At 44.6% G+C, this 122,061-nt stretch overlaps 4 protein-coding genes and 1 long non-coding RNA gene across 11 annotated transcripts in view; 2 read left to right on the plus strand and 3 right to left on the minus strand.

Moving 5' to 3' along the window:
• LOC135556180 (ribonucleoprotein PTB-binding 2-like) overlaps positions 1–40,778 on the plus strand; it is a 68,549-nt gene extending 27,771 nt beyond the window's left edge. For 2 of the 3 annotated variants that reach the window (XM_064989165.1, XM_064989168.1), the window contains exons 3-15: positions 4,935–5,404; positions 24,682–24,873; positions 29,923–30,043; positions 30,675–30,760; positions 30,864–30,962; positions 31,606–31,717; positions 32,452–32,759; positions 33,389–33,497; positions 35,350–35,507; positions 36,189–36,293; positions 36,934–37,056; positions 37,915–38,127; positions 40,626–40,778. In XM_064989165.1, coding sequence (XP_064845237.1) covers positions 4,935–5,404; positions 24,682–24,873; positions 29,923–30,043; positions 30,675–30,760; positions 30,864–30,962; positions 31,606–31,717; positions 32,452–32,759; positions 33,389–33,497; positions 35,350–35,507; positions 36,189–36,293; positions 36,934–37,056; positions 37,915–38,127; positions 40,626–40,763 — 2,234 coding nt within the window. In that variant the 3' untranslated portion in view covers positions 40,764–40,778. The remainder of the gene's footprint in view (positions 1–4,934; positions 5,405–24,681; positions 24,874–29,922; positions 30,044–30,674; positions 30,761–30,863; positions 30,963–31,605; positions 31,718–32,451; positions 32,760–33,388; positions 33,498–35,349; positions 35,508–36,188; positions 36,294–36,933; positions 37,057–37,914; positions 38,128–40,625) is intronic. The other variant, XM_064989166.1, reaches the window with a different exon arrangement.
• Positions 40,779–46,748: 5,970 nt separating this feature from the next.
• LOC135556179 (tyrosine-protein kinase JAK1-like) lies at positions 46,749–100,988 on the minus strand. The gene is made up of 24 exons (XM_064989164.1): positions 100,740–100,988; positions 92,525–92,730; positions 83,046–83,169; positions 78,879–79,032; positions 78,534–78,697; positions 77,030–77,375; positions 76,646–76,828; positions 74,908–75,065; positions 74,587–74,701; positions 73,450–73,648; positions 71,061–71,170; positions 66,285–66,437; positions 65,962–66,049; positions 64,578–64,705; positions 63,960–64,095; positions 57,060–57,211; positions 56,563–56,713; positions 55,739–55,827; positions 55,395–55,587; positions 55,150–55,274; positions 53,385–53,557; positions 52,521–52,638; positions 51,203–51,313; positions 46,749–48,480 (listed from the first exon to the last, which is right to left on the minus strand). The coding sequence occupies exons 2-24, from the start codon at positions 92,721–92,723 to the stop codon at positions 48,373–48,375; spliced, it is 3,477 nt and encodes a 1,158-aa protein (XP_064845236.1). The 5' UTR covers positions 92,724–92,730; positions 100,740–100,988; the 3' UTR covers positions 46,749–48,372.
• LOC135555190 (uncharacterized) lies at positions 61,997–63,632 on the minus strand. Its single transcript, XM_064987531.1, has 2 exons — positions 63,542–63,632; positions 61,997–62,956 (listed from the first exon to the last, which is right to left on the minus strand). The coding sequence occupies exons 1-2, from the start codon at positions 63,630–63,632 to the stop codon at positions 62,010–62,012; spliced, it is 1,038 nt and encodes a 345-aa protein (XP_064843603.1). The 3' UTR covers positions 61,997–62,009.
• A 5,778-nt stretch (positions 100,989–106,766) lies between the features above and the next one.
• LOC135556182 (uncharacterized) lies at positions 106,767–108,160 on the minus strand. 2 transcript variants are annotated; one of them, XR_010457955.1, is made up of 2 exons: positions 107,987–108,160; positions 106,767–107,393 (listed from the first exon to the last, which is right to left on the minus strand). It is a non-coding gene; the product is annotated as an uncharacterized LOC135556182 (long non-coding RNA). The 2 variants fall into 2 exon arrangements; XR_010457956.1 differs by having other exon boundaries at positions 106,767–107,672.
• A 32-nt stretch (positions 108,161–108,192) lies between these two features.
• Positions 108,193–115,271, plus strand: LOC135556181 (adenylate kinase 4, mitochondrial-like). 4 transcript variants are annotated; one of them, XM_064989171.1, is made up of 6 exons: positions 108,193–108,278; positions 110,255–110,436; positions 111,702–111,821; positions 113,070–113,242; positions 113,677–113,795; positions 113,992–115,271. In XM_064989171.1, exons 2-6 carry the CDS (start codon positions 110,295–110,297, stop codon positions 114,119–114,121), a joined length of 684 nt encoding a protein of 227 aa, XP_064845243.1. In that variant the 5' UTR covers positions 108,193–108,278; positions 110,255–110,294; the 3' UTR covers positions 114,122–115,271. The 4 variants fall into 4 exon arrangements, with proteins under 4 accessions (XP_064845243.1, XP_064845241.1, XP_064845242.1 ...); XM_064989169.1 differs by lacking the exon at positions 108,193–108,278 and adding an exon at positions 109,627–109,857; XM_064989170.1 differs by lacking the exon at positions 108,193–108,278 and adding an exon at positions 109,627–109,829.
• Positions 115,272–122,061: the final 6,790 nt, after the last annotated feature.

The raw sequence follows: 122,061 nt of genomic DNA on the forward strand, positions 1-122,061 counted from the left end.
GATTCTCTATTACACTTGCACCTAGTTTCATAGTATTTGATGGAGCTGTTTTGCACACAGGAAGTCAATCCTACTGTGGGGCTCTGTTCTCCTCTGTTGTTGCCTCTTCTTACAATAGTCACAGCTCAAGAGGTAGCAATTAGCCTTAGTGCTGTGTAGGTTGTTCATTAAGTTATTCGCCCCTACACCCCTTCTTAGTGCCCCAACAACACCTCTCCTCATTACACTGAAGAGCCTGTCTGGTTTAACTGGAGGTTGAGGTGATGATGACGGTGGTGATGACGAAGGCCGCATTGGTAATGATAGTGAGAAAACAACAGTTGGCATAGGAACACTTGTTCACAGCCAGCCCAATCTGGTGTTATCTCCACAAACAGCAGGTGTGTGTGTGTGTGTGTGTGTGTGTGTTGTCTGACATGCACCACTGACAACATCCATCTATCCACCCACACACACATACTGCGCTGACCCTTTTGCAGTGGGTTTAACAAAACCAACAGGCCTGAAGGCGTCACAAAAGCCCCCGAGACCCAATCGTTGTGTGCTGCTTACCTGCCGTGCAGGCAATATTTGACCCTTGAGGGCAGCTGTACCGCGCACGGGGATCGTACGATCCACCGCTCCGTCGGATCTACTACTGGATCATGTTTCGATCACTAGCACAGGTGATAGTTCAGTTTCACTTCAGCCCCTCTGAACCCGTGTTTGGATTGTCTTGTTTTAGATAGAACTTCCCCCTCAGAGAGTTTCTCCCTTCAGTGATCTGACCACACACTACGGCTGTGTCACACATGCCCCCCCCCCCTCTTTCCCTACGTAGTGAGAAGTAGTGCGCTGTACGGACCCTATCAGTCTTTATTTTTTTTGTGTGTGTGTGTGGGGGGGGGGGGGGGGGTCAAGTTGAGTTTATTTGATCATTTTCTAAAAAGGTACACGTACAAAACGACGCACTCAATTAAGAATCGCAGAGGAGAAGCCTGCGACTTCTTTCTCCACCGTACTCGTCAACAGCAGCAGGTCTACGTTGAGATTCGTGTGTTCTCCATTCCACTCAGTCCCCCCGATCAGTTCTGACCGCCGTATCGTCAACAGTTTACGCTCACCCCGGCCTCAGCTGTGGGTTTCCCCAGCACTGACCTGAAGACGATCGACAGTCTAAATTGGAGAGCAGACGGGCTTTATGTGTCCCCTATACTTCTCTAGGACGTCTCCATCGCCTTATCGTGGCTAACAGACCTCAGAGACAGGGCTAGTTTCAGCCTCTACCGAAAGGGGAAGGAAGCCGCGTGTGATGTGGTGGGGGAGTGATACTTTTTCAGGTTGTGGTGGCATGGGTGTTAGACTTGATGGCGTGGTTCAGAGGTCTATTAGGGGACTTTCTGGTCAGGATTTAGTTAGTGGAACATGCAGCGAGAGAGAGAGAGAGAGAGAGAGAGAGACACTGAAAAAAAGATGGCGATGTGCCGGCATGGTACTAGTTAGTGGTGGGTGCGAGAGACGGAATGATGGCGGAGATAGAGGGATGGAGAGCTGGGCCATAGGTGGGAGCGAGAAGAGGTTCCACTCACTGTGTGCATTAGCACTGGGAGGTGTGGTGGTCCACTTGAGCTTGAACAAGTCTTCCATCCCCCGCCCTGCGTGGGAGGGTAACTCACTCCCTGGCCACTCATGGTGGGGGGGGGCTGTGAGGGGCTAGAGAGCCAGGTTCTGGGGGGGGCTGAAGAGGCTGGAGCTGGGTGGGGGGCAGTAAGTGATGGAGTTGAGTGGAGAGTGTGGGTGGGTGGTTCGTATGCAGAAAGACAAAAGGCCAGGTTGCCTGACAAGAGTCATGGAAATTGAAGTGCTGCTCTGATTCTCAGATTGAGACGACAGTGAAAACGTGTTCCCACTCTCTCTGTTAGTTGTCAGGTAGGGAGAGGAAAGAGATCGCAGGGCTACGGCATTGGGGAGGAAACACGATTGCCTCTGTGAAAGGGTTATACTTGAGTTGACCTCGCTGTGTTGACACGTGTCTGTTGCATCTGTGTGCGTTTTATATCCAGATTGTGTGTGTGTTTGCGGAGAGACCAAAGAACCCTGGCTTTGCCTATTGTGATTGACATGCTGGAAGTCAGAAGGTAGGGCCAAGTTCGGGCTTTCGACGGCAACCAAAGGGTTTTTACGCTACAGCCTACAGGTCTAAAACCCTTGGACTGCCTTTCTAGCCGCGCCTCGCCTGTTGAAATGTGTTACCGTCTGTCGGGTGCGTTCAGAACGTGGCTAAGCGTGGCCGTAGTGTAGGAACAGAGAGGGGGTGCCATCTACACTATGGCATTGACAGGAGCATAGCAGGTGAACTAAACCACATTGTTTCGACACAATAGACTCATAGACATTAGCTGTCCTCCTTAGCGCCTGTATCTTCTGAGGTTTTTTAATGAGCTACTACCCGATGAACATGGCATGTGGAATTGTAGGCTTGGAGATGATTCCGCAAAGATTCAGTCTTTCTTTCTCTCCTTCTCCCTGTTCCCCTTACCGTACGACACGCTCCTTATAGAAATACAAATACCGAACGATCGCCGCCCCATAATTAAGAGCCTCTTTGTGTTTTTTGGAGCGAAACATTTGCCTGAAAAATCTGTCATCAGACTCTGGACTGTGTCTGTATTATACCATTACTGAGTCAGCCTACCTCTCTCTCTCTCCACCTCCACCTACCTCTCTTTCTTTCTTTCTTTCTCTCTCTTTCTTTCTCTCTCTTTCTTTTCCTTTCTCTCTCTCTCCACCTCCACTCTCTCTTTCTTTCTCTCTCCACCTACCTCTCTCTCCCTCTCTCTCTCCACCTCCACCTACCTCTCTCTCCACCTCCACCTACCTCTCTTTCTTTCTTTCTTTCTCTCTCTTTCTTTCTTTCTCTCTCTTTCTTTTTCTTTCTCTCTCTCTCCACCTCCACTCTCTCTTTCTTTCTCTCTCCACCTACCTCTCTCTCCATCTCTCTCTCCACCTCCACCTACCTCTCTCTCCACCTCCACCTACCTCTCTCTCCACCTACCTCTCTCTCCACCTCCACCTACCTCTCTCTCCACCTCCACCTACCTCTCTCTCCACCTCCACCGACCTCTCTCTCTCCACCTAACTCTCTCTCCACCTCCACCTAACTCTCTCTCCACCTACCTCTCTCTCCACCTAGCTTTCTCTCCACCTCCCCTCTCTCCATCCCTCTCTCACATGGAGAGAGAGAGAGAGAGGTCAAATGCATCGCACAGTGTAACGTTACTTGACTCACCGCGGTATAACCAGATTACCGTCTTGGCTCAGAAAAATACATCCATCATGCAGTTTTGAGTATGGAAACGTTGAGTTAATTGATTTGCCCGGGCGGGATGGCTGGCGGCGTTCGTGAACACTTTAATGGAATGTGAAGTGGTGCAGATGGAGCTGTGAGTTCTAGAGGCTGGTGGGACGTGGGAGAGTGGTCCTCTCTGGTTTCATCTGGCAGAACGGTCCTGACTTCACATTGGTGCTCTGGGTTCAGCTCCACCGTTGCGTCAGTTGTCAGACATCAGTGGGATCACTGTTAGACTGAGCCGGTGTCTCTCTAAACATTAGTCATCATTAATCAACTCTACAGTACCCCGCATCCCTCTCCCTCCCTCGCACTCAACACACACACACACATCTCTGACTCACTTGTCCACTTGTGTAATAATGTATCAGCAACATCCTCTGCGCACTGGAAGTGCATTAGGACTCACAATGTCGACTGGGGAGGCTAATAGCCACCAAATATTTAGATATAGATATTAGTTCCTCTCAGTAAATAGTCAACACAGACCTACCACAGGCACTAAAGGGTTAACACGGTTAACAGTCAGTTATGAAGAAGACGGGCCAGCAATCGTAAATGTAAGTTTTAACTTCCAAAAAAATGACATGGACGTGTTTCGGCCAGTCAGTCAGTCAGATGCTGTTACAGTGGGCTCAGGCTCAACGTTCGCCCGACTGAGGGTTATTTTGGCCACGCTACACATTCCATATCAATTCATTACCGCCTCATTTCACGGCCCATGAATCACTTGCGTCGGCGTTTTCGGGGAGGGGGGGGGTCGTTTCGGGCTGTTAGCGTTTGTATAAAAGGGTTCAGGTTTGATTAAGCCTGTTTACTGGACTGTGATGTTGTAAACACCTCCCCTGTTATTGTGATCTATCATGCTGTTTCTGTTCTGTCAATGTGTGTTTAGGAGTGGGATAAATATGTGTGTCAGTGAGTGGATTCTTTCCAGGCTGCTCCCAGCTAATGTGGGTCTTTCTCTCTGTGTATCTCTGTGTTTCTCTGTCTGTTTGGTTTCTGGGTGTGTATTTTTCTGTACCCCTCTCTCTCCCATTCTGTCTCTCTGCATGTGTTTCTGTCTCTGTGTGTGTGTATTGTTCTCTCTGTGTGTGTTTCTCCTTGTCTTTGTGTGTCCCTGTCCTGGTCTCTCTGCCCGTGTCCCCTTCCATGTCTCTGTGCATCTCTGTCCATTTCCCTGTCTCTGTGTATTCCTGTCTCTGTGCATCTCTGTCCATTTCCCTGTCTATGTGTATCTCTGTCCCTGTCTCTGTGCATCTCTGTCCATTTCCCTGTCTATGTGTATCTCTGTCCCTGTCTCTGTGCATCTCTGTCCATTTCCCTGTCTCTGTGTATTCCTGTCTCCCTGTCTCTGTGTATCTCTGTCCATTCCCCTGTTTCTGTGCATCTCTGTCCATTTCCCTGTCTGTGTATCTCTGTCCATTTCCCTGTCTGTGTATCTCTGTCCATTTCCCTGTCTGTGTATCTCTGTCCATTTCCCTGTCTATGTGTATCTCTGTCCATTTTCCTGTCTCTGTGTATCTCTGTCCCTGTCTCTGTGTATCTCTGTCCCTATCTCTGTCCATTTCCCTGTCTCTGTGCGTCCCTGTCCATGTCCCTCCAGCGTTTGTGACCCTGCTGAACGGTGACCAGGCTCAGGGTGCCATCCGCTCCCTCCACCAGAGCAACATGCGTGGCCGAGACATCACGGTGCAGCTCCAGCCCACCGACTCCCTGCTGTGCCTCACCAACCTGCCCCACACCTTCACTGCCCAGCAGCTGGAGGAGCTGGTCCGTTCCTACGGAAACATCGAGCGCTGCTTCCTGGTCTACAGCGAGCTCACCGGACACTCCAAGGGCTACGGCTTCGTGGAGTACATGAAGAAGGACTCAGCGTCGCGGGCGCGGTCGGAGCTGCTGGGGCGACCGCAGGGGGACCGCGCGGTCATGATCCAGTGGACAGACGTGAACCAGCTGACCGCGGGTCACCACCTCCACTCTAAGTGCCTCTGTGTGGACCGGCTGCCCCAGGAGTACGAGTCGGAGGAGCTGAACCTGCTGTTCTCTGAGCGCTACAAGCCTGTCTTCTGCCAGGTGAGTCCGAAGCGGGATACTTCTTTGTGAGGCTTTGGAGTTCAAGCGCCTCAACGGGCCCTGACGCTGTGTGAATTGGGGGGGGTTGCCGGGGTGAGACCTGTTGACCGTGACACCAGCGCGACTCGTCTTTCCCTGCCTGCCGGCTCTTCCTAACCGAGCGCCCCCACGTTCAAGTCCTCCCCTCCTCTTCCCCATCCTTTCATCCTTCCTTCTCCTACGCCCCTCCACCCCCCTCTAACTCTCCAACCCCTCCCACACAGACTACAATACGCCTACACGATCAAAGTCCCATGATGGTTTGTGGGTGTTTTGGACTCATGTTTCCTAGCTGTTGCAGAGCCAGCAGGCTTTGACCTACGGTTCAGCGTTTTGAGTGTGCCTTCTCCTACACTCTGCCGTGACCACAACTCTCTTCCCTAATGGTTTCTTCCACAAAATCCCATTACTCCCAGAGATCGAGGCATTGAGCTTCAATCCAAAGCCCCCCACTCCTATAGCCTGTAGCCTCGTTCACAGCTCCACACTGTTCTCAGCCTTAGGCTTCCTTCCTAGTTTTACTGTTACAGCTGGTTTTACTAGTTTTACTCACCTCTCTGTCTGCCCTCTCTATTCAACCCCCTTCCACGTGTAGGCACTTAACCCCTACACCCTCACCCCCACTACCATCCCTCTTCCACCCTAACCCCTAGGATCTCCCCTAGTCTGCTGCCTCCTGAGGGCCCTTCTATCCCCCAGCTGCAGTGCTTGAAAGTGACTCAGCCCCTTAAGTGATATCAAGAGCCAGGCTGAGAATGCCAGGGCCGTTAGAAGCAGGTAAATGACAGTAGACGGAAGTCACTCTTTCTATGTCTCTCTCTGTCTCGCTCTCTTTTTCTCTCTTCTCTCTCACTCTCTTTTTCTCTCTTCTCTCTCGGTCTCTCTCGGTCTCTCTCGGTCTCTCTCTCTCTCCAACCTCTCTCTCTCTCTCTCTGTCTCCTCTCTGTCTCTCTCTCTCTGTGTCTCTCCCTCTCTCTGTCTCGCTCTCTTTTTCTCTTCTCTCTCAGTCTCTCTCTCTCTCTCTCCAACCTCTCTCTCTCTCTCCAACCTCTCTCTCTCTCTCTCTGTCTCCTCTCTGTCTCTCTCTCTCTCTGTGTCTCTCCCTCTCTCTCCCTCTCTCTCTCTCTCTGTCTCGCTCTCTTTTTCTCTCCTCTCTCTCGGTCTCTCTCTCCAACCTCTCTCTCTCTCTCTCTCTCTCTCTCTCTCTCTCTCTCTCTCTCTAACCTCTCTTTCTCTCTCTCTAACCTCTCTTTCTCTCTCTCTCTCCAACCTCTCTTTCTCTCTCTCTCTCTCCAACCTCTCTTTCTCTCTCTCTCTCCAACCTCTCTTTCTCTCTCTCTCTCTCTCTCCAACCTCTCTCTCTCTCTCTCTCAACCTCTCTCTCTCTCAACCTCTCTCTCTCTCCACCTCTCTCTCTCTCTCTCTCAACCTCTCTCTCTCTCCAACCTCTCTCTCTCTCAACCTCTCTCTCTCTCAACCTCTCTCTCTCTCTCTCAACCTCTCTCTCTCTCTCTCTCTCTCTCTCCAACCTCTCTCTCTCTCTCCAACCTCTCTCTCTCTCTCCAACCTCTCTCTCTCTCCAACCTCTCTCTCTCTCTCTCCAACCTCTCTCTCTCTTTCTCTCTCGCTCTCTCAAGGGGCAGGAGAGGCCTCTCAGACGCAACAGTACGTTACATGAGTCATCACTGACAGCGATAAAGCAAGGTACCTGTGAGAGGAGAGGAGTCGAGTTAGGAGTAGTTTGGAGAACTCCGAGTGATAGAGAGGTAGAGTGGTAAATATGGGTGAAGAGGAGGTACTCGGACGACTTATTCGGGAAGAAGTGTTTGTCCTTTTCGGAAAATAAATACTGCACAGGCGCAGGTTTGTAGCCAGCAAACACACAGCCGGGATGGTTTCACTACTGTGCCAGGCAGAGTGGAGCTGACTGATACCTGTTTGCTAAGTCACACTCAAAACGACCCAGGGACATCTCCCAGCACCCCATTCTTACTCTGACACGTTCAATCACAGCCTTTTTCTCTCACACGCTGGTACTCCGACACAGCTCTCCTCCTAGTCTCCTCTGTCCCAGCCTCTCAGTGAGTCAGGTGTGGCGTCTCCTCTGTCCTGTCAGTGACCTTTTTGACAGGAGCACCGTGACCCCCATATCTATGGTCAGATCACGGTCACTTTTAAGGTCTTCAAAGTCTCAACTCAAAAGTGACCTGGAGGTTAACAGCTGTCACAGACTGACAACCAGCGCATTGGGGTTGTCAGCTTGATGAACACGCGCACACACACACACACTTTCCCTAGACTGACTGACACCCAGGTCCCGGGGAGAGAACCCCTCCTGACCTCTAACCTCTTCCAGGAAGGAGATCTGCTGAAGGGCTGCCTGGGGTCCCCTGTCCTGTCACTCCTCATCGGACTGGCCAATCACACCATGCATACTAAATGTACTGTACATATGAATATATTCACCCACAAAGCACTCTCACTTTCACACATACAAAGACAAACATAGACAGGCACAAACAGTCACACCAGGTATACTGTGATCTGACAGATCAGCCCGCAGCATCCCGACGTCTGTGTGTTTCTCTGCTCTGAGTCATGGCTGGTGTTCGCTTAGTAAGAGGAGATAGATGACCTGCCAGAGACATGGAGCGAATGGCAGTGACTGTCTGTAGAGTGTGTATAGAGACACGTCTCCATTTGCAGAACCATATGGTGTGGCTCTGACGGTCTGAGCACAGTTCCTGCTCTGTGTGTGTATGTGTGTCTGTGTGTGTTTATGCTTGTGCACTAATCTGTGTGTATAGAACTATATTGGTTCACTATGACTTATCTGTCCCTGACACACACACACACACACACATACTCTCTCTCTCGCTTTCTTCGTAGGAAAGTGTCTTGGCCAGCTCTGTAAACAGTGGAAAGAGCTGCATTGATGACATCACAGAGGGGGTTCCATGCCGAGAAGTTGGCCAGACCATGATAGAGACAGAAAGATGGGGATAATGACCACTACACACACACACACACACACACACCATGATAGAGACAGAAAGATGGGGATAATGACCACTACACACACACACACACCATGATAGAGACAGAAAGATGGGGATAATGACCACTACATACACACACATGATAGAAACAGAAAGATGGGAATAATGAACACTACACACACACACACCATGATAGAGACAGAAACATGGGGATAATGACCACTACACACACACACCGTGGTAGATACAGAAAGATGGGGATAATGAACACTACACACACACACACCATGTTAGATACAGAAAGATGGGAATAATGAACACTACACACACACACACCATGATAGAGACAGAAACATGGGGATAATGACCACTACACACACACACCATGTTAGAGACAGAAGGATGGGGATAATGAACACTACACACACACACACACACCATGTTAGATACAGAAAGATGGGGATAATGAACACTACACACCACACCATGGTAGAGACAGAAACATGGGGATAATGAACACTACACTCACACACACACCGTGGTAGAGACAGAAAGATGGGGATAATGACCACTACACACACACACACCATGTTAGATACAGAAAGATGGGGATAATGAACACTACACACACACACACCATGGTAGAGACAGAAACATGGGGATAATGAACACTACACACACACACACACACACCATGGTAGAGACAGAAACATGGGGATAATGAACACTACACACACACACACCATGTTAGATACAGAAAGATGGGGATAATGAACACTACACACACCATGGTAGGTACAGAAAGATGGGGATAATGACCACTACACACACACACACCATGATAGATACAGAAACATGGGGATAATGAACACTACACACACACCATGATAGAAACAGAAAGATGGGGATAATAAACACTGCACACACACACACACACACCATGATAGATACAGAAACATGGGGATAATGAACACTACACACACACCATGTTAGATACAGAAAGATGGGGATAATGAACACTACACACACACACCATGATAGAGACAGAAAAATGGGGATAATGAACACTACACACACACACACCATGTTAGATACAGAAAGATGGGGATAATGAACACTACACACACACACACCATGATAGAAACAGAAAGATGGGGATAATGAACACTACACACCACACCATGTTAGATACAGAAAGATGGGGATAATGAACACTACACACACCATGTTAGATACAGAAAGATGGGGATAATGAACACTACACACACACACACCATGATAGAAACAGAAAGATGGGGATAATGAACACCACACACACACACACCATGATAGAGACAGAAAGATGGGGATAATGGACACCACACACACACACTCACCATGATAGAGACAGAAACATGGGGATAATGAACACTACACACACACCATGATAGAGACAGAAATATGGGGATAATGAACACTGCACACACACACACACACCATCAGAGAGACAGAAAGATGGGGATAATGACCACTGCACACACACACACCATAATAGATACAGAAAGACGGGGATAATGGACACTGCGCACACACACACACACTCACCATGATAGAGACAGAAAGATGGGGATAATGAACACTACACACACACACACACCATGATAGAGACCGAAAGATGGGGATAATGACCACTACACACACACACACACTCACCATGATAGAGACCGAAAGATGGGGATAATGAACACTACACACACACACCATGGTAGAGACCGAAAGATGGGGATAATGAACACTACACACACACACACCATGATAGATACAGAAAGAAGGGGATAATGAACACTACACACACACACCATGGTAGAGACAGAAGGATGGGGATAATGAACACTACACACACACACACCATGTTAGATACAGAAAGATGGGGATAATGAACACTACACACCACACCATGGTAGAGACAGAAACATGGGGATAATGAACACTACACTCACACACACACCGTGGTAGAGACAGAAAGATGGGGATAATGACCACTACACACACACACACCATGTTAGATACAGAAAGATGGGGATAATGAACACTACACACACACACACCATGGTAGAGACAGAAACATGGGGATAATGAACACTACACACACACACACACACCATGGTAGAGACAGAAACATGGGGATAATGAACACTACACACACACACACCATGTTAGATACAGAAAGATGGGGATAATGAACACTACACACACCATGGTAGATACAGAAAGATGGGGATAATGACCACTACACACACACACACCATGATAGATACAGAAACATGGGGATAATGAACACTACACACACACACACCATGATAGAAACAGAAAGATGGGGATAATAAACACTGCACACACACACCATGATAGATACAGAAAGATGGGGATAATGAACACTACACACACACACCATGATAGAGACAGAAAGATGGGGATAATGAACACTACACACACACACACCATGTTAGATACAGAAAGATGGGGATAATGAACACTACACACACACACACCATGATAGAAACAGAAACATGGGGATAATGAACACTACACACACACACACCATGTTAGATACAGAAAGATGGGGATAATGAACACTACACACACCATGGTAGATACAGAAAGATGGGGATAATGACCACTACACACACACACACCATGATAGATACAGAAACATGGGGATAATGAACACTACACACACACACCATGATAGAGACAGAAAGATGGGGATAATGAACACTACACACACACACCATGTTAGATACAGAAAGATGGGGATAATGAACACTACACACACACACACCATGATAGAGACAGAAGGATGGGGATAATGAACACTACACACACACACACCATGTTAGATACAGAAAGATGGGGATAATGAACACTACACACACACACCATGATAGAGACAGAAAGATGGGGATAATGAACACTACACACACACACACCATGTTAGATACAGAAAGATGGGGATAATGAACACTACACACACACACACCATGATAGAAACAGAAAGATGGGGATAATGAACACTACACACACACACACCATGTTAGATACAGAAAGATGGGGATAATGAACACTACACACCACACCATGGTAGAGACAGAAAGATGGGGATAATGAACACCACACACACACACACCATGATAGAGACAGAAAGATGGGGATAATGGACACCACACACACACACTCACCATGATAGAGACAGAAAGATGGGGATAATGGACACCACACACACACACTCACCATGATAGAGACAGAAAGATGGGGATAATGGACACCACACACACACACTCACCATGATAGAGACAGAAACATGGGGATAACGAACACTACACACACACACACCATGATAGAAACAGAAAGATGGGGATAATGAACACCACACACACACACACCATGGTAGATACAGAAGGATGGGGATAATGAACACTACACACACCATGGTAGATACAGAAAGATGGGGATAATGACCACTACACACACACACCATTATAGAGACACAAAGATGGGGATAATGAACACTACACACACACACACACACGTGTCCACAGTAGCTGGCCTTTAACATGATTGTGATGTCGAAGAAGCAGAAGTAACCTCATCCTGAGGGGGGAGATGAATGCAATTCATATTATAAAGGGACTGGTAGTGGGGATGGGGGGTGGTGGGGCTCTCTCTAAATGTTTTAGTTTTTATGTCAGCACTGGACATGGACCAGGGACCAAGGAAGGGAAGAATGGAGGAGTGGAGAAAGATGTCACTGGCTCAGTGGAAGTGCAGAGCGGAGGCCACTAAGGATCACAGTCAGCCAAACCCTCTCGCCATCAGTTCATATTTTCAGGTTGCGTAGGGAAAGCTATTGCACACTGGCCAGCTGTCATTTATTTCCCTATTCCTTTACCATTGGACGAGAACATCAGCAGTGTTCGTATTTTTACCTGTAAGACGCTGATTAACGGATGTATTGCTGTGTTACCCAATGGGGTCGGTGCTGGTGTCTGTTCTGAGGGTTTGGTTTCCCTCTCAGATGCTTGACACCCAGCTAAATTACAGCTCCTACTCTCTGCTCTGTATATAGAGCCCTCGGGGTCAGATTAGTGCATTACACACACACACACGTGTACAGACACACAAACGGACACACACTTTTTAAAAATGTTGTTTGTTATTTTTGTCTTTTTTTTTTATTGGATATCTGAAACATACAATATAGTTGCAGTGAAGCCGCTCAACAACTACTTCACACCAGTCATCCAACAGACTCCTATTCAGAGTGACACACAGAAGCGTCCAAGGTCAATGCCCTGCTCAAGGGCACGTTGACAGATCTCCCACCAGGCCAAAAGAACGTGAACCCGAACCCTCCTAGAGAATGAACTGAAGAGAAAAAAGGAAAAAACAGAAGAAAACAAAATGCAAATGCAAAATATATATATGTATATATATATATATATATATATATATATATATATATATATATATAAATATATATATATATATATATATATATATATAAATACATTGAAAACAAAGGACATCAAGGACAACTAAAATCAGAACAGCAATGCCAACCGTATATGTTTGTGTGTATGTTTCGCTCTACTACATTAATTTGAATGAGTGTGTGTGTATATGCATGTGTACAAACACCTACAAGGCATCAGCCTCTGGCAAACCAGCGTTAATTGTAAAAACACTGCCCCTCTGTCATTCAAATGGACTTTTTATTATGTTTTATTTTGACTTTTTTTAAAAACGTATCTTTGACCATCATTCTATCCCCCACACAGCAACTCCACTCCCACTTGTCTCCAATTCCACATCTCAACCCTCAGCTTCCCTCAGCCCATCCCATCTATCTCTGCTGGCCACTCTCTTCGGGTTTCTACGCAACACATATCTTTCAACTATACTGTGAGGTTTAACATACAATTTCAATCTATCTAATCTAATAGAATCCACAGATTGCAAGTTGAAGATAAATACTTTTACTAATAGTATTAGTAATTGACTGACCCGGTCTCTCCAGATCTCCTATTTCTAGGGTTAATTTTAGATCAATGCTATGCATTTTCCACCATTCCTGAACCTGAGACCAGAAACAGGCTACGGCAACACCAAAATAAATGGTTTATTGATTCTGGATCCTCACGACAAAATCTGCAGAGCTTTGATGATTTTATGCCCCAAATATTCAACATTTTGTTGGTGGCAAGAATTCTATATAATAATTTTGGCTGAAAAGCACGAAGTCTTGAATATTTTGTTGTTTTATATATCAACTCATACACCCTGTACCATGGAATCGGTACAACAAAAATCTCTTCTCAACGATTTTGCAATCTGTATGGCACAGTTGTCCTCAAATTAAACTGGTATACTTTCCTATTTATGCTATTTTTATTCCTCCGCCAGCTTTGATCCTTTATATTGGGCAGACAGACAAGTTCCCTACCTCCTCCCGCTGCCACCTGCCTCCTCCATTTTTGGGGTAATGCTGTAATTAATTGGTTTTCCTCTTGGATTGAGCAGACCTTCCCATGCAATTCTGATAACTCCATGAAGGACATAACTCTACCATTCCAATTTACAATATAATTTAAGAACCAAATACCCTTATTTCCCATAAATACAGGTATTTTATCAACCAGCACATTTGAGTTCAGCCATAATATTTGTTGTAATGTTTGTTGTATCTTTTCAGGGGGATGAAATTGAAATTTTAGCCATCTCTGCAATGCTTGTTTGAAAAAGAGAGATACTTTGAAAAAAGTCATTTTCAATTAATCGAAAATGAGACATGGCAATCTGCACAAAGGCAAAAAGGCCATTTTTAAACAATACATGAACTTTTCTTAATCTACTTGAGAACCATTTAGGGTACAAGTAAAACTTGAACCCTAAAGAGAGAGGTTTAGTGTTTTTCTATTTAATAATCTAAACCCACCTAATTCAAATTCATTATATAGATAGGCACGTTTTATTTTGTCTGGTTCAGCGTCCCAGATAAAGCTAAAAATGAATTATCGGGAGTAGGCAGAGCCTTAAGTAAGTGAGTTTTAGGTAAACTGCAAGGTGATGTAAAAGTTGTATTTTTTGAAGATCAAATACGTAATATTGTACACTTATCATAATTAACTTTTCTGTACTCTCTTGACTAAAACTAGATCTAGATCCTCAATGAGACATTGCAGGGATCTATCTTGCAGACTTAATATAAAACTTGAGTCATCAGCATACATGAACACCTCTGTGTTTAAGCCTTGGATTTCTAATCCTCTGTTGTTGTTACTGGATTGGATAATAGCTAGCTTTTCGATGGACATAACGAATAGATATGTTGACTGCAGATACCCTTGTTTAATTCCCCTTGACAATTCAAAACTCTCTGAGAAGTAGCCGTTATTTACTATTTTACACCTGGGGTTGCTATACATTATTTTTACCCATTTTATAAGAGAATTACCAATATAAAAACAATACAGGCATTTATAAATAAAATCCAGTCTTACTCTATCAAATGCCTTTTCAAAATCCACTATAAATACCAGGCCTGGCTTCTTAGATGCAACGAAAACATGCGGACTCTCCTTCACTGCAGCCGAGGTGAGTAAAACATTTAAGCGTGTTAACCCTCGCAAGGCTGCAGGCCCAGACGGCATCCCCAGCCGCGCCCTCAGAGCATGCGCAGACCAGCTGGCTGGTGTGTTTACGGACATATTCAATCAATCCCTATCTCAGTCTGCTGTTCCCACATGCTTCAAGAGGGCCACCATTGTTCCTGTTCCCAAGAAACCTAAGGTAACTGAGCTAAACGACTACCGCCCCGTAGCACTCACTTCCGTCATCATGAAGTGCTTTGAGAGACTAGTCAAGGACCATATCACCTCCACCCTACCTGACACCCTAGACCCACTCCAATTTGCTTACCGCCCAAATAGGTCCACAGACGATGCAATCTCAACCACACTGCACACTGCCCTAACCCATCTGGACAAGAGGAATATCTATGTGAGAATGCTGTTCATTGACTACAGCTCGGCATTTAACACCATAGTACCCTCCAAGCTCGTCATCAAGCTCGAGACCCTGGGTCTCGACCCCGCCCTGTGCAACTGGGTACTGGACTTCCTGACGGGCCGCCCCCAGGTGGTGAGGGTAGTCAACAACATCTCCACACCGCTGATCCTCAACGCTGGGGCCCCACAAGGGTGCGTTCTGAGCCCTCTCCTGTACTCCCTGTTCACCCACGACTGCGTGGCAACGCACGCCTCCAACTCAATCATCAAGTTTGCGGACGACACAACAGTGGTAGGCTTGATTACCAACAACGATGAGACGGCCTACAGGGAGGAGGTGAGGGCCCTCGGAGTGTGGTGTCAGGAAAATAACCTCTCACACTCAACGTCAACAAAACTAAGGAGATGATTGTGGACTTCGGGAAACAGCAGAGGGAACACCCCCCTATCCACATCGATGGAACAGTAGGGGAGAGGGTAGTAAGTTTTAAGTTCCTCGGCATACACATCACAGACAAACTAAATTGGTCCACCCACACAGACAGCATCGTGAAGAAGGTGCAGCAGCACCTTTTCAACCTCAGGAGGCTGAAGAAATTCGGCTTGTCACCAAAAGCACTCACAAACCTCTACAGATGCACAATCGAGAGCATCCTGGCGGGCTGTATCACCGCCTGGTACGGCAACTGCTCCGCCCTCAACCGTAAAGCTCTCCAGAGGGTAGTGAGGTCTGCACAACGCATCACCAGGGGCAAACTACCTGCCCTCTAGGACACCTACACCACCCGATGTTACAGGAAGGCCATAAAGATCATCAAGGACAACAACCACCCGAGCCACTGCCTGTTCACCCCGCTATCATCCAGAAGGCGAGGTCAGTACAGGTGCATCAAAGCTGGGACCGAGAGACTGAAAAACAGCTTCTATCTCAAGGCCATCAGACTGTTAAACAGCAACCACTAACATTGAGTGGCTGGTGCCAACACACTGACTCAACTCCAGCCACTTTAATAATGGGAATTGATGGGAAATTATGTAAAATATATCACTAGTCACTTTAAACAATGCTACCTAATATAATGTTTACATACCCTACATTATTCATCTCATATGTATACGGATATACTGTACTCTATATCATCTACTGCATCTTTATGTAATACATGTATCACTAGCCACTTTAACTATGCCACTTTGTTTACATACTCATCTCATATGTATATACTGTACTCGATACCATCTACTGTATCTTGCCTATGCTGCTCTGTACCATCACTCATTCATATATCTTTATGTACATATTCTTTATCCCCTTACACTTGTGTGTATAAGACAGTAGTTTTAGAACTGTTAGTTAGATTACTTGTTGGTTATTACTGCATTGTCGAAACTAGAAGCACGAGCATTTCGCTACACTCGCATTAACATCTGCTAACCATGTGTATGTGACAAATAAAATTTGATTTGATGTTCTATTATTTTGAGTAGTTGTCGTATCTTATCTCCACTGTATCGTCCATATAAAAAAATCTGTCTGATCAGAATGAACAATACCTGGTAAAACCCTTTTAATTCTGAGTGCTATGCATTTCGCTAGTATGTTTTGCATCACAACATTGAAGTGTAAGAGACCTCCAGTTTTTTTAGACAGACTGGATCTTTATATTTGCCATCTGGGTCTTGTTTTAACAATAGAGAAATCAGACCTTCCTGCTGAGTACCTGACAGACTACCATTTCTCTAGGAGTAGTTAAAACAATCTAACAATGGAGCTTTTAGTACATCAAAAAAGGCTTGATATACCTCTACCGGTATCCAATCAAGCCCTGGGGTTTTTCCAGACAGAAAGGATTTAATAGCCTCAAAAAGTTATTCCTCTGTAATTTGGCCTTCGCACTGAACGCACACACACTTTGTGTAGAATATGAATAAGCATAACAGCTTAATGCGTTTGTGTGAGATTGCAAAGTCTATGTATGTGCCTCTCTCTCTTTTTCTAACTCATTCTCTCTCCTCTCTCTCTCTCTCTTTCTAACTCATTCTCTCTCCTCTCTCTTTTTCTAACTCATTCTCTCTCCTCTCTCTCTTTTTCTAACTCATTCTCTCTCTCTCCCTCTCATTCTCTCTCTTTTTTTCTAACTCATTCTCTCTCCTCTCTCTCTTTTTCTAACTCATTCTCTCTCTCTCCCTCTCATTCTCTCTCTCTCTCTTTTTTTCTAACTCATTCTCTCTCCTCTCTCTCTCTCTTTTTCTAACTCATTCTCTCTCTCTCTCTCTCTTGCTTTGCCCTCGCAGCCATCACTCACTCACAGCAACCTCCCTCCCTCCCTCGGGGCGTTGAAGTGGTAGACTGGTAAAGAGGAGAGGAAGGTAATTTCCATAGTGTATGGCTAATGTATGCTGATGGCCTATCGACCTCCTCCTACACACCTCTCCTCCTCATCCCTCTCTCTTCAGACTGGAGGGACTGGCAGACGAGTGGGAGTTGAGGAGAGGAAATGGTGGGGTGAGAGGATGTGCGATGGAGGGTTATGACAGCAGCCTCGTTATGGTATGGAGAATCTGTACGACATGCGATTCAGTCCTGCCTTGGCAAACCTTTCCGTCTAGCTGAACTGTGGCCGGCAGTGAGCAGGAAGCCTATGTTATTGTCAGTTGGTCTGCATTTTCAAGGTTCACGTTTGAATGTCACGCGCACAATTCCAGTGACATACCTTTCTTGCAAGCTCCATTAGGCTGCCATGTAAGTGTAAGACAGGACTGCGAGTCCGATGCATTATTTAAGTGATCCCTTCTGCTGACGGACACAAGTTTTTTAAATTCAAATCCCAAATGGCCCCCTATTCTCAATGGGTCCTGATCAGAAGTAGTGCACTATACATGGGGAATAGGGTGCCATTTGGGACGTAATCAAGTACGAGGGTGAATGGCTCCTTGTCAAATTACAATGGGCTTAAATTGACACATTTCCAGGCAGGGGATTTAGTGACTGACCTCTCCTTCTCTCCATCCATCCATCTATCCATCTCTCTTCCCCTCCCTCCTTCTATCCCTCCATATCTGCTTTCACTCCTATTGATGGACCGCGACCCATGTAGCAATAATAACTCTGTGTCAGGAGACTTTACACGGGGTATTATAAATACTCCCCCCTTGGATTTCTTTCACATTTTGTTGCATACCAAAAGAGGGATTGAAATAGATTTATTCATGATTTGTTTTTGTTTTTTGTTTTTTTTGGGGGGGGGGGGCATTGATCTACACAAAATACTCCAGTGTCAAAGTGAAAAACATTTGATCCATTTTTACAAATGAATAAAAATCCAATAACTAAAATATTAGTAGTATTCACCCCCAATGTTTAGACAAGATTTAACTAATGCAATAAGTTACATGGATTCACTCCGTGTGAAATAATAGGGGTTGAAAGGATTTTTGAATGACTAACCCTTCCTCTGTCCCCCATACATACATCTGTCCCTGTGTTGAATTTCAAGCACAGATTAAACTACAAAGACCAGGGAGCTTTGCGACAGCCTCGTAAAGAAGGGCAGTGATTGGTAGACGACTAACAATAACATATTTAATATCTCTTTAAGCATGGCCCTTCTGAACTGAGCTGCAGAACACGAAGGTAACTGCTCAGGGATGTCACCATGAGGCCCTTGGTGACTTTAAAACATCTACGGAGTTCAATGACTGTGATGGGAGAAAACTGAGGATGGATCAACTGCATTATAGTGACTCCACAATAATGTCCTAAATGACAGAGTGAAAAGAAGAATACAAATATACAGATTAAGGCACTGAAGTAATACTGAGAAAAAACACTATTCTGTTGGATTCTTCAAATCCAACACAACACGTCATTGAGTAAATGCCTCCTTATTCTCAAACGTGGCGGTGGCTGCATCATGTTATGCTTGATATCGGCGAAGACTTGGGTGTTGTTCTGGATAAAAAGAATCAGGATGGAGCTAAGCACGGCAGGTAGCCTAGTGGTTAGAGTGTTGGGCCAGTAACCGAAAGGTTGGTGGATCGAATCCCCGAGCTGACAAGGTAAAAAAATCTGTCGTTCTGCCCCTGAACAAGGCAGTTAACCGACTGTTCCTAGGCCGTCGTTGTAAATAAGAATTTGGTAAATACAGCGATACCCACTGTATCTGCTAATGCTTATTGTTTTAGATTTTATTGAACCTTTATTTAAGCAGGAAGATATGCTGAGATCGCTGTCTCTTTCGCAGATTATACACATCAATTACACTGTGCATGAAAAGCAATACACAATCAAATGAAACAAACACATTCTTCAGTAAAAAAAAGGCCCTCTAACATCTGCCTGAATTACCCTGGAGGCACCAACTCCAGCAACTTTAAGGAGTTTGGGAGATCATTCCACATGAGAGGTGGAAAAAAAGAAAGAACTAAATGCACATTTACCAAACTCGGTGGAGATTGAAGGGATGTCTAGGGTTAGCCAACCCTGATTCCGGGTCTGAAAGTTAACAAGGACGTAAGTTATGGAGGAAGTGTATGCAAGAGGGCTTTCTAGAGAAAAAGCACGCGATGTGTCTATCTGCCAGACTTTGAAGAGGGCAGGCCTACTTTCTGAAACAAAATGCAATGATGCGTGCCGAACCTATACCCATAGCCAATAACCCGGAATGAGTGTTTACTGAATGATTTGTTTTCTGCTATTTAACGAAAGACTGGACCTGTTCTTAAAGAAGAAGCCTATTTGAATTGTTCATTTCTTTAACCGACTCATCAAAATGCTTTTTGGAAGAAAGCTTTCCATCAGTGCAGATGCCCCGACGGACAAGATCAGTGAATCACCGTCCAAATTGGATGGAAACCAGCCTGCACTTTATGATGAGGAAACTGCTCTGTCATTGTGTCAGTACTGAGAAGAGTAGTGTTCCTTTTGTGTGTCTGTGTGAGTGTACGGTATGTGTGCGTGCTTGTGTGAATGTGTGTGTTTATTTGTCTAAGTCTTAGAGAGAAAGCCGGGACGAGTAGGAGTAGCTGTATCACATCTCTCATAGCTCAGGTGGATTCTGTGAAAGCCAGACGCTTTGATAATGGGCTGAACAGAGCTCTTTCACAATCCGCTGTAGACTTTCTCTCTCAATTTCTGTCTCTCCCTCCCTCCCCAATTTGCTTTATTGGCATGACGTAACAATGTACATATTGCCAAAGCTTATTTTGGATATTTTCAATATAAAAATGGGAATCAAAATAGTCAACGGGACAACAGTAACAACAATAACCAAGTGTCAAAATAACCATACATTCAACAATAACAATAAGCATACAGTAGAGTTCATGTGCAGGTTAATTGGTCTGTTAGACACTATCCCTCAACTTATGGCAGGCAGCAATGTAGTGCGCTGTCAACCCACAGCTCTCTGCGTCCTCCCCCAACAGGACGGGTAGTCTACTTTCACCAGAGAGGTCTTTGAAACCTTGAATAAGGGTTTCAAATTTGGGGAAATTGTTTTATATTTGTTTTCAACATTTTGTCAGTAAATGCAGCTCCGTCTCAGGTTCTGCTGTTGTGCAGTGGTTGCACAGCCTTTCCTCTACAGGGAGGCAGGTTTGCCCCAATGGAAAGGCTGTGCTCACTGAGCCTGTACTTTGTCAAGGTTTTCATCAGTAAGCCAGATAGCACTGCATTTTGCTTTGTGTTTGTGTTTCCCAATAATCAATATAGTTTTGTTTTGAATGTGTTGTAGTTTTGGTTTATCCTGATTGATTGGATGTTCTGGTCCTGAGGCTTCAGTGTGTTAGTAGAACAGGTTTGTGAACTCAGGACCAGCTGAATGAGGGGACTTTTCTTTGCTCAGCTTTTGGTATTGCAAGGATTGGTAATGATATGAGAGGGGGTCACAGTATTTTAGATGTTTCCAAAATTTAATTGCTCTTTTTTGAGTTTTTATTATTAGTGTATATTGGCCTCTGGACATGTAGGATAATCTTACAGAACTCTGCATGCTGGGTTTCAATGGGGTGTTTGTCCCATTTGATGTAATCTTGTTTTGCAAGTGGACCCCACACCTCGCTGCCATAAAGTGCAATTGGTTCAATGACATATTCAATTAGTTTTAGCCAAATTTGAATAGGAATTTCAATTTGATTTAGCTTTTTAATGGTGTAGAATGCCCTGCGTGCTTTCTCTCTCAGTTCATTCACTGCCTCATTAAGGTGTCCAGTTGAGCTTATTTTTAAACCGAAGTAATTGTAGTGTGTGCAGTACTCTATATATTTTGTACCAATTGAGAACTTTGGTCTAATTCCCTGAGATCTGGATCTTCTCTGGAAAATCATTATTTTAGTATTTTTGGGGTTTTACTGCCAGGGCCCAGGTCTGGCAGTACTGCTCTAGCAGGCCCAGGCACTGCTGTAGGCCATGTGCTGTGGGTGACAACAGGCATAGGTCATCTGTGAAGAGTAGGCATTTAACTTCTGAATTGTGGAGACTAACACCAGGGTCTGAGGATTTTTCTAGAATAGTGGCCGATTCGTTGATGTAAATATTGAAGAGTGCAGGGCTCAGATTACAACACTGACGAAGGACCCACCCCTGGTTAAAGAATTCAGTTATTTTCTTGACAATTTTAATGCTGCCCGTATTGCCAGTATACATTGATTTAATTACAGTGGGGCAAAAAAGTATTTAGTCAGCCACCAATTGTGCAAGTTCTCCCACTTAAAAAGATGAGAGGCCTGTAATCGTCATCATAGGTACACTTCAACTTTGACAGACAAAATGAGAAAACAAAATCCAGAAAATCACATTGTAGAATTTTTAGTGAATTTATTTGCAATTTATGGTAGAAAATAAGTATTCGGTCAATAACAAAAGTTTATCTCAATACTTTGTTATATACCCTTTGTTGGCAATGACAGAGGTCAAATGTTTTCTGTAAGTCTTCACAAGGTTTTCACACACTGTTGCTGGTATTTTGGCCCATTCCTCCATGCAGATCTCCTCTAGAGCAGTGATGTTTTGGGGCTGTTGCTGGGCAACACGGACTTTCAACTCCCTCCAAAGATTTTCTATGGGGTTGAGATCTGGAGACTGGCTAGGCCACTCCAGGACCTTGAAATGCTTCTTACGAAGCCACTCCTTCGTTGCCCGGGCGGTGTGTTTGGGATCATTGTCATGCAGAAAGACCCAGCCACGTTTCATCTTCAATGCCCTTGCTGATGGAAGGAGGTTTTCACTCAAAATCTCACGATACATGGCCCCATTCATTCTTTCCTTTACACGGATCAGTCGTCCTGGTCCCTTTGCAGAAAAACAGCCCCAAAGCATGATGTTTCCACCCCCATGCTTCACAGTAGATATGGTGTTCTTTGGATGCAACTCAGCATTCTTTATCCTCTAAACACGACGAGTTGAGGTTTTACCAAAAAGTTATATTTTGATTTCATCTGACCATATGACATTCTCCCAATCTTCTTCTGGATCATCCAAATGCTCTCTAGCAAACTTCAGACGGGCCTGGACATGTACTGGTTTAAGTGGGAGGACACGTCTGGCACTGCAGGATTTGAGTCCCTGGCGGCGTAGTATGTTACTGATGGTAGGCTTTGTTACTTTGGTCCCAGCTCTCTGCAGGTCATTCACTCGGTCCCCCCGTGTGGTTCTGGGATTTTTGCTCACCGTTCTTGTGATCATTTTGATCCCACGGGGTGAGATCTTGCGTGTAGCCCCAGATCGAGGGAGATTATCAGTGGTCTTGTATGTCTTCCATTTCCTAATAATTGCTCCCACAGTTGATTTCTTCAAACCAAGCTGCTTACCTATTGCAGATTCAGTCTTCCCAGCCTGGTGCAGGTCTACAATTTTGTTTCTGGTGTCCTTTGACAGCTCTTTGGTCTTGGCCATAGTGGAGTTTGGAGTGTGACTGTTTGAGGTTGTGGACAGGTGTCTTTTATACTGATAACAAGTTCAAACAGGTGCCATTAATACAGGTAACGAGTGGAGGACAGAGGAGCCTCTTAAAGAAGAAGTCTGTGAAAGCCAGAAATCTTGCTTGTTTGTAGGTGACCAAATACTTATTTTCCACCATAATTTGCAAATAAATTCATAAAAAATCCTACAATGTGATTTTCTGGATTTTTTTCTTCTAATTTTGTCTGTCATAGTTGAAGTGTACCTATGATGAAAATTACAGGCCTCTCATCTTTTTAAGTGGGAGAACTTGCACAATTGGTGGCTGACTAAATACTTTTTGCCCCACTGTAAGTCATATGTTTAGCCCCTACACCACTTTCAATAACTTTGTAGAACAATCCTGTTTGCCAAATAGAATCAAATGGAAGTCTTTTTGGAAGTCAATAAAGCAAGCGTATATTTATTTTGGTGTATCTCTCTCTCTCTCTCTCTCGCCAAAGCAAGTGAAATAGATAATAAACAATACAAAATGTACAGTTATCATTACACTCACAAAAGTTCCAAAATAACAGACTTGTCATATTATGTCTATATACAGTGTTGTAATGATGTGCAAATAGTTAAAGTACAAAGGGGAAATGATATGAACATAAATATAGGCTGTATTTACAATGGTGTTGGTTCTTCACTGGTTGCCCTTTTCTTGTGGCAACAGGTCACTCATCTTGCGTCTGTGATGGCACACTGTGGTATTTCACCCAATAGATATGGGAGTTGATCAAAATTGGATTTGTTTTCAAATTCTTTGTGGGTCTGTGTAATCTGAGGGAAATATATGTCTCTATGGTCATACATTTGTCAGGAGGTTAGGAAGTGCCGCTCAGTTTCCACCTCATTTTGTGGGCAGTGTGCACATGACCTGTCTTCTCTTGAGAACCAGGTCTGCCTTAGGCGGCCTCTCTCAATAGCAAGGTTACTGTATGCTCACTGAGTCTGTACGGTGTCAAAGATTTCCTTGATTTTGGGTCAGTCACAGTGGTCAGGTATTCTGCCACTGTGTACTCTCTGTGTAGGGCCAAATAGCATTCTAGTTTGCTCTGCTTTTTTTGTCAATTCTTTCCAATGTGTCAAGTAACTGCCAGTCTCTGGCGGCATGAAATACTCCACACACTGTAACTGTGATGGAATAGGAGAGTGTTCACGCACGGTTTTGTTTGCTTGTTTGTTCGTTAGTTCTGTGCTGTTTTTGAGTGAGGTGTTTGGTTGTTACGTGTATTCTCTGTGTTACAGCTGGCCCAGGACGAGGGCAGCCCGGTGCGTGGCTTCGGGGTGGTGGAGTATGAGAGTGCAGAGCAGGCGGAGGCCATTCTGATAGAGATGGACAAAACACTGGTGGGAGGACAGGAGATCCGTCTGTCTCTCTGCACCCCCGGAACCTCAGGCAGGAGCACATTGGCCGCGCTCATAGCTGCTCAGGGCGTGGTGAGTGACTGGACACACACGCACACACACACACACACACACACACACACACACTGTAGATATACAAACACTCCCACCTCACACATTTATTAAAAATAGAAAATAGAGATCCATTTTACTGATTCAGATACAGTACAAACTAGGGACAACCTGGAAATGCATGTGCCATGGTCAGGACTGCACACCTCTAAACGGATGGTTCCATTGACTTGCTGCGTACGCTCACTCAGTATGCTTGTATACATGCATACATACATATACATGAATACAAATAGCCTCCTACTCATTCTCTCTCTCTCTCTCTGGTGCTGTGTGGCTGTTACAGTCACCATAACGGTGGCAGTTATAATTACAGTTGTCCCAGGGTAGGACTGGCTCACAATAAACCCACTCTTTCTGACGAAAGGAAATCATGCTGCGCCCACTGCCGCTGTAACAAACATACCAACACACACACACACACACACACACACACACTGCTCGAATGTAATCAAACACATGCACAGACAAAATCACACACGCACGAACACACACGCACGCGCGCACACACACACACACACACACACACACACACACACACACACACACACACTGCTCAAATGTAATCAAACCCATGCACAGACAAAATCACACACACACACATTGAAGTCTGCACAAGCAAAAGCAGCACCTCATCTCTCCCCCATTCACTCATTTCTACCTGTGGAGCTGTCAGGAACTGAAGGAACTGTCAGTCTGTCGACACTGCAACATCACTAAATAGAACTCTCACTGGTCATACCTGGTATTCCAGCACATACCAGGTGATCCGGCACTAGGCATGCAGTAGTACCGTATAGTATTGTATAGATTCTTGTCCTCACACGACCCTGTATATCAGGTCTCTGTTGAAAGTGATCAACCCTTATGTCCGTTATGTGTATAACAGAGCGACACAAGGTAGGCCTATAGCCTCGAGACAATATAGACTTAAAGAGGGAACATTCAATGAGAACTATTCATCAGGGGGACGATTTCCGACCCGAGTCAAGCGTGTGTAAATGGAACGGAATTCCCTTTTTAATGCACTTTTCTCTCTATGCCTATTCTGACCTTGAACTGAAGCATGAGAAAAACACGCCGTTCACCCGCGATTCGTTCGAGGGTGGAGACTAAATGAATGTGCGCTGGACGTGTGTCTACAGATACGCCGTCTTCTGACCTTGACCTTATTCCCTAATAATTCCGCCACCTTTGACCTTTTCCAATGGAAATAACACCTTTATCCGTGCGCTGTTACTTGCAACTTGATAAGAGGTATTGATACGAGCTAGGTTGATGAGTCGTCCGTTCGGATAAGGGAGTTGTAAATATAAATGACACTTGTTTCCGTTTGACCTTTTTTTAATCGCTGGAGACAAATGGGACACCAGTCACATGGCAGCCAACTGAAGCTTATCAACACATCAACTTTCCCACAGTAAAGTTTATGAAATGCTGTTCCATTATGCAGAATTTAAATTGCGCTGCCTTTTAACTTGCAGGGATGGGAGCTCCACAGTGTCTTAAATGATAGACTGCCTCTGTCTCCTGTTTCTATCATGTATAAATATTAGCCACTCTCAGTATGGACCGTTTAGCAGGCATAACAACCACACATATTAAACTGCCAATTTACTTACTCTATAGTTCCCTTCGTTTTGGTACAACCGACATTATCATTCCATTAAATGACATGGTTTTGTTTACCTTCACGTGCTTCCTCTGTAAACGGTGGCACGGACGTGTGGTTGTCGCTGAGCGTCATTAGTAACAGTTGATAATATATTTTTTTTTTTGAAGACGTAGGCTAAATGAAATCGTTATGGAGCGGAGCGCAGACCGAGCTGTAACGGTTTGAACACATCGTATTGGCGCAATACTTGGTGGTGTCATCACACAGTTCCATGGTTAGTGCAGGTAATAGACGAGGGTATAGACTACTATTGTACAGTATTCTCCCTACTATAATACTATGTACATTAGTCATCCAACATTAACATGGGTTGAAGATCTGAATGAATCAAACCACTGTTTTCTTTCATTCGTGCGCCCAGGCTCTCCTAAATAATTGACAAGACTCAGTACTTTGTTGAAGCACCTTTGGCAGCGATTACAGCCTTGAGTCTTCTTAGGGATGACACTACAAGCTTGGCACACCTGTATTTGGGGAGTTTCTTCCATTATTTTCTGCAGATCCTCTCAAGCTCTGTTAGGTTGGATGGGGAGCATCAGTGCACAGCTATTTTCTGGTTTCTACAGAGATGTCCGATCGGGTTCAAGTCCAGGGTCTGGCTCGGCCACTCAAGGACATTCGGTCCTGAAGCCACTCCTGCGTTGTCTTGGCTGAGTGCTTAAGGTCGTTGTCCTGTTGGAAGGTGAACTTCATCCCAGTGTTCATCAAGAATCTCTCTGTACTGTGCTTTGTTCATCTTTCCCTCAATCCTGACATGTCTCTGAGAGTCTTTAACTGCCTTTTGGCAAACTCCAAGTGGGCTGTCATGTGCCTTTTACTGAGGAGAGGCTTTCGTCTGGCCACTCTACCATAAAGGCCTAATTGGTGGAGTGCTGCAGAGATGGGAGAATCTTCCAGAAGGACAACCATCTCCACAGAGGAACTCTGGAGTGACCATCGGGTTCTTGGTCACCTCCCTGACCAAGGTCCTTCTCCCGCTCAGTTTGGCCGGGTGGCCAGCTCTAGGAAGACTCTTGGTGGTTCCAAACTTCTTCCATTTAAGAATGATGGTGGCCACTGTGTTCTTGGGGACCTTCAATGCTGCGGAACATTTTTGGTACCCTTCCCCAGATCTGTGCCTTGACACAATCCTGTCTCTGAGCTCTACTGACAATTCCTTCGACCTCATGGCTTGGTTTTTGCTCTGACATCTACTGTCCGCTGTGGGACCTTATATAGACAGGTTTGTGCCTTTCCAAATCATGACCAATCAATTGAATTGACCCCAGGTGGACTCCAGTCATGTTGTAGAAACATTTCAAGGATGATCAATGGAAACAGGATGCACCTCATAGCAAAGGGTCTGAATACTTCCATTTCTAAAAACCTGTTTTTGCTTTGTCATTATGGGGTATTGTTTGTAGATTGATGAGGATTTGTATTTATTTAATCCATTTTAGGATAATACTGTAACGTAACAAAATGTGGAAAAAGTGAAGTGGCCTGAATACTTTCTGAATGCTCTGTACATTTAGGTGGCTTTCTTTCATTGATCCTTAATATTCTGAACCCCCGTTCTCTCGATATATTCTAGTCTGTGGACAAAATTCGAACTAAAAGGTACAGCGTATTTAAAGGGATGGCTTAAGATAAATGTACTGGGAACCCTGTTGAATTGAAAACTCCACAGGAAAATCTGTTGGCCAGCAAGTAGGAGGGTTTTCAGTGGTTGAATTAAATATATTCAGCGCACGCAAGGGAACCACGTCTGCAAAGCCCGATACGCACCTGCATAAGGTAAGTGTGAATACCAACTACTGAGAAGTGTGTAGGAAAGGGGAGCATTCCTAAGTCGGAATCAGCACCTTGGGGACCACTATTCACTGTCTGCGTGACACTCAGACAGTGAACAGTGCTTTAAGGTTGAGTGTTTGACATCCTATTTCATTCTGTGGAAGAGCATTCCTTGGGCTCGTTCTCTTGAACATATTAGAATGAATGAGATGCAGGCAGAAACCATAGCGACATGAGAACCCTGGAAGGAGAGAAGGAGACAAATAGAGGAGACCACGGAGGAGAGCCACTGTACTCAGAGGAGGATTCCTCCTGTCATTTTTATTCAGTTTGTGAAACTGAGTGTGAACACAGGACCAGATGGACCCCCCCCCTCCTCTTTTCTTCTCTCTATCCCTCCCTTCCTCTCCTTCCCTCTCTCTGGTGTGATTGTGTGGGAGTCAGGCTTTCTGATGCTTGAAGGAACCAGCCAGCATCCAACCAAACACACTGATGCGCACTGACATTTTCAGAGAGAGAGAGAGAGAGAGAGAGAGACCCTCCTTTCTTCTTCTCCCTCTGACAGACGCTGTCAGCGACAGATCAAACTGTGCTTCGGGGACAAACCTGTCTCAGTCAATACCCAACTAACATACAATCTGTATGATACACACTCTGTATGGCAGGTTAAAACGTGTGCCATCAGAGGTAGTAATGCACACTGTACTTCCAGCATTTAACAGGATACAAGCGAGCCTGAATTCAGCTGAACTTAGTTTGAAGGCTAGGGTAAATATCATCTTGGTAATGTTGTTGCGAACGTCTACTCTGTGTGTCAGTGTCTGCGGGCTAGAGCGTGCTGTACTGTGCTGCTAAGCTCAGCCCTGCAGGTGCTAGCATTTCTAGTTCCATCAGTTTCCGTCGCATAATGAGCAGGCAATATTTGAGGCGCTTGAATTCCAGCGTGTGTACTGTCGAACCAAGCTCGGGGTGTTTAGCCAGTGTGTTGTCTTCCTTGCCCTCTGGCTGAGAATCTGGCCTAAACCGAGCCAACCCACCCTACTCCCCATTCTACCCCCTGGCTGAAGCTCCATATGGTAACATATGGAGAGGACTCCCCCACATCTCCTCCCCGGTCCCCAGTGGGAAGGCACGTCCTGACCCCTTAACTTGGTTTAGTGGCTCATAGAAAACACATTGCGGTAGCGCAAGGAGCAGACCTGAAGCACTGCTAGATTTCTCCCTCCCCCCTCCCTCCCTCTCTCCCTACCTCTCCCCTCCTCTCTGTCCCTCCCTCCCTGTTCTCCAGTAGCAGATGGGTGCCCTGCTGCAAACAAGTGACCATGGTGCCATCAGAAACAGCCTAATGAGGAGATCCCAGGCTCCACACACAAACAGAAACTAGCACACAGAGTATATGACACCATCACGATTCCACCACTATTATCACGTTTTACAATACTACACTGTCACTACACTACACCACACTGTCTGAGATAGAGCAAGCCGTGCCAACCTTTCCCTTTTGTGTGTGTGTGTGTGTGTGTGTGTGTGTGTGTGTGTGTGTGTGTGTGTGTTGGCAGATGTTGAGTAGTAAGAAGGGCTTACTGCCGGAGCCCAACCTGGCCCAGCTACTGAACAGCATGACCAACCCCGCAGCCCTACAGGTCCTCATGAGGCCCTATCACACTGGGAAACGAGGAGGTGACACACACACACACACACACACCAGGCAGGCAGCAATTAGCTGGACTCTCTTCCTTGGAGGACTATTGTAAATTACATTAATAACTTATTTGCTAACATGTCGTTTATCAGGGAGATTTGTATCCGTCTCTTCCTCTCTGTGGAAGATAGACGTGGCCTTTTGAATAGCATGTCCCGTCCAATCAATTCTAAGCAGGCTTCTGTTTGATGAATGCCTAATCATCTGTTATAATGAACTTGTTCTCAGCCTCCATCAGAACAGACGAGAGCAGGAGGGAGTGGAGGCTAAGCGGCTGGCTCTTTAAAGAAGAACACACAATTGGGACGAAGTCTAAAATTAGCCTCTGATTAAATGTTAAACTTTCTACCTATTCTGGCGGTAGCTACCATTAGCTTTGACGCGTACATCTATTCCGAGGGGGTCGAGGGTCACGAGCTGGAGTTATGGCTAAGACTATATCTCAGTGCCGTGTCCCATGCTGTTTCAGGTGCGCCGTAGCTCTCTGAAGTCTACAATTTACCCGAGAAACACTTTCTTGAGCTGTTTAATAAAGACATCTTTTTCTATTTAGCTTCCATTATCCATTAACTGTTTTTTTACCATTCCCCCGCCCCTCTCCATCTCCAGGGAAGTACGGGCGGCACCCCAGCCTTTCTCCGTTCCTCAGACCCCCCCTCACAGCAGCCCTGCTACAACTGGGGAAGGTACAGCAGGTGAGAATGGGTTACAGGGACTGGAGCAATGTAGCAACGTGTGTTACAGTACGTTCTAAATGTGTGTGTACTGTTTTCCCTCCCTGCGCTGTTTCTCTCCTAGAGTGCCATGTTGGGGAACGGGCTGGTTCTGCAGAACCTCCTGCACATGCAGCTGGCCCAGCAGCAGCTCTTACACATCAAAGACAAGCACATCAGCAATGTGAGACAGTGTGTGTGTGTGTGTGTGTTTTGGTTGGCTGCCTCTGTCAGTCATTTGTAATGAAACATCACAACATTAGGGAAAACCTACTCTGCACAGTTAATGGGTTCTGTGCAGAAAGGATTGGTTTGCATCAGTAAAAAAATACAAATAATTCTCGTAATATTGAAACTTCAGTTCCCATAGAGACTGACATTCTTCTCTCTGTATTTCCTGCACGTTCCTGTGTGCTGCAGCAGCGAAGAGATGTGTTGCACAACTCTGGGCTTCCTGCATATTTGATGCCCTTTTTAAAAGCACATTGTGACATCGTAGCTACAGCCGTAAGCAGAGCGTGTGAGAGGAGAGAGAGAGGTATCTTAATGTGCACACACGCTGCTGTGTGCTCCGTTAGCTCCAGCAGTGGTAGTCCTGCTCTCAGTGGGTTCGCGGAAGTGGAGCCGCGCCGGTGGAGTTGTGAAGTTGCTATCCATCTCTGCATCATCTCGCCCATCGTTTCCTTAGCGTTTCTTCTACTTCTCTCCTCCCGTCATCCGCCTCTCGCTTGCTCTCTACACTCTCACTCAATTCATCACCTCCTCTGTCATCTTTCTTTCCCCGCCTGTTTTCCTTCATCCTCCTCTCGCTCTCTTCCCCTCCCAAGGTATCCAGTCTGCTGGGCGACCCTTCTCGTCTCCTCCTACAGAAAGCCCTGGGTCTCAGACCTCCAGCCCACATGACCTTGGGCAAAGGTCTGCTGGGTGACTCCCCCATCGGTGAGTGGCCTGGGCTGGGTATGCATAGACCCACAGCCCCCCCCCTTAGCAACACCTAGCCTGGGGGCCTTGTCTCGTGTCTGTGACCGTTCTTCTCAACCAGACAACCTGACATTTGCAATTCAAATCCTGCAAATGACAAAGTCAGTATTTATGGAAATGTATTGAAATGAGTATTGAAATGAGTATGCATCTGATGGGGGATGTTGTCCATTTATCTGTGTTTGCTGGTATTGTGCTGTTTGCTGCAGGCCTATAATGGCTAACTGCTCTGGGCTGTGCAGGTCCTTCATTACAGGGATATAAGCAGCTGGAATGAATGAAATCTGTGGATTGCAGGATGAAACGGAGTAGGGGGGCGGCATCTGTTCTGCTGCTGGTGAATAGATGTTATTGTAGGAGGTGCTCCGTTCCGTAACACCTCAACCTGAGTTCATGTCATCTTCACTTGCTCCCGGCTAGATAATGGTATTTTTGTGTTGGCTATATTGTGCTGCACAATGTATTAACAGGGATTTGATAGTAGAGTAAGAATGAGAATGTTGAGAAACCTATAGTCGGAGCACAGCAGGCGTACCATACTGTGTTTACTTTGACTGTAGTGTATTGTAGGCTAGCAGGAAGTAAAGTGACTCACAGAAGCAGATGGGCCAGTCTGCGAATGAATCTGCCTCTGGTGTGACAGTCCGACTTCCTCATCTATCCTTGCTCCCCTCCCTCTCTCCCCTCCACAGAGTTGGGTCAGGAGTCAGCGTCCAGTCAGGCCACGGTGTCAGCAGCGGGCATGATGCCCTACCTGCAGGCGCGGGCACACCTGGGTATAGCCGGGGTAGGGGAGCTGAACGGGGCCTGCATCTCCACCGCAGCCTCTGACAGGCAGCCAGCGCCTCCTGGGACCACGATGCACGTTCAGCACCAGGGACAGAGCTACTCATTGGGAATGAGCAGCCCGGGGCTGGGCCCCCCTCCACCCAAAGCTCCAGGGGCCCACCAGCTCGGCCTATACAGCCACAGTAGCACCGACAGCAGCGCAGCTAGTGGAGTGAGTATAGAGCTCAGACACAGCACAACAATACAACAGGCTCTAGAGCTGGCACTGACTGAGATACCGGTAGCTCTCTCCTCTGCCCACCAGCTCTCTCTCTCTCTCCATCTCTCTCTCTCTGTGTGTGATGGCACGCCTCTGAGTTTCATTATTATTCCTGTCCCACCGTTCCCACTCTGGAGAACTTCTTACAGGAGCCACAGGGTCACCATAACGGAGCCCAGCTCCCCCCATGAGCACAGTAATTAACAGTGTGTGTGTGTGTGTGTGTGTGTGGCCAGCAGGCACCGGCATTTGACTGCCACTGTGAATTATGTTTAATGGGGTGGATTTGAGTCATAGGATCTTGACTTACATAATTAAATGACGCAGTTCCACAAGGCTGTATGGTGGCGTAAGGCTAATGTATAGAGGGATGATGGTGGCGCAGGGTGGCAGGCCACACTTAGTATCCAAGGGTGTACAGCATTGTGACTTGGACATCTGTAGGGCACTGTGTATTGTTGAATGCATTCATGTGGAATTAGTATGGCGTGCGTTTCAGAAATCATGCCAAATGGGTTGTTAATGATATGGTTTAGTGACCGCGTGGTAAGGTAAGGGGTTATCTCTGTCTGTGTCTTCAGGCTCCCAGCTGTCATATCTCTCTTCTGGGTGAACCTCCTAAAGAGATGAAGCTGCCCTCCAACCCCTACCTGAATCTAGCTAGTGTGTTACCTGGCATGGTAATGCAAGGTGAGGTACACAGACAGACACACATTCACATTCCCGGGTATGACGCCGTCTGAAACAATGAGTGAAGGGAGGAATGCACGTTTATTGTTTAAGATTGTTGGGGTTTGCTATATACAGTGCCTTGCGAAAGTATTCGGCCCCCTTGAACTTTGCGACCTTTTGCCACATTTCAGGCTTCAAACATAAAGATATAAAACTGGATTTTTTTGTGAAGAATCAACAACAAGTGGGACACAATCATGAAGTGGAACGACATTTATTGGATAATTCAAACTTTTTTAACAAATCAAAAACTGAAAAATTGGGCGTGCAAAATTATTCAGCCCCCTTAAGGTAATACTTTGTAGCGCCACCTTTTGCTGCGATTACAGCTGTAAGTCACTTGGGGTATGTCTCTATCAGTTTTGCACATCGAGAGACTGAAATTCTTTCCCATTCCCCCTTTGCAAAACAGCTCGAGCTCAGTGAGGTTGGATGGAGAGCATTTGTGAACAGCAGTTTTCAGTTCTTTCCACAGATTCTCGATTGGATTCAGGTCTGGACTTTGACTTGGCCATTCTAACACATGGATATGTTTATTTTTGAACCATTCCATTGTAGATTTTGCTTTATGTTTTGGATCATTGTCTTGTTGGAAGACAAATCTCCGTCCCAGTCTCAGGTCTTTTGCAGACTCCATCAGGTTTTCTTCCAGAATGGTCCTGTATTTGGCTCCATCCATCTTCCCATCAATTTTAACCATCTTCCCTGTCCCTGCTGAAGAAAAGCAGGCCCAAACCATGATGCTGCCACCACCATGTTTGACAGTGGGGATGGTGTGTTCAGGGTGATGTTGCTTTTACGCCAAACATAACGTTTTACATTGTTGCCAAAAAGTTCAATTTTGGTTTCATCTGACCAGAGCACCTTCTTCCACATGTTTGGTGTGTCTCCCAGGTGGCTTGTGGCAAACTTTAAACAACACTTTTTATGGATATCTTTAAGAAATGGCTTTCTTCTTGCCACTCTTCCATAAAGGCCAGAGTTGTGCAATATACGACTGATTGTTGTCCTATGGACAGAGTCTCCCACCTCAGCTGTAGATCTCTGCAGTTCATCCAGAGTGATCATGGGCCTCTTGGCTGCATCTCTGATCAGTCTTCTCCTTGTATGAGCTGAAAGTTGAGAGGGATGGCCAGGTCTTGGTAGATTTGCAGTGGTCTGATACTCCTTCCATTTCAATATTATCGCTTGCACAGTGCTCCTTGGGATGTTTAAAGCTTGGGAAATCGTTTTGTATCCAGATCCGGCTTTAAACTTCTTCACAACAGTATCTCGGACCTGCCTGGTGTGTTCCTTGTTCTTCATGATGCTCTCTGCGCTTTTAACGGACCTCTGAGACTATCACAGTGCAGGTGCATTTATACGGAGACTTGATTACACACAGGTGGATTGTATTTATCATCATTAGTCATTTAGGTCAACATTGGATCATTCAGAGATCCTCACTGAACTTCTGGAGAGAGTTTGCTGCACTGAAAGTAAAGGGGCTGAATAATTTTGCACGCCCAATTTTTCAGTTTTTGATTTGTTAAAAAAGTTTGAAATATCCAATAAATGTCGTTCCACTTCATGATTGTGTCCCACTTGTTTTTGATTCCTCACAAAAAAATCCAGTTTTATATCTTTATGTTTGAAGCCTGAAATGTGGCAAAAGGTCGCAAAGTTCAAGGGGGCCGAATACTTTTGCAAGGCACTGTATATATATAAAAAAATGGAAGTCGATTTAACTTTAACAGATGATTTCCCCCTTTTTTTACATGAATGTGTATTTGGCTGTATTCTCTGCGTGGTTGTTTGCTCCGTGGTGCAGCCCCGGCGGCCGGTAAAGTGCAGGCAGGACAGTCTCTGGCTGGGATGTACAGCAGTGCTATGCCACCTGTCTCCCAACCCTCCACCTCTCACGCCCCAGCGCCCTACAGCACAGATACCTCTGCAGACTACAGCCATTACAGCCAGGCATACTCACAGGTAACACACACACACACACACACACACACAAACTGTTGAGCCCATGCACAGTAAAGTCCTCCACGCTTCCTCATAGGGACAAGTTGTTTCTGCACGTCCTCACAAATCTGTCATGTGTTAGAGAGAGAGAGAGAGGAGGGTGGGTTGTGGTGGAGAGAGAGGTGAAAAGATGAGAGATGAGAATTATCTATAGAGAAAGGAAGAGTAAGAAAGAGGTGGAGAGAGAGAGAAACAGAGAGTGAGAGATGGAGAGAGAGACTGAATAGTTGAGTGTATATTCTGTTCCATCTGGCACTCTACTCCCTTGCACTGCAACACCATATAGATATGTCTCTTTCTCTTCTCCCTCTCCTCTCTCTCTCTCTCTCTCTCTCTCTCTCTCTCTCTCTCTCTCTCCTCTCTCTTTCTCTCTCTCTCTCTCTTGCTCTCTCTCGCTCTCCTCTCGCTCTCCTCTCTCATCTCTCTCGCTCTCCTCTGTCACTCATCTCTCGCTCTCCTCTCTCTCATCTCTCACTCTCTCATCTACCACCCTCTACTCAAATCAAATCCAAACATGCTTTAATGTAAATGAGTAATCCAATGTCACCAAAACAGCATGCAGCACACTACACAACTACAGCTACCATACTATTACTGTGTGTGTGTGTAATAATGTAATGTAATGTTGTGATTGTGTCGTAGGAGGCCATTCAGCAGTGGTACCAGCACTACCAAGCACAAGCCCAAAGCTACAGCACCGCCCCCCAGGAGAGCCAAGCTGTGGACTACGCCAAGGAGCACACACAGGTGCATTGACTGTGCTCAGATACTCCATTATGTGTTCACTGATTTTGGGACAGAATCATAACAAACGGGTACGTTGACCGAAGCTACATGGAGGGCAGTACACTGTATACCGTAAAGCAAGGTGGGGGAAGTAGTGCAGTTTTATACAAGCACACACACCGTGGCTGGCCCCTCGCAGTCACGACATAGCGGTGTGGGATCAAACTGTGAAGACGTCGGCGTGAAGACGCCGTCTCTGGCGCACATAGTCACACATGTCCCTCCTAATGCCATCAAATATGAAACGTTACCCTTGGTGTCTTTAAAAGTGTGTGTGTGTGTGTCTTAAAAGTGTATGTGTGTGGTGTGTGTGTGTGTCTTAAAAGCCTGTGTGTGTGTGTGTGTCTTAAAAGCCTGTGTGTGTGTGTGTGTGTGTGTGTCTTAAAAGCCTATGTGTGTGTGTCTTAAAAGCCTGTGTGTGTGTGTGTGTGTGTGTGTGTGTGTGTGTGTGTGTGTCTTAAAAGCCTGTGTGTGTGTGTTTCTGAAAAGCCTGTGTGTGTGTGTGTTTCTTAAAAGCGTGTGTGTGTGTGTGTGTTTCTTAAAAGCGTGTGTGTGTGTGTGTGTGTGTGTGTGTAACATTATCTGTGTTGTGTCCAAGCAGCAGGCGGCGGCGCCGTCCTATGGGGATTACAGCTCCTACATGCAGGCTGTCAGTCAGTACTATTCTCAGCCTCCCGTGACCCAGCCACCTCCCCAGGCTTACCAGAACAGAGAACCCACCAAGGTACACTACTGTGCACTGTCACTGTTAGTACAGAGTGTCGTCGTTCTTCAGAGCACACAATCCCATGCCGAGCCTTCGACACTCCTACCCCCAAACCCTAGTCGACACCTCCAATCCAATGTCCCAGACGGTGTATAACCCCAGTCTAGCCTCTCTATGTGCAAGGGCACGTCATTACACACCCCTTCCTTCTCTAGATGTAGTATAGCTTTGATGTAATATACATTACCATCAGCACTTAGCCTGTAGCTTGGACCACATGTCCCAGGTTACATCTAACACTCTCCCATCCCTGCTATGTCTAATAACCCAGCTCACACTGTATCCCATCCTTGCCACGTCTCTCTCTGGTTAACTGTAGTGACCTCCACTCGCCCACCTTAGCTGCTCCATCCTATCCCTCCTCCCTGAGTCTATCTCCCCCACTCTGCCCCCTTCTTACCCCTCGTGGGGTGTAATTCATCTGAGTAGTATGTCAGTAGCCACTGGTGTGGAAGGCCTGTGCTCTTTAGATACTGGTGTGTTTATTTGGAGATGATGACACTCCCCTACCCTAACCCAGGACATGGATATCCTGCTGGGAGAGGCTGTCCTTCCACACCAGAGTAGGTGTCGCGTCACAGGAGGTGTCAAAGAGTGTTGTTGCTGTATCTGTGTGTGAAATGACAGGAGGCGGATGCGAATAAGCCCCTGTGTGGGTTTCTCTGTGCGGTCAGTAACTATGTGTGTGTTCTCTCTCTCTCTCTCGCTCTCTCTCTCTCGCGCTCTCTCTCCCTCTCTCTCTCTCTCTCTCTCTCTCTCTCTCTCCCTCTCCCTCTCTCTCTCTCTCTCTCTCTCTCTCTCGCTCCCCCCCCCCAGGAGGCTGACGTGTGTAAGCCGCTGGGTGTGTCTCTACATGCGGTCAGTAACAGTGGTGCCCAGTCGGCGCTGCCAGCCTACAGCACCATCCCTATGATGCCAGGCTTCATGACTGTGCCACCTCCCTCCACACACACACTCCCACCCAGCCCTGTCACACACACTCAGAGTGCCCACGCCCAAGCGGCCAGCGAATGGAACCAGTATTACTATGTAAGTCGCATGATGGTGATTTTATTCCAGATTTTGTTGTTTGTTAGAGACAGACAGTGCACTACTCATTATGGCCAGACTCCAGTATGAAAGTGGGAGAATCAGTGCAACTGCTTTGTTGCGCAAAGGGACATATCACAATGCAGAATTCGGGCACTTTAGCAGGTCTTTATTCATAAAAAAAAATCTGATTTATAGAAATTTCTATGTGGTCTATGTTAAAGGAAACTCCATTTAACATAACGGGCTTTTAAAATGTGTGTGCAATTTCTACTTAAAATATCAAAGGGACGCAAAAAAGCACTTATTTCGTGGAAAGACCCAACTATATAAGTTATTTAGAAGAAGCAGTTGTAGTGTACATGAGCAAAAGTTTAAAAAAAGTTTCATTCATTCCAAAATCATGGGCATTACTATGTTGGTCTCCCCTTTGCTGCTATAACAGCCTCCACTATTCTGAGAAGGCTTTCCACTAGATGTTGGAACATTGCTGCGCGGACTTGCTTCCATTCAGCCTTAGTCCAATGAGCATTAGTGAGGTTGGGCGATTAGTCCTGGCTCAAAGTCATAGTCTGCATTCCAATTCATCCCAAATGTGTTCGATGGGGTTGAGGTCAGGGCTCTGTGTAGGCCAGTCAAGTTCTTCCACATCGATCTCGACAAACCATTTCTGTATGGACCTCGTTTTGTGCACATGGGCATTGTCATGCTGAAACAGGAAAGGGCCTTCCCCAAACTGTTGCCACAAAATTGGAAGCACAGAATCGTCTAAAATGTCATTGGATGCTGTAGCATTAAGATTTCCCTTTACTGGAACTAAGGGGCCTAGCCCGAACCATGAAAAACAGACCCAAACCATTATTCCTCCTCCACCAAACAGTTGGCACTATGCATTTGGGCAGGTAGCGTTCTCCTGGCATCTTCTAAACCCAGATTCGTCCAATAAGTGTGATTCATCACTCCAGAGAACGCGTTTCCACTGCTCCAGAGTCCAATGGCGGCGAGCTTTACACCACTCGAGCCGGCGCTTGCCATTGTGCATGGGGATCTTAGGCTTGTGTGCGACTGCTCGGCCATGGAAACCCATTTCATAAAGCTCCTGACGAACAGTTCTTGTGCTGACGTTGCTTCCAGAGGCAGTTTGGAACTGGGTAGTGAGTGTTGCAACTGAGGAGAGACGATTTTTGCATGCTACGCTCTTCAGTACTCGGCTGACCCATTCTATGAGCTTGTGTGGCCTACCACTTGCTCCTAGAAGTTTCCACTTCACAATAACAGCACTTACAGTTGACTGGGGAAGCTCTAGCAGGGCAAAAATGTATGAACTGTCTTGTTGGAAAGGTGGCATCCTATGACAGGTGCCACGCTGAAAGTCACTGAGCTCTTCAGTAAGGCCATTCTCCTGCCATTGTTTGTCTATGGAGATTGCATGGCTGTGTGCTAGATTTTATACACCTGTCAGCAACGGGTGTGGCTGAAATAGCCACCTCCACTAATCTGAAGGGTTGTCCAGATACTTTTGTGTATATATAGTGTATTAAATGTTGCTAGAGCATTTTCCTTGCAGGCTGTACTAGTAGTATGAGTGCGAGGCGCTAGCCCCACTTCCTGAGTGTGTGGAGTGTGAGAGAGGGGGAGAAGGACATTAGGAGACAAGCTGAGCTGAGCAGATGGGAGGATTTACCCAGACACTTGAGCTGAACTTTGTCTCTTAAAATACTGACATAATAATACTCTATTTTGTACGGACACACTCTCCACCACCTCCTCCCGTCTCAATCTCCACCCTCCTCTTCCGCTCTCACTACCAGCGAAGATGCAAACACCGGGGGACCCAGGTAGTGAGATCAGACCAGAAATGGGACACATACCCAATGTCTGGGTGTAGTCTGTCTCAACCATATACTGTACTCAGTGGACTGAAGTAGATGGGACAGTATATGTACGTGCAGTCAGGTCTGGGGTTGGGACGGTATATGTACGTGCAGTCAGGTCTGGGGTTGGGACGGTATATGTACATGCAGTCAGGTCTGGGGTTGGGACGGTATATGTACGTGCAGTCAGGTCTGGGGTTGTGACGGTATATGTACGTGCCGTCAGGTCTGGGGTTGGGACGGTATATGTACATGCAGTCAGGTCTGGGGTTGGGACGGTATATGTACATGCAGTCAGGTCTGGGGTTGGGACGGTATATGTACATGCAGTCAGGTCTGGGGTTGGGACGGTATATGTACATGCAGTCAGGTCTGGGGTTGGGACGGTATATGTACATACAGTCAGGTCTGGGGTTGGGACGGTATATGTACATGCAGTCAGGTCTGGGGTTGGGACGGTATATGTACATGCAGTCAGGTCTGGGGTTGTGACGGTATATGGAGAAGGTTTAGCGAGGGGTCTGGATCTTACAGTAAGTAGTCATGTTTACTTTGTCTCTCTCCACCCTTCAATCTTATATTGTCTTCTCCCTCTCTCTCTATCTCTCTCTCGCTGTCTCTCAGAATCAGGCTCGGGGGCAGAAGCGAGAGTACCCTCACTTGGCAGTGCAGAATATGACATCAGAGGGCGTGTATGTGGGGCAGCACTCCCAGGGGCTAGGGGGGCAGTACGCTGACTACTTCAAGAAGAAGAGGATCTAGAGATGACCTATGACCCCCCCCCCCCGCCTTCCTCTCCCTGACCTCCTGCACCCTAACTCCTAACCCCTACAGTACATACACACAGTCTCGGGTTTAGTGTTGTACGACTTTGGTAAACACACACACCGTTATGTCGCTTTTGTCCTTTTTCAAGCCTTAATTCTGAACTATTACTCTCTTCTCAGTTGATGTGTAAATGTTTATTGACTAATAATCTGTACATTGTTTGTAATGTATATATGAGCTGCTTTTGTATTTTAAGGCCAATCAGTCAGTCTGCCTTGTTGAAGGCCAGTCACTGTGTAGTCGGGTTTCTCTCTCTCTCTGTTTTTATCTCTCTGTGTACTCTTTCTTCAAGTGGGGGAAACTGTACAGCGTTGCACACAGAGTTGCTTTGATGCCTTGCTGTAACTGACGTGTTTTTCTCTTCCTCGGTGTCTTTCTCTTTTTCTGACTGCCTCAGTGTCTCTTTTTATCTCTCTTTGCGGAGACCTTGACTTGGCGCGTGTGTGTGTATGTGTGTGTGTGCGCGCGCGTGCGTATTTGTTGTGCCGTGCTGTAAGCGTAGGAGTGATCAGCCATTCCCAGGGTACGAGGCGGCGGGTCTACCTTGGAAACTCAGAGACACAGGAAGGGGGACATCCAAGCACTGCTCTTAACCTTTAACAATGGACACTAACCCTAACGTAGCAGGTGTAAAAGAAACATCTGAAACTAGATCCTCTACATACTGGTCTTGACGAGAAGAAGAAAAAAAACTGTTGGGGGAGGTTCTCTTCTGCACTGTTCAACCAATCCAGTAAATGTGGAGGAGGAGTTAAGATGGGAGTGTTTCTCAGGTGTCGCCTTGTTAACATGCAAAAGTGGAACTCCCGGCTCTCTTTCCATTTCCCCTGAAAACCGGAACATCCGTTTGTTGGGGACTCGGCCGATGCTAATGGACACTTACAAAGGCTGGGCTGGTCTACTAGCAAATGAATGGACACCTAAACGTGGTATCTTATAGCCATTAGAATAGTCGCTGAGTGGACACTTCTTAGTGCCCATATAGTTATGTATTATAACTTGTAGATGGACACTTACTAGGCCTTCATATGGTCCTGTGTTTGTGATAGCTACAGGTTTGAAACCTTCCTGTTTATAATGGCTGTTGTTTTCTGTAGGGGCCATGGAACAGTGGCTCAGTCGCTAAACGCAATAAGGTACGCAGGAGGACGACTCCCAGGTTCTTCTCTTCTTTTCCTGCTTTTTACATTTTTTTAAATGCGGTGGACTTTTCAGGAACGGGAAGGACTCTGGAGAGACAAATAAACCAACCGACACTTTAATACTGCTTAATAAGCTGCCATTAGAAATAAAACCCCAAAACAGAAAGATTCAGGAGAGTAGCCATGTTGAATTATCTCAGAGATGTTGTGGACTCCAGGGTTGGAGTCAATTCTATTTTGAATCAGTCAATTCAGGAATTTAACAGCCAGAAGTATGTAATAATAAACAGCAATTTTCATCAAGCAATGAATCTAATTTAAATTCATCCCCTTAAGACTCATGTGGTACAGTGCAAAGTGAAAAGGCCCTGAACCCAACCCTGGTGATCTGACAGAGGGGGTGCTAGGGGTATGAAGGCCCCAGGAAAGGGCATGGATGAGGGCTAAGTGTTGGCACAGGTATTCACCCTGGGACCCAGGCAATAACGACAACTACTGAACCAACAAATATCACAATGCCAACACGAGGGCGTTATACCTCTCTGCTATAATAAATCAAATCTGCCCGTCTCTTGATTTATCTATTTTCACCTTTCTTCCTGTCCTTTTCTCTCGTTATATGCTACCTACTCTATAATCTGTCTGTTTTCATCCTCCACTCTTGACTTGATGAGGCTGCGTTCTCCTGTGTCACGTGACTTGATTTGAATAGCTGTGTTTTAGTGCTGTCATATATCATCATGTTCTCAACAAGCGAACCATCTCAAAATTATATTAGTGTGTGACTGTACATTATTTCAACCCTTTCAATGCTGTTACACTGGCTTAGAGCCACACTTTTATTTTCACTGTGTGTGCGTGTCTGTGTGAACTGCCCAGTAGGACTTGGTTTTGCCAGCCAGCTGATTGCGCTCTCCCACCAAGCAATGCTTAGAAGTGTGTGTGTGTGTGTGTGTGTAGCTTCTTTGTGTGTGTGTGTGTGTGTCTGTATGATAGACCATAGGAGTCTGTCTCTCTGTCAGTGGCTGTAAAAGGCAGACCCAGGCAGTAAATCATGTCTGTCTGCCACGTATTCAGGCACTTTAGGCCAGTCTGTTGTCTTAATAGTGTTTTGGTGATTGTATTAGCTTTTCTCGGCAGTCTCCCCCACTCTGCAATTACCGCGTGTGCCACAGTGCTATGCAGAGCTCTGTGTGTGATATGTGTGAGAGTGATTTTGATCTGCACATTTTCCCCCTTTGCCTATAGCAGGTCCATAGGTTTTTATAGTTATTCAGTCTAGTCTATGCTTTTTTTGTGTGGGTGTGTGTGTGTGTGTTAATAACCTGCTTTTGGCAGGTATGAGGGGAACAGACAACAGCGAGGGAGAGGGACAGAGACGGGAAAAACAGCTCCTGCTGCGAGCACAGCCAGCATTTATTGGCACTGTCGTTCCATTTGAATTCCTCTCTTTCTCTCTGGTCGGTCTCTGGCTGATGGGTGTTGGCTGTGTGTGTGTGTGTGTGTGTGTGTGTCCAGAATTGAGCTGAGGGCTCCTACGGTAGGCTTCAGGACAGGTCTGTTACCATTTAATAATAGGGCTGATAATCACAGCACAGTTACCTCTGCAGGACATGTCTGTCTCCTTTAGGAAGTATTCCCTATAGTCTTTCATATACACTGTATGATGTGCCAGTTGAGAAGAGGGGGGAAATGAATCATCAGCAGTGTAACTGGCCTCAAGGGCCAGAACTGCGCATCTCTCGTCTTGAGTGCGTTTAGCTTTGCTAGAACGAGAGACCTGACCAGGGGTTGCAGTTATGGAGTCTCCCATATACATATATATATATATATCTGTTGTGCCTAGCTCTGCATGTTGCCAACCAGGCGTATCGTTATATTGATTGTAAACAAGAATCTTTACCCCTGAACTACTCAGTCAGTGTTGTAGGAGAAACAGTTTAGTTGACCTGTCTGTAGGCACGGTACATAGCGGTGACGCAAGTGTTGGTACTACACTGGGTGAGCCTGCACCTAGGGTACTGAACCATATGAACTGTGTGTGTGACCACAAAGCTTTGCAATACTGAAGTATTTTAAGACTGAACAGAACATTTAAAAAGCTGTAGACATAGATTGGGTGTGCTTTTTGCTTTGTACGGTTTTCTTTGAAAGTATGTGGATTTTTTTTCTGACCTAAAATCTCTACTGTAGATTTTGCAATATTTTATATCAAAACTACATTGATATTGCTTTACTGTGAATAACTTATTTATAGAAGCAATTGAAATTTAGCATGCATATTTACTGCTTTAATCTAGAAGAAACTTGAGTTAATATTGCATCAGACTTTAGGAATTTGACACACCAAACATATTTTTCTTTTTTTTGGGGGGGGGGGTGATTTTATTCATTTATATTGTGCATTTATTTATTGTCTTATTCCTCTGAAAAATAGATTTCTTTTCTCTCCTTTATGAGCAAAAATAATTGTCTTTTACATTCCGGAATAAACATGGACTGAAAAAAATAAAAAATGTCTCTCTCATTCACTGGCTCCCTATCTGAGAGCACACATGGTCTGTCCCTAGTTTAAAACCATAGAAATATATTGGATAGAACTCACCCCTATTTCAATAACCTGTTGATTGTTTCAAAGTAAAGCATCTGCTTTACACATATTGCCGAAAACATCGGATGCCTCTTCCCAATATATATATTTTTTTAACCTTTTGCAAAAAAATCTTAACGTTCTTATCAATATCACATTTTCCACCTTTTCCCATTGTAACGAGTGCTACTGTTTGTGTCTGCATACTGTAAAGATACTGGTAAGTGGTGTAGGCCATGTTGGATGGGTCACATTCCTTTCATGAAATATATATGTTCCGCTAATTTCTGTGGTTTTCCTGTTAACTGGTCTTTAATCAGACCTTTTTTATAGGCTCTTCTTTCATGCTGACCACACAGTTCGCGTTACGTGCACGAGCGTTGCAAAAATAAATAGAATCATTTAATCCAAACTGCTCACACGAGTCAACAAGTGTCTGCGTAGCCAGAAACTAAAATAGAACTTGGTTCTATTTGACGCATGACACGCTGAAAGTCCTGCCTCTCCCATCTTCTCATTGGTTTTTAGAAGCATTCGGAAAGTATTCAGACCACTTTACTTTTTTCAAAATGTTGTTACGTTACAGCCTCATTCTAAAATGGATCAAATAAATTTTTTTCCTCATCAATCTACACACAATACCCAATAATGACAAAGTGAAAACAAGTTTTTAGAAATGTTTGCAAATTCATAAAAAAACATACCTTATATTAATATAAGTATTCAGACCCTTTGCCATGAGACTTGAGATTGAGCTCAGGTGCATCCTGTTTCCATTGATCATCCTGGAGATGTTTCTACAACTTGGACTCCAACTGTGGTAAAATCAATTGATTGGACATGATTTGGAAAGGCACACACCTGTCTATATAAGGTCCCACAGTTGACAGTGCATGTCAGAGCAAAAACCAAGCCATTAGCTTGAAGGAATTATCCATAGAGCTCTAAGACAGGATTGTGTTAAGGCACAGATCTGAGGAAGGGTGCCAAACAATGGCCTCCATCATTCATAAATGGAAGAAGTTTGGAACCACCAATACTTCTTAGAGCTGGCCGCCTGGCCAAACAGCAATCGGGGGAGAAGGGTCTTGGTCAAGGAGGTGACCAAGACCCTGATGGTCACTCTTAAGGAGCTCCAGTTCCTCTGTAGAGATGTTAAAACATTCCAGAAGGACAACCATCTCCACCAATCAGGCCTTTATGGTAGAGAGGCCAGATGGAAGCCACTCCTCAGTAAAAGGCACATGATAGTCCGCTTGGAGTTTGCCAAAAGCCACCTAAAGACTCTCAGACCATGAGAAACAAGATTCTCTTGTTTGATGAAACCAAGATTGAACTCTTTGGCCTGAATGCCAAGCGTCACGTCTGGAAGAAACCTGTCACCTTCACTACGGTGAAGCATGGTGGTGTTTTTTTTAGCAGCAGGGACTGGGAGACTAGTCAGGATCGAGGCAAAGATGAACGGAGCAAAGTACAGAGAAATCCTTGATGAAACATTGCTCTGGAGCGGTCAGGACCTCAGACTGGAGCGAAGGTTTACATCCCAACAGGACAATGCCCGTAAGCACGCAGCCAAGAGAACACAGAAGTGGCTTCGGGACAAGTCTCTGAATGTCCTTCAGTGGCCCAGCCAGAGCCCGGACTTGAACCTCATCGAACATCTCTGGAGACACTTGAAAATAGCTGTGCAGCAACGCTTTGAGATTGAGAGGATCTGCAGAGAGAAGATGGGAGAAACTCCACAAATACAGGTGTGCCAAGCTTGTAGCGTCATACCCAAGAAGACTCGAGGCTGTAATCGCTGCCAAAGGTGCTTCAACAAAGTACTGAGGTAAGGGTCTGAATAGTTATGTAAATGTGATTTCAGCTTTTTATTTTTAATAACTTTGCTAAAATTTCTAAACTTCTTTTTGTTTGTCATTATGGGGTATTGTGTGTGGATTGATGGGAAAAAAACTATTTAATCCATTTTAGAATAAGGCTGTAACGTAACAAAACGTGGAAAATGTGAAGGGGTCTGAATACTGTCCGTATGCACTGTATACCCATATGGGTGATTGAAAGCTGAACTGAGGTTCATACTCCAGTCCAGTTGGTGGTGGTAATGCACCTTAAAGTTGGTTGCCAACCGCCATATAAAGTCCACAGAAGATGAATAGGAAGAATAAGACAGACTGAAGGAGAAGATTACCAGAAACAAACAAAATGTCCCATTTTATCTGTGGATGAATTGTCAGAGTAGAGAACACACAATTTTGTGTGACTCAAAATGGGTCAAAATTTTACAAAGATCCAGGGGGGAAAAAGGACCTTGTGCATTTCAGTAAAATAACAACCCAATTTTTATATCCAAGTAAGCTAACTAGCTAAATGTTCATGTGTTTCGACCTGTCCCTAAATGAATATAGTTGGTTAAGAGTTCGTTTTGATATTTCAACCTGAGGCTGGACAAAAATCCACAATGCGCGCGATGGTACACACACATGCGTGTGCCCGGTGCAGTCAGCATGTTTCTCTTTTGTCTCCTTCCTTCTGTCCATCCATCCACACACCCCCACACACAATCTGTCATTCTCTAGAATTAAAAAAATAATAATTTCAATAAAAGACATGCAATATCTGACATACACATTATGGCTATACTTAAGCTGTTTAGAAATCTGAGCAGAGTACAGAAAAGTTTGGGATTAAAATATGTAACACTATACTGCCCTCAAGTGTCCCCTCACAGCTATAACATGTTCCACTAATTCTATTTCTGTGGTTTTACCTGTTAACTGTTCTCAAATCAGATTGTTTATAGGCTCTTCTTTCATGCTGACCCCATCACAAGCGTTACGTGCACGAGCGTTGACAACAGAACGTGGAACATCGCATGATGAAAGAAACACCAGAGAGAAAGTTATTCGGCTGGTTCTAGTTCCGAGGTGGTTCTACAGTGTTCCACCCAGAGTTCTGCGTTTAAAGAGGAGCTGCAACAGGTTCGGTCTTAAAAAGGGGAGGTGCGGCTGTCTGGGTTTGACTGATACTGTCATCACCCATCCATTCTCCCTAATGCAATCCAACCCACTGCTACAGTATACTGTATCCCACTCATCTTTCACCACTCCCAGAGAGGTGGCTTGGATCCATGCAGTCCCTGGTCCGATGGGGCAGGGTGTGAATGTCAGAATCCTGGTCACTAAAATACATGTGGTTGGCTTTTTCACAGTGTCATCTTCACAGTGGCCGCAGCAATCCCTCACAAAGGAGCTCACATAGACCTTTTCTCTGTGAAGGATCATGGTATATCTTACACAGGTCCAACTAAGGACCCCTCTCCCTCTGGGTTTAATGATTATGATACAAGTCCACACACAGAGTACATACTGCATGTAGCAATATGAAAAAGGCGGAGCTGATGCGCTCTAATAAAAAGGTGAAAGGTCACACTGCGGTAGCTCCCAGGTGGCATATCAGCCGACGGACAGCTCAGTGGTTGGCTAGTGGGCTCATTCATCTGTCAACGTGACTCGGGTCAGTGTCACATACAGTGAGGGGTCAAAGCTACGTGTTGGGATGTGTTTCATTCTATACGCAATGTATTTATTCATCCATATATTATGTGATCTATAGTAGAGCATCTTAAAAAACAAAAAGTGAAAATATAGAGGATGTCAGCGACAGTGTGAAATAAAGTGTCTTGTCGCACTGATTCCGATACATGTGGGTTATTAGTCCAGGTCACCATGGTCTGTGACCCTTGACCTTTCACTCTTTACTCCTGAGATTGTCTGTGTCATAGGTAAGGCGTGTCAGTGGCTGCCGTGTTTTACAGGCTGCTGTTGGTGAGCATGCGGGTGAACTCGTCAATGAGACTCTTGAAAGTGATCCTCATCGCGGGGGTGTTCTCCCAGCACTTCCTCATCAGCTCATACACCTGCAAAAACACAGAGAAAATGATCATTATTACTCTAACATCTACTCTAACATCAGCTCGTACACTTTCAACACCCACACATACACACACACACAGTCAGATTACACACAAAGATTTCTAGTCATGCAATTTGTAGTATTGCCGAATTCCTCTCGGGCTCTATTCAATCCATATCGCGGAAGTTCAGCGTGATTGAAATTGAAAGGCAATGTTCCAACGTTAGGGAGACTGCATTCACAGTAGACGCGACACATGTCAGCTCAATAGGAAATTAACTTCAAATGTCAATTGTACAATCTGTAACGCTTCAGCCCTTAGTCTTACGATAACAATGTAAAGAAAAAATAACTACAGTTTTTATTGACAAAGAGCACTTTTCTAGCTCCATGAATTACTGAAATAAATTCTCTTGAGGATGGTAAATTGAGTGACATATTGAGAAGAGAGCGCATATTGTGAGTGGTGGGGTGACTAAACGCCGGTAGGTAGTCACAGTGCCTTCGGAAAGTATTCAGACCCATAGATATTTTTCCACATTTTGTTACGTTACAGCCGTACTCTTAGAAGGATTAAATAAACAAAAAAGAAACTCAGCAATCTACACACACAATACCCCATAATGACGAAGTGAAAACAGGTTTTTAGACATTTTTGCAAATATATTAAACAGAAAAAACATACCATATTTACATAAGTATTCAGACCCTTTGCTTTGAGATTCAAAATTGAGTGCAGGTGCATCCTGTATCCATAACTTGATTGGAGTTCAGCTGTGGTAAATTCAATTGATTGGACATGATTTGGAAAGGCACACAACTGTCTATATAAGGTCCCACAGTTGACAGTGCATGTCAGAGCAAAAGCCAAGCCATGAAGCCGAAGGAATTGTCCATAGAGCTCAGAGACAGGATTGTGTAGAAGCACAGATCTGGGTAAAGGTACCAAAACATTTCTGCAGCATTGAAGGTCCGCATAAACACAGTGGCCTCCATCATTCTTAAATGGAAGAAGCTTGGAACCACTGAGACTCTTCTTAGAGTTGTCCGCCTAGTCATCCTGAGCAATTGGGGGAGAAGGGCTTTAGTCAGGGAGGTGACCAAGAAGTGACCACTCTGAGGTGACCACTCTGACAGAGCTCTAGCATTCCTCTGGAGATGGGAGAACCTTCCAGAAGGACAACCATCTCTGCAGCACTCCACCAATCAGGCCTTTATGGTAGAGTGGTAAGACGGAAGCCACTCCTCAGTAAAAGACACATGACGGCCCACTTGGAGTTTGCCAAAAGGCACCTAAAAAATCTCAGACCATGAGAAACAAGATTCTCTGGTCTGATGAAACCAAGATCACATCTGGAGGAAACCTGGAACCATCCCTACGGTGAAGCATAATGGTGGCAGCATCATGTTGTGAGGATATTTTCAGCGGCAGGGACTGGGAGACCAGTCAGGATCAAGGCAAAGATGAACGGAGCAAAACCTATTCCCCTTCAGGAGACTGAAAAGACTTTGCATGGTTTCTCAGGTCCTCAAAAGGTTCTACAGCTGCACCATCGAGAGCAATCCTGCCTGACTGGTTACATCACTGTTTGGTATGGCAACTGCTTTGGCAGTATGCTTTGGCAGTATGCTTGGGGTCATTGTCCATTTGGAAGACCTAAGTGTATGTAAATGTCCGACTTTAACTGTACATATTACCTCGACCAACCGCTGCCCCCGCATATTGACTCTACCGGTGCCCCTTGTACATAGCCTCACTATTTTCATTTTACTGCTGCTCTTTAATCATTTGTTACTTTTATTTCTTTTTGCGTGGGTATTCTTCTGAAAACCGCATTGTTTGTTAAGGGCTTATAAGTCAAGCATTTCACTGTTCTATTCGGCACGTGACAAATACAATTTTTGATCTGAAGTACAGAGAGATCCTTGATGAAAACCTGCTCCAGAGCGCTCAGGATCTCCGACTGGAGTGAAGGTTCACATTCCAACAGGTCAACAACCCTAAGCACACAGCCAAGACAACGCAGGAGTGGCTTCAGGACAAGTCTCTGAATGTCCTTGAGTGGCCCAGCCAGAGCCCGGACTTGATCCCGATCGAACATCCCTGGAGAGACCTGAGAATAGTTGTGCAGCAACTCTCCCCATCTAACCTGACAGAGATTGAGAGGATCTGCAGAGAAGAATGGGAGAAACTCCGCAAATACAGGTGTGCCACGCTTGTAGCGTCATACCCAAGAAGACTCAAGGCTGTAATCGCTGCTAAAGGTTTTTCAACAAAGTACTGAGTAAAGGGTCTGAATACTTATGTAACAGTGATATTTCCGGGCTGTGCGGTGCATTATGGGCGATTTTGGGACAAGGAGTGAATGGGAGTCAATTGGGCGCTAGTTCAAAAACCCAACATTAGCATGAGTTTCATCAACAAGAAGTACAACGTTACAAATATTTTCAAAGAGGTGAGATAATTAACATGCTATATGTAATGTTGTATAGTTTTGGAATTGTGACATTATGTACCTTCGGAGGAAAATAGCCACTTTTCTCGACTCATACCCTGACTTTGAGAAGGGATTGCGTGACGATTAGCTTAGCATCCGCGTGACGCAGCATGACAATGTGAACGTGATTGGTCGACAGTCTGCTGGGTGAGACGTTATTCGTTCCTCCATTCGTTGTCCAATGGGATAATATTTCTTCCTTTCGCTAATATCTCTGGTAGATCTTACCGTTCCAGGACAACTATCAGGACGGGGCAGCCTCTTCCCCTCCTCCAGCACCTTGACCAATCGCGTCACTGTCATCTGGCCCCGAGTAGGACCGATAATCTTCAGGAACACCTGTGGGACAAAGAGGGGGGAAGGGGAGAAGAGATGAGTTGCCATGGAAACACGATGAAACAAAATGACTCCTCCCATCTAGCCAGTGAAGACAGGACTGACCGAGGGCTCTGACGAAATTCCGGAAGTGGATTTTACAATCCTCATAACCCATAGTGATATTTAAATACTAGTGAAAGCGATATTACTGTGCCCCCGAGACTGAAAAACAATTCCTATGTTGATGTCGTGCCCATCGGTTATGAATGTTTCAACCTGTGTTGGCTGGCTCATTTTTTTTCTGGCAGGTAGGGCAAGTGGGAGGGGACAATAAGTAGCTGTTCCCTCTTGCGCCAGATATGATGGAGGAAACACAAGCTTAAACAGGAAAAGCATGCTCGCACAAGAGAAACAGCCACTTACACAGACAGAAACATTGACCATTTTCTTCAGTGGTAAGCGGCCTGAGTAAACCATATTTACCCACCATCTTTGGGAACGATTCCAATGGCTTATATCTGCTCTGTGATTGGAAGATACAGACCGCAATGCTGCATGGGATGAGTAGTTTGTTTCTCCCTAACTCTGGTACAGTATGTACACCCTTGACTTTTCTTTCATACATCACTGTTTTTTAAAAGTGAATTCCAATCTTTTAAATTAAATGGTTCACCACAGAAATGTTTGCCAAAAGAGGGGCGTGGCCCCTACCGAGCCCTATAGAGTTCTATTGTTGATGCATTGTTGTTGATACAAAGCCAGTCAGAAGAAAATAGTCAAATAGTCAAACATTCCATCTACAATTCTAGAACGTGTTCCAAAGCAGTCTCTTAATGGTGGCAACTAAAGCATATAAGATGGTAATACCTATCGATTAGCTATCAACCGTGAACCAGTTTCTGTGAATCGAACAGTGTGGTAAAGTGTAGGAATATGCCTTAATGCATATGTAATGATCATGGCTACAGGGTGTTGATTAGGGAGGACGTATTGGTATAGCTTGTCTGAGCAATCAGGGAGTTGGAAGGATGTGTGTGTGTGATGGCACAGGCTAGCAGGAGTGGGCAGAGCCCCTTGGTGAGTCATTAGCCACCCTGGGAATAGACTGGCACCACCTGCCTCGATCAGTGGGAAGGAAGGCTGTGCTGCCAGGCCTAGGTGTGTGTGTGTGTGTGTGTGTGTGTGTGTGTGTGTGTGTGTGTGTGTGTGTGTGTGTGTGTGTACTGACCGGCATGGGGCTGATGGCGTTCTCACAGTAGGTGAGCAGCTCGTACAATGTGACACCGAAGGACCAGACATCAGAGGCCAGGTAGAACTTACAGTGGACCAAACACTCAGGGGCATACCTGGTACATGGGAAGACAGAGGGAACAGGCCAACATACATCACACTGTAAATCACTATCTCCACAAAGACACAAACTTTCAGGAATCCAACAAGCTCTCTCTTTAATTCGTAATAGTCTAAGCCATTGGGGGGGGGGGGTTATGAACTGACACATGGAATTGTTTTAAGATGGTCATAATGAGGATCATTTAGCTATTTGAATTTTGAATATTGAATTTGGTCTTTACTACTATAGCCCAGAGAAATGCATTGAATTACACATTCATAAACGGCAAAGTTTTGAAGTGTTTGTCCTGTATCTAGGACATATAAGAAAGCTGAGGGGATAGTTATTTCTTTCTTCACATATTTAACCCCTTTTTTAGAGTCCCGTGGCCCTTGTGGGGTTTGTAGAGCAAAATGGAGAACACTATGGTGTTTGTGAGAGTCTCCCCTTTCCATAATATTTTGGAGGTCAAACCGTTAGACATTTTCTTGAGAACACAAGCCTTTCGGGATGTCTCACGGTCTGACAAACACCGCTCTAGCCCTGCCAACTTTCACCGCAGATGCGGAAACATCTCTCTGGCTTAAAACGGATAGATTTTGATGGGGATTGTTTCGATTATGATACTTTGATTGGCACACAGATGCGTCAATCAACTCTCGGGGGGGGGGGGGGGTTAAAGCCACAGACATGGGACCAGAAGCGCTTGCACCAGGTGGGATAAAACAACAGTAGTCTGCAGTAGCCCAGTCCTCTCACCAGTACACAGGGCTTTCCAGGTCATCTTTGACTGTGTAATATCCCTCGTTGCCCTTGATGCTCTTGGTCAGGCCGAAGTCTCCAATCTTCACCGTGCTCTCGTTCTCCACCAGAACATTCCGTGCTGCCAGATCCCGGTGGATGTAATTCCGAGATCCCAGATAGTCCATTCCCTGGAGAGAGGGGAGGAATGTATCCTATTATTTAACTATCAATAACATCAAAATAATGTTCCCATAACCAGGGCTAAGGGTCAGGGTTGAACCGGGATGTGGACACGAAGCTAGGGTTAGGGTTGAACCGGGATGTGGACATGAAACTAGGGTCAGGGTTGAACCGGGATGTGGACACGAAGCTAGGGTTATGGTTAAACCGGGATGTGGACACAAAGCTAGGGTTAGGGTTGAACCGGGATGTAGACACGAAGCTAGGTTTAGGGTTGGACATGAAACTAGGGTTAGGGTTGAACCGGGACGTGGACATGAACCTAGGGTTAGGGTTGAACCGGGATGTGGACATGAAGCTAGGGTTAAGGTTGAACTGGGATGTGGACATGAAAATAGGGTTAGGGTTGAACCGGGATGTGGACACGAAGCTAGGGTTAGGGTTGAACTGGGATGTGGACATGAAAATAGGGTTAGGGTTGAACCGGGATGTGGACACGAAGCTAGGGTTAGGGTTGAACTGGGATGTGGACATGAAGCTAGGGTTAAGGTTGAACTGGGATGTGGACATGAAGCTAGGGTTAAGGTTGAACCGGGATGTGGACATGAAGCTAGGGTTAAGGTTGAACTGGGATGTGGACATGAAGCTAGGGTTAGGGTTGAACCGGGATGTGGACACGAAGCTAGGGTTAAGGTTGAACTGGGATGTGGACATGAAAATAGGGTTAGGGTTGAACCGGGATGTGGACACGAAGCTAGGGTTATGGTTGAACCGGGATGTGGACAGGAAGCTAAGGTTAGGGTTGAACTGGGATGTGGACACGAAGCTAGGGTTAGGGTTGATCCGGGATGTGGACACGAAGCTAGGGTTAGGGTTGGACACAAAGCAAGGGTTAGGGTTGAACTGGGATGTGGACACGAAACTAGGTTTAGGGTTGGACATGAAACTAGGGTTAGGGTTGAACCGGGATGTGGACACGAAGCTAGGGTTAGGGTTGAACCGGGATGTGGACACGAAGCTAGGGTTAGGGTTGAACCGGGATGTGGACACAAAGCTAGGTTTATGGTTGAACCGGGATGTTGACACGAAGCTAGGGTTATGGTTGAACCGGGATGTGGACACGAAGCTAGGGTTATGGTTGAACCGGGATGTGGACACGAAGCTAGGGTTAGGGTTGGACACAAAGCAAGGGTTAGGGTTGAACTGGGATGTGGACACGAAACTAGGTTTAGGGTTGGACATGAAACTAGGGTTAGGGTTGAACTGGGATGTGGACACGAAGCTAGGGTTAGGGTTGAACCGGGATGTGGGCATGAAGCTAGGGTTAGGGTTGAACCGGGATGTGGACATGAAGCTAGGGTTAGGGTTGAACCGGGATGTGGACACAAAGCTAGGTTTATGTTTGAACCGGGATGTTGACACGAAGCTAGGGTTATGGTTGAACCGGGATGTGGACACAAAGCTAGGTTTATGGTTGAACCGGGATGTGGACACGAAGCTAGGGTTATGGTTGAACCGGGATGTGGACACGAAGCTAGGGTTATGGTTGAACCGGGATGTGGACACGAAGCTAGGGTTAGGTTTTAGACATTTGCAGTACCTGACAGATCTGGACAGCGTAGCTAAGCAGGGTCTTCAGGCTGGTCTGTCCTCTGTTATGGGGCAGGTACTCTTTCAGACTGCCAGCAGGCAGGTACTCCATGATCAACTTGATGGCTCTGCCTCCTACACATACACAGATAAAGAGGTTTGAGCGGACTCAGCACAGGTGATGCTTGTGTACGTGCCTGCGTGCGTGTCTACGTCCGTGCACGTGTGGCAGGGGTATGCGTTCCTCTCGCTCACCCTCCTCCTGGCAGATGCCCTTGTACTTGACGATGTTCTCGTGGTAGAGTTCTTTAAGGATTCCTATCTCACTCCAAAGGTTGTTACTCTGCTCCTCCCTGTTCTCTGGTTTGAGACTCTTCACTGCTACCAGCTCCCCTGTCCGGTCCCCTCTGGGGTCATACCGACACAGCTCCACCTTGCCAAAGTGACCCTACGCACGCAGACAGCCAGTTACATACGCACATTCCCGTTATGCACCATCAAAAGAGACTCAGGAACACACACCGTGACACACCTAGCAGTAACTGCATACACACACACACATTATCTGACGCATTTAAAAACACAGAAACGTGCGTTACCTCCCCCAAATCGCGGATCCTCTTGAGGAACCTCTTCTGGAACAGAGTGGGGTCGACCTCCTGAGTGGGTGCCGGCTTGATAGAGGGGTCTGGTGGAGGGACACACACACTGTTACCACCGACAACTTGTACAGTGAGTGTGTTTATTCAGCGAAGCTACAGCACACCAGTATGATGGATGTGGATCTGCGACATGACTGCAGTACCTCATTCTGGCCACAGTGTGGGAGTATTAAGGGCAATATGCATGTCCAAGGGGTCCAGTTTAGGGGGAGATGTGGTTTCCTGGGTTCACTCGCACACAACACTCATACACACACACACACTCTTGCAAGCTCTCTCTCTAGCTAGCGATTGGGAACGGCTGCCCTTACAGGGGTTATTTAGTATTTTATTAGGAGCCGCATTAGCGGTTGCGAAAGCTGCAGCCATAGGAAGAGTAGCAGGGGAATGATGACACATGACTTACTGCATACATTAAAAGAGCCTTCGTACAGATACGTATGTACACAAACACACACAGCTCCTCCCACGTGTCACACACAGACGTACACACACACACACACACACACACACCAGTAACACGATTTCCTTGGCAAAAAAATGAGACTAAACTTTATGGTCCTTGATAGACCTACTTTATGTCAGACATTGTGTGCTATAGCTTGCAAAATAAATAAATGTGACTCTGGATGACAACAGTAGGGCTGTTTTCCTCAATAAATTAAGTCTGCTTCCTGTTTTGTTTCCTCTCCTTCCTTACTTCCTAGTATCGCAATACTGGTATCGTGACAACACTAACAAGCACACACAGAAACACGTACTCTGCTCCTCCAGCGTGTCTATGTCTCTGACAATGGCCCTGAAGAAGGGGCGTTTGTGGGGGTCGTAGGTCATGCAGTGAGTCATCAGTTCAGCCAGCTCTTTGCAGTCTGGGGTAGCCAACTGGCACTCCGCTGCATAGAACCTCTCCTTCTACTCACGGGAGGAGAGAGAGAAACCTTATTAGTTATCAAGGCAGAGCAAGCATGAGAGCATGTATTATCCGTGCTTGTCCTGGGCAGGAACTGAGTACCGCCCCCTAAAAAAAAGGTTCTACTGCTTGAGTTCCTGTTCCTCTTATAGAACATTAGCTCACGAGTATGGTGGAGCTCCTGCACTGAAATATAAACAGCACCGGTACCCAAAATGAGAAGCGGCACTTATTTCAGTCCAAGTCAAGCACAGTGTATTACTCTGGGTTGCAATACATTTGTTACAGATATGTATTGGTAGTATCATACAAGTGGATCAAGGTGTGTGTGTGTGTGCAGGCGTGTACCTCAGTGAGTTTCTTGTCTTTGAGGGGCACTTCTCCGTCATAGCAGATCTCCCAGAGTGTTGTGCCGAAGCCCCACTTATCGGCCGCTACACTCAGGTTGGTCGAGTCCTTCACACACTCTGGAGCGATCCATGGGATCCGGTCCACACACTCTGCAGGGTGGCACAAGCACAGCCTTAGGCACATGGTGTGTGTTTGTGTACACTATACGGGGAGAGGGGAATGATGAAACGTGTCTTCCAACTGAATCGGGGGGGGGGGGGCCTTAAAAATCGACATCCACGTCATCAGTGCCAGCAGTTGTTGTTGGGGGTTTGACTGCCTTGCTCAAGGGCAGATTTATACCTTGCTGGCTAGGGGATTCGATCCAGCAACCTTTCGGTTACTGGCCCGGCGCTCCTACCCGCCGATCACTGTACGAACACATTCACATTCGGTGTAAAAACACACTCTATTGTACTGAACACACACAACAAACTGTTTTGTCAGTATTAATATGTTTGTCGTCCTGTCTTCCCTCTCTGACACATTTACTGTATTACTTTTCCATGTTGCTCTCTGTTGGTCTCTGTCTCTCTCTCTCTCTCTCTCTCCCTTCTCTCTCTCTCTGTCTCTCTCTCTCCCTTCTCTGTCTCTCTCTCTCCCTTCTCTCTCTCTCTCTGTCTCTCTCTCTCTCTCTGTCTCTCTCTCTGTGTCTCTCTCCCTTCTCTCTGTCTCTCTCTGTCTCTCTCTCCCTTCTCTCTCTATCCCTTCTCTCTGTCTATCTCTCTCCCTTCTCTCTGTCTCTCTCCCTTCTCTCTGTCTCTCTATCTCTCTCCCTTCTCTCTGTCTCTCTCCCTTCTCTCTCTCTCTGTCTCTCTGTCTCTCTCCCTCCCTTCTTTCTGTCTCTCTCTCCTTTCTCTCCCTCCCTTCTCTCTGTCTCTCTCTCTGTCTCTTTCCCTCCCTTCTCTCTGTCTCTCTCTCCTTTCTCTGTCTCCCTTCTCTGTCTCTCTCTCCCTTCTCTCTCCCTTCTCTCTGTCTCTCTCTCCCTTCTCTGTCTCGCTCTCCCTTCTCTCTCTCTCCCTCTCCCTTCTCTGTCTCTCTCTCCTTTCTCTCGCTCCCTTCTCTCTCTCTCCTCTCTCCCTTCTCTCTGTCTCTCTCTCCCTTCTCTGTCTCTCTCTCCTTTCTCTGTCTCCCTTCTCTGTCTCTCTCTCCCTTCTCTCTCCCTTCTCTCTGTCTCTCTCTCCCTTCTCTCTGTCTCTCTCTCCATTCTCTCTCTCTCTCTCCCTCTCCCTTCTCTGTCTCTCTCTCCTTTCTCTCGCTCCCTTCTCTCTCTCTCCTCTCTCCCTTCTCTCTGTCTCTCTCTCCCTTCTCTGTCTCTCTCTCCTTTCTCTGTCTCCCTTCTCTGTCTCTCTCTCCCTTCTCTCTCCCTTCTCTCTGTCTCTCTCGGTCTCTCTCTCCTTTCTCTCGCTCCCTTCTCTCTCTCTCCTCTCTCCCTTCTCTCTGTCTCTCTCTCCCTTCTCTGTCTCTCTCTCTCCTTTCTCTGTCTCCCTTCTCTGTCTCTCTCTCCCTTCTCTCTGTCTCTCTCTCCCTTCTCTCTCTCCCGTCTCTCTCTCCCTTCTCTCTGTCTCTCTCTCCCTTCTCTCTGTCTCTCTCTCCATTCTCTCTCTCTCTCTCCCTCTCCCTTCTCTGTCTCGCTCTCCCTTCTCTCTGTCTCTCTCTCCCTTCTCTCGGTCTCTCTCTCCTTTCTCTCGCTCCCTTCTCTCTCTCTCCTCTCTCCCTTCTCTCTGTCTCTCTCTCCCTTCTCTGTCTCTCTCTCCTTTCTCTGTCTCCCTTCTCTGTCTCTCTCTCCCTTCTCTCTCTCCCTTCTCTCTGTCTCTCTCTCCCTTCTCTCTCTCCCGTCTCTCTCTCCCTTCTCTCTGTCTCTCTCTCCCTTCTCTGTCTCTCTCTCTCCCTTCTCTCTGTCTCTCTCTCCCTTCTCTCTGTCTCTCTCTCCATTCTCTCTCTCTCTCTCCCGTCTCTCTCTCCCTTCTCTCTGTCTCTCTCTCCCTTCTCTCTCTCCCGTCTCTCTCTCCCTTCTCTCTGTCTCTCTCCCTTCTCTCTGTCTCTCTCTCCTTTCTCTGTCTCCCTTCTCTGTCTCTCTCTCCCTTCTCTCTCCCTTCTCTCTGTCTCTCTCTCCCTTCTCTCTGTCTCTCTCTCCATTCTCTCTCTCTCTCCCTTCTCTCTCCCCCTTCTCTCTGTCTCTCTCTCCCTTCTCTCTCTCCCGTCTCTCTCTCCCTTCTCTCTGTCTCTCTCCCTTCTCTCTGTCTCTCTCTCCCTTCTCTGTCTCTCTCTCTCCCTTCTCTCTGTCTCTCTCTCCCTTCTCTCTGTCTCTCTCTCCCTTCTCTCTCTCTCTGTCTCTCTCTCCCTTCTCTCTCTCTCTCCCTTCTCTCTCTCTCTGTCTCTCTCTCCCTTCTCTCTCCCTTCTCTCTGTCTCTCTCTCCATTCTCTCAATTCAATTCAATTCAAGGGGCTTTATTGGCATGGGAAACATGTGTTAACATTGCCAAAGCAAGTAAGGTAAACAATAAAAATTAACAGTAGACATCACACATACAGAAGTTTCAAAACAATAAAGACATTGAAAATGTCATATTATATATATATATATATATATATACAGTGTTTTTACAAGGTACAAATTTGAAAGGACACAAGATAAAATAAATAAGCATAGATATGGGTTGTATTTACAATGGTGTTTGTTCCTCACTGGTTGCCCTTTTCTCGTGGCAACAGGTCACAAATCTTGCCGCTCTGATGGCACACTGTGGAATTTCACCCAGTAGATATGGGAGTTTTTCAAAATTGGATTTGTTTTCGAATTCTTTGTGGATCTGTGTAATCTGAGGGAAATATGTCTCTCTAATATGGTCATACATTGGGCAGGAGGTTAGGAAGTGCAGCTCAGTTTCCACCTCATTTTGTGGGCAGTGAGCACATAGCCTGTCTTCTCTTGAGAGCCATGTCTGCCTACGGCGGCCTTTCTCAATAGCAAGGCTATGCTCGCTGAGTCTGTACATAGTCAAAGCTTTCCTTAATTTTGGGTCAGTCACAGTGGTCAGGTATTCTGCCGCTGTGTACTCTCTGTGTAGGGCCAAATAGCATTCTAGTTTGCTCTGTTTTTTTGTTAATTCTTTCCAATGTGTCAAGTAATTATCTTTTTGTTTTCTCATGATTTGGTTAGCATTAGCATTTCTCTCTCTCTGTCTCTCTCTTCCTTCTCTCTGTCTCTCTCTCCTTTCTCTCTGTCTCTCTCCCTTCTCTCTCTCCCTTCTCTCTGTCTCTCTCTCCCTTCTCTCTGTCTCTCTCCCTTCTCTCTCTCTGTCTCTCTCCCTTCTCTCTGTCTCTCTCCCTTCTCTCTGTCTCTCTCCCTTCTCTCTGTCTCTCTCTCCCTTCTCTCTGTCTCTCTCCCTTCTCTCTCTCTGTCTCTCTCCCTTCTCTCTGTCTCTCTCCCTTCTCTCTCTCCCTTCTTTCTCTCTCTCCCTTCTCTCTGTCTCTCTCTCCCTTCTCTCTCTCCCTTCTCTCTGTCTCTCTCTCCTTTCTCTCTCTCCCTTCTCTCTGTCTCTCTCTCCTATCTCGCTCTCCCTTCTGTCTCTCTCCTCTGTCTCTCTCTCCCTTCTGTCTCTCTCCTCTGTCTCTCTCTCCCTTCTCTCTCTCCCTTCTCTCTGTCTCTCTCCCTTCTCTCTCTCTCTGTCTCTCTCTCCCTTCTCTCCTTTCTCTCTCTCCCTTCTGTCTCTCTCTCCCTTCTGTCTCTCTCTCTTCTCTGTCTCTCTCTCCCTTCTCTCTCCCTTCTCTCTGTCTCTCTCTCCCTTCTCTCCCTTCTCTCTCTCCCTTCTCTCTGTCTCTCTCTCCCTTCTCTCTCTCCCTTCTCTCTCTCTCTCTCCCTGTCTCTCTCTCTGTCTCTCTCTCCCTTCTCTCTGTCTCTCTCTCTCTGTCTCTCTCTCCCTTCTCTCTGTCTCTCTCTCCTTTCTCTCTCTCCCTTCTCTCTGTCTCTCTCTCCTTTCTCTCTCTCCCTTCTCTCTGTCTCTCTCTCCTTTCTCTCTCTCCCTTCTGTCTCTCTCTCTTCTCTGTCTCTCTCTCCCTTCTCTCTCTCCATTCTCTCTGTCTCTCTCCTTTCTCTCTCTCCCTTCTGTCTCTCTCTCTCTCTGTCTCTCTCTCCCTTCTCCCTGTCTCTCTCTCCTTTCTCTATCTCCCTTCTCTCTGTCTCTCTCTCCCTTCTCTCTGTCTCTCTCTCCCTTCTCTCTCTCCCTTCTCTCTGTCTCTCTCTCCCTTCTCTCTCTCCCTTCTCTCTGTCTCTCTCTCCCTTCTCTCTCTCCCTTCTCTCTGTCTCTCTCTCCTTTCTCTCCCTCCCTTCTCTCTGTCTCTCTCTCCTTTCTCTCTCTCCCTTCTGTCTCTCTCTCTTCTCTGTCTCTCTCTCCCTTCTCTCTCTCCCTTCTCTCTGTCTCTCTACCTTCTCTCTCTCTGTCTCTCTCTCCCTTCTCTCTCTCCCTCTCTCCCTTCTCTCTCTCCCTTCTCTCTGTCTCTCTCTCCCTTCTCTCTGTCTCTCTCTCCCTTCTCTCTGTCTCTCTCTCCCTTCTCTCTCTCTCTGTCTCTCCCTTCTCTCTGTCTCTCTCTCCCTTCTCTCTCTCCCTTCTCTCTGTCTCTCTCTCCTTTCTCTCTCTCCCTTCTCTCTGTCTCTCTCTCCTTTCTCTCCCTCCCTTCTCTCTGTCTCTCTCTCCTTTCTCTCCCTCCCTTCTCTCTGTCTCTCTCTCCTTTCTCTCCCTCCCTTCTCTCTGTCTCTCTCTCTGTCTCTCTCCCTCCCTTCTCTCTGTCTCTCTCTCTCTCTCCCTTCTCTGTCTCGCTCTCCCTTCTCTCTCTCCCTCTCCCTTCTCTCTGTCTCTCTCTCCCTTCTCTCTCTCTGTCTCTCTCTCCCTTCTCTCTCTCCCTTCTCTATGTCTCTCTCTCCATTCTCTCTCTCTCTCTCTTCCTTCTCTCTGTCTCTCTCTCCCTTCTCTCTGTCTCTCTCCCTTCTCTCTCTCTCTGTCTCTCTCCCTCCCTTCTCTCTGTCTCTCTCGCCCTTCTCTCTCTCTCTCTCCCTTCTCTCTCTCTCTGTCTCTCTCTCCCTTCTCTCTCTCTCTGTCTCTCCTCCCTTCTCTCTGTCTCTCTCCCTTCTCTCTCTCTCTCTCCTTTCTCTCTCTCCCTTCTCTCTGTCTCTCTCTCCCTTCTCTCTGTCTCTCTCCCTTCTCTCTGTCTCTCTCTCCCTTCTCTCTCTCCCTTCTCTCTGTCTCTCTCTCCCTTCTCTCTCTCCCTTCTCTCTGTCTCTCTCTCCCTTCTCTCTCTCCCTTCTCTCTGTCTCTCTCTCCCTTCTCTCTCTCCCTTCTCTCTGTCTCTCTCCCTTCTCTCTCTCCCTTCTCTCTGTCTCTCTCCCTTCTCTCTCTCTCTCTCTGTCTCTCTCTCCCTTCTCTCTGTCTCTCTCCTTTCTCTCTCCCCCTCTCTGTCTCTCTCTCCTTTCTCTCTCTCCCTTCTCTCTGTCTCTCTCTCCTTTCTCTCTCTCCCTTCTCTCTGTCTCTCTCTCCTTTCTCTCTCTCCCTTCTCTCTGTCTCTCTCTCCTTTCTCTCTCTCCCTTCTCTCTGTCTCTCTCTCCTTTCTCTCTCTCCCTTCTCTCTGTCTCTCTCCTTTCTCTCTCTCCCTTCTCTCTGTCTCTCCCTTCTCTCTGTCTCTCCCTTCTCTCTGTCTCTCCCTTCTCTCTGTCTCTCTCCTTTCTCTCTCTCCCTTCTGTCTCTCCCTTCTCTCTCTCCCTTCTCTCTGTCTCTCTCTCCCTTCTCTCTCTGTCTCTCTCTCCCTCCTCTCTCTCTCTCTCTCCCTTCTCTCTCTCTCTCCCTTCTCTCTCTCTCTCTCCCTTCTCTATCTCTCTCTCTCTCCTCTCTCTCTCTCTCTCTCTCTCTCTCTCTACCTTCTCCCTCTCTCTCCCTTATCTCTCTCTCTCTCTCTCCCTTCTCTCTCTCTCTCTGTGTAGTGGGCTCTGCCTTCCCCGTCATGTGACCCGGGCCACCCAGCCTCTCTCTGGCCTGGAGTCTATTCACTCCCAACTGACAGGAATCCACAGCCCTGCCATGCCAGTAACACAGTACATAAACAAAAGGGGGGGGGGGGGAGTCCAGGAGGAGCAAAAGAGAAGTACAGAGAATAAGGGGAGAGAGCGGGAAAAGGAGAGTGGTTGGGGAGAAGGACAGAAAGAGAGGGGAAATAGAGATTGGGAAGAAAGCGTCTTCTCATTTGTCAGATTCAAATGTCCCAGTGGACTTTCACACGGAGACATCCAGTCCAGTCATTAACACCTCTGGTCTGTTTAACCGTCTTGGTTGACACCGTGAATGGTTGCCGAACAGAAACATGATGCCGTCGGAGGGAAATATGGAATGTGAGAAGTGTCCTCATACAGTATCCTTCCTGAAAACAACAATTCCCTGACAAAACCTCACTTACTAACACTGGTGGTCTTTTGTAGCTCAGCTGGTCGGGCACGGCGTTTGCAACGCCAGGGTAGTGGGTTCGATCCCGCGGACCACCCATACGTAAAATCCACGCGCATATGACTGTGAAGTCGCTTTGGATAAAAGCGTGTGCTGAAACGGCATATATTATATGACTGTGAAGACATTCTCCTGGGTCACAAACCCTTCGGAACTCAATATACTGTTACAACGGAGGCCTCATATATATATATATATGATCTCAAACTGGGCCCTTGTCCTGTCAGAGCTCAACGTGGATCCCTACACCTCTGCAAAACAAGATGAGTTGCTCTGGATGACAACAAAAACGGTCATTGAATATGGTGGTTGTCTGGCACACATTGTGCATAACTTGCCACACAGAAATGATTCAGTGAAGTCGTACCCTCTCTGGTCAACACAGTGATGGGTATGCCGGGGTCGCTGAGCTTGATGAAGGGTCCTCCCTCACTGTCCACTCCGTCTCTGGCCAGCAGGATGTTCTTGGTACACACAAAGCCATGCACCAGCTTCTTATCCTCCTACACACACACACACACACGAGAGAGAGTCACATCAAATCTAATTGTATTTGTCACATGCGCTGAATACAACAGGTGCAGTAGAGTTTACCGTGAAATGCTTCCTTATGAGACTTTACCAACGATGCAGTGTTTGTTTGTTTTATATCCCAAGAGGAATAAAATAGACGGGGTACATACAGGGAGAACCAGTACCAGATCAATGTGGAGGAGTACAAGGTATTTGAGGTATACATGTACATCTAGGTATGGAGAAAGCGACTAGGCATCAGGATAGATAATAATAAGAGTACAATAAAGAACATAGTAGCAGCACCATATGATGTGTGTGTGTGTGTGTGTGTGTGTGTGTGTGTGTGTGTGTGTGTGTGTGTGTGTGTGTGTGTGTAAGTGAATGGGTATAGTCTTGTGAGTGTACATAGAGTCAGTGCAAGATAAGGTCTACGGCTTTGGGTGACTGAAGTCTTTGGTGTGTGTCTTACCAGGTAGCTGAGAGCACTGGCCAGTTGTTTGGCCACCTGGAACTTCCATGGGGTACCGAGAGGACTGTGTTGTCTTCGCATGAGCAGATCCAAAGGACCGAACTGGACAAACTCCTCCACCATGATATCTGGGGGAGAGAGAGGGACAGTCAATGCACCGCACACACACACACAGACACACTCTGGGAATATTCTGCCCGCTGGCCACCACAACAGAAAGACTGGTTTGTCTTGTGTTTTGGGAAACAGTACAGTGACACCTATAAGTAACAAAAGACAAGGGAACGCCCGAGTAAATGAGGGATATTGAAAGTACATGGAAAGCAGGTGCTTCCACACAGGTGTAGTTCCTGAGTTCATTGAGCAATTAACATCCCATCATGCTTAGGGTCATGTATACAAATGACCACTTGCCCATTATTGTGGCTACAATGGCTAGAAGAAGAGATCTCAGTGACTTTGAAAGAGGGGTCGCAAAGGAGCACAGGTTTAAAGTATGTGTGTGTGTGTGTGTGTCTCAGTCATCAGATCTCAACCCAATCTAACACTTATGGGAGATTCTGGAGCTGGGCCTGAGACAGCGTTTTCCACCACCATCAACAAAACACCAAATTATGGAATTTCTTGTGGAAGAATGGTGACGTAACCCTCCAATTAAGTTCTAGACACCTGTAGAATCTATGCCAAGGTGCATTGAAGCTGTTCTGGCGTCTCGTGGTGCCCCAACGCCCTATTAAGACACTTTATGTTGGTGGCTTCCTTTATTTTGCCAGTTTCCTGTTCATTACTGCATGAATCTACTCATAGGATATAAACAGTGTGTAGGGTGCCGTCTTTCGGATGGGACGTTAAATGGGTGTCCTGACTCTCTGTGGTCACGAAAGATCCCATGGCACTTATCGTAGAGTAGTGGTGTTAACCCCGGTGTCCTGGCTAAATTCCCAAGCTTACAATTGGCTCATTCCCTCCTCTCCCCTGTAACTATTCCCCAGGTCATTGCTGTAAATGAGAATGTGTTCTCAGTCAACTTGCATGGTAAAATAACGGTAAAATAAAATTATATATATATATATATATATATATATATTTTTTTTTTTAATTAAAATAAATACCAAAACATCTCCCACTAACCTGTTTGGACAGGACAGGTTTTAGACAGTACTGTATAGTATGTCAACATACTATTCAATAATGAGTCAACAGCTCATAGGGAATTCGGTATTTGTAAATAATGGCAAGTCCTATCACATCCACTAACCGTGTAGGTCCTGTATTACCACTTCTTACAGTAACAGAAGGATGGATTAAGAAGTGAGTTTAAGGTTTAGATGTGTCATGCAGGTTACCGTGGCAGCGTAGGGTGTGTGTGTGTGTGTGTACTCACTCTCCAGGTGGCGTACACAGACTCCATAGAGCAGGGCGATGTGCTTATGGGAGACCTGCCGCATCATACTGGCTGTCTCAAAGAAGGCCTAGGGAGAGAGGGAGGAAAAAGAGAGCGGGAGAGATGGAGGTGAGAGAGAGAAAATGAGAGAGCGGGAGACAAAGAGAGAGCGGGAGAGATGGGGGTGAGAGAGAGAGGAGAGAGTCAGTCAGCTAATGTGGCAGAATATTGCCACAGAACATCACTCACATACTCTCAGAAGTTACTCTTCTAGTGGGAGTCCCTAAAGTTATCACAGGATGGAAACAGTGTGTGTGTCTTACCAGAGAGATGTCCCTGTGTCCGGACCCCAGCACCTTCAGCACTACTTTGACGTCCTGAGAGGAAGAGTATCCAGCATCCTCATCCTCCGCACTCTTCACCTTCAGTACTCCAGCATAGATGTTCGTCCGGGTACCCAGCCCCAAATGCTCTCCCTGAGAGGCAGGAGAGAGGGAGAGGGGAGAGCGAGTTAGTCAAGACACACTCACAAGATACACACACACACCGTAAACACACACTGGTGACTGACACCAGTAAGAAAACACTGAATGACTAAAGTGGCTAGAAAAATAAAAGATTGACAAAGTCTCTTTCAGCCGATGGATAGATGTGACTGATAGGGGTATGTACTGGATGTGACTGATAGGGGTATGTACTGGATGTGACTTATAGGGGTATGTACTGGTTGTGACTGATAGGGGTATGTACTGGATGTGACTGATAGGGGTATGTACTGGATGTGACTGATAGGGGTATGTACTGGTTGTGACTGATGGGGGTATGTACTGGTTGTGACTAATATGGGTATGTACTGGATGTGACTGATAGGGGTATGTACTGGATGTGACTGATAGGGGTATGTACTGGTTGTGACTGATGGGGGTATGTACTGGTTGTGACTGATATGGGTATGTACTGGATGTGACTGATAGGGGTATGTACTGGATGTGACTGATAGGGGTATGTACTGGATGTGACTGATAGGGGTATGTACTGGATGTGACTGATGGGAGTATGTACTGGATGTGACTGATAGGGGTACGTACTGGATGTGACTGATATGGGGGTATGTACTGGATGTGACTGATATGGGGGTATGTACTGGATGTGACTGATATGGGGGTATGTACTGGATGTGACTGATATGGGGGTATGTACTGGATGTGACTGGTATGGGGGTATGTACTGGATGTGACTGATAGGGTATGTACTGGATGTGACTGATAGGGTATGTACTGGATGTGACTGATAGGGTATGTACTGGATGTGACTGATAGGGTATGTACTGGATGTGACTGATAGGGTATGTACTGGATGTGACTGATAGGGTATGTACTGGATGTGACTGATAGGGTATGTACTGGATGTGACTGATAGGGTATGTACTGGATGTGACTGATAGGGTATGTACTGGATGTGACTGATAGGGTATGTACTGGATGTGACTGATAGGGTATGTACTGGATGTGACTGATAGGGTATGTACTGGATGTGACTGATAGGGTATGTACTGGATGTGACTGATAGGGTATGTACTGGATGTGACTGATAGGGTATGTACTGGATGTGACTGATAGGGTATGTACTGGATGTGACTGATAGGGTAGGTACTGGATGTGACTGATAGGGTATGTACTGGATGTGACTGATAGGGTATGTACTGGATGTGACTGATAGGGTATGTACTGGATGTGACTGATAGGGTATGTACTGGATGTGACTGATAGGGTATGTACTGGATGTGACTGATAGGGTATGTACTGGATGTGACTGATAGGGTATGTACTGGATGTGTAGAGTGGGGGTGTCAAACATGCGGCCCGCGGCAGTTGTTTTTTCATTTAAAAACAATGTGGCTCTTAATCAACATTGAAATGACTAAAACCAAATGAAAACTGTGTAGACATGATAGACATATTCATAGTATTTTCACTCTGTCCAGCTTGCTAACATCAAACCCGAAAATCTAGACAGAAAATTCCAAAAGCGACGGATAGAGGAAATTTTGACAGCAAGGAAATATAATAGATTTTAAGTGCGGCCCTCAGTGAAGACCAAATGCGTCACACTCACTCATCACAAATTGGAAGCAAGATGGTTACAGTGCCTCCTAAAGACATCTGGAAAGGGGGGTAGCCTATCAGCTGATGACTGATGTAAATCTGCTTGTTAGCTCAATATTTTATTTTTTATTTATTTTTTACAGTTGTGATTTATCTTCAATGCCCTTAAATAATAACTTTATAAAATAAGATTCACAATCTTCTAACTCATGATATGTGGCTGGCTGGCTAGTGGCATGTGGATCTTTGTTGTATTGTAGAAAAGCCAACAGTAAAGGTTTGCCTTCTCATTGAATAGTTTAATTTGTCCTGCGCTGTTGGCGGTAGGTGCACTTGATTCAGAAGCCCTGCACGCCGTGTAGGCCAAGCGTTCCCATTTTGAACCATTTAAATTTGTCTGAAGGGACAAACACCGCCTACCAGGAGTATCCACAGTGGCTAAATCAAGCGCACCTACTGCGCTGGCCAGTCAGATAGCTCATATCACCGTGCCTACAGCTTTCACGACCCCACAGCAAATGTTTGAGACGAGCCTACCTGTGATTTTATCAAACTTTTAAAACTATGACCAAGAGAGAAACTTTGAAAGAATACAGCAAAGAGCTGCTGTTTTTATGAGCGAGTTCATATCTACGTTTTTATTTCAGCACTTTTACAAAACATAAAACGCGCTCCCTACTTCCACTCGTGCTGAAGCTGCAGTGAATGAGTAGCCAAGTGTATCGATAGGCCTGCATTTTAATATTAGCAGTTCATCGTGTCTATTTTAATATTAAGGAATATTTACTTCTCTCGTCATAGGAACAACATGAATTTGTGCCTGAGGGGGATGCAGTGTGAATTGAGTTTTGGTATCAGGTGGAGGACAATGTCCCCTCTCTGGTCAGTCTCACAGGAGGAAAGGAGAGAGCAGGGACCGTGAGAGCTAGACCCTCTGCTGCTCTCTGCCTCCCTCCGCTGAGACTGACCATCAGATGCAGGTAACATCAGTGCAGTAAAATGATTTACATTTATGCTCAGCTGTGCCTCGCAAGTGATACGCCCACAGATCTATTTTGTTATCAAAGCTCGAATTATGAAATGAAATATGGTCTGAGAATAACAATATTGGTAGGCCAGGCATATAGCCAATATGCTGTGATAATGTATTAGGGCTACTGCACAATAAAAAAATAAAATAAAAATAATTATATATATATATATATATATATATATACACAGTGCCTTGCGAAAGTATTCGGCCCCCTTGAACTTTGCGACCTTTTGCCACATTTCAGGCTTCAAACATAAAGATATAAAACTGTATTTTTTTGTGAAGAATCAACAAGTGGGACACAATCATGAAGTGGAACGACATTTATTGGATATTTCAAACTTTTTTAACAAATCAAAAACTGAAAAATTGGGCGTGCAAAATTATTCAGCCCCCTTAAGTTAATACTTTGTAGCGCCACCTTTTGCTGTGAATACAGCTGTAAGTTGCTTGGGGTATGTCTCTATCAGTTTTGCACATCGAGAAACTGAGATTTTTTCCCATTCCTCCTTGCAAAACAGCTCGAGCTCAGTGAGGTTGGATGGAGAGCATTTGTGAACAGCAGTTTTCAGTTCTTTCCACAGATTCTCGATTGGATTCAGGTCTGGACTTTGACTTGGCCATTCTAACACCTGGATATGTTTATTTTTGAACCATTCCATTGTAGATTTTGCTTTATGTTTTGGATCATTGTCTTGTTGGAAGACAAATCTCCGTCCCAGTCTCAGGTCTTTTGCAGACTCCATCAGGTTTTCTTCCAGAATGGTCCTGTATTTGGCTCCATCCATCTTCCCATCAATTTTAACCATCTTCCCTGTCCCTGCTGAAGAAAAGCAGGCCCAAACCATGATGCTGCCACCACCATGTTTGACAGTGGGTATGGTGTGTTCAGGGTGATGAGCTGTGTTGCTTTTACGCCAAACATAACGTTTTGCATTGTTGCCAAAAAGTTCAATATTGGTTTCATCTGACCAGAGCACCTTCTTCCACATGTTTGGTGTGTCTCCCAGGTGGCTTGTGGCAAACTTTAAACAACACTTTTTATGGATATCTTTAAGAAATGGCTTTCTTCTTGCCACTCTTCCATAAAGGCCAGATTTGTGCAATATACGACTGATTGTTGTCCTATGGACAGAGTCTCCCACCTCAGCTGTAGATCTCTGCAGTTCATCCAGAGTGATCATGGGCCTCTTGGCTGCATCTCTGATCAGTCTTCTCCTTGTATGAGCTGAAAGTTTAGATGGATGGCCAGGTCTTGGTAGATTTGCAGTGGTCTGATACTCCTTCCATTTCAATATTATCGCTTGCACAGTGCTCCTTGGGATGTTTAAAACTTGGGAAATCTTTTTGTATCCAAATCCGTCTTTAAACTTCTTCACAACAGTATCTCGGACCTGCCTGATGTGTTCCTTGTTCTTCATGATGCTCTCTGCGCTTTTAATGGACCTCTGAGACTATCACAGTGCAGGTGCATTTATACGGAGACTTGATTACACACAGGTGGATTGTATTTATCATCATTAGTCATTTAGGTCAACATTGGATCATTCAGAGATCCTCACTGAACTTCTGGAGAGAGTTTGCTGTACTGAAAGTAAAGGGGCTGAATAACTTTGCACGCCCAGTTTTTGATTTGTTAAAAAAGTTTGAAATATCCAATAAATGTTATTCCACTTCATGATTGTGTCCCACTTGTTGATTCTTCACAAAAAAATACAGTTTTATATCTTTATGTTTGAAGCCTGAAATGTGGCAAAAGGTCGCAAAGTTCAAGGGGGCCAAATACTTTTGCAAGGCACTGTATATATATATATATATATATATATATAGGATCGTCTGTTGAAATACCTCACTCATCACCCAAAAGGGCACTTGTCAAGTAGGAGGGTAAACGGGCAGGTGCTTGGGCACAGGAAGACCCCTATCTGTGCACGTGCCTGGTACGGTGTGTGGTACCGTACCTGTAAGATCTCCTCCTTGAGGATCCTATGGAAGCTGAGTTGGCTCTCCTGCAGGGGTGTCTGGGGGACCAGCACTCGTTCCTTAGTTACTACCAGCAGGTTGGACACCTCTGAAACACACACATATTCCATATTAGCCAGTGCAAAACACACACACACACACACACAACACACACACTAACACGCAACACAGAACACACATCAGGGTTGTGTTCATTAGGCCAAGCAACAACAAAATATTGCATGGCTGTGTGCTCGATTTTATACACCTGTCAGCAACAGGTGTGGCTGAAATAGCCAAATCCACTTGATTTTGTATATAGTGTAGTATGATAGTATACTTATGGGATACGCCCCCAGTGTATTCGTGAGAAGCCTTTAATACACTACACCAGCCATGATTGGCTGGATTTCGAGACGTGTGTCGTCGGGGAGGGGGCGTCCCTCCTACCTTATAAAAAGGTCCAACGTTGCATCGATGAGTCATTCAATATAAGCAACACCTCTTCCTCTCTCCTGCAAGGAGGGTGGTCTGGTGAAATCCCTCACTCATACTGTCAGAAAACCGGGGTTACAGTAGGAACCTAAAGTTCTCTTTCAAGTATTCATTTCGGTATTTCACTTATGGTATATACGAACTCCTGTATTGCCAGACAAGCTTATCCTGACGACCGACTGCCCTGTGTGACTCATCACACAAAATGGGCCCTGGCCCTCAGAAGATCCTACACTTAAAACAGTACGCGCCAGTGTTGGTGCAGTGACATGGAGCCTATAAAACTTTGCAAACGTATGAGATGAAGCCCAACTCGCTGCTGAGCAAATATCTTGGATAAATATGCCCTTAAATAAAGCCCAGGGCGCAGCCATTTCTCAAGTGGAATGAGCCAGTAGGCCAGCAGGAGACAATACCTTTACCAAAGCGATAGCCCCCACTATCCAGTGGGAGAGTCGTTGTTTATGGAGTGCTTTACCCATGTAAGGTTTCGAGCAGGAAATGAACAACCGATCACAGTTTCTAAACCACATAGTCCTGTCCATGTAGATGCACAGAGCGCGAACATATGCAACCATTTGTTCTGGGTGGGGGGATGAAAAGCTGTCAGCTCAAGGGGAAGACACGTCTAAGATGGGTTAGTAACCATAGGGATAAAGGCGGGGTTTGGCCGCAATGATACCCTATCGTTACCAGGAGCAAACTGTGCACATTGACGAGTGCACTGATGGCGTGTGAATGTCGCTTGCACGCTTGGCAGAGGCCAACGCTAGTAACAGTGCTGCCGATAAATGAAAGCATCTTAACCTCCACCTGATCCGAGGGCTCAAAAGGCTGTTGGCATAGAGCATCCAAAACAACTGAGCATCCAAAACAACAAGTCCCATGACAGGGCAAGCTGTTTGGACCCTGGACTCAATCGACGTGCACCGTTCATAAAACGGGCAAAACGGGTGTTGCCCTACTGTTGTGCTCCCAAAACCCACATGACAAGCCGAAATAGCTGACAGATATACCTTAATAGCAGAAAAGCCCTTTCCTTTGTCTAATAATTCCTGTGTAAACGACAGGATTACCGGCACAGAGCACTGGAACGACGCGGCCTGTTAATTGGTGCGCCATTCCTCAAACACATGCCATTTACAAATCCTAAAATCAATGTAGAGTAGTAGATATATTAGAATCATTATCAGTGTGTGGCTGGGTGGAGAGGAGGAAGTGATGTTGTGACAAAAAGAACTCTGTGGTTTTCAACACACAAACACAACAAAATCAAAACACAAATGACGCTCCACCCTTGTGACAGGCCCATCATAGCAGGCAAAATATTTCATCACAACAACCTCCACACACACCTCCCACGCCTGTCTGCAGTAAACAGAGGAGGAGAGATGTGCTCAGGAAACCACAGCACTCCTATCCTTGCCTCTCACTGATGCACATGCACCAGCACACACACACACACACACACACACACACACACACACACACACACACACACACACACACACACACACACACACACACACACACAGAGAGGATGTAAACAAGACAGGGTTCTCACACACACAAGACACTTGCAAAAACACATAGCCACACCTACACACAGATGCACACAGTTACCCTCAGAGGGTTAAGTGAGTGGTAATCATGGTGAGGCAGTGTCGCTAAGGGAAACTAGAGCTCTTGGTGTAAACAGGTACTAAAAGGGACATCCTTTCAGCTGACCAGAACCAAGTCACGCAGAGGGCTCAGTTCAATATGCATGCTTGTGTGCAAAACATGTATGGAAAGGCCAACATGACATTCTGAGGGGCTGAAATAAAAGCACTAAAAGTTGAAGTGAAAGTATGTGTGTGTGTGTGTACTAAATATTTGTGTCTCTCCTTATACCTCTGGGCTGTGGGGGGCAGCAGCGTTTGAGCTGGAAGTGGAGGTTGTCCGTACGGAGGTTCTGTCTTGCCAGGTGGTCTAGGAGCTCTCTGAGAGAAGATCTGTAGGTCTCGGTCCCAAACAGACGGAATCCCTCAGAACCCACCTCGATCTGGAAGTTCTTATACAAATGCACCTGCCTCGACTCACACAGATCCAACTGGAGAGGGGGGGGTAGATGAAGGGAAGGAGAGAAGGAAAGGGGAAATCAGGGAGGGAAAGGGGGAGAGAGTTAGGCAGGATAAAACAAACTGTTTACCACTGCATACTGCCTGGAACCCCCCCCCCCCCCACACACACACACACACACACACACAGTTTTCACTAATGGGAGTTCAGCTTATCTAACCATGGTCATGTGATATACACACCAGACTGCCAGGCTATTGTTTTGACAGTAACCACACATTGTTTGAAAAGGCCATCCTGTGTCTGTGTATGTGTCTCAGAGTGTGTATCATGTTTTGGTATCATCTGTGTTGTAACTGTTTATCAGACAGCTCCTAGTCACTTCCTTGTGTGATTATCTCTGAACTTTGTTGTTTTGGCTTTTTATCAGACTTCTCCATTCGTTCCACCTCAGTTATTAACAACCAACTCTCTCTGCCTGCAAAAATACTTTGTTCTCAAGAGGGTGTGTGATATATTCGTCCTATTGTACAAACGTGTATTAATACGCATGTGTGAATTCGAAATGTTTTTTTTTTTTTTTTGCATATCCCAACTCTCCCTGAGACACCCTCGGAGAGTGGAGTCACGGTCAGGGTCTGCCATTTCGACCCTGGCCATACCAATGCAACCGTGGAACAATTAGGGTTAAGTGCCTTGCGCAAGGGCACATTGACAGACTTGTCACCTTGTCAGCTCCGCGATTCCAACTAGCGACCTTTCAATTACTGGGCCAGCGCTCTAACCGCTAGGCTACCTGCCGCCCTAATTCCAGTGTAGAGTGTGGACGCACTTTCCCATTACCGGAAATGATGCAGTCAAGATACCCACATTTGAGGGAATTCACAGGGATCAGCACGGGCAGAGTGCAATGGTCTCGCGCCTCTTTCGTAATCAAGGTGTCTCCCATGCCAGGTAAGCGCGTGTTACCTCTTTGCAGACCACGGTCATGATGATGTTACGGTAGTCAGTACAGGACCAGCGCAGGACGTAGGTTCCCTCCTCGTTGCCCTCCTGACGAAGCTTCTGGATGGCATACTCCGTACTGCACAAGACAACACACACTGCAGTCAAACCCCCGAAACTCGACGGTAGATTAAGACAAATGAAACAGATAGAGAAAGGTAGAAGGAAAGAGAAGAGGTTAGGAGAATAGAGAGATGAGGGGGGATATAAAGATGGAAATGGGGAGAGAGAACAAAAGCCAGACAGAGAGAAAAAAAGAGAGAGTGAGTGTGTGTGACTACTGACCAGATAGGTCCATGACAGCAGTTCTGTAGGTTCTGCACCACAGAAGAAGGAGCCACCTCTGTACAAAGGTAGTGATGGGCATCCACCGTCAGACGGAAATAACCGTCCACCAGAGCAGCGAACGCCAGCGCCTCGCCTCTAAACTCCAGCTGCACCTCCTAGAGGACAATCGAGTTACACAATAGTAACAAATACCTCATAAATCATTACATTCAATACTAGATTCATTCGTCATTATTTGGATCCCCGTTGGCAGGTTGACATTTATTGGGATGAATCGTGTCCTGGAGGCCTAGCTCAGCGGTTCCCACAGCAAAGTTGAAATTGGCTATATCATAAAAAATGTATGCTAATAAGAATGAGCTTTTTGGTCTTCATTTAAGGTTGGGCGTAAGGTTAGCAGGGTAGTTAAGGTTAGCTTTAAAATCAGATTTGATTACTTTGTGGCTAGGCCAGCTAGGGACCACTCTGCAGAGCTGCCTCCAGGACAAGTTTCATCCCAATAAATCAAATGGCAAGGCTCTCCAGAGGGTGGTGCGGTTTGCACAATGCATCACCGGGGTAAAACTACCTGCTCTCCAGGACACCTACAGCACCCGATGTCACGGGAAGGCCAAAAAGATCATCAAAGACAACAACCACCCGAGCCACTGCCTGTTCACCCCGCTACTATCCAGAAGGCGAGGTCAGTACAGGTGCATCAAAGCAGGGACCGAGAGACTGAAAAACATATTCTATCTCAAGGACATCAGACTGCTAAACAGCCATCACTAACACAGAGAGGCTACTGGCTACATACAGACTTGACATCATTGGCCACTTTAATAAATAGATCACTAGTCACTTTAATAATGTTTACATTTCTTGCATTACACATCTCATATGTATATACTGTATTTTATACCATCTATTGCATCTTGCCTATGCCGCTCGGTCATCGCTCATCCATATATTTTTATGTATATATTCTTATTCTATTCCTTCAATTAGATTTGTGTGTATTAGGTAGATGTGGAATTGTTAGATTACATGTTAGGTATTGCTGCACTGTCGGAACTAGAAGCACAAGCATTTCTCTACACTTGCAATAATCTGCTAACCATGGTATGTGACCAATAACATTTCAAGATTCATCCCAATAAATACCAACCTGCTTCCCATTAGCTGACACCTTAGTCTGTGTTCCAAAACACTCCACTAGCTTCCTTTCTTGTAGATTCCTTTTCTCAACTCCTTTCCTTAGTGCTCTAGACTGCACATCTTCAAGGAGCTTGTTTTTTCGAGGTTCAGTTAGCTTGGTCTGATTCAACAAGTGGCACACGTATAGGCCGTAGCATGCAGTCACAGCGATCATTTCAGTCCCACAGAATTAGAGCAACACTGTAAGTACTGCACACACACTCAGCAACTGTACAAGACTTCTCCTGTACATAGTTCTATTCTTAACAGAGGAATGTCTAATGGTAATCTCATCTAAACACAGACTACTAATCAGATGATTTGTTCCTGGGCTCGGTTGGCTGGTTGTTAGGCCCGGTGACATTTGAACTAGCTGGCTGGAGCAGAGACAGTACAGAAGAGACAACCTGAGACCAATTCATTAATTAAACACTAAATATGCTACTGTCACTGCTTAATCGGCATAATCTCAGCTCAAGCAGTATTGGGAGTGTGTGTGTGTGTGTGTGTGTGTGTGTGTGTGTGTGTGTGTGTGTGTGTGTGTGTGCACTTATCTTACCATCTTCTTGTTATCCTGTCTGAAGATGGTGACAGAGGACTCTTTGATAACGATGTGTGTGATCTCGTGAAAGTCACAGAACGTCACCCAGTCGTCGCTGGCTTCGCTCTTCTTGTCATTCTTCTGTTTGCCCTCAAACTTGTTCTTCTTGGACTTTGTCTTCTCTTTCAGCATCAGGCTATTCTATTGCCAATAAAACCAAAAATGCATTGTCATAAGATTTCTTATAGATTAGTTTCAAAATACATTCAGATACTTCAATACCTTCCAAAATCACTCCCTCTCCAGATATATCTCAACCAAAAGTCTAATGTTAGACATTCTAACATATCTCAACCAGAAATCTCACACCAACACCTTTAACCTCCCCACCTTCCCACTCACATTAGGGGGCTTCCTCCTGTAGGAGATCCCTGTGGTCCCAGTAACCTGGACCTCTATGGCCAGGTAGGGCTCAGGTCCATGGCTCAGCCCCCCGTTTGTCTCTCCCTCCTGGGTAAGTACCAGGGCCCTGGGCTCCAACACCTCCCTCCCCAGGCTCCGGGTGAGGCCTTCCAGGGTGGACAGGTACTTGATCTTCAGGTCGTACAGCGTGATGTTGCTGTCCTGCATGGTGCGACTGTTGAACTCATTCAGGAAGTTCTTGAAGACGTTGTTGATGCGGAGCCGGGTGAGGATGTTGCGCTGTTTTATGCTCCGGTTCAGGTTCTCCGGGATAAAACGTTTGTAGCTGGAGAGAGCAGGAGGAGAAAGGGATTGGTAAATAGAGGGGGGGTAGATGGAGTCAGTGTAGGAATTAGGGACATTGTCTTCCCTTTCCATTTGTCAACAGGTACGTGTGTACAGATTATACAGTATATCTGTGTGCAATGTTCCCTCTAAACTATGCTCCCCCGGGACTGCCGCGCAGAAAAAATATCAGCCCTCGCATAGAAGCACAAGTTTGAACTTGACTCAACTAGAGTTTTCCCCCTTAGTTAATTAACACTATCAACATTTCCCTTTACTGTGGGAATTGTGATTGAATCAATCAATGCCATAGCCCGTACGCTACACAGACCGGTGTGCCATAACCAAGCAAAGCTGCAGTAGGCCTATATGCAAATAGAACATTGCCATATATGGATCTGTGCCATTCATTTTGAACTGGACTGTGTTTACAGCATGAGCAGTCGTGAGTAGATGCACTTGTTTTGAGATCAGAGCATGAGCTGCATGTAGCTGCTAGTTAGTGAGTTATTAGCCCATTTATAAATAATTTGTGGTAACTACTGTGGGAGTGATTGCTTCCTACAAGAGAACAAAATGTGTACATTTCTAGACATCTTTGAAAAGCCAGAGCTTTTTTTTTGTCTTAAAGGGGCAGTGTTGTATTTTGAGAGAAGCTTGAATAAGCTAAGTAGCCAAATTTGTCTGATTCCTTGTAATAATGGTATGGGAATAATAATGTATTTGATTTATTATTTTTGCATCAAAGACCACATTTTTGTCACCACCTTGTCTGAAGGACAAGTGGTTAAACAGGTTAATGTTAAGCCTTGCATGTCTTTCTTCAAAAGTCTCATGGAATGTAGGCCTAAACATTGACGACCACACATTGGCTGCTACTGTAGACTGAATGATAGAACAGCTATTTCCATGTTAAAATGTTACGGGATCCATTTTCTCTTTTGTTTTTGACGGTAGGCCAAATAGCCACAGTAGCCTACTTGACCACGACAACTGTAACTTAAAGCGGGTATGGCCTCAGTGTTCACAGTAGACGCACCCTGGAAGTTGCACAAAATTTACACAACATTCATGTTTGCCCTAGGCAGATCTGAAATTTGCTCACTTCCTAAAAAAAATTGTAGGGAACATTGTCTGTGTGTGAGTGTGTCATCTATACCTGATCTCTTTGGAAGCAGTAGAGAGAGGTATTTCTTTGGTCATAGCGTAGTGAGTGATGGCCAGTACAGCCATGCCCAGACACTCATTCTCTATCTCATGCTGCTCCGCCTCACTCTGCTGGCTACGCACCACAGCCAGACCCTTCTGGAAATCATTCTGGCCCTGGAAACACACACACACACAATAAATATTCTCATACATAACCATACAAGAAGGGACATGTATATACAAATCGTCAGATTTCTGATGTGGTGAATGGTGACTAATGTTCCAATGAAATTTGGAAGAGTAGTGAATCATACATGTACAGTGTGCATACCCTCTCAAAGACACACACACGTACCTGGAAGAACAAGTAGTCGAGGGAGGCAGAGTCCAGTAAGGGTGTACCCTCTGGGATCTTCTGTGGGCTGAGTCCTCCTCTCAGTTTACTGATACAATGTCTCCACACCGGAGACTCACTCTCACTGGTCCCATGCCAGTTAGTGAAGTAAAACCTGGAGAGAGAGAGAGAGAGAGAGAGATGTGTGTGCATTGACGTTAAGTATGCATATTTGTTTGTATTTGTGTACAAATGTTGGACATAATCTAGGAACATGCCCCTAAGATGTGACACTAATCATCTTAAACCTCTAAAAATGCAATATTCCTAACAAAGTGGAAGCTGCAGCAAATCAAATGATTGAGACTAAAGCTGAAATAATGAAAGAGAGGTTCCTCGGACACGGCTACAGTGACAGTCTCGTCAACATGTGTCATTAGCGAGAGCGACAGACTGATAGAGCCCCCCCCTTGTTTTCCCACTGAATACAAGGGCAGATCCAATACAAAGCATGATCCTCAAACACTGGCACATTCTCCAGAGTGTCCCCTCGCCCAAAGACTTTGCGTCTGAAGCCTCTCCTGAACTGGTTTAGGAGTAGAGTTGTGAGAGCAGCGAGGAGCTGGAGCAGAGCGAGGGGCTGTAGCGGAACTGGAGCGGAGCGAGGAGCTGGAGTGTGACCAATTTGACTGGAGCGTGGAGTGAGATTCCCAAAGGTTGGAGCGTCAGCCTTCTTGCCCACACCAATTTCGCTCAAGTAGTGCTCCCGTCCCAGCATGCATTTGAAGTTGTGTGCCGTTACTTGTGTGCCGCTAATAGCCCCCTTCCTTTAGAAACTGTCATGGAGTTGGCTAAATATTTTCATCAAGAAACTAATAACACACACAGGTGCTAAATCAAGGTGGCTTACAAAGAGGAGGACCAAGAGCAAGAGAGGGAGTGCGATGATGTACTGTCCACAACTGAAGAATCATTGTGGAATCTGAAAAGCCACCTAAAGTATAATGGTGTACTTTACTATGTGCACATGCTAAAAGAAAGGAACGAGGTGGGTCGATAACATAGCGTGTCTTTTCCAACCGCTCAACTTCGCTTACATGCTCTGTTGAGGAGGAGTCGCAATATCAGAGACCGCGTTGTGCACAGTGTGCTCCCGAAATCCTGCACCCTCTTCCTGGCTCCCAGGTCCCCCCCAATGGTTTCTTCCGCTGTGGTCATTGTACTCATTGTTCCAATTCAAGTGACACAAAAGTATTCAATCACTCACGCTCGGGTAAAGAATACAAGGTAAAATACTTAAGAAATTGTAAACTCAAAAAAAGTTCTTGCTGTGAGATGTTACCCCACTCTTCCACCAAGCCACCTGCAAGTTCCCGGACATTTCTGTGGGGAATGGCCCTAGCCCTCACCCTCCGATCCAACAGGTCCCAGACGTGCTCAATGGGATTAAGATCCGGGCTCTTTGTTGGCCATGACATTCCTGTCTTGTAGGAAATCACGCACAGAACGAGCAGTATGGCTGGTGGCATTGTCATGCTGGAGGGTCATGTCAGGATGAGCCTGCAGGAAGGGTACCACATGAGGGAGGAGGATGTCTTCCCTGATGTCTTCCCTGTAACGCACAGCGTTGAGATTGCCTGCAATGACAACAAGCTCAGTCCGATGATGCTGTGACACACCACCCCAGACCCTCCACCTCCAAATCGATCCCGCTCCAGAGCACAGGCCTCGCTCATTCCTTCGATGAAAAACGCAAATCCGACCATCACCCCTGGTGAGACAAAACCATGTCTCGTCAGTGAAGAGCACTTTTTGCCAGTCCTGTCTGGTCCAGCGACAGTGGGTTTGTGCCCATAGGCAACGTTGTTGCCAGTGATGTATGGAGAGGACCTGCCTTACAACAGGCCTACAAGCCCTCAGTCCTGTGCAGGTGTTGTTACACGTGGTCTGCCACTGCAAGGACGATCAGCTGTCCACCCTGTCTCCCTGTAGCGCTGTCTTAGGCGTCTCACAGTACGGACATTGCAATTTATTGCCCTGGCCACATCTGCAGTCCTCATGCCTCCTTGCAGCATGCCTAAGGATTTCAGAGTCAGTAGAAAGGCCTCTTTAGTGTCCTATGTTTTCATAACTGTGACCTTAATTGTGTTAGTGTTTAATGACCGTTCCACAATGTTCATTAATTGTTTATGGTTCATTGAACAAGCATAGAAAACAGTGTTTAAAATGGACATCTGTAAAGTTATTTGGATTTTTACGAATTATCTTTGAAAGACAGGGTCCTGAAAAAGGGACATTTATTTTTTTGCTGAGTTTAGTACAGCAAATGTTGTTTAATGCTCAAATGCTCATGTGGGCTTGTTTAAGTCGGTCAGACGAAACGGGCGCTCAAATTAAGAATAGCTGAACACAAAACGGCTATCCTCACCAAAAGATATTGAATATGCAATCGTGCGGCACTACCTCAAGGCCAATCATGGCTCAGCCTCAACCTTGGCATTCTGGGGAATTGAGAACGTTTCTCTTTCCTCCAGAGGCGGCAATATTACGAGGAAATTGTTACAGTAAGGCACTTTGCGTCGAGCCAAAAGGGTCTGGAATGAACAGCCCTCGTTCGCATCTTTTTGGAAAATATGTTTTTCTTACTTTATTTCTCTGTCTTTTGTTATTCAAGTGGAATGTATGTGTAGGAAACTTGAATGACGATCATACTGTTTGAATAACCGGTCTAGTTGCTACTACTACTACTGACATCATCGATACGTTTGAAGAACATTATTTGAGCGGGACCCTCCCCTGCGAGGGTATATGGAGCCTCACACAATAGTCTTACGTTTCGGCACAAATCTCCTTCATCAGAGTCTTGAGTAGGACATTTCTCCTACTCAAGACTCTGATGAAGGAGATTTGTGCCGAAACGTAAGACTATTGTTTGTTTGTCCCGTCAATAAATCTATCCGATTTACGCAGAAATGGAGTGCTCCTTTTTCTTCATTCTCCCGGACCGTCACCAGTTGAAGTATCCTGGGATAAGGAATGTTTTGGCTATTTTCCGGTCCCTCAGTCGAGCATCTGATTCTCCCCTGTTCCATTTAAGATGGGCTGAAGTGCGTTTGGGTAAGCCTTTTTTCCCCGTTGGCCATAACCTGTTCGTTGACTAAGTGTACCCTGGCTGTATGATGCCAATTCAACTCAGCACTGGGTCAACGTTATTAGGCTCTCACCACATTCACCCTCCTCCTCGCCCTCTATTGCAGGGGTGTCAAACTTACACCCCGGGAGTGTTGACTGCCCGGCTGCTTGCTAATAATCACTAGACAGTCAGGGTGCAGCGAACATTTCAAAAACAATGGATGGAGCACTACTTTTAGCAAATTGTGATAGCAAGTGAATATAACCAGTGTTCAGAGTGGCTCTCCAGACCTCGGTGAAGAGCGAATGCGGCTCCCGGTGCAGAATGTGTTGTCTAGTAAGAGAGCAGAAAGAGGAAGTGTGCGTGACACCACGTACTCTCCTTCCTCTCGGAGTTAAACGTTTATCTTGGATCATATCCAACTGAACTGCCATGACAACTGAATTGCCATGACAACTGAATATCTCCTATCACATTATCCTCAAGTGCAGAAAACAAACACACTTACTTGATACTTTAAGTAATTGGATTTTGCCCTGCCTTGTATGAATGTTTCACGTGAATTCTAAAAGAAGTTCACAAGGAAATCCTACTTAATCACATACTACTCTACTCTAATCTTATCTGATGTGGACTACTTTACCAGCTCAGAAATTGTCGTTCTACTCTGCGCATCATGGTTTCAATGTGCCATACAACCAACCTGCATGACAACTTTCCTGTTACACTGAATCATGGTCAGTGAGTGACGGTTGAATAACAGTCACGCTGACTAGTTTACACTGCCGTCACAGGCGATATCGAGAGTGCAGAGTGGCAACAACAGCAGGTGTTGTTGGTAACAGAGTGGCGGATGAGTAAATGAGTAACTCACACGCAACGGGGGAGTGTATTGATCGTCTGATGAATGACATCAGTGAGATATTCATGATTCATCACAATGACTATGATAATGTGATGACACACACACACACACACACACGGAAGCAAGCAAACGCACACACACTCTCAAAACACACGCGAACCCACACACTGCAGCAGGCCCGTTTAAGTACCTCATGCGGTAGTGCAGCTTGATGCAGGTCTCGTCCGTGATCTTGAAGAGGTGGTTGGGAGCGTACCACAGAGTCCTGCTCTCATCATACAGACCAAACAGATTATGGCACAGGGGGGAGATATCTGGGAGAGAGGGGAATGAAGGAAGGGAGGAAAAAAGGGGGGGGGGGATACATTACATTACAACCTTTTTTCATCCATGAATTCATATTGTCGGTGCTCTTACCCGGAGAGCAGCTTCCACGTAGGTCAAAGTTTGAACAATCAGGCTTGGAAAGAACCGCCACTGAATGATCAGTTGCACAGAGTTCACACGTGTCAGTGTATACCAAAGTACAGAGTGCACGTTTCACGGTTAATTTGCCATGTGCACAGGATGCAACAGGTGTAAAACAGTACTGTGACATTTTTACATTGAGAGCTCTTTCTCAACAATGCAGTGACCGTAGTAATAATAGAACATGGAATCACAATAAACACACACAAAAAGTATGGTACGGGTTGAAGAAACATGAGAATGCGAGTATATACAGGTTATTCAATGTGCAGGGGTTCTGGAGTGGTTGAGGTAGGTTTATACATAAAAAGTGACTGATAGGACATACATTGATGACTAAATACAGAAATATCTCATTTACATAAGTATTCACAACCCTTGAGTCAATACTTTGGAAGAGCACCTTTTGGGGTCGATTACAGCTTTGACTCATCTTGGGTATGTCTGTATCTATATCAGCTTTGCACATCTGGATTTGTGGATTTTCTCCCATTCTTCCTAGCAGATTTTCATCAAGCTTTGTTAATTAACCTCTAAGACACTGTGCTTTGCATTTACCACAGAATCGTTTGTTTTATGCTTACACGTGCCTTTTTGCATACTCCTGGCGTGCTGTCATGTGCCTTTTTGCATACTCCTGGCGTGCTGTCATGTGCCTTTTTGCATACTCCTGGCGTGCTGTCATGTGCCTTTTTGCATACTCCTGGCGTGCTGTCATGTGCCTTTTTGCATACTCCTGGCGTGCTGTCATGTGCCTTTTTGCATACTCCTGGCGTGCTGTCATGTGCCTTTTTGTCAGGAGTGGCTTCCGTCTGGACACTCTCCTAATAAAGCCCAGATTGGTGAAGTGCTATAGAGACTGTAGCACATCTGGTGGGTTTTCCCCCCCCATCTCAGCCAAGGAACTCTGTAGTTCTGTCCGAGTGGTCATTGACCAAGGTCCTTCTTGCCCAGTTGCTCAGTTTGGTCGGGTAGCCAGCTCTAAGCAGAGTCTGGGGAGTTTCACATTTTTTCCATTTCCTAATGATGGAGACCACATGTTCTCTTGGAAACTTTCAACACTCTAGAAATGGTTTTATAGCCTCCCCCAGATGTATATCTCAGACAGTTCGTTGGACTTCCTGGTATAGTTTCTGCTCTGACAGACTGTCAACTGTGGGACCTAAAAGTGCTTTCGGAAAGTATTCAGACCCCTTGACTTTCACATTTTGTTACGTTACAGCCTTATTCTAAAAATGATGAAATTGTTTTTTTCCCCCTCCTCAATCTACAAACACAACTTCATAATGACAAAGAAAGAACAGGTTTAGACATTTTTTTCCAATTTACTAAAAGAACAAAATGGAAATATCACATTTAGATAAGTTTTCAGACCTTTTACTCTTTGTTGAAGCACCTTTGACAGTGATTACAGCATTGAGTCTTCTTGGGTATGATGCTCGAAACTTGGCACACCTGTATTTGCGGAGTTTCTCACATTCTTCTCTGCAGATCCTCTCAAGTTCTGTCAGGTTGGATTGGGAGCGTTGCTGTACAGCTATTTTCAGGTCTCTCCAGAGATGTTTGATTGGGTTCAAGTCCGGGCTCTGGCTGGGCCACTCAAGGACATTCAGAGACTTTTCCCGAAGCCACTCCTGCGTTGACTTTGCTGTGTGCTTAGGGTCGTTGTCCTGTTGGAAAGTGAACCTTCGCCCCAGTCTGAGGTCCTGAGTGCTTTGGAGCAGGTTTTCATCAAGGATCTCTCTGTACTTTGCTCCGTTCATCTTTCCCTCGATCCTGACTAGTCTCCCAGTCTCTGCCTCTGAAAAAAATTCCCACAGCATGATGCTGCCACCACCATGCTTCACTGTAGAGTTGGTGCCAGGTTTCTCATGGTCTGAGAGTCTTTAGGTGCCTTTTGAAAAACTCCAAGTGGGCTGTCATGTGCCTTTTTAATGAGTTGCTTCCGTCTGGCCACTCTACCATAAAGGCCTGATTGGTGGAGTGCTGCAGAGATGGTTGTGGTTCTGGAAGGTTCTGCCATCTCCACAGAGCAACTCTCGAGCTCTGTCAGAGTGACCATTGGGTTCTTGGTCACTTCCCTGACCAAGGCCCTTCTCCCCCGATTGCTCAGTTTGGCCGGGCTTCCAGCTCTAGGAAGAGTCTTGCTGGATCCAAACTTCTTCCATTTAAGAATGATGAAGGTCACTGTGTTCTTGAGGACTTTCAATGCTGCAGAAAATGTTTATTAGCTTTCCCCAGATCTGTGCCTTGACACAAACCTTTCTCTGAGCTATACAGACAATAACTTCGACCTCATGGCTTGGTTTTTGCTCTGAAATGCACTGTCAACTGTGGGACCTTATATAGACAGGTGTGTGCCTTTCCAAATCATGTCCAGTCAATTTAATTTACCACAGGTGGACTTCAATAAAGTTTTAGAAAATATCTCAAGGATGATCAATCGAAACAGGATGCACCTGAGCTCATTTTCGAGTCTTATAGCAAAAGGTCTGAATACGTATGTAAAAATTGTATGTTTTTTCTGTTTAATATATTTGCAAAGATTTCTAAAAACCTGTTTTCACTTCGTCATTACGGGGTATTGTGTGTAAATTGCTAAGGATGTTTATTTATTTAATCCATTTAAAAATAAGGCTTGTAAAGTAGCAAAATGTGGGGAAAGTCATGTGGTATGAATACTTTCCGAAGGCACTGTGTATAGACAGGTATGTTTTTGTAAATCATGTCCAAACAATTGAATTCGTCACAGGCGGACTCCAATCAAGATGAAGTGACATTTCCAGGATGATCAAAGGAAATTGGATGTACCTGAGCTCAATTTGGAGTGTCATAGAAAAGGGGTGAGAATACTTATGGAAATGAGATATTAGTGTATCTCATTTCCAATACATTTCCAAACATGTTTTCACTGTCATTATGGGGTATTGTGTGTATTCAGGCTGTAACATAAAATGTGGAATAAGTCAAGGGGTATGAATACTTTCTGAAGACACTGTACATGTAAACAGGGCCGAAAAGTGACTGATAGCAGGAATATATAAATACTTATGGTAATACACTAAATGGTAATATATACATATAAACAGCAGTAATAGTGATGAGAGTGTGCGTGAGGGTGTTTGTGAGTGTGTGTATTATGTGTGTGTGCGTGAGTAAGAGCAACAGTGAAGGTGTGTGTGTCAGAGTGGATAGAGACCTGTGGATGGTCATAGAGTCCGTGTGGATAGTATGTGGGAGAGGGAGAACAGTAATGTTAGTTGTTAGCCATTTAACAGTCTTATGGCCAGGGAATAGAAGCTGTTTAAGGGTTTGTTGGTCTGAGCCTTGATGCACCGTTAATGCTTGCCGCATGGGAGCATGGAGAATAGTCCAGGTCTTGGGTGGCTGGAGTCTTTAGTAATTTTTCAGGCCTGGCATGTATGTCCTGGATGTCTGGGATCTCGACACCCAGTTATGCTCTGGGTAGTCCGCACCACCCTCTGTGGGGCCATCCGGTCGAGGGCGGTGCAGCTGCCATATCAGACAGTGAATAAACCAATCAGGATGCTCTCGATGGAGCATCTGTAAAAGTTCCTGAGGATCTGAGGGGTCATACCAAATCGTTTCGGCTTCCTGAGGAAGAAGAGGCGCTGCCATGCCTTCTTCACGACTGTGCTGATCTTTGGAAATCTTTCAAATCTTTGGAGGGAGTTTAAAGTCCGTGTTGCCCAGCAACAGCCCCAAAACATCACTGCTCTAGAGGAGATCTGCATGGAGGAATGGGCCAAAATACCTGCAACAGTGTGTGAAAAACTTGTGAAGACTTACAGAAAACGTTTGACCTCTGTCATTGCCAACAAAGGGTATATAACAAAGTATTGAGATAAACTTTTGTTATTGAGCAAATACTTATTTTCCACCATAATTTGCAAATAAATTCATAAAAAATCCTACAATGTGATTTTCTGGATTTTTTTTCTCATTTTGTCTGTCGTAGTTGAAGTGTACCTATGATGAAAATTACAGGCCTCTCATCTTTTTAAGTGGGAGAACTTGCACAATTGGTGGCCGACTAAATACTTTTTTGCCCCACTGTATGTAAACTTCCGACTTCAACTGTATATATCCATAAAAGTTATGCCATTTAATTCACGATTTCAACTGGCTGAGAAACGCTGCCTGCCTGTCTGTCTTGTCCTGACACGTTCAATACTATGGGACAACTGAAGATCGAATTTCAATATTGAAACATTGTGGTAAATGTTGTAGAAACAGACAGCAACGTTTATACAGATTTTTTAGTTATTTTTATTTCACCTTTATTTAACAAGGTAGGCTAGTTGAGAACAAGTTCTCATTTGCAACTGCAACCTGGCCAAGATAAAGCAAAGCAATTCGACACATACAACAACACAGAGTTACATATGGAATAAACAAAACATAGTCAATAATAGAGTAGAACAAAAGAAAAATTTACCAAAATCTATATACAGTGAGTGCAAATGAGGTAAGATAAGGGATTTAAGCCAATAAATAGGCCATGGTGGCGAAGTAATTACAATATAGCAATTAAACACTGGAATGGTAGATGTACAGAAGATGAATGTGCAAGTAGAGATACCGGGGTGCAAAGGAGCAAGATAAATAAATAAATACAGTATGGGGATGAGGTAGGTAGATAGATGGGTGGTTTACAGATGGGCTATGTACAGGTGCAGTGATCTGTGAGCTGCTCTGACAGCTGGTGATTAAAGCTAGTGAGGGAGATATGAGTCTCCAGCTTCAGAGATTTTTGCAGTTCTTTCCAGTCATTGGCAGCAGAGAACTGGAAGGAAAGAAGACCAAAGGAGGAATTGGCTTTGGGGGTGACTAGTGAGATATACCTGCTGGAGCACGTGCTACAAATGGGTGCTGCTATGGTGACCAGTGAGCTAAGATAAGGCGGGGCTTTACCTAGCAGAGACTTGTAGATAACCTGTAGCCAGTGGGCTTGGCGGCGAGTATGAAGCAAGGGCCAACCAACGAGAGCATACAGGTCGCAATGGTGGGTAGTGTATGGAGCTTTGGTGACAAAACGGATGGCACTGTGATAGACTGCATCCAGTTTGTTGAGTAGAGTGTTGGAGGCTATTTTATAGATGACATCACCGAAGTCGAGGATCGGTAGGATGGTCAGTTTTACGAGGGTATGTTTGGCAGCATGAGTGAAGGATGCTTTGTTGCGATATAGGAAGCCAATTCTAGATTTAATTTTTGATTGGAGATGCTTAATGTGAGTCTGGAAGGAGAGTTTACAGTCTAACCAAACACCTAGGTATTTGTAGTTGTCCACGTATTCTAAGTCATAGCCGTCCAGAGTAGTGATGCTGGACGGGCAAGCAGGTGCGGGCAGTGATCGGTTGAATAGCATGAATTTAGTTTTACTTGCGTTTAAGAGCAGTTGGAGCCCACGGAAGGAGAGTTGTATGGCATTGAAGCTCGTCTGGAGGTTAGTTAATAACACAGTGTCCAAAAAAGGGCCAGAAGTATACAGAATGGTTTCGTCTGCGTAGAGGTGTATCAGAGTGGTGTCGTCTGCGTAGAGGTGTATCAGAGAATCACCAGCAGCAAGAGCAACATCATTGATGTATACATTGAAGAGAGTCGGCAGGAGGATTGAACCCTGTGGCACCCCCATAGAGACTGCCTGAGGTCCGGACAACAGGTCCTCTGACTTGACACACTGAACTCTATCAGAGAAGTAGTTGGTAAACCAGGCGAGGCAATCATTTGAGAAACCAAGGCTGTCGAGTCTGCCAATAAGAATGTGGTGATTGACAGAGTCGAAAGCCTTGGCCAGGTCGATGAATACGGCTGCACAGTAATGTTTCTTATCGATGGTGGTTATGATGTCGTTTTGGACCTTAAGCGTGGCTGAGGTGCACCCACGACCAGCTCTGAAACCAGATTGCATAGCAGAGATGGGATTCGAAATGGTCGGTAATCTGTTTGTCTGGCTTTTTTGTCTGGCTTTCGAAGACCTTAGAAAGACAGGGTATGATAGATATAGGTCTGTAGCAGTTTGGGTCAAGAGTGTCACACCCTTTGAAGAGGGGGATGACCGCGGGAGCTTTCCAATCTTTGGGATTCTCAGACTATATGAAAGAGAGGTTGAACAGGCTAGTAATAGGGGTTGCAACAATATTGGCAGATAATTTTAGAAAGAGAGGGTCCCGATTGTCTAGCCTGGCTGATTTGTAGGGGTCCAGATTTTGCAGCTCTTTCAGGACATCAGCTATCTGGATTTGGGAGAAGGAGAAATGGTTGGGGCTTTGGCGGTTTGCCGTGGAGGGTGCCGGGCAGTTGACCGGGGTAGGGGTAGCCAGGTGGAAAGCATGGCCAGCCGTAGAGAAATACTTATTGAAATTCTCAATTATCGTGGATTTATCGGTGGTAACAGTGTTTCCTAGCCTCAGAGCAGTGGGCAGCTGGGAGGAGGTGCTCTTATTCTCCATGGACTTTACAGTGTCCCAGAACTTTTTTGAGTTAGTACTACAGTATGCAAATTTATGTTTGAAAAAGCTAGCCTTAGCTTTTCTAACTGACTGTATATATTTGTTCCTAACTTCCCTGAAAAGTTGCATATCACATGGGGCTAAATCTCTGCTGTTGAAAACAAAATGTTAGTCTAAAAGAAATGTGAGAATGTCTGCTTTTTATAGTGGAGATCAAGTTTATAAATTGCTTGGCTGGGCTGATGAGACAGTGGATTGCACAGTCCGATGGAACAGAGTAAATAAGCATTTTAACATCACAGAATTAGCCAGTGGTAACTGCGGTTTTAACCAATCAGCATTCAGGATTAGACCCACCCACAGATGAGCCTTTCTGTTTGTTTTGAACTATAAATGGAACATAATATGAGATGGGAAAAGTATAGGGCCATGACACTTCCTCTTTTCTGGGCTGAGTTGTTTTGATGTGAGGGACATAATGTGCGTTAAACTACCTACCACTGACCACACAAGACAGAAAGGTCCTGCACAGACACAGACAGACTACTTTGGATTGGACTATAAACAGATCATACATTTGTGTTGGCAGCTGCTTTGTTTGTTTAGCCTATAACTTTTGAGTATTTGCATATATAAACTATGGTAGCTGTGGAGTTGAACTCCTCCTGAGTCTTGTTGTTGTCTGTATGTTGTCTGTGTAGGCTTCCTTTCTCTGCTCGCTCTGCAGTACTGGGAAGAAAAGGGTGGGCTTCACACAAGGACGAAATTCCAGAACTCGTCCCGCCCTGAACAAACCCGAACCAGCCACCATCTTGTATTGGAGTCAGTATGTGGCTGAAAGGATCAGCCGGACGGATGAAACCACACTTCTCTTACCCTCTCTTCTACTCTCCCTTTCTGGCACCGATCACGCTGACAGATGTCGTGGACTTTTTCAGACAGTCTCAGAACAAAGGTATAAATACAGGCCTATAATTTGACTACCAAACCAGCATCTTTTAGAGCTGTAGGAAAACAGATGCTGGGTGTTAGTATCTTTTCTCATGCGGGATAGCCTAGTAGCTAGGCTACATCGGCTTTGTCTGTATTGTGTGCCTGCTATCTGGCAAGGGAGGAGTATACAGTATTTACTGTAAGTATTATGTCATGTTTTGTCATCAAATCAGGTAGAGTACATGTGGAAGTCAGCAGAGAAGCATAAATTCAGCTACGGTAACAGCCTGCTAATATAGTTAAAACAAAGCCATTTGGCATCAGTAAGAGGGTCGTTCCACCCACCCCAAAACAAGAGGATTACCACACAAAATCATGAAATCATTTCTGTAATCACAAACAAATAAAATTAGCATTCCTGAAACATTATTTTGTTTAAATATCATTTGATCTCTGATCATTTAAGCTAATTGATTGCACCCAAATTGGTAATTTTCATTTATAGGATTCATATAGCCAAATTTTCAATAAATATAGTACTAGGGTGGCCGATATTGCGATAGCATCGTCTGTCGACAATGATGGACAGCCATTGTTGATGGTGACGACATCGTGATGTGACAGATGATGGTTTAGCCTCTTTCTTTACTAGTGCCACGCTGTAAACAAGCAGGGCAGCTGCAGGGTGACACACAAGTGGCATTCCGAGTAATAGCCTAGTCCTATTTGCTATAGCCTATTTCAATAAACATGTTATATAGCCTACATAAAACAAGAGAGGAATCTAGGCCAGAGAGCGGAGAATTCCACCAAGCAGTAACTATTTTGTATTTTTTTTTTTTAAATAACGCAGCCTATATTCCTTTATTTCTCCATTCGATAGACTATGAAAGCTGCACTTAGCTTCTACCCAGGCCTTCAACAATATTATCTTTTGTCATGATTTGTCCAGTTAAATGGGTGGGTGTCACGGCTTAGTGAAATGACAAGGAACTACTCAAAGGTTCCTCATTTTAGGATTTAGAGTTTATCGTATTTATTAAACTAGGCAAGTCAGTTAAGAACAAATTCTTTTTTACAATGACAGCCTACCCCGGGACCAAATTGTGCGCCGCACAATGGGACTCCCAATCACAGCCAGATGTGATGCAGCCTGGATTCGAACCAGGGACTGCAGTGATGCCTCTTGATGCCCCTTATATATACACACAGTACATCTTAAGCATTGAGATAAAGAACATCCACTGACAAAACACACGTAGGCAATAAAACAAAGCTTCACAAGTAATACATACATCTTTGTAACAATTTCCAATGCCATGTTGTATAGGCCAAGCCTACTGTATGATGTAAATGAGCAGCAGACACAATGAAATGAAACATCTATTACAAAGCCATTTCATCCTTAGTTTACTTACCATTTCTCCTTCTGGTCTCCTAGCTAAGAGTAAACTCATGTGACGGCCTATTCACAGTGGCAACAGTGGACCTCTCTGTTGGCAGACAGGCTCCATCAGGATGGTTCACCACATTTATCCCCAATTAGTTGTAAATGACCATATTTAAGATATATAACTTCTGAATCTTCCTGAAAACTTCCTGCAAATCCAATCGTACAAATACACCCTGTTTGATGCCCTGGCATGCAGACACTCACACACGGGTGCCTACAGGCACACCCACCTACACATACAGGGATGGACGCAGTTAGGCTTGCAACACACACTTGCAGTCATGCCATACAATACACACACACACACACGCTCTAGGCGGGAGGTGAGACAGTACTTACAGCATATTGTGGCGGCCTCGACACACAGTTCCTCAGCGGTGAAGCTGTCTTTGAGGAATCCCAGCTGCGGCATATCTGGCAGGTAAAAATGGATCTCCAGACCCCTCATGGGCACAGTGACGGGGCCCTCGGCTCTCCTCGACCTCCTCATCTTCCCACACAGTTGCCTACCCAGCTCCATCACCCCCGGACTTGGCATCCAGACTCTGAAGGTAGAGGCAGAGGGATGGAGATGTCAATACATCAAAGGCAGAACAGAGGGAGTGTGTATGTGTGTCGGGGGTGGGTAACGTATTGATCCAGAGGTGAGCTCACTGTAGCAGTGGTACGGAGTCCAGCATACCCTGATGACTCACGTTGGCTACCCACAACACACACCTACTCAGGCAATGTAATTCACGACACACACACACACCTACTGAGATGATCTCACCAAAGCAAACACAAACCTCCTCTGGAGGGAGGTGAGGTAGTTCTCCCTCTGCGTGCAGATCATCCCATTAGTTCTCCCAGCAGCGTTTCCCCTTCCTCTACAGCGGCGCAGGTGGCATCCCTAGTGGCTAGGACAGTTTGTTTCATAACACCCCTAATCAGCCTATCGCCAATGGTGACAGAGCTCTGATCTACTGACTGCTGCTGGGATCAGCAGGATCACACACACACACACACACACACACATAGGCCTACATGAATCACACACACACTGTTAGGGCCAAAGTGTCCTCAGGTCCTGCTGAAGTCTTATCAGCCTGTGAGAACCCCGCTCCACACACACGGTGTATTCATTAGTCTACAGTGCTGAGAAACGGTTAACAGTGAACCAACAGCGGAAAAAATGGATTGCTGCAATGAACCGATACCTGCAGTTCATCAAGGATGGCTGAAGACGGCACAATAGTTGCTGGGCAAAGTGCTTACGCCAAAGGCTATGTTAGACAATACACATTCTGTATTTTATAGTCCACATTCTGTACTGTATTTTAAAGGCATGTGGCCTTCAAACGCTTGTCATGAGGTCCTCCTTCACATCCAAACAATGTAGACCTAGGCCGACATTCTGCATCAGCCACAACTGAACTACTGTACGTTACACTGGCAAAACAAAGAGACACCTCAGAGGTAGGCTAGGCTACATTCTTTTACTGTACTGTCCTTCAACACATGATGAAAGTTTGGATGAGTCAGATGACTGCGTTTTCCCTAGGATTTTTTTCAACAGCGGTAGAGGTTTTAGAGGCCCTCCTCTTTGGCCACCGAGGCAACAGTTTGCAGTTTCAAAGCTGCTTTCCTGCAATTCTACACATCGTGCCATGAGGCTGAGAGAAGATTTGCCATGGCTTATGTTGTGTTCTTATGCTATCTGAGTGACTCAAACATTGTAACACAATCAATAGTGAGCCAACATGTTGTTTTCAGCACTTTTTGTTCCTCGTCTCTCTGCAGCAGACATAGTAAGCAATATGTTTGAAAGATCAAATATCGACTCGCAATACATATAGAATTGTGAGAAATTGCATATCACATTGGTACCTAAGTATCGTGATAATATGGTATGGTGAGCTCCCTGGCAGATCCCAGGCCTGCTACCTCACTCTCCAACCAAGGTGCATGAATGGAGGAGCAAACTGAAGTGAAGAGGAAATTCAGAAACTCTTGGGAGGGCATCAATAAAGAAGCATTTGATCAACTTCCAAGGCCCTCCAAGAGTTGCTGAATTTGCTCTTCACAGGGATCAGTCTAGAGTGAACGGTTTTTTGTGGCTGGTGATTTTAATGCAGGGAAACTGAAATCCGTTTTACCTCATATTTACATTTTAACTCGAGGCAACAAAATTCTAGATCACTTTACTCCACACATACAAGGCTCTCCCTCACACTCCATTTGACAAATCTGGCTATAACTCTATCCTCCTGATTTCTGCTTACAAGCAAAAACTCAAAAACAGGATGTACCAGTGACATGCTCAATACGAAAGCACAGATAGAACATTGAGACTGATATTTCATATGTATAAATGTGAAGAAATGCCAAGCGCATGCCACTAACTACCCAATATGGTAGTGAGAGGAAGCTCAGTGGCCGTAAGGAGATGGATTTCGTCCGAAACTGCACACATTTTCTCATTGATGAAACGTTTGATCTCAATACAATATTTTGGTTCCCCAAACAAGAATGTTGTGTGGACTTTACCCTTTGCCATTGTTTTTTTTTTTAATTGCGTTGTTAAGGATTGCAAAGGCAAATTTAGCTATTACACACTCGCATTTCACAGAGTAGGTGTTCCCTAATGGACATATGCAAATGCAGGCTGGAACGGGCAAATAGGATCTCGCTAGTTCGTGCTGGTCTCTTCCCTCCTCCTTGCTTGTTCTGCCCACTATAACTAATTTGTTCACATTGGAAATGACAGGCTGTGGTCTATCGTGGTTTAGTTATAAAAAATCTTTGACGGAAGTGGACAAACGAAGCGGTGCTAAGCTACCGGACTGTGTCTTCATAAAGTATTCATACCCCTCAACGTACCCCACAATTTGCTGTGTTACAGACTGAAAAAAAATTCTACCCCATCTACACACAATACCCCGTAATGACAAAGTGATAACATGTTCTTAGAAATGTCTGCAAATTTATTGCAAGTAAAATACAGAACTATCTCATTTACATAAGTATTCAAACCCCATTGTTACGACACTCCAAATGGAGCTCAGGTGCATCCAATTGTCTTTGATCATCCTTGATTGGAGTCCACCTGTGGCTAATTAAATTATTTGGACATGATTTAGAAAGAATCTGTGTTTATAAGGTCCCACAGTTGACAGTGCATTTCAGAGCAGAAACTATTCCATGAAGTCCAAGGAGCTGTCCAAAGATCTCTAAGATAGAATTGTGATGAGGCATATACTGTATCTGGGGAAGGGTATAAAACTATTTCTAGAGTGTTGAAAGTTTCCAAGAGCTTAGAGCTGGCAGTCCGACCAAATTGAGCAACCGGACAAGAAGGACCTTGGTCCGAGAGGTGACCAAGAACTCAATGGGCGGGTGGTAGCCAAGTGATTAGAGCGTTGGGTCAGTAACTGAAAGGTTGCTGGATCGAATCCTCGAGCTGACAAGGTAAAAATCTGTCGTTCTGCCCCTGAGCAGGTTAACCCACGGCCGAAGACGTGGATGTTCGATTAAGGCAGCCCCTCGCACCTCTCTGATTCAGAGGGGTTGGGGTAAATGCGAAAGACACATTTCATTTGAATCTCCCTTTCCCAATGACCACTCTGACAGAACTATAGAGTTTATTGGCTGAAATGGGAGAACCTACCAGAAGGACAACAGTCTCTACAGCACTTCACCAATCTGGGCTTTATGGGAGAGTGACCAAACGGAAGCCAATCCTGAGAAAAAAGCACATGGCAGCACGCCTGGAGTTTGCAAAAAAAGGCATGTGAAAGACAGGGCATAAGGCAAAAGATTGTGGTCTGATGACACATACATTTAACTTTGGCCTGAATGCAAAGTGCTATGTCTGTAGAAAGACATGTCATGACCTGTCTAACACCATCCTTACCGTGAAGCATAGTGGTAGCAGCATCATGCTGTGGGGATGCTTTTCAGCAGCAGGGACCAATGAATGGAGGCAAATACAGGCAAATCCTTGATGAGAACCTGCCTCGGAATGCAAATGACCTAAGACTGGGGGCAAAGATTTACGTTCCAACAGGACAATGACCCCAAGCATACAGCCAAACCAACGCTGGTATTATTCAGAACAAGAATATGAAAGTCCTTGAGTGACCCACACTTGAATCCCATTGAAAATCTATGGAAAGACTTGAAGATTGCTGGTCACCGCCGCTCCCCAACTAACTTAACAGAGCATGAGAAAATCTGCAAGGAAGACTGGGAGAAAATCCCCAAATACAGATGTGCAAAGCTTATACAGACATAGCAAAGATGAGTCAAAGCTGTAATTGACCCCAAAGGTGGTCTTCCAAAGTATTGACTCAGGGGTGTGAATACTTAAGTGACTTAGATATCTTTATTTCAACGTCAATAAATATGCAAATATTTCTTAAAACATGTTAGACTTCGACATTATGGGGTATTGTGTGTACAAGGGGGAGAAAATGCTGTAAGAATTAATACTTTCCGAAGGCACAGTATATGTACATACAGTTAAAGTCGGAAGTTTACATACATAAATCAGTTAAGACATAAGAATAAAAATTGTAGACCTCCACAAGTCTGGTTCATCCTTGGGAGCAATTTGCAAACGCCCGAAGGTACCACGTTCATCACCATGGGAGCATGCAGCAGTCATACCGCTCAGGAAGGAGACGTGTTCTGTCTCCTAGAGATGAATGTACTTTGGTGCGCAAAGTGCAAATCAATCCCAGAACAACAGCAAAGGACCTTGTGAAGATCCTGGAGGAAACAGGTACAAAAGTATCTATTTCCACAGTAAAATGAGTCCTATATCGACATAACCTGAAAGGCAGCTCGGTAAGGAAGAAGCCACTGCTCCAAAACCACCATAAAAAAGCCAGACAATGGTTTGCAACTGCACATGGGGATGAAGATCACCTCCAAAGCCCAGTATGTCCTGTGCTAGCTCCCCGCACTCACCTTGCGGAGTGTGTCATCGTTCCGGCACCATCTGTGTCTGCTCTACGCACCAGGTCTCCAGTGCGCCTCCACAGCCCAGTAAGCCCTGTGCCTCCTCCTCGCACTCTCCCTTAAGTGCGCCTTCCCAGTCAGGTATGTCCTGTGCCTGCTCCCCGCACTCGTCCTGAAGTGCGTGTCACCAGTCCGGTGCCACCTGTGCCGGCCCCACGCATCAGGCCTCCAGGGCGCCTCCCCAGTCCAGAGCCTCCTTCGAAGGTTCCCAGTCCAGAGCCTCCAGCGAGGGTTCCTAGTCCAGAGCCTCCTGTGGGGGTTTCTAGTCCAGAGCGTCCTGTGGGGGGTTCTAGTCCAGAGCCTCCAGTGAGGGTTCCTAGTCCACAGCCTCCTGCGAGGGTTCCCAGTCCAGAGCCTCCAGCGAGGGTTCCCAGTCCGGAGCCTCCAATTATGATCCACGGTCTGGAGTCCCCGGCATCGATCCACGGTCTGGAGCCTCCGGCGATGATCCACGGTCCGGTTCTTCCGGCGACGTTCCACGGTCCGGAGCCTCCGGCGGTGATCCACGGTCCGGTTCCTCCGGTGACGATCCACGGTCCAGAGTCTCCGGCGTTGATTCACTGTCCGGAGCTTCCGGCGACGATCCCGGCACCAGAGGACGACGTCCTGCACCGGAGCCACCACCGAGGCTAGATGCCCACCCGGAGTCAGGTCTTGCAGCCGGAGTCCACACCTTTGGGAAGGGGTACTGTCACGCCCTGACCTTAGAGAGCCTTTTATTCTCTAATTTGGTTACGTCGGGGTGTGACTAGGGTGGGTACTCTAGTTTTTCTATTTCTATGTTGGCCTGGTATGGTTCCCAATCAGAGGCAGCTGTCTATCGTTGTCTCTGATTGGGGATCATATTTAGGCAGCCTTTTCCCACTGAGTTTTTGTGGGATCTTGTTTCTGTGTAGTTGCCTGTTGAGCACTGCTTTAGCTTCACGTATCCTGTATTCTTCTTTGTTGTTTTTGTGAGTTTCTTTTGATTAAACATGTGGAACTCTACGTACGCTGCACCTTGGTCCGTTATTTCATTAGACGATCGTGACATAATCCAAGTTTATCATTTTAAAAGGCTAATTGATCATTAGAAAAACCTTCTGCAATTATGTTAGCACAGCTGAAAACTGTTGTCCTGATTAAAGAAGCAATAAAACTGGGCTTCTTTAGACAAGTTGAGTATCTGGAGCATTAGCATTTGTGGGTTCGATTACAGGCTCAAAATGGCCAGAAACAAAGGACTTTCTTCTGAAACTTGTCAGTCTATTCCTGTTTTGAGAAATGAAGGCTATTCCATGCAAGAAATTGCCAAGAAACTGAAGATCTCGTACAACGTTGTGTACTACTGTGCACCTTCACAGAACAGCACAAACTGTCTCTAACCAGAATAGATGGGGTGGGAGGCCCCGGTGCCCAACTGAGCAAGAGGACAAGTACATTAGAGTTTCTAGTTTGAGAAAGACGCCTCACAAGTCCTCAACTGGCAGCTTCATTCAATAGCACCCGCAAACCACCAGTCTCAACATCAACAGTGAAGAGGCGACTCCAGGATGATGTCCTTCTAGGCAGAGTTGCAAAGAAAAAGCCATATTTCAGACTGGCCAATAAAGAAAAGATTAAGTTGGGCAAAAGAACACGGACACTGGACAGAGGGACTCTCTCCTCTCCCTCCAGGAGGGAACTCTGCTGTTACCAAGCGAATGTTTGATTTTGGAAGAAGCTAATCACAGCTACATAGCTAACTAACTATGAAATTAACAAACCAAATGCACAACTTGTCCGTTCTCAATAGGCTCTGGTCTCTCATCGTTGTGTGCTTGTAAACAAACACCATGTGACTGGGTACTACCGGTAAGCTTAATAATGAAAAATTATGTGACAGGTGAAATCAAGAATGTGATCTTCTTTATCTCATTCTTTTTAACATATTACACAAGTTGACTGCAGGTATTTACTTAAAAAGTAGCTTCAAATGTACTTAAAAACTTCAAAAGACAGTTTCCTAATTTTACATTTGCTAAATTGCAATTTGTGGGAAAACCCTGTTCTAAAAGACACAGCTGATGTGAGCCGTTTCATATGACAGATTAACATCTCAATTAGAAGTTTAGAAAAAGGGAAAATGTAGATATGCAACAACTAGGATGGTTGTTAATATGACTAGGATTGTGCCTTTGGCTTCTGGACATGAAAGAAAGTTGATATGAAAACCAGTAGAACAGGAGAGAAATGCTGTGAAACCTTTTTGGTTACTAGCTTAACTGTTGTTTTTAGCTGATTGTGCTGCTCTTCTCTTTCCCACTGCTCCACACAGACTGTGTCTGTGAGTTGTATAGCAACGAGTCTCCGCTCTGGCTTGCTCGAGGCTCACTCTGACTAGAGACAGCCATTAGAAAGTAGCTTTCTTAACTCAACTAACTCCATAAACTCAATTTATATGACTATTTTCTGTAAAATAATAATTCCGGTCGACCAAGACACTGTTCCTGTTTTATGACTGACGAGATTTGTCAAATTCGGACACCAAATTAATTCCACAAATTTATGCAAATTAACCTACAAACTGATAAGCATGACCGGTCAAATTATTATTTTTCAGGTGGCTAACCGACTAACGGTTAACATCCCTAGCCCTAAGTCTTTTATTTTCTTCACTAATCAGAATTTAAAAAGGTTCACTATGCAGAAATTGCTAAAAAAAATAATAGTTTGCCTAATTTCAGTTTTTGACAAAACAAGAAAGTTTAGATCAGGGTTTCCAAAACTCTATACTCGTGCTGATTCAAATAATCAACTAATCATCAAGCTTTGATCATTTGAATCCGCTGTGTAGTGTTAGGGGGAAAAAACTAAATGTGCACCGCTTGGGGTCCTGAGGACTGAGTTTGAGAAACGCTGGTGTAAACAATCATTGTACCATCTAAACCCCTGTGAAATATATTTTCTATAACCACAATATTGTATTTTCAGCTGGTGTACAAAACCGAAATCATATAGAAATAGCACACAAAGAACAGATCTACTGCTTCTTAGATTTGCTTTCAAAAATAATGAAATATTTATAAAGATGTATATGTGAATTTGGTCAGATCAACTAAAAAGTTATTGTTATTGAAATGTTTATAAGCTGAAATGTCGTTACCATTGTCGTTACCATTGGCACCATTTTGAATTCTGCTTTCTGGCTAATTTTGAAATTAGCATATCTTCTGAGGGATGTTTGTACAAAATGTCATGCCTTTATCTGCTGCATAACAATTTTTATAATCAAATACCAGCTGTTATGGCAGCCATTTTGGATTTTCGCGATAACTCGCTTCCTGGTTAAATTTGACATGGGCATCCCTTCTAGGATGTTTTCAGGTACCCCTTCTAGGATGTTTTCACATCACCTTGTTTGTACCAAATTTGATGCTTGTATCTGCTTCGTAACGTTTTTTTCCCCCACTAAGGCCCAGGAATAATAATATTCAAGCGAAAGTTAATAGGATATCGGATAGCTAGCCTGGATATGTGGCACTTTACTCAATAGCAATAATCACATATTTGATATGTTAACGTTACTCACCTAGCGAGCTATCCAAGTCTAACGTTACTTCCCTATCGTTTTGTTCATAGATCCAGAATAGAATTATCCGTTGTGAAACTATAAAGACTGACTGAATCTTGACAAAATCCGTAGGTATGGGAATATTCCAAACGAAAAATGTTTTGTCCGACGAGTTTCTTTCCCTTCTGGTCGAGAGCAAATTCATAATCTTTCTAACCCTTCCTGTCAAGTAACGTCCCTCTTCCCGAAAATAATGCAACTGCAAGCTCGGCTTCACGCATTCTGATTGGTGCACTGCTCCTTCAGTCAAGTGATACTGTGTAGCCCACTGACACAATTTTATGTTGTTAACCCTAGAATGGATCAGCATTACAGTTAACTGAATGGCATCGCATCCATTGTAGTGTGTGTGTGTGTGTGTGTGTGTGTGTGTGTGTGTGTGTGTGTGTGTGTGTGTGTGTGTGTGTGTGTGTGTGTGTGTGTGTGTGTGTGTGTGTGTGTGTGTGTGTGTGTGTGTGTGTGTGTGTGTGTGTGTGTGTGTGTGTGTGTGTGTGGTCTTGTTATTCTATCCTCATGGGACCGGAAATCCCTCAAAATCCACCCAAAGATAATGAAACAAGAAAAACTGTCCCTAGTGGGGACATTTCCCACGTCCCCACGAGGAAAATTTTTATTTTACATTTAGGGGTTGGATTCGGGCTTTCTGGTTAGCGTGTCCGCCCTGAGATTGGAAGGTGGTGAGTTTGATCCCTGTCCAAATCATACAAAAAAAAAATTAAAATGGGACCTGATGCATCTCTGCTTGGCACTCAGCATTAAGGACATAGATTGGGGTAAGGCCCTGCGATAGCCTAGCGCCATGTCCAGTGGGTGTACATACAGCTGCCTCACGCTACAGAAACAGGAGATAGTACCCTGCCCTATGAGCTGTTCCGGCTCTCACAAACCAAGGTAACTTATATACTTGCTTTTTAGGGTTAGAATTAGGGTTAGGGGTTAAGGTCAAGTTTAGGTTTTAGGGAAAATAGGATTTTGAATGTAAATACATTTCAGGTCCCCATGAGGACAGAAGAACAAGTGTGTGTGTGTGTGTGTGTGTGTGTGTGTGTGTGTGTGTGTGTGTGTGTGTGTGTGTGTGTGTGTGTGTGTGTGTGTGTGTGTGTGTGTGTGTGTGTGTGTGTGTGTGTGCGTTTTTGTGTGTGTGTGTGCATGTGTGTGTGTGCATGTGCGTGTGCGTGCGTAAGAGTATTGCCATTGGGGATGGAACCATTGCTTATATTTTATGGGAGGTAATTAGGAAATTCTTAAAAACATTAATACCATTTCACCCATGATGCCACTCATGATTTGACTGCATGAAAGTGCTACAATACACACAAAGGGGTTTGAGAAAATAATTATAAATGTCATAAAAGACTACACAAAATGCATTCGAGCAGGTCGAGTTCTCCTGGCATCCGCCAAACCCAGATTCATCCATCGGACAGCCAGATGGTGAAGCGTGATTCATCACTCCAGAGAACGCGTGTCCACTGCTCCAGAGTCCAATGGCGGCGAGCTTTACACCACTCCAGCTGACACTTGGCATTGCACATGGTGATCTTAGCCTTGTGTGAGGCTGCTCTGCCATGGAAACCAATTTCATGAAGCTCCCAACGAAAAATGATTGTGCTGACGTTGCTTCCAGAGGCAGTTTGGAACTCAGTAGTAGTGAGTGATGCAACCGAGGACAGACACTTCAGCAGTCGGTGGTCCCATTCTGTAAGCTTGTGTGCCACTTCGCAGCTGAGCCATTGTTGTACCTAGTGGTTTCCACTTCACAATAACAGCACTTACAGTTGACCGGGGCACATCTAGCGGGACATAAAGTTGACAAACTGCCTTGTTGGAAAGGTGGCATCCTATGATGGTGCCACATTGAAAGTCTCTGAGCTCTTCAGGATGGCCATTCTACTGCCAATGTTTGTCTATGGAGATTGCATGGTGGTGTGCTCGATTTTATACACCTGTCAGCAACAGGTGTGACTGAAATAACCAAATTAATTTGAAGTGGTATCCACATACTTTGTATATATAGTGTATCTTGCCTCTTTACCAGGCACTCGGTGCCTCAATGCAAACACACTCTGACTCTAAAAGCAATTCCATATTTAATTTACAACACATGGAATGTTTAACAAAATCAATTCCTGACTGTTACGGTAATATCGTCAAAATTCCATCCAGTTGTGTGTTACATGAAACATTGATTGTCCTTGGTAAGGGACACACAGTCACAATCCTGTTTGTATCTGACCGTGTTAATCAATAACCTACATATTTCATTCATGACCCATAGCTTTATCTGTTCAAAAGATGAGAAAAGGCTTTTGCTGTTGAAAATGTCAAATGTAAATGGTAATTCTGAGCCTCCATCTCTTTCCCATCTGATCATCTTTCTGATTGTCAATATTTCCACATATGATCAACAACATTTCTTATTTACAGTATCGTCTTGTAGTCCAAAAAGGAGGCTAGAGTTAAATGGAAACTGACCATCCTCCTAGTGAGGTGGGAGGAAATAGAGAGCCAGGTCCTTTAAGATGGGACAGGGACGGGAGGTTCCATTTGCCAGTAGTGGAGGTACTTCCCGTCTCCCATATCTGATGTGTTAAAACTGAGTTAAGTTTGCCAGAAATCTTAGGCAGATATTTCCCAAGAATGTTGTAGTCACTGACACAATAAAAAGTGCCACATCTATCTATCTGTAATCGGCCTATATATATTACAAGCTTACTAGTTAAAACCTAACTTTTAAAATACTGTATGCTGGTATGTAGGCCACTAGGTATGTGAAAATGTGAGCATCTATTTAGATGATTTTGACAACATATACAGTATGATTGATTGTACAATTCGTATCAAACATAGTTACGAAAGTGTCTATCACTTAAGTGCTTATTAAGAAGGCTACTCATTATGAGACTTTGTGGTGTTGAATAACAACGATTTTATAGCTTTCATCTGGAACATCCAGACTCACAGATATCCTTAGGGTCTCCAGTAAACTGAAAAAAAAGGCAAGGGAAGGGAATGGAATGTCCTTACAGTGGAGTAAATGAAAAGCAAAAACCATAGGTCACCATCAACTAACCACTACTTTCTCGGCTATAAGAGAAGAGAAAGCTGATATTTAGTTTAAAAATAGGGATGTGAAACAGAATTCAATAGCAGGTATAAGAAGTTGACTTTTATTTACAGTTATTTGTTTACATTTATCTGTCAGCGTTTTTATTAATTACCCGAATTGATGTTCCACTGATTGACATATCCTCCACAGTCAAATTGTGCGATTCGGGTTCAAAAACCTTTCCCACCCTCAAAACCATTTCCAACTTCGATCAGTCCAGTTAAACCAAACCGTGAGGGAGGGGACAGAGACATTGAAAAAGGAGGGCGGGGGGGTATAGAGAGGGGAGAATGAGAGAGGGGGAGAGAAAAAGATGTGGCGTGATCTTTTGGTTCTGTCTGGGGGGATTTCCGCATTGACTTCCTGTATGTCTAACATTCTAAAGACGTGTCAAACCGGAGTCTTATGTTAATACCTCTCCTCTTAGGTTATTTATATTCTTCAATCATACTAAAAATGTATTAATAACTTTTACAACTATGTTTGTATCTAATATGTAGTGGTGTAAAGTAATTAACAAAATATACTTTAAAGTACTACATAAGCAGTATTTCTGTGTACTATATCTATACTTGACTATTTATATTTTTGACTAATTTGACTTTTAATCTACTACATTCCTAAAGAAAATAATGTACTTTTTACTCCATTTATTTTCCCTGACACCCAAAGCACCTTACATGTTGAGTGCTTAGCAGGATAGGAATACGGTCCAATTCAGACACTTCTCAAGAAAACATCCCTACTGCCTCTGATCTGACGGACTCACTACACACAAATGGTTCGTTTGTTAATTATGTCTGAGTGCTGGAGTGTGGCCCTGGCTATCGGCTAAAAAAAATTGTGTTGTCTTGTTTGCTTAATATAAGGAATTTGAAATTATGTAAACTTTTACTTTTGATACTTAAGTATATTTAAAACCAAATACTTTTAGACTTTGAGTCAAGTTGTATGTTACTGGGTAACTTTCAGATTTACTTAAATCATTTTCTATTAATGTATCTTTACTTTTACTCAAGTTTGACAATTTGATACTTTTCCACCATAGATAAATATCTAATCAGAGGTGTGTGGCCACACATCATGACTATTAGAAACAACATGTATACATATCAGTTTATTTCCAATTCATTTGCATTTTCTTAAAAACAAGAATGATTCAAATGCTACAAAAACATACATTTGCCCCCTTTCAACTTATTACGTAATACATCATTCTTTCTACATAAAATAACAATTCTATTCAAATCAATTTTGAAAAGCATAGGCTACACTCATTGGGCACGGTGAATCATTATAAAGTATTACAATTGAAAATCAAGACACATTATAATGTGAGACCATTTTGGTTGCATATGATCGTAAATATTTTGCTGTGCAACCTTGATTTAAAAAAAAAATGTTGCCTTGTAAAAAATCACCCAGATAATAATTGTTGTTATAATTATCCTTCGCTGTAATGCTGTTTCCAAGTACACCAGAGAAAAAGACGAGCTTAGATTCGGTTGCGTCATGGTCAAGCGCGTAACTTGCCCGGGAGACAGGTGGGTCAAGAATCCTCATGTTAAGATTGGAACACCCCCGCGGCCAAAAACTCTTTTGGTTTAGCCCGGTCTTCAGAGGCGGTGGTTTGTGACGGTAAAACAAGTTGAGCAAGGCTTGTAGTAGGGAGAACGGGGATACGCACAATATCTCCTCTCTCATCTTAACAAACCATCAAATGTGTGAGCTAACTTGGAACAAATAAAATAGTACATTCAAATATAAGCACGAATAAGAATGATATAGAAAATTTAAAAAAATTAAAATGGAGTACGTTTGTATTATGAACCTTAAATATCTAGTAGTCTAGAGAATTAGAGAAGAGCTGTTTCCATTAAAGGTAGTATTTATGCCAATTTGAAGGCCAGAATTGTGGGGGGAAAGCACTAATCATGTTTATGCATCCTAATAATCACCCTTAGAATACTCCCAGAACCAACTTTATTTTTTATTTAAATTTGAGAATTGACCAAACAAATTGACTCACCATAGTCTTTATTGGCAGGGGTGCGTGTGATATTGTACAGCAGTATGCTGGTTTGAAAATAGTGTTTTTACACAATGTACAAACCTATTATTCTACAAATAACTTTGTAACTTCAATAACAGGTACTTGTATAACCATGTACAGCTTTTTACAATAAACAACTGTCTTTACAGGGTTACATATTAGTTTATAGAGCACAGCATGTGCTTCGGGAGCTAGAATTAATGTAGACCCAATATAGGCTATATCTTAATCAAGTTGAAAAATCGTATTTTCTGGTGCTCCTAAATTTTATGTTGTTCTCCTAACTTTTTTAAAAGTTGGGAGCACCAGTGATATCAATGAAAAACTTCACCTTCGATACAGCAGTACCATCTCCATCCATCATCACAAAGTGGGTCGGATGTGTCAAGGTGGCAGCCATCCTTCAGTTATCACAGTACTGTACCTTTAAGATGGACAGCATCAGCACAGTGATAACTGAACCAGGGCAGCCTGGATGTCATGTTAGGAAGCCAAGAGACAGCAGCCCCGTCGGTCTGAGTTCCAGCACAGTACAACATTAGCCATGGTGATCCAAGGGGTCAGATGCCATCCGTCTTCATGATGCCAGGCTCACACATGATGACACACGCACACACACACACGACTTGGGGCCCAGAGCAACAATAATATCTTGTCAGTCACACTATTCTTTTGCAGATGGAATCGTGCCAAAAGAGGGACCTAGAATGACATGACACTGTATAGGGTCAGGCAGGTGGGGGTGCCTTTGGACATTGCAGAAAGTGCATGTACTTCATGCACAGGTCATCGGAGTAACAAAATGACTATGTTTGACAATACGTGAAATCCAAATATCATGTCTGTATTTATGTATTTCATGGTATCACATTACAAGAACGAGAACACAATTGCATGCAGAAGTAATGTAAAGAGGTTTCTCTAATAGGTTACCAAAATCTGCAAAGCTTTGTAATTATTCACAGGATATAATCGTGAATTGTGTATGTGCTATGAATTCCACACAGGCATTACAGAATTCTAGAAAGGTATTTTACTACCATTAGTAAGATGTTTCTTTCTCACCTCACATGAATACATGTGTAACTACTGTAGCATATCAGCTTTTTCATAAACCCCTTTGAAAGATAATTTCCTATACAACAGATACATGTAGCCTAAAGGAATAAAACCTTGTTAATTGGTCGAAGTCACCACTGTTTACTCGGTAGTGTTTGAACTGCATAATTTATGGACACCACATAGCTGACGTCGGACTTGTTATGGTTCTTGGGGTTCCGCCCTCAGTGCGCGAAGGCTCTCCAGCAGTCCAGTCGCGTAGCCCGCCGGAGGAGGCTCCTCCCTATCTCCTTCTCCCTCCGCTTCATGTAAACAACTCGATTTGCTGGTTCTGTTTTGGTATCACAGAATTGCAGGAGCACTTGCCAACACCTACTTGAAAAATAACCTGCTACGCAAGGTTGAGACAACAGTTCAATCGAACAAAACATAACATTGGTTGCGTAACTGTAAAAATGCAATTAGCATATACAACTCCCAATAGACTGTACTTAGTATATTATCATAATAGCGTATCTCGGACCCTTCAATAATCGTGAAGCGCAGACCAGGTAGCTTATACATTAAATACACGTTTAAAACGCGAAAGAACAATATTGAAAGCAATCATCACATTTCAATGGTTCCAGATATTCAACTCCACGTTGTCGGGAAAGCTTGTTGCTGTTTTCTATAAATACAACAAGAGTAAGGCTCTTTAAAAAAAAACTTTGTAAATAGCCCGTCATATAATTTTAAATTTTTAAACATATATGCATTGCCATAATAACTCTGATATTCAATGACAAGACCATGTAAAAGAGCAACGCTATTGGTGTTGATTGAGTTTTACTATTGTGCTGACAAACGCTAACGCCCAGCCTGCACACACCCCTCTCTAGGTAAAAACAAATACTATGTAGTCCAAGCATCGAAATTAACATGAACAATTCTTATTCATATTTACTTGTAGTTCAATATCTGACGGATATTAGTCTTACTTACTTGCATTTTGCGCGTTTCATTCCCGTGTTTACGTGAATAGTTTTAATGACGCAGCAAGACCCACATCGAACAACGTGATTGTCGCCATTTTTTGTTGTTATTGAAATCTCTCAGCCATGTGACAAAATAATAAAACAATGTTTCCGGGTCTCGCCGCACAACTAACTGAGTAAATTGATAATCTTCCAATCTAGTTTTTTTCGTGTGATGGATTAGGCAGGTTCCATTGACTGAAGACACCAATAGGTTGTGCATGCGCAGCATTTGACTGCTTTTGGACACTGACGCCGCGGTATGGTTCGCAACAAGTACATTCCTTGATGCCTTGGTCCGCAAATATTGCGGAATGGCACTGTCTCAGTGCGTAATGATGATGATGGGTGATGGCCAATGTTTCAGAGGGAACCCCGACAATCCGGAATTACCGTTTACGCTCTGCATTGATGCTGCTGTCAACAAGTGCGTTGATTTTGTAGTTTGCAGTGTTTTGTCAATAGGTCTCTTACTCGTGAATTCGGATTTATCCTATTACCATTCATTACGTCATTATCAACTTCCTACCCCATCTGGAAACGTGGCAATCAACAGTGGTGTAAAGTACTTAAGTAAAAAAATACTTTAACGTACTTTAAGTCGTTTTGGGGGGTATTTGTACTTTACTTTGCTATTTATATTTTTGACAACTTTTACTTAACTACATTCCTAAAGAAAATAATGTACATTTTACTCCATACATTTTCCCTGACAGCCAAAAGTACTTACATTTTGAATACTTAGCAGGACAGGAAAATTGGCCAATTCACACACTTATCAAGAGAACATCCCTGGTCATCCCTACTTCCTATTTTCTGGCAGACTCACTAAACACAAATGCTTTCTTGTAAATTATATGTGAGTGTTGGAGTGTGCCTCTGGCTATCCTTAAATTTAAAAAAAAAACATGCAAATTGTGCCATCTGATTTGCTTAATATAAGGAAGTTTTACTTTTACTTTTGATACTTAAGAATATTTTAGCAATTACATTTACTTTTGATATTTAAGTATTTTTAAAACCAAGTACTTTTAGACCTGTACTCAGTATTTTACTGGGTTGACTTTCACCTCTACTTGAGTAATTTTCTATTAATGTATCTTTACTTCTACTCAAGTATGACAATTGGGTACTTTTTACACCACTGCCAATAAATATAACCCCAAAATAGATCTGAATAGCTTTAATTGCATAGTAATACAACCTCAATCAATGCAGGAAGTTGCAGATTGAGGATAGAAAATGAAGATGAGAACTTTCATACTGTGAAGTGAGTTACTAGCCTAATAGTGTGGAATAGTGTATAGGTGGGTCACACAAACTATGCATGGTTGATGACCTTCCATTCTAATCGACCCAGGTTATATTCTATTCTAGAATACGTATATTCTAGACTTCAGAGAGGTTGGGTAAAATGTGGAAGACACATTTCGGTTGAATCCATTCAGTTACGCAACTGACTGCGTATCTCCTTTAAACTTCATGTTTCAGCCACTTACATATGATATGGTTGCAATTCGAAATTATTCGTCTTACTCACAATGTAAAACTACAGGTACCAGATTCCCAAGTTGTACCAAGTTCCTGCGCACAAGTCATCCGCATTTTTCTTCTTGGTGTGTCTGGGAGGTGCTGAGAAATAGGGCGTTGAGGCAGCTCCTCCATTCATTCGCAGAGAAAAAATCTTTCTTAAAGACGCAGACAAGCTACTGTCCCTTGGGAACAGAAAAAAAACATTTCTGGCTTGGTCTGAGTGAACTACGTGCTATATTACGCATACATTTTGCAGGACACACAGGCATAAATCGACGGTGAGGAGGGATTGTGGGCATCGTTGAGGTAGGCCTACAACGCTTGACTGTTGCCCCGTTGTGTTTTTTTTTTCCGCCATAGTTTAAATCCTCCATCTGTACAATCAGGAATCTGGAAAGTTCGATTTCTCTAGCTGATTGGATGAATGGGGCTCTTTAACAATTCCGTTTTTCCGTAGCCGTTTTAAGTCGTAACCAATTCGGGAAAATTGGCAATTAAGTTAGATTCAGTGTAATAAACTGTTGATATACTGTCCCTGTTAACTCAAAACGAGCAGAAAGTATCTGTTCACGGACTTTGATAATAATGTGCAGAGTGCACACCATGGGCAACATTGAAAGATGCTTAGGCCTATCAATGTTTCATTGAAGGCAGCAGGTATAGGCTATAGCAACCCTGGACTTATTTATTTTGTCTCCTCCAGACACAGATACAGTCCGTGGTGTTGCAGGCTATAGTGGAGGATGGCCAAACTGTTCCGAGCGGTGATCATGGGTCCACCAGGCTCGGGAAAGGGGACCATATCCGAGAGAGTTGCTCAAAGATTTGGCCTAGCACGTCTGTCCAGTGGCGACTTTGTTCGGGAGAATATAGCTGCGAATACAGGTAGGCCTATTCTTGATAAATAATTAGACATGCATCTATTTATTGTTTACCATTTATTTATCTGTTTTTTGATTGCGTCTTTTTTTTCTTGCATATTGTTTTTATTGCCACATATTTGTCATCCTCAGCGGGGTTGGTAGAAACGGTCAGATTTTCAGGGATACAGTGTCCTATCTTAAAATATTTTTTATTATTATTATTAGTTGTTGTATTATTTCAACCTAGCTTACATATTTGTTCATGTTAGCCTATAGTAGCCTAACTAGCATTCACCTCCAGTAGCATAAATTGCAACAATATTGTAACGCCAGCAGAGGCCTAAGTTGAGGTGAGGTGAAGAGAGTCTCTTGCAAGTTGGCACTGGGCTGGACAGTGGCACATTTCTCACGCCAGAAGTCTCCTATCATCCAAGAGACAAAAACATTAGTTACATTTAGAGGCTATGGCAAATCTACTATCTGATAATAAACTAAAATGATCCACTATCCATATCAAAAGGAATCCAAGTTATGAAACGTTCTTTGTTAATAGTCTCTGAAACTTCACAGTCGATAGCAAACGTATGTTTGGAATCTCTCTGAGTTGACTTATTTGAGCCAATTGACTTCTTCTGGAGCCTGTTTTTAATCCGAACTTGTGCCAATCTTTTTTAGCCCACAAATGAAATGTGTTGCAGGGAGGGCAGTGAAAACATGTGTGGGGTTGTAATTACAGTTACAGTGCTCTTTCAAGGCCATGCCTTACTAAACCCAGTTTTCCAGAATTACTATACTGGAGTTATTTACATTAATGAAGACATTCTCTTACATTCAAACTTTGTAAACCACCTTAGGAAAATCTGAATGGACACAATGAATCTTATGCTATGGCTCCATGTATTTTTATTCGAGCCCCTGTAACGGAATTGTCATGATCCAGTTTGGTCAGTAGGTCATTCAATGACATGAATCATTTATTGATGATTTTAGTTTAGAGGGGTCTGGAGATCTTTCTGAGATGTGCTATGTGACTCACTGCTGTAAAGAAAGCAATAAAAATGGGGGTGGGAAGAAAACAGGGCGAATGGGTAATCGTTTAGGTGTTAAAGCTACAGAGGGCATTCCTGTCTGGGTTTGCTCTGCCCCCTACCTCTAGCCAAAAGTCCACCTCTTTTACTAGAAATCTTTCTTCTTAATACTTTATACTTATGGGGAATTGATGATGACTCCTTCACCTCTTCCTCCTCCTCCTCCTGCTCCTCATTATCTCCCTCCCTCCCTCCACAGACGCTGGTGTTCTGGCTAAGACCTACATAGAGAGGGGTCTGCTGGTGCCGGACCATGTGATGACCCGGCTCCTACTTCCCAGGCTGGAGGAGATGACTCGCCACAGTTGGCTGATGGATGGTAAGACCACACACACACACACACATATACACACACCTTGAAATGCACACGCATTTCCCAAGATCTTTTTGCAGCTGCGTAGAGAAAGCAAGAACATAGAAAGGGCTAATGAATTGGCAAAATCGAATCAAATTTATTTATATAGCCCTTCGTACATCAGCTGATATCTCAAAGTGCTGTACAGAAACCCAGCCTAAAACCCCAAACAGCAAGCAATGCAGGTGTAGAAGCACGGTGGCTAGGAAAAACTCCCTAGAAAGGCCAAAACCTAGGAAGAAACCTAGAGAGGAACCAGGCTATGTGGGGTGGCCAGTCCTCTTCTGGCTGTGCCTGGTGGAGATTATAACAGAACATGGCCAAGATGTTCATAAATGACCAGCATGGTCGAATAATAATAAGGCAGAACAGTTGAAACTGGAGCCGCAGCACGGCCAGGTGGACTGGGGACAGCAAGGAGTCATCATGTCAGGTAGTCCTGGGGCATGGTCCTAGGGCTCAGGTCCTCCGAGAGAGAGAAAGAAAGAGAGAATTAGAGATAGCACACTTAAATTCACACAGGACACCGAATAGGACAGGAGAAGTACTCCAGATATAACAAACTGACCCTAGCCCCCCGACACACAAACTACTGCAGCATAAATACTGGAGGCTGAGACAGGAGGGGAAAGAAAAGAAAAAAGAAAGTAGGACATTTTTTCAATAGCATCAAACAAACCTTTTTAAAATAATTCCTCTGTACACTATATACAGAAAACCACAATAGTGAGTGCATGTGGGGAAAAAGAGAGAGAGAAACAACCAAAAACACATGAGCACAGTAAGGTATCATGAAACATTGACTGTACAGGTTTGTGTCTGACCCAGAAACAAGCTGAAACAGGCCAGTCGGGCAGCAGTCCAAGGTTTGTAAACAGTAGTGCAGGTTTACACCCTCTGAAAGCAGCTATTAACTAGTCTCACAGCCAGGCCAGAAGAACCAACAGTAAATACTGTATTTGCAGTATGTCTACCAGTCCATATCAGTGTAGGTTAAAGGGAAACAGATACGGATGTGGTCTTTGGATTGTTTACATAACGATATGACCTTTATAATGTCACACAAAATACTGTACATAAATATTTTCCATTAAGTTGTTGTGCAGGATCAATGTGAGATACACACACACACACACACACACACACACACACACACACACACACACACACACACCCCTCAGTCTCCGTGCTTCATCTCCTAACTCTCCCCAGGGTTTCCCCGTACCCTGGCCCAGGCCAAGGCTCTGAACAGTACCTGTGACCTGGACCTGGTCATCAGCCTCAACATTCCCTATGAGACCCTGAAGGAGAGGCTGAGTGACCGCTGGATCCACCCAGCCAGCGGCAGGGTCTACAACATGGGCTTCAACCCTCCACACGTACAAGTCAGAAAACATTGTTTTTCCTCCCTCTTTTGTCACCATTATTATCGCCATTACACATGTTTAGTCTTCCGGTTAGTCTGTCTGTTCCCACAGAACCAACATTAAGCCAGGGTTTCCCAAACCTGGTCCTTGCCCCCCCCCCCCCCCCAGTTGCACTACGCAGCTGATTAAAATCAGAAACTTAGGACTGAGTTTGGGAAAGCCTGCACTAAGCAATGGTTCCTATGGTTGCTACAGGAGGCTGTGAAAATACGATGCCAGATTATTATATTCCTAACTCATGTATTTGTGAATTATCAGTAATACCTTGGAATAGTGTATTGAATGCGTGGGGTTCAAGACAACTCTCTGTGAGCTGTGTACCGTTTTCATGGGTTTATGTCATTGATATAATAATTATTCAGTTGTCATGGTTCTGTTGTCCCCCCCCCCAGGGCAGGGATGATATCAGCGGGGAGCCTTTGATCCAGCATGATGATGACAAACCAGAGGCTCTAGTGGCCAGACTGAGGCATTACAAGGACGTGGCCAAGCCCATCATAGACCTGTATAAGTACGTCCCCCCTTCATTTCACTGACACATTTTTAAAAGCATTGTGTACATTGCTTGCCCTGACTATCCTGTATACAGTACTCAGAAGTACTGAGTGACAATGTAGTTACAATATAATTATAATGTTCTTACAATATAATGTAATTATGCTACATGGTATTTATGCAACTTTACATGTAAAGTGTGTCCTCCCCAGGTCAAAGGGCATCCTGCACACTTTCTCAGGCACAGAGACAGACAGGATCTGGCCTTACATCAACTCTCTCCTCAGCACCAAGATCCCCAGCACATCACAGACAGACACACAACGCATCCCAATGCCCTGAGGAGAGCAGAGGTGACGCATCAGAAGGAAAGGCCTTGCACCAGGGGATACTAATGTTAGTTAGTGAAGACATTGGTTGAGTACATGGCTGCAAGACAAGTCTACCGCTAGATGTTAGGAGCCATTAGCTTGGCAGTTATCTCAGTCTCAAAACATGTTTGAAAATACAGTCTTATGCACTACATACATCAGTGGTGCATAGCTTCGGTCCTCAAGGGTTGCAGTGTATGAAGGTTTTCTTCCTAACCTTTTAACCCTGAGACTGATTTCCATTTCCCAGATTGTAAGTTTAAAGTCCCAGGGAGAAACGGAAATCAGCAGGACTGCAGAACATGGGGGCCTGAGTTGTGCAACTCTAAATATGCCTTCCAAAGACTGTAAAACGAGCTTGATACTTCTATAGCACCCAATGTGTACAGAACTGTTGGTTTCTGTATATCTGATTTATCTTTCATTTCGACTGAAATGACTATTGTGGACATTTTCTTATAAACAGCACACTCTATAATTTGGCTAAATTTTAAGTTCTATCAGATGAAGAGTTTCATCTTTATCAAAATATCTTGGATTGCATAAATGTGTTTTTCTTTTGTTTTAATTTGAAACAGTTTTTGTTGACTTTAGTTAGACCAAATTGAACCTTCTCCCTAGTCTATTGAAGTTTAGTCCGCAAGACTAGACCAAATAAAAAACGATGATAATGAATGGGTCTATAATTGTGTTAAAAAGGACCAAAGATTTTCATGTGGCCAAAGATAAATGGTAGAATTATATTCAAAGAGCCAGAGGCCTTAATATTTCTAATGACTTATTGAAACGTTTGTGAGTGTTTTAACCATTTGAAAGTGTAATGCATCTGAATTGCTGTATAAGAAAAGGGATGGGTGTGGTTAGTGGTTGGACAGTGTTTGTGGGAGGGTGTGTCTTGTGTCTGTCTCCCTTTTAGATTTCAATAACACAATATGCAAATAGTCACTGCTGTAAACTGTAATTGGCCCAGAATATATATGGCAAGCCCATTGTGGTGAACGAGTGGTTAGGAAAGATTTTCATACGCTCTGTTGTGCAACACTGAATGTTTTCTGTCCATAAATCATCTGGCTGTCCAAAATCTGGCATATTCCAAAAAAAATACAATTACTTTCTCAGAATTTCCTTTCAGTTGTTTCACTCTCAAGGTCAAACAGTAGTTCCAGGCAACATGCCTACTATGACTATAAACTAAATGTCTACCATTCAAAAGCAAAAGTACTGTAAGTTTCAGCTGCATTCCCTGAAGATTAGTTTTGTTCATAACATTATTGTGTGTCCTTTTATAGGAGACTGATAGGTTTCTACTATGAGTATTGTGTGGGAATGCCACTGCGGACATATTAGCTAGGCTATCATAGAAATCTATAGGCACACTGCAGTGATGCAGCATCTGTATCTACAGTGCATTCAGAAGGTATACTGACCCCTTAACTTTTTACACATTTTGTTACGTTACAGCCCATTTTTTTTATGTATTAAATTGCCCCCTCCCCCCTCATCAATCTACACACAATACCCCATAATGACAAAGCAAAAACAGGTTTTTAAAAATGTTTGCAAATGTATTTATTTTTAAACAACTGAAATATCATATTTATGTAAATATTCAGACCCTTTACTTTTTTGAAGCATCTTTAGCAGTGATTACAGCCTAGAGTCTTCTTGGGGATGACGCTACAAGCTTGGCACACCTGTATTTGGGGAGTTTATCACATTCTTCTCTGGGCCAATTGTGCGCTGCTCCACGGTTCTCCCGGTCGCGGCCAGCTGCAACAGACTCTGGACTCGAACCCAGAATCTCTAGTGGCACAGCTAGCACTGCGATGCAGTGCCTCAAATCAAATCAAATTTATTTGTCACATACACATGGTTAGCAGATGTTAATGCGAGTGTAGCGAAATGCTTGTGCTTCTAGTTCCGACAATGCAGTAATAACCAACAAGTAATCTAACTAACAATTCCTAATCTACTGTCTTATACACAGTGTAAGGGGATAAAGAATATGTACATAAGGATATATGAATGAGTGATGGTACAGAGCAGCATAGGCAAGATACAGTAGATGGTATCGAGTACAGTATATACATGTGAGATGAGTATGTAAACAAAGTGGCATAGTTAAAGTGGCTAGTGATACATGTATTACATAAGGATGCAGTCGATGATATAGAGTACAGTATATAGGTATGCATATGAGATGAATGATGTAGGGTAAGTAACATTATATAAGGTAGCATTGTTTAAAGTGGCTAGTGATATATTTACAACATTTCCCATCAATTCCCATTATTAAAGTGGCTGGAGTTGAGTCAGTGTGTAGGCAGCAGCCACTCAATGTTAGTGGTGGCTGTTTAACAGTCTGATGGCCTTGAGATAGAAGCTGTTTTTCAGTCTCTCGGTCCCAGCTTTGATGCACCTGTACTGACCTCGCCTTCTGGATGATAGCGGGGTGAACAGGCAGTGGCTCGGGTGGTAGATGTCCTTGATGATCTTTATGGCCTTCCTGTAACATCGGGTGGTGTAGGTGTCCTGCAGGGCAGGTAGTTTGCCCCTGATGATGCGTTGTGCAGACCTCACTACCCTCTGGAGAGCCTTACGGTTGAGGGCGGAGCAGTTGCCGTACCAGGCGGTGATACAGCCCGCCAGGATGCTCTCGATTGTGCATCTGTAGAAGTTTGTGAGTGCTTTTGGTGACAAGCCGAATTTCTTCAGCCTCCTGAGGTTGAAGAGGCGCTGCTGCACCTTCTTCACGATGCTGTCTGTGTGAGTGGACCAATTCAGTTTGTCTGTGATGTGTATGCCGAGGAACTTAAAACTTGCTACTCTCTCCACTACTGTTCCATCGATGTGGATAGGGGGGTGTTCCCTCTGCTGTTTCCTGAAGTCCACAATCATCTCCTTAGTTTTGTTGACGTTGAGTGTGAGGTTATTTTCCTGGCACCACACTCCGAGGGCCCTCACCTCCTCCCTGTAGGCCGTCTCGTCGTTGTTGGTAATCAAGCCTACCACTGTTGTGTCGTCCGCAAACTTGATGATTGAGTTGGAGGCGTGCGTGGCCACGCAGTCGTGGGTGAACAGGGAGTACAGGAGAGGGCTCAGAACGCACCCTTGTGGGGCCCCAGTGTTGAGGATCAGCGGGGAGGAGATGTTGTTACCTACCCTCACCACCTGGGGGCGGCCCGTCAGGAAGTCCAGTACCCAGTTGCACAGGGCGGGGTCGAGACCCAGGGTCTCGAGCTTGATGACGAGCTTGGAGGGTACTATGGTGTTGAATGCCGAGCTGTAGTCGATGAACAGCATTCTCACATAGGTATTCCTCTTGTCCAGATGGGTTAGGGCAGTGTGCAGTGTGGTTGAGATTGCATCGTCTGTGGACCTATTTGAGCGGTAAGCAAATTGGAGTGGGTCTAGGGTGTCAGGTAGGGTGGAGGTGATATGGTCCTTGACTAGTCTCTCAAAGCACTTCATGATGACGGAAGTGAGTGCTATGGGGCGGTAGTCGTTTAGCTCAGTTACCTTAGCTTTCTTGGGAACAGGAACGATGGTGGCCCTCTTGAAGCATGTGGGAACAGCAGACTGGTATAGGGATTGATTGAATATGTCCGTAAACACACCAGCCAGCTGGTCTGCGCATGCTCTGAGGGCGCGGCTGGGGATGCCGTCTGGGCCTGCAGCCTTGCGAGGGTTAACACGTTTAAATGTTTTACTCACCTCGGCTGCAGTGAAGGAGAGACCGCATTTTTCCGTTGCAGGCAGTGTCAGTGGCACTGTATTGTCCTCAAAGCGGGCAAAAAAGTTATTTAGTCTGCCTGGGAGCAAGACATCCTGGTCCGTGACTGGGCTGGATTTCTTCCTGTAGTCCGTGATTGACTGTAGACCCTGCCACATACCTCTTGTGTCTGAGCCGTTGAATTGGGATTCTACTTTGTCTCTGTACTGACGCTTAGCTTGTTTGATAGCCTTACGGAGGGAATAACTGCATTGTTTGTATTCAGTCATGTTACCAGACACCTTGCCTTGATTGAAAGCAGTGGTTCGCGCTTTCAGTTTCACACGAATGCTGCCATCAATCCAAGGTTTCTGGTTAGGGAATGTTTTAATCGTTGCTATGGGAACCGAAAATGCTGTTATCGAGGTAATTTCCTTAGCAAGTGACATCAGAGGTCAGATTGTGTGCGACTTCGGAGCTCAGGGATGATAATTTCACACAAGTAATTACCAGTTGGAGGGGTGTTCAAGTGGTTTTATCCCAGGCATAAGGATAAATTCCAGATTTCCATTTGGTTATGAATGCAGCATTAATCCCATGTGCATTGAACTGGGGTGGAACACATGGAGTGGATTTAAACCAGGGATTAATACTGGATTTGGAGCCTGATGACCTCTGCTCTGTTTACATATCAGACTCAACCATCAGAGGTTTATCATTTCCTGTTGTATGGATGGTGGTAATAACAGCGATCTCTCTAGATAGGCCTACATGTACAATATATGTCTGGTAAAATCTAATATAGGCAATGATAAAAACCCATGTATATTTGCTGGATACTAGGTTATTACATAATTCACACATGTGAGTGAGGAATTTAATTTATTCATCTATCAGTCCAGAAATCCTTCCCAGGTTTTGCTTTCATAAACAGCAAGTCGTGATCCACTATCTCGGTATCATTCACAAGCACACAACTATGCAGTTTACAATGTATTGATCTATATGACATCCGGAACACTTGAACGCACGTAGATAGGCTACTCCATATTAGTGTGAGATCAGCAAATGGCGGTCGCAGCATTCGTTTCACTGAAGCTCACATGCGATATATAAGGTGATGATATGATGATGTCGTAGTCCTTGTAATTCTAATTTTAGCCAACCCCAGGAGTTTACATTGTACCCGAACACCACTTACAGGTCGAGGTACAGAAGGACGTTTGACCTTTGACAGGCGGCGAATGACAAATCGAAAGTCGGCATTTCTCAGACCACAGCTGGGGTTTCCGCGCGCATCTCCAGAGCTGAGGACGTCGGGGTTCCAGAGATAATGACAGCGAGCGCTCTGGAAGGTAGGGTGGCCTATGACAAAAAGGGCTGTTTTTTTTACATCATTCGTTTGAAACCATATACGTTTTATATCAAATGCCACTGAAATGCTTCCTCTGGAGGAGCATCGTCTTCATGTGTTACTTCCCGATGAGATTTTAATATTAAAGAATGATTCTCTTCTGCAGAAAGATTTTCTGAATATCGTGGTTTGGCCAACAGAAGAAATCAATCTGCGTTTTTACCAGAATATTGGAATATGAATATCCCATAGCATCGTTGATGTTTGGCTTTATTTTCAGTGCAGGTGTTTTGTCAGGCCTAGGTTGTCTTTAGGCGAGGAAATGCATAACGACGGGAAAAAGGCCCCCTGCGCTCAAGCCCTATATGACGTTGATTATAACCCCGTAGGCTACTGTTGAGCTTTAAACATTTCTATGCATTTGTTAATTATTATGAAACAAAAACCGTGCACTAATATGAGTAATGAATCCGCCGTAGCCTAACGGTTACAAACGTTCCAAGTGCACTGAATGACAAATATGACCAAGGGGATTTTTAGACATGATCTGAGATTATTCATAATTGAACTATTTGGGAAAACTCTCGAACATAATTCTCAAAGTTTCTATTCTGTGAGACATCAAAATGGAAAATGACATGTTTAGTTAAAAAAAATAAAAAAATAAAGCTGGCTATGACGGGGATGATTCATGTTGCTGAATGCGCGTTTATTGGAGGCGGACACATTGCATTGGAGGGGCAGGTTGAACAAGACGACAATCCTTGAAAAAACATCAAAATATTCTACTAATTAGCCTATTTGCTATCGTTATCAAATTATTTATTAAGCTCAGTTTTAAAGGGAAATGGGTTTTGCTGAGGAAGAATATTAGGGAAATCCCTTGTATGATCCAGTCGTTTATGCGATTGCCAGTTCTGTTTTTTTCCCACGACGGCATTTGGTGCTTTCAAGACAACTGGACAAACGAGGTCAAATAATGACGTCAGTGATTTTCAGGTGGGAAAGTCGCAGCTCTAGAAAGATGTCCGAGTTTCTAACTTGGAATTCCGAGTTGGATAACCGTTCAAAACTATTTTTCCCAATCGGGGTTCGTTTTTTTTCCGAATTCCCCCTTGTCTTGAACGCACTGATTACATTATATTATCGAAGATAGATAAATTCAGGACTAGATTTTTCAGTGTAGGTGTAGCTTATTAATATGAGTTATAGACATTAGTAGCCTTAATTATGAGAAACTGACCAGATGAAGTCTAAACTTGGTTTAGCGATATGGCATATTTCTCTTATGCATGAATATACAAAAAAATCTTCATAGATTGAATAATGAGATATAGCATAGGCCTATATAGAAATACTATGCGATACTATGGGAGAATCTCAATTGCATACTCCTGAAAACCCATTGGTGGAGAAGGTCAGAGGGTCTGGCCCTCTGGCTTCCTCATCCAATGGGTTTTGAGCAGGAAGCGATGAGAGGATGCCACAGCGCAATGTTCGAGGGGGTGTACAGCTGAAGAGCTGAAATAAACATCAGTTTATGAGGCAAAGGTCTTGTAAAATATCCCAAGGTCTTTGTTAAACTTGATCTTCTCTTTAACCCACAGTGTCTTATTAACATCCAAGACATATCCAAGTGGTTAAACCCCTCCTATAAAAGTATGAATGAGTTCAATGTGGAATTTAAAGCTTTAGGAAGTTAATAAAGGCAGTAGTAGGCTGGGTTATGTAGTTATTTATTTAAAAATAAATTGCTGTCATTGTTTTTAGCAGGTTTATGATTGTCTCTCCCTGTTTGCTGTTCATATTCACTTATCTGTCCATTATGATGAATTATTTGAAAGTGTAGTTGTCAGTACAGTGTGATCTGCTTTTAAAACTGGATCCCAAATTCAAAACGGGTTAGTTAGTTATGAGTGCAGTGGGCACTGTCATTATGAAAGTGATCACTTCTTGTATCACACAGTTGTGTGACTATAACCATAAAATACCATATCACCAGTGGTATATAAAAAAAAACAGCAGCAATGTCAGGACATTACATTGCTTTTTTGATGTCCTGGTCCAGTTTTCTAAGTGAAGGTTGTAACCATTTGTATTGGAGACTGAAAGCAGGAGTTGACATCCTGAAGCAGTGCATCAGGGGGAAATGTCTGACGTTGGGAGGCTGGCTTTCAGAGGAAACTACATCCTTCAATGGAGTGGCACTTTGTGTCAGGTTACGTGGGGAATCATTTATCTTTTTTTTGGAAATTCCCTTCCCTGCTGCGCTTTCAGTCCAGGGCTCCTGGTATAAAGGGTTTCCCAGGCCCGAGTCCTGCTTTGAGCAACCATGCAGCCCCTCAGTTGCCAGGGGACTGGGCCAAGGAAGGAAGCATGTTCCAGAACTCCAAGTAGTTGACTTGGTATTGCGTCCCAAATGGCACCCTATTCCCTATATAGTGCACTACTTTTGACCACTGCCCATTTTGACCAGAGGCCCGTGGCCCTTGTCTAAAGCTGTGCGCTATATAGGGAATAGGGTGTCGAGATCTTCAATGGTCAACAGACTGAAGTGCTCCCCCAGTCCCCTGACAAAGCACAATGCTGTCCTACAGTGCGGACTAAAAGACTTCAGCACTTTAATTCCTTTATACTATGTCTGTGGAGCGATACTGTATAGCCTACAACTGGCCCATAACCAGCTTAAACTATAGCCCTTAGCAATGGAGACTATTGCCTACATAGTTTATAAGAGCCTGAAAAGTGTTCTGTAATAATATTGTTAATTTAAGGCTTAATTATTATTATGAGCATATGATGATATTGTGTTAACTATAGGCTGTTAAAATATGTTATTATAAAT

This window comes from Oncorhynchus masou, chromosome 15 (assembly GCF_036934945.1).
Source record: "Oncorhynchus masou masou isolate Uvic2021 chromosome 15, UVic_Omas_1.1, whole genome shotgun sequence".
NCBI classification, from domain to species: Eukaryota; Metazoa; Chordata; class Actinopteri; order Salmoniformes; family Salmonidae; genus Oncorhynchus; species Oncorhynchus masou.

Excerpts from the sequence above, each read along its gene's own strand:
- LOC135556181 (XM_064989171.1), top strand. The coding sequence starts at position 110,295 with ATGGCCAAACTGTTCCGAGCGGTGATCATGGGTCCACCAGGCTCGGGA. Across the intron at positions 110,437-111,701 it reads GAATATAGCTGCGAATACAG|ACGCTGGTGTTCTGGCTAAG; the intron begins GTAGGCCTATTC and ends CTCCCTCCACAG. Across the intron at positions 113,796-113,991 it reads CCCATCATAGACCTGTATAA|GTCAAAGGGCATCCTGCACA; the intron begins GTACGTCCCCCC and ends TGTCCTCCCCAG.
- LOC135555190 (XM_064987531.1), bottom strand. The coding sequence starts at position 63,632 with ATGGGTGGTCCGCGGGATCGAACCCACTACCCTGGCGTTGCAAACGCC. Across the intron at positions 62,957-63,541 it reads AAGACCACCAGTGTTAGTAA|AGAGAGAGAGAGAGAAGGGA; the intron begins GTGAGGTTTTGT and ends GATAGAGAAGGG.
- LOC135556179 (XM_064989164.1), bottom strand. The coding sequence starts at position 92,723 with ATGCCAAGTCCGGGGGTGATGGAGCTGGGTAGGCAACTGTGTGGGAAG. Across the intron at positions 77,376-78,533 it reads ACTGCTTCCAAAGAGATCAG|CTACAAACGTTTTATCCCGG; the intron begins GTATAGATGACA and ends TGCTCTCTCCAG. Across the intron at positions 55,828-56,562 it reads AGACACGCTGGAGGAGCAGA|ACCCCTCTATCAAGCCGGCA; the intron begins GTACGTGTTTCT and ends TCCCTCCACCAG.